General features: G+C 49.4%; 3 protein-coding genes across 4 annotated transcripts; 2 read left to right on the top strand and 1 right to left on the bottom strand.

The window, feature by feature from the left end:
* The first annotated feature begins 11,438 nt into the window (after positions 1 to 11,438).
* Positions 11,439 to 12,841, top strand: BHLHA9 (basic helix-loop-helix family member a9). Its single transcript, XM_055256642.2, has one exon. The coding sequence runs from the start codon at positions 11,643 to 11,645 to the stop codon at positions 12,348 to 12,350; it is 708 nt and encodes a 235-aa protein (XP_055112617.1). The 5' UTR covers positions 11,439 to 11,642; the 3' UTR covers positions 12,351 to 12,841.
* Positions 12,842 to 20,791: 7,950 nt separating this feature from the next.
* TRARG1 (trafficking regulator of GLUT4 (SLC2A4) 1) lies at positions 20,792 to 40,583 on the top strand. Its single transcript, XM_055256374.2, has 3 exons — positions 20,792 to 21,512; positions 35,808 to 35,940; positions 37,863 to 40,583. Exons 1-3 carry the CDS (start codon positions 21,126 to 21,128, stop codon positions 37,874 to 37,876), a joined length of 534 nt encoding a protein of 177 aa, XP_055112349.1. The 5' UTR covers positions 20,792 to 21,125; the 3' UTR covers positions 37,877 to 40,583.
* A 41,074-nt stretch (positions 40,584 to 81,657) lies between these two features.
* On the bottom strand, positions 81,658 to 142,035 carry YWHAE (tyrosine 3-monooxygenase/tryptophan 5-monooxygenase activation protein epsilon). 2 transcript variants are annotated; one of them, XM_055256373.2, is made up of 7 exons: positions 141,511 to 141,673; positions 106,881 to 106,913; positions 101,680 to 101,879; positions 98,696 to 98,802; positions 97,876 to 98,082; positions 90,822 to 90,958; positions 81,658 to 82,626 (listed from the first exon to the last, which is right to left on the bottom strand). In XM_055256373.2, exons 3-7 carry the CDS (start codon positions 101,875 to 101,877, stop codon positions 82,574 to 82,576), a joined length of 702 nt encoding a protein of 233 aa, XP_055112348.1. In that variant the 5' UTR covers positions 101,878 to 101,879; positions 106,881 to 106,913; positions 141,511 to 141,673; the 3' UTR covers positions 81,658 to 82,573. The 2 variants fall into 2 exon arrangements, with proteins under 2 accessions (XP_055112348.1, XP_055112347.1); XM_055256372.2 differs by lacking the exon at positions 106,881 to 106,913 and having other exon boundaries at positions 141,511 to 142,035.
* Between the last annotated feature and the right edge of the window lie 595 nt (positions 142,036 to 142,630).

The raw sequence follows: 142,630 nt of genomic DNA, 5'->3' as shown, positions 1-142,630 counted from the left end.
CAGCAGGAGGAGAGGACGTTCAAGTGGGTGAGACAGATCTCTTTGTGGGCCCAGGCAGGAAGCTGAGGGTTCACACCTGATGGTCTCAGTTTTTCCTCTGAGACAGGAGAGGTGAGCTATGTGCAATGAACTGTGGGTTGTACGTGATGAAGACTTGAAGGTCCTCCAAGAGAAGTGCAGGAGGAACCTGACCAGGGCAAAAGAGCAGTTTCCTCTCTGAGCACAGATGACAAGAGATAAAACTTCAGTTTTTGCAGGGGCAGCCCCAGGTGGATAGCACCAAGCAGCAGGGCCTTAGCCCAACTAGAGGCCTGAATCCAGAGCGCTTCATGGGGTTCAACTTTTTTTTTTTTTTTTTTGAGACGACGGAGTCTTGCTCTGTCGCCTAGGCTGGAGTGAAGTGATGTTATCTGGGCTCACTGCAATCTCCACCTCTCAGGTTCGAGCTATTCTCCTGCCTCAGCCTCCCAAGTGGCTGGGATTACAGGCGCCCACCACCACGCCTGGCTAATTTTTGTATTTTTAGTAGCGACGGGGTTTCACCATGTTGGGCAGGCTGGTCTCGAACTCCTGACCTCAAGAGATCCGCCCGCCCAGGCCACCCAAAGTGCTGGTATTGCAGCCCTGAGCCACCGCGCCCAGCCTGGAGTTCCACTTTCTGACCAGAAGAGGGCGCCGGGATTCCACTTTTGTTCTCACGCCCCACGTTTCTCTTTCCAAAGTTGCTAAGGTTTGGATTCTAGGAGTAAAAAGTTCCCTCCTGAGTCCACCACAATGATGGCGGGAGGCGGTAGGAGGGTCGGCGATGGTTTTGTTCCTTTGTTTGTTCACCCCCGTGGGGAACCAGGGAGAAGAGTGTGGGAACTGGGTGGAGATATCTGCGGAACAGTCACCCGGAAACGGGAACACGGCTCTGAACGTTGGGAGAGAAGCTGCAGCTGGAAAGAGACATTTGACATTTAAGGGATTGTCGGAAGAAGAGGAGCCGATCAAAAGGGACAGAAAAGGAGTGAGTGGGGAGAGATGCCAAAGAGAGGAGCCCAGTTCCCGCCGGGCACGTGGTTCAGCCTGTAGTCCCAGCGCTTTGCCAGGCGAGGCGGGCGGAGTTCGAGACCTGCCTGGCCCACAAAGTGAGACCCACCCCACCCCCATCTCTACAAAAATAAAATATAAAAATAAATTATCCGGGCGTGGTGGCGGGCGCCTGTGGTCCCAGCTACTCGGGAGGCTGAGGCAGGAGAATGGCGTGAACCCGGGAGGCGGAGCTTGCAGTGAGCCGAGATCGCGCCACTGCACCCCAGCCTGGGCGACAGAGCAAGACTCCCTCTCCAAAAAAAAATTAAATAAATAAAGTAATCGAGAACGGAAGCTTTGCAGTCAGGGGAAACTTACTGAGACTGTTTTCTCATCTGAAAACGGGGCGACGGATAACAAGGACCGTGAAGAATCCCCCCACGCGGGCGCCCCAGCTCAGAGCCAGACCCTGGGAGGCTGGAGCCGAGGGAAGCGCCAGGAGCGGGGTCCGCAGCCTCGGCCCTTCCCGCGACCCCCACTTGCGGCGGGATTCAGGCGGTGGCGACCCCCGAGTCCCTCCCCTGGGGCGCCTCCCGACGCATCCCGGCCCCGGTCTTAGCTCATAAATCTCCTTCACACAGAGGCCCATAAATCAGGGGCCGGTGGAGGGACCCCCCAGCTCCCCGCCCCCGCCCCACTCTGGAGAGGCGGTGGGGGCGCAGGAAGCCCCTGGGATGGGGGCCGCGGCTTGTTAATTACAGGTCGCGGGGCCTGATTTATGGGGGGCGGGCCGCGTGCTGCGCGGGGGCTGGGCATGTCTGGGGGAGCCCGGACGGGCTCCAGGAGGCCTGAGGGGCTCCTAAGTTCTCAGGGCCTTGTTGAAATGACAGTCTGGAGCGTAATCAACCATAACATGTTCCTATGTAAATAAAATATAAACGTAGTAATGCGCATGGCTAAGGCAATGGAGAGACTGTGTGCCCAGCTGTGCTAAACGCTGTATCAACTCACCAAATAGTTACTGAATGCCTACTGGGTGCCAGGGATCTGGCATGTATATAGATTCTCTCCTGAACCTCCCCAGGTAGCTCTGAAATTTAGTCCTTATGGTTCCCACTTTGCAGATGGAGAAATCAGAGAAGTGATCGACTTGTCCAAGGTCCCCTGATTAATAAGTAGTGGGTTCAGGAATCATACACCTCGTCTCCGTCCTCCAAGCTTAACCTGCTTGGACTAGGTTATGCTACCACCTGCTTCACTGTCTTCCTGCTCCGCTCATGAGTTGTGTGATCTTGAGCAAGCGTCTTAGCCTCTCTGAGCCTCAGTTCTCCTCACTGATAAAAGAGGATTCTGCCCTACCTACCTCACAAGGAGTTAGGAGGGTCCAATTTAAAGGGAGTTTATAAAAGTGCTTTAAAAATTCTCTCTAAAGTTTTATATGAGGCTGGGCGAGGTGGCTCATGCCTGTAGTCCCAGCACTTTGGGAGACTGAGGCAGGCAGATCACTTGAGGTCAGGAGTTTGAGACCAGCCTGGGCAACATGGTGAAAACCCATCTCTACTAAAAATACAAAAATTAGCTGGGCATGGTGGCACACACCTGTAGTCCCAGCTACTTGGGAGGCTGAGGCAGGAGAATCACTTGAACTGGGGAGGTGGAGGTTGTAGTGACCGAGATCACGCCATTACAATCCAGCCTGGGGAAAAAAAATTCTGTATAAAAGAGCATTAGGCCGGGCCCAGTGGCTCATGCCTGTAATCCCAGCACTTTGGGAGGCCAAGGCAGGAGGATCACGAGGTCAGTAGTTCGAGACCAGCCTGACCAACATGGTGAAACCCTGTCCCTACTAAAAATACAAAAATGAGCCAGGCATGGTAGCGTATGCCTGTAATCCCAGTTACTCAGGAGGCTGAGGCAGGAGAATCACTTGAACCCAGGAGGTGGAGGTTGCAGTGAACCGGGATCTCGACACTGCACTCCACCCTGGGCCACAGAGCGAGACGCCAACTCGAAAAAAAAGAAAAAGAAAGAGTATTAGTTTAAGATGACTTTAGGTACTGTAATGGATAAATCCCCAAATCTCAGTGGCTTAAACATGAAGATTTATTTCCTGCTCATGGAATCATTCATGTGGTGTCTCTGGTCAGGCAGTATTCCTAGGCAGCTCTCCCCCAGCCATGATTGAGGGCCCCAGGCTTCTTCCTCTTCTACCTCTGCCGTCTTCAGCTTGTGGCCCCCATGGCTGGCCTAGGGGACCTGAAGCCAGCAGGACGGGACATGGAGGCTGCAGAGGTGCGGGTGGGAAGTTCGTATGGGTGGGCCTGCAGGTGGCACGCATCAGTCCTGCTCACAGTCACCAGAGAGCTCAGTCGACTACAGGAAGGCCTGAACTGCTGCATTCATTATGTCTTGTCAAGAACAGGTGACCTCAAAACCGACTGCTTTAAAACAACCATAAACATGCGTTAGTTCAGTTTCTGTGAGTCAGGGTTTTAGGAGTGACCTTCCTGGGTGGTTCCTTTCTCCTCTTGTTCATGACGGAGGATGCATATGAGTCCTAGAGCTCCTGCAGCCCTTTTGCTACTATGAGAGAAGCCACCTTGAGAAAGAAAATATGGGTCAGGTGCAGTGGCTCATACCTGTAATCCCAGCACTTTGGGAGCCCGAGGTGGGTGGATCACAAGGTCAGGAGTTCCAGACCAGCCTGGCCAACATGGTGAAACGCCGTGTCTACTAAAAATACAAAAATTAGCCGGGTGTGGTGGCACATGCCTGTAATCCCAGCTACTTCGGAGGCTGAGGCAGGAGAATTGCTTGAACCTGGGAGGCAGAAATTGCAGTGAGCTGAGATCTTGCCACTGCACTCCAGCCTGGGAGACAGAGCGAGACTCCATCTCGGGGGGGAAGAAAAAAGCAAGAAAGAAAATATGGAGAAGGGCCAGGCGCAGTGGCTCACGCCTGTAATCCCAGCACTTTGGGAGGCCGAGGTGGGCAGATCACAAGGTTTGGAGATTGAGACCATCATGGCTAACACAGTGAAACCCCGTCTCTACTAAAAATATTTCAAAAAATTAGCCGGATGAGGTGGTGGGCACCTGTAGTCCCAGCTACTCAGGAGGCTGAGGCAGGAGAATGGCCTGAACCCGAGAGGCAGAGCTTGCAGTGAGCCGAGATCGCACCACTGCACTCCAGCCTGGGCGACAGAGCAAGACTCCATCTCATAAAAAAAAAAAAAAAAAAGAAAAGAAAATACGGAGAAGAGGTATGAAAGAATCACAGAAGAAGAGTTATAGACCAGGCGTAAAGGATAATGAAATTCCTGTGGAAGTGTAAAGGGCCAAGAACACCCAAGAGAATTCTGAAAATGAAAAATGAGACTGCAAGATTGCCTGGCCAGACAGGCATTACCCAGAAATGGTTGGAGGTGGCTTGGCAGATACGTGGCGTTACAAATCACTGGAGGCAGGGTGAACGGGTCACCAAAGGGAGCTGGAAAGATTGGTAACTGGGTTCCAGGGATGACAATAATAAAGCAATAATAATGGCAGCAATAGGAATGTAGTCATGGATGCCATTTACTGACACCTACACAGTGTTAGAAATACTTTTTTTTTTTTTTTTTGAGGCAGGGTCTCACTGTGACCCAGGCTGGAATGCAGTGACTCGATCACAGCTCACTGAAGCCTCGACTTCTCGGGCTCTAGCTGGGACCACAGGCGCGCACCACCATGCCCTGCTAATTTTTTTTTTTTTTAGAGATGGGGTCTTGCTATGTTGCCCGGGCTGGTCTGGAACTCCTGGCCTGAAGCCATCCTCCTGCCTTGACCTCCCAAAGTGCTGGGATGACAGGCAGGAGCCACCACACCCAACCAGAAGTCTGCTTTTGGTTTCTCTCACTTTGTCCTCACACCAAACCCACAAGGGAGGTACTATCTTTTTTCCTTTAAGATGGAGTTTCACTCTGTCACTCAGGCTGGAGTGCAGTGGTGCGATCTCGGCTCATTGCAACCTCTGGTTCCCAGGTTCAAGCAGGTAATGCCTGTCTGCCTCAGCCTCTCAAGTAGCTGGAATTACAGGTGCACGCCACCAGGCCCGGCTAATTTTTGTATTTTTAGTAGAGACAAGGTTTCACCTTGTTGGCCTGGCTGGTCTTGAACTCCTGACTTCAGGTGATCTGCCCTCCTCGGCCTCCCAGAGTGCTGGGATTACAGGCGTGAGCCACCATGCCCGGCCTATAATTCCTCTCAAACAGATGAGAAAGCCGAACCTCAGGAGGGTAGCGAAGATCTCTTGAGCCCACACATGGCTCTCGGCCTCCTGGGCACCAGGCAGGAACCCTGTTTTTCCTCCCAATAACAGAGCCCTTTCCTGAGAGTTCCTGGCCTTCAGCAGCCCTGGGCCGGGGAGGCAGAGCTCGCTGTCCACACCAAGCCAGCACCCACCTACCCACTACCACCTGCCCTCCCCACACCGCCCCAGACCTGGAATTCCTTCTCCAGACTGACTCTGGGGCAGATCCAAGGCTGATTAAACCCCAGCTAAAAGCACAGAGGCCTCTTTGTCATTTCTTTAATGAGAAGCCAATCACCAGGTCATTACTGGGTGGAGGTGATGAGCAGTTTGGTACTGGGGTGGGAGGGAGGAGAACGCTCTTGTTTATCTGGATGATTTACAGCTGCAGTGGCCGAGCTGGCCGGAGAAAGGAGCAGAGAGTAGGAAGAAGAGAAAGTTAATATTCACAGAGTTCCTTCTAGGAGCCAGGCCCTGTACTGAGAGCGTAAAAACATGGTCTTTCATTTAATCCTACAACAAACCTGATGAAGCAGTACCATTGCATACCTCATTTTACAGACAAGGAAACGGAGGCTCAAACAAGTGAAGCATCAGCCGGGCGTGGTGGCTCACGCCTGTAATCCCAGCACTTTGGGAGGCCGAGGCGGGCGGATCACCTGAGGTCAGGAGTTTGAGACCAGCCTGACCAACATGGTGAAACCCTGTCTCTACTAAAACGACAAAAATTAGCCAGGCATGGTGGCAAGCGCCTATAATCCCAGCTACTTGGGAGGCTGAGGCGGGAGAATCGCTTGAACCTGGAAGGTCGTGGTTGCAGTGAGCCGAGATCATGCCCCTGCACTCCAGCCTGGGCGACAGAGCAAGACTCCGCCTCAAAAAAAAAAAAAAAAAAGAAGTGAAGCATCTCGGCAAAGGCTACGCAGCTAATAAATGATAATCTTATTCTACACAACACTCTGCTGTTCAGTGTTACAGGCAGGGCTGGGGTGAGTGCAGGTGAAGGGCCAAGCAATATCCCAGCATTACAGCAAGAAAGAACAAGCTGTCGGCAGGTGCTGGATGGAGGGATGCTGCTCTGTGGGCTGGGAGTGGCAGCAGCGGAGAGGACCAAATGTGTGCATAAGCTTGTTAGAAAGAAACCCTGGGGTATTGAGTGTGTTCTCCAGAAAAAGGATAATAATAACAGTAACTAATAACTTTTTTTTTTTTTTTTTTGAGATGGAGTCTCACTCTGTCACCCAGGCTGGAGTGCAGTGGCGTAATCTTGGCTCATTGCAACCTCCGCCTCCCCGGTTCCAGAGATTCTCCTGCCTCAGCCTCCCCAGTAGCTGACACTATGGGCGCCCGCCACCACGCCCGGCTAATTTTTGTATTTTTAGTAGAGACGGGGTTTCACCATGTTGGCCAGGCTTGTCTCGAACTCCTGATCTCAGGTGATCTGCCCACCTCGGCCTCCCACAGTGCTATTACAGGCATGAGCCACCACAACCGGCCAATAATAACTAATTTTTTTTTCTTTTTTTTTGTGACGGAGTCTTGCTCTGTCGCCCAGGCTGGAGTGCAGTGGCGCGATCTCGGCTCACTGCAAGCTCCGCCTCCCGGGTTCACGCCATTCTCCTGCCTCAGCCTCCCGAGTAGCTGGGACTACAGGCGCCCGCCACCAGGCCCAGCTAATTTTTTGTATGTTTAGTAGAGAGGGGGTTTCACTGTTTTAGAAAGGATAGTCTCGAACTCCTGACCTCATGATCCGCCCGCCTCGGCCTCCCACAGTGTTGGGATGACAGGCGTAAGCCACTGCACCCGGCTGATAATAACTAATTACTAAGTGCCCACAATGTGCCAGGTACCGTGTGTGCTACGGGCTTTCTGTGCGTGGTGTCATTTAATGCTCACAGCTCTCTTATGAGGCAGTTACCAAACCATTTTACAGATGAAGAAACAGCGTGAGGGTCAGAAAGGTTAAGTCACCTGCTGCACCTCTTGAAGTTGGGATTGGCTTGGGGGTCAGAGAGGTTGACCAGGATGGCTGCTTACTCTCCACGCTCTGTTGTCAGGATTCTTGGTTGTAAACAACCAAATCCAACTTGAGCAGAAGGAAGAGGCGGGTATTGGCTCTGAGGCAGCTCACAAAATCAATGGAAAAAAAGTCTGGGGCACGGTCACTCACGCCTGTAATCCCAGCACTTTGGGAGGCCGAGGCAGGCCAATCACTTGAGGTCAGGAGTTCAAGACCAACCTGGCCAACATGGTGAAACCCTGTCTCTACTAAAAATACAAAAAATTAGCTGGGCGTGGTGGCAGACGCCTGCAATCCCAGCCACTCAGGAGGCTGAGGCAGGAGAATCACTTGCCTGGGGACATGGAGGTTGCAGTGAGTCGAGATCGCGCCACTGCACTACAGCCTGTGCAATACAGTGAGACTCTGTCTCAAAAAAAAAAGAAAAAAGAAAAAAGTCTGGGAAATTAAGGTTGGGAAACTCAAGAATTATAGGAAACTGGGCAGCTAGACCCATGGCCTAGCCAGGAACCTCCTCTAGATGCCAGTGTAGGACGTGAAGGGCCACGGACCCCCGCACTGGCACCGTGATTTCTCCACTGTTACCTGTGTTTCTTTGGGACACCACTCCAGATTCAAGTCAGGCAGTCAAGTGCCTGGAGTCGCGTCTGTCCCAGTTACCAGACATCTCTGCCACCAAGAGCCCCACCATGGAGGCTCCCTTCTCCCCAGATAGGAAGGCTGTTCAAATGCCGCATAGCAAACAGTGATAACAAAAACATCCACCACGGCACACGCCTGTAGTCCCAGCTACTCAGGAGGCTGAGGCAGGAGAATCGCTTGAACCCGGGAGGTGGAGGTTGCAGTGAGCCAAGATTGCGCCACTGCACTCCAGCCTGGGCGACACAGCAAGACTCCGTCGCAAAAAACAAAAACAAAAAAATCACCAAAGTTGTGGGTGCCCTGGGTCCGAGATGACCATATGCCACTGGCTTTCTTGTCCCCATGTCCATGGCTGGACCTTTGTAGAGAAAGCCTCTGAGCTAAGGCTTCTGCTTTTAAAGAAGGATATGGAGACGACACCCCCTTTTGTCATCTGCTTTATCCCACTGGTACCCCCACATGTCAATTCTATTTTCCAAACAGGTGTTGACTCCGTGCCCTTCTCTCACCATCGCCTGTGTAGCTCAGGCCCCCCTTTCCTCCAGGATCCTTGCTTCCTAAGTGGAATTTGTCTTCACATCCATTCACACTGCGCAAAGAGCTCTAGCTGTAATTCAAATACGGCTGACATTCCTCAGCTTAATAACCTTTTGCGGTACCCAGCTGCCTACAGGGCGAAAAGCAAGCTTTTGGCACGACGCCTGGTGATCTCCAGCCTTATCTCCCGTCACTCCCTGGCCTCACATTTGGTGGTTTGGCAAAGCCACTTTCCTGTATTTTTCGCATCATCCTGTGACGGCTTACACTTCCAGGGCCTGGCACCTGCTGTTCCCTCTACCTCCTGTCTGCTTGGCAAACTACTATTCATCCTTTGAAATCCAGTTCAGGGCCGGGCGCACTGGCTCACGTCTGTAATGCCAGCACTTTGGGTGGCCGAGGTGGGCGAGTCACTTAAGGCCGGGAGTTCGAGACCATCCTTGCCAACATGGTGAAACCCCCGTCTCTGGTAAAAATACAAAAAATAGCTGGGCATGATGGTGGGTGCCTGTAGTCCCAGGTACTCGGGAGGCTGAGGCAGGAGAATCGCTTGAACCCGGGAGGTGGAGGTTGCAGTGAGCCGAGATCGCGCCACTGCACTCCAGCCTGGGCGACAGAGCGAGACTCCGTCTCAAAAAAAAAAAAAAAGTTTTTACTGAATGAGTGCATGAAGGGGCAGAGGCTGCAATTGCGCCCCTACGTCCTCCACACTGGGCCGCGTGTGGGTTGAAACGCCAGGGTCTCGCCTGGGAGAGGAGGCTCAGGGCTTCCTGGGACACGCTCTCTGGAGGCGGTGGGGTCCAGGCCCCCGTGAGGGGCTCCTGGACTTTCTCTCCCGGGCGGGCGTTCTGTCCTCCCTCGGGGAGCGGCGCCGGAACTTCCGGAGGAAGAGCCGGAACTTTTGAACCCCAGGCCCCGCCCGACGCTAATAGGCACCTTCGCGGCCGCCGGCGGAACCGCCAGACCCTAAATCACGGCGCCCCGCCCGCCGCCTCCTCCCGCCCGGGCCGAGAACTCGCGCTCCCGGGCACGGGCAGGTGCCGCGGAAATGCCGGGCCCGCCGCTCGCTTTGAAGTCGGCCGCGCCCCGCAGCGCCCGGGAGTCCCGTGTTCCAGGAGGGGGCGCCTCTCCCGGGTCCTCGGGGTTCTTCACGTGGGGCCGTTTCCTGACCTGGCGGGGAAGGGCGGGAGCGGTCGGGAAACGCCACCGGGAAACGCGCACTGCGTGGGCATTGTCTTTGCTTTTACTGACCTTTTTTTTTTTTTTTTTTTTTTTTTGGTTTGGTTTTTGTTGTTTTTGAGACGGTGTCTCGCTCTGTCGCCCAGGCTGGAGTGCAATGGTGCGATCTCGGCTCACTGCAACCTCCACCTCCCGGGTTCAAGCGATTCTCCTGCCTCAGCCTCCGGAGTAGCTGGGACTACAGGCGCCCGCCACCACGCCCGGCTAATTTTGTATTTTAGTACAGACGGGGCTTCACCATGTTGGCCAGGATGGTCTTGAACTCCTGACCTCAAGTGATCCGCGCGCCTCGGCCTCCCAAAGTGCTGGGATTACAGGCGTGAGCCACTGCGCCCGGCCTCTAGCTGCTTTATAATTCCACATATATTGCAGATTTGGGGGAAATAGAACCTGGGAAATACGGATGTCCTTAGGATGCTTTCATCCTAGTGGGCAAGGCAGACAGTCACAGAAGTAAATACATACACTCTGCTTCCTAATGCCGTATTATTTTCTTCTATGGAGAAATTCACAGTTTGAAATAATGGGGTTATTGGCCATGCTCTTTTGGCGAGATGGATGTGAACCACACACCCATTCCAATGCCATAGGCCTTGGCATTTTAGAGGCATTTGGATTGTGACTGGGAATGAGTGGCCTTCAGGCGCTCCAAATAACTCAGCTGTGGATGCCGGAAATTCCACTGGGGGTCTTTCTCTGGGAATAAACATTATCTTTTTTCTGAGACCCTCTTTCAAATGCAAATCCCTGGGGGAAGAGGACAGAGGCTGCTCACTGAGTTCATAACCTGGCAGGGCTGTGTCACAAGATAGGGCTGCCCGAGGGCTCTGGACCCCAAAGATGCCCCTGATGTGGACCCAGGGATGCAAAGGGATCTTCCCCTTCACCCTCGGCTGCTGACTCATCTCAGCTCTGCCTGCAGAAGGGGAGTCAAAGGGCAGTGGAAGGAGAGTCAGGCCCAACCAAAACCCGAACCCCAATTGCAGCCAGCCGCCCTCCATAGCTGAAAAAGCCGGAAGCTCTGGGTCAGCCTTACCTGCAGGGCCCTGCCCTTCCCATATGAGCCCTGCCGGGACACCATGCTTTGCTCAATGACATCTCTGTGGTTGCCCATGGGACTTGACAAGAACTTTCTAGGTGTTGTTGTTGTTGCTGTTGTTGTTTTTCTGAGACAGAGTCTCGTTCTGTCGCCCAGGCTGGAGTGCAGTGGTGCGATCTCGGCTCACTGCAACCTCCAGCTCCCGGGTTCCAGCCATTCTCCTGCCTCAGCCTTCCGAGCAGTTGGGATTACAGGCGTCTGCCACCATGCCCGGCTAATTTTTGTATTTTTAGTAGACGGGGTTTTATATACTCTGTTGGCCAGGCTTGTCTCGAACTCCTGAACTCAAGTGATCCGCCTGCCTCGGCCTCCCAAAGTGCTGGGATGACAGGCGTGAGCCCCAGTGCCCGGCCCTCTGCCACTCTTTTTATTCGTATCAGCTCTCCTGCTAGAAGCCAAACTTAGCACCTTATCTGGCAGTGGGGAGGAAGAATGTGGAACCCAGTCACCCCACAGCGGCCCCAGAGCGAGGCAGGGCAAGGTCCCCGGGGCAGCGTGGCCGGGCTGCCCATCTGGTCCCCGCTTACAAGAACCTGCAAGCTTCCCTCCTTGCTTTCCTTCTTCCCCTCGGTTCCTCCCCCGCCGACCTACCTGGAGGCCGATAATAAAGCAGGAGGAGGGAGATGGATGGACGGGAGGGCGGGGCGCCGCGTGGTGCCATAAAGCCCAGCTGGAGGGGACCTGTGTCGGGAGTGTCCAGCCCCAGAAGCCGGGGACCGTCCGCGTCGCGAGCCTGGCCTGGGCAGAGGGCAGACGGCAGAGGGCCGGGGCTGGGGCAGAGGGCGAGGGCCCGGGAAGGCCATGCTGCGGGGCGCGCCAGGATTAGGCCTCAGGGCGCGCAAGGGGGCTGAGGGCTCTGCGGAGGACTTGGGGGGCCCCTGCCCCGAGCCCGGGGGGGATTTGGGGGTGCTGGGGGCGAACGGCGCTTCCTGCAACCGGGGCGAGGCGGAGGAGCCGGCGGGCAGGAGGCGCGCGCGACCAGTGCGTTCCAAGGCGCGGCGCATGGCCGCCAACGTGCGGGAGCGCAAGCGCATCCTGGACTACAACGAGGCCTTCAACGCGCTGCGCCGGGCGCTGCGGCACGACCTGGGCGGCAAGAGGCTCTCCAAGATCGCCACGCTGCGCAGGGCCATCCACCGCATCGCCGCGCTCTCCCTGGTCCTGCGCGCCAGCCCCGCGCCCCGCGGGCCCTGCGGACACCTGGAGTGCCACGGCCCGGCCGCGCACGGGGACACCGGGGACACAGGCGCCAGCCCCCCGCCGCCTGCAGGGCCCAGCCTCGCGCGCCCGGACGCCGCCCGCCCCTCGGTGCCGTCCGCGCCCCGCTGCGCCTCGTGCCCCCCGCACGCGCCCCTGGCACGGCCCAGTGCGGTGGCCGAGGGGTCGGGCCTAGCTCAGGCCTCCGGGGGAAGCTGGCGCCGCTGTCCGGGGGCTTCCTCTGCCGGGCCGCCTCCCTGGCCGCGGGGCTACCTGCGATCCGCCCCCAGAATGGGCCACCCGCGCTCCTGACCGGCCTCGAGGCACCGGCTGGGCTGCAGGGAGGCCAGGTGGCAGTTGGACTACAAAAGCCGGGACTGCAAAGGCGTCCTGGACAGAGCAGAACTGGACCAGCGGAGACCTGGCGTGGAAGAGACACGGCCTCGCCAGAGGGAAGGAGCGCCGGGGCCCGGGGCTGCGCCCCCACATCCCAGCCTCGGGAGGCAGTTCCCAGAAACGCTCAGGATCCTCAGTTCATCTTGGACTTGAACTCGTCTTGGAATGCCGCCTTCGCACCCCTGCGCCTCCGAGCCCTGTGTGTTCTCGATAATTTTGGGAGAGTGAGGGCTTTGGGGCAGGAGGTGTGGGAGCGTGGGAGTGCGGGTGGGGCCTGCTGTGGTGTCGTGGGCCCATGAGTGCGGAGTCCCCTTCCCTGCCTGCGCTGCTGCCCAAGCCTGATCCGGGAGAGGCAGGATCCGGGAGAGGCAGGCAGGGGCAGCGGCCAAATAAAAAGGAAAAACTCATTTCTGTCCGATACCACGACTCCAGTGGGCCCCGTGGCCCAGGGTGGCAGGAACTCCTGAGGGCTGGGGGCTCTCTTTGGAATGCTGGGCGGGGCCTAAGGCCCACAGGTAGGCGCCTGGGGGAACTCGTTCATAGCAAGACCCCAGGTGTGGCTGAACACTGTGGGGGCGCAAGGGGAGTAAAGAGACATCCAGAGATCCCCTCCTTCCTGAGTCCCCTGGGGTGGAAGAGGATATGATCAGGAGGGGGTCACGGGGCCTGGGAGGCTAAGGATGTGGTCAGCCTCATCTCTGGACCTCCCTGCAGAGCTGCCTGGAACCAGCCACAGTGAAGGGAGAGTCTGGCCAGGTCTCAGGGAAGGAGGCCAAGGGCAAGGCTAGGATTGGGGGCCACTAAGTCCTGCGTGCATGTACCCGAGCGACAGGCAGGAAGAGCTCCCAGGGAACCGTGGGCCAGGGCCCCCACAATGAGGGGCCGACTTGGAACCCAGGAAGGATTCTGGGGAGAGAGTTGAGTGAGGGCAGAGGGGCCTCAGGCCAAGCCTGCTGAGCTAGTGAGAGACACAGCCAGCTGCCCCGAGAGTTTTGTCCAGAGAGCTGCCCTGCGTCTCAGATGAGCTGGTGTCTGGCCCGGCTCAGGCTAAGGGTCTAATGTTGCAGGGGCTGCCTGCTGGGCCAGCGCCCAGAGTTGCTGGGGGAGAGCTGGGCTCTTGCCAACAGGAGAGGGAAGGGTTCCCCACAGCTAGCTCAGAGTGGGGATCCCACAGAAGCTAGAGAAACGCCATTAGGCATAAACCCAGGGAGAGTTTCCCAGAGCACGTGGGGTGAGGCTCACCGCTACAGTTAAAAGTGCCCCTGCTGTCTGCAAACCCCAGCCCTGGCTGGCACACTCAGCATCCTGTCCCCAGCCACGCCCTTAGGGCTCCCAATTGCACAGGGAGGCTGTGACACAGACCACGGGAAGGCTTTGACTCTATTCAGAGCGGACGTGGGGTCTAGCCAGGAGCAGCAACGCGTGAGGTGCTGGCCCCAGCCCTGCCCGCCGAGCCCCACAGTGCCACGGGCTGCCAGTGAGAAGGAAAGAGCCAGGCCTGCCCTGGTCCAGCCCCTGCTCAGCCGCCTCTCTCAGCCTCTAGTTCCTCCCCTCTGACATGAATAATGCTTCCAGGATGGCTGTGAGGATTGTAAGTGGTTCGTAATGGACCGTTTCCAGCAAACAGAATGTGTTCACAAGCTGTCACTGTTTGTGTACTATTAGGATCTTAAGAGAAACCAGCTTGGATAAGGCTGTAGCCATGTTTCAGCCTCAGGTATTTATCCTCTGGAAACATGATACAAGGACCAGCAAGTCCTGCTTTGTTAAATTCCAGGACTGAAAGAAATAAGGGGGCTGGGTGCGGTGGCTCATGCCTGTCATCTCAGCACTGTGGGAGGCCGAGAGGCGGGCGGATCACCTGAGGTCAGGAGTTCGAGACCAGCCTGGCCAATATGGTGAAACTCCATCTCTACTAAAAATACAAAAATTAGGTGTGTGTGGTGGCGCATGCACCTGTAATCCCAGCTACTCGGGAGGATGAGGCATAAGAATTGCTTGGGCCCGGGAGGCAGAGGTTGCAGTGAGCTGAGATTGCACCACTGCACTCCAGCCTGGCCAACAGAGTGAGATTCTCTCAAAAAAAAAAAAAAAAAAAAAGAAAAAAAGAGAGAAAGAAAGGTTCTTCTCCCCCACCCCGTCACACTCTCAGCCTGGAAATAGCAAGGACACCCCTGCAGGCAGAATCCTGATGTGGCAGCCCCATGAGTTCAGTGGGAGGAGGTCACAATTCTGGACTTCCATCTCCTCACTGACCAGCTGAGTGGTCTTGGGCCAATCGCCTGGCGGCTTTGAGCCTCGGTGTTCCCATCTGTATAATGGGCTAGAATAAGTACTCACATCATAGGCTGTTTTGGAGACTAAATGGGATGATGCGTTTAAAGCACTAACATAGTGCTTGGCCCACACAAACGCTCACTGAGTGGAGGCTGTTCAGACATATTCAGTTCACAAGGTTGTTACAAGGAGAGAATGCATGGGAAGCTGTTTTATAAACTGTAAAGTCCAGGACACATTGGCTGCTATCATGGTTTTTCCAGGGCTGTGCGTTTGGGTGCTGATATGTGTTTGCCTAGGATTCTGAGTTTGTGATGTGTACATATTTTGTGTGTGCTTATATAGATGTGTGGCTGCGTGGATATTTGCGTGGGTATCTATATACGTATCAACCTAACAGGTGCTTCCTCATCTCTCTGATGCCACAGGGGATCCTGGGCCTGAGTAGCCTCAGTTACGTGCTGTTGAGGTTTTCTGGAACCCTTGCTTGATTTTTCTGTCTGCTTCCCAAGATCGTATCCATTCTCCAAGATGACTTATATGTGGTGAAGAAAAGATTTTGTGATTATTAAAGAATGGTGGTTTCCACTGAGATCACATGGGTTTGCCCAAATATTGTTTAAAAGGCACAATGATAGGCATGAAATGCATAGAGAAAGGAAAACGCCAGGAAGGAAAGACGCACGTGTAAGACAGAGCCGCCAAGTCATGGCTCACTGTAGCCTTGACCTCCTGGGCTCAGGTGATCCTCCCACCTCAGCCTTCCTAGTAGCTGAGAATACAGGCGTGTGCTACCATGCCGGCCAATTTTTGTATTTTTTGTAAAGATGGGGTTTTGCCATGTTGCCCAGGCTGGTCTCAAATATCTGGGGCTCAAGTGATCCTCCTGCCTTAGACTCCCAAAGTGCTGGCATTACAGGTGTGAGGGGCCTGGCCTTAACTTTCTTTCTTTTTCTTTTTTTTTTTTTGAGCCGGAGTCTCGCTCTGTCGCCCAGGCTGGAGTGCAGTGGCGCGATCTCAGCTCACTGCAAGCTGCACCTCCCGGGTTCACACCGTTCTCCTGCCTCAGCCTCCCGAGTAGCTGGGACTACAGGCACCTGCCACCACGCCCAGCTAATTTTTTTGGTTTTTTTTTTAATAGAGACGGGGTTCCACCATGTTAGCCAGGATGGTCTCAATCTCCTGACCTCGTGATCCGCCCACCTCGGCCTCCCAAAGTGCTGGGATTACAGGTATAAGCCACTGCGCCCAGCCTTATTTTCATTAGAGTCATCATTGTTTTTTTAAAAGGTGTAAAATTAGGCCCGGCCAACATAGCGAAACCCCGTCTCCACTAAACAAACAAAAATTAGCCAGGCATGGTGGCGGGAGCCTGTAATCCCAGCTACTTGAGAGGAGGCTGAGGCAGGAGAATCGCTTGAAACCCAGAAGGCAGAGGTTGCAGTGAGCCGAGATAGCACCACTGCCCTCCAGCCTGGGCAAGAGTGAGATTTGGTGTCAAAAAAAAAAAAAAAAAAGTGAAAGATTAGTCTCCTTAGGAAAACTCCGAAGAGGAGTAGGATGTGCTTTGAGCAAGGACAGAAAGAAAGACGTATCCCCAGTGGGTTCCTTCAAGTGCACCCGCCTCCCTAGATGTGAAATTCTGGGGTGCTTGCTGATGGGCGCATGATTACATCAATTTTTTATCACCCTTTACGTGTGTGTATGTGTGCAAGTGTGTGAGTGTGCAAGTGTGTATGTGCGAGTGAGTGGGTGTGGGTGTGAGTGTGAGGGTGTGTGAATGTGTGGCGGTGAGAGTGTGAGTGGGTGGGTGTGAGACTGGGTGTGTGTGGGTGTGAGTGTGGGTGTGTGTGTGTGTGCATGAGTGTGTGTGTACACAGATGTCAGGAGGCTACTCTCACTCCTGGAGCAGAACTCCTAAACGGGGCCCAGGAAGGCTTCAGTGAGAAGAGGAATTGGCTTAATTGCACCTTCCCTGTCAGCCCCGTAGGGTTTCCTGACGCCCAGTGAGATGCCAAGGATGAAAGGGCTGTGGGGCAGAGATATGAGGAGGATGTTTCTCCTTCCCCTCAGCTTCGGCTTGAACTCGCTTATGCTTCTGAGGTTTCTTCCCCGCCCCACCTCACCCCCAAAGGCCCCCTCATGGGCAGGTCCACTCCCCCACACTGTTCACATCCCTTTCCTCTCTCAGCATCCCTCGCATGTAGGGTGCACAAAGGTTGGGGTCACCGCCGGGAGCCCAAATCCGCTGCTGCCTCCCTCCGGCTCCCTCCGCTCTGGTCATTCCCCTCATCACTATCTGCCACTAGGTGGCGCTGCGACTCCAGCATCCCACAAGGACAGAGCAAACTTGGGTCCCTAATTCCCCCCCGACCCCAGCCCACCCAGGCAACCTCGTGCCAGGGACTACTCTGGGGACTTCTTAGTTTTTTCTTTCCTCCTTTTATTCAATCAAACATTTAACATATAGCCGGGTGCAGTGGCTCACGCCTGTAATCCCAGCACTTTGGGAGGCCGAGGTGGGTGGATCACCTGAGGTCTGGAGTTCAAGACCAGCCTGGCCAACATGGCGAAACCCCATCTCTACTAAAAATACAAAAATTAGCCAGACGTGGTGATGGATGCCTGTAATCCCAGCTACTCGGGAGGCTGAGGTAGGAGAATCGCTTGAACCCAGGAGGCAGAGGTTGCAGCGAGCCAAGAGCCAAGATCACACCACTGCACTCCAGCCTGGGCAACACAGCAAGACTCTATCTCAAAAAAAAAAAAAAAGAAAAAGAAAAAAGAGAGGGGTCTTGTTCTGTTGCTGAGGCTGGAGTGCAGTGGCGTGATCATGGCTCACTGCAACGTCAAACTTCTGGAATCAAGTGACCCTCCTGAACAGCACGGACTATAAGTGCCTGGCTTGAAACCCTATTTTTTTTTTTTTTTTTGAGACAAAGTCTCGCTCTGTCACCCAGGCTGGAATGCAGTGGCGCGATCTCGGCTCACTGCAACCTCTGCCTGCCAGGTTCAAGCGATTCTCCTGCCTCAGCCTCCCAAGTAGCTGGGATTACAGGTGCGTGCCACCACACTTGGCAATTTTTTTGTATTTTTAGTAGAGATGGCATTTCACTGTGTTGACCAGGGTGGTCTCGATCTCCTGGTCTCATGATCTGCCCACCTTGGCCTCCCAAAATGCTGGGATTACAGGCGTGAGCCACCGTGCCCGGCCTGAAACTCCCATTTTTATATGAAATGAATTTTTAAAATCATGTGTTGAGGCCAGGTGCGGTGGCTCGTGCCTGTAATCCCGGCACTTTGGGAGGCAGAGGCGGGTGAATCACCTGAGTTCAGGTGTTTGAGACCAGCCTGGCCAACATGGTAAAACCCCATCTCTACTAAAAATACAAAAATTAGCCAGGTGTGGTGGCGCATGCCTGTAATCCCAGCTACTCAGGAGGCTGAGGCCGGAGAATCGCTTGAACCCGGAAGGCAGAGGTTGCAGTGAGCCGAGATCACGCTGCTGCACTCCAGCTTGGTGACAGAGCGAGATTCTGTCTCAAAAAAAAATTTTTTTAAAAGATTAAATTTTCTACTAGGCACATTTTTAGAACATAAAAATAAACAGATGAAATCCATAATGTTGATTTTAATAATGTTTTATTTGGCCCAATATATCCAAAATATTATCCTTTCAATATGTAATCAATAAAAAGTATTAATGAGATATTTTCCATTCTTTTTGTGTTTGGACCCAGTCTTCGACGTCTTGTGTGTATTTTACACTCACAGCACATCTCAACTTGGATGAGTCACATTTCAAGGGCTTAGAAGCCACATGTGGCTAGGGGCTACCGAATTGGGCTGGGTAGCTGTCATCCCTCCACCCAGGGGTCAGCTCCTAGACTGTACCATGGCATTCTGCCCAACTGGATACCGGCTTGGAGCCTAAGGGGTCTCAGGGGCCCACCTAGCCACCCTGTGAAGGAGCTTGTCCTGTTATACAGGATTATCATATTTCTGGACGCTCATGAGCAGGGGAGCCCAGCTCGCTCCCAGGCCCCACACCTGGCCTCCCCGAGGACTGAGAGGAGGACGAGGCAGCTCCCCAAGCTCTTCATTTTGCAAATAACAATGGGTTTCCTTTATTGAGCACAATTCTTTTTTTTTTTTTTTTTTTTTTTTTTGAGACAGAGTCTCACTCTGTCACTCAGGCTGGAGTGCAGTGGCGCGATCTCCACTCACTGCAACCTCTGCCTCCTGGGTTCAAGCGATTCTCCTGCCTCAGCCTCCTGAGTAGCTGGGATTACAGGTGCCTGCCACCATGCCCAGCTAATTTTTGTATTTCTAGTAGAGACGGGGTTTCACCACGTTGGCCAGGATGGTCTTAATCTCTGCACCTTGTGATCTGCCCGCCTCGGCCTCCCAAAGCACTACGATTACAGGCATGAGCCACCGCACCAGGCCTGAGCAAAATTCTTAATTTAATATAGTCAAATTTATGAAACCTGAAAAGTTTCCCCAAAGCCACAAACATTTTTTGTTTGTTTGTTTTTAGATGGAGTCTCATTCTGTCACCCAGGCTGGAGTGCAGTGGTGCAATCTTGGCTCACTGCAACCTTCACTGCCTCCAAGGTTCAAGTGATTCTCCTGCCTCAGTCTCTGAACTAGCTGTGGTTACAGGCACCCACCACCACGCCCGGCTAATTTTTGTATTTTTAGTAGAGACAGGGTTTTGCCATGTTGGCCAGGCTGGTCTCGAACTCCTAACCTCAAGTGATCCACCCGCCTCAGCCACCAAAAGTGCTGGGATTACAGGCGTGAGTCACCGTGCCCGGCTGAATTTTCAAATCTTATTCGTTTCCAGGTGTCCTTTCAGCCCCATATCTCCCATTGAGCTGAACAGCACGATCTCGGCTCACTGCAGCCTTGACCTCCCAGGCTTAAGCGATTCTCCTACCTCAGCCTCCCAAGTTGCTGGGATTACAGGCATGCACCAGCACGCCCATATAATTTTTGTATTTTTTGTAGAGATGGGATTTTGCCATGTTGCCCAGGCTGGTGTCAAACTCCTGGGCTAAAGCAATCCTCCTGCCTCGGCCTCCCAAAGTGCTGGGTTTATGGGCATGAGCCATGGCACCCTGCTTGATCGTAGGATTTTAAACTATTTCATACAACCACTTTCAAATCACACACACACATCCCTGGCGGCTCCAGATCACACTTGTAAAACAGTGTAAGGAGGGGCGTCAGGTACATAGAAAGAGATGCCGAGGATAGAGAAGGCAGACACAGAGGGAGAAAACCTAAGAGAGAACAAAGATGCAGAGGAGAATCCGATAGGACAAACAGCCTGAGGCCCTTCCGAGCTGGCATCTGCCCCGAGCAGCTGCCCTAGGGGGGGTCTCTGCCGCCGGCTCTTTAGCACCCCAGAATCGCTCTGGTGGGCATGAGGTGGACCCAACACTCCCCCTTATCCTCTTCCCCACCCGGTGGTGAGCTACGTAGAAATCCACTCGTGGGACCCTGCTGGTCCAGGCAGGATCCAGGGGCTACCCTGGTGCTCACACCTCCCCTTCCCTTCTGGAGTCGGGAGCCAGGCTTTGGGCTGGATGCTCCTAGCGGTTGGGGGTCAGGGTCTGGGTGGAATGCAATAGGGGGGCCTAGGGTCCAGCGTTTCCCAACAGAAAGGAATAAGTACACGCTTGCTTTGGAAGAAGCAGCGGAGGGCTCAGTTCCCAGGACAGCTGAAGACACGTCCCTGTGGGGCCCGGTGTGTCTTTCTCCCCATCCAGAGCCCCTGCCCAGAGAAGCAGGCCCTGGAGCTGCAGCAGCAACCGGAGGCTGGCCCAGGTCCCTCTGGGCTGGGCTGGGCTGGGCTGGGCTGGGCAGAGCTGGGCTGGGCTGGGGCAGAGGCAAAATGCTGCCAGGGTGGTTCTCTGGGGAGAGGGGAATTGAAAACGAAAAGCATTACCAAGGAGGGAGAGAGGGAGGGAGGCCATGTGGTGCACACACACACACACACACACACACAGAGGGAGGGAGGCCGTGTGGTGCGCGCACACACACACACACACACAGCCTCCCTGGGAAGAGGCGCATTCTTCTCTCTGCTCTCTGAGCTTTCTGTTGCTTCCCTGCCCATTTGTGCTCTCAGCAGCACCAGCAAAGTTGGCCTCAAACTTGAACAAAGCTGCAGGCTCCAGCGTCTTTCTGGGAGCTCCGCGGGGGCAGCAGGCAGGCCCCAGCCTCTGAACTCAGCTGGCTTGAGAAGCCCAGCCCAACTCTTCCAGCACCCAGCCGGCCCTCCGTCCCCCGAAGGACGCCCCCGACCTGGAGGCCCTCAGTCTGGGCTGGGGAATGGTGCGCTGAGGTCCCTCCAGAGCCCCTTGTCCCAGCCTGGAGCTGCAGCCACGCAAGGCCCAGGCCCCCATGGCCAACCTGGTGCAGTCCAACTTTCCTTCAGCACAGGAGCCAGGCTCCACCGCACCCCTGGACCTGCCGGAGATGGATAAACTCCTCACCAAGGCAGAGAACAAGGATGACAAGACTCTGAATCTGTCCAAGACCCTCTCGGGGCCTCCGGATCTGGAGCAGAATGGCCACGGCCTGCCCCTCAAGGCCATCTCCGAGGGGCACCTGGAGGCCCCACTGCCTCGGTCCCCCTCCCGTGCCAGCTCAAGGAGGGCATCCTCCATCGCCACCGCCTCCTATGCCCAAGACCAAGAAGCCCCCCGAGATTACCTCATCCTGGCCGTCGTCGCCTGCTTCTGCCCCGTCTGGCCCCTCAACCTCATCCCCCTCATCATTTCCATCATGGTAAGTGCTGGTCTTTGTTCCAGGGGCAGGGGCTGGGCCCAGGGGTCGGCAGGTGTGTCCCCCAGGCAGGCACCAAACGCACTGCCCACGGTGTGGAGAAGAGAGAGCTGGGAGTGGGGGGGGCTTGGGGGAGGCTCCTTTCCTCGCTGGCCTCCTCCTTCCCCTTAGAGAGGGGTCCCGGGGCCGAAGGAGCTCCTGCTCTGTTCTCTCATCTCTGCTTCTGGGCATTAGAGCTTGACTTTGCACCTATGGCTGCTGGGGAGGGGCACTCAGGGAGCTGCCTGGTGATGCATCCTGCAGGGCAGAAAGATAGCCAGGCTGGGGGTCTTGCTGTTTTAGGAGGGACGGGCGGTCCCAAACAGTCATTGCCAAGTGGGGCCGTCTCAGCAGAGGTTGCACCGGACGGGGGTCCCAGGGCCCCATATATCCTCCCAGGCCACCTGGACATGCTCCCAGCCTCTGCCGACTCTGGTTTCCAAGAGTCACAGCAGCTTCCCTGCCACACCCCGAGGGCTCCGGGGCCAGGCTTCCCCGAGGGGCGCACAAAGCCGGGAGAGCTCGCAGACTGCTCCTCCTGAGGCGTGGAGGGAACTCCAGAGCCCTCTGCGGCTCTGCAGCTGCGCTGACTTCAGCCCCCGTCTTCAGGGCAGGGGAGTTCTGGGTCACAAGTGAAAAATGTGAGAGTCAGAGGGCATGGCCCACCATGCCCAGGAAGGGGCATGTGACCGGGTCTGTACTTCTATGGGGTTTTGAATGAATTGTCTTAGATTGTCTCCAACCCAAGCCGTTTGGGTAGAGCTACTTATAAAGGATTCCATAGAAAACGTCAGCAGATACTGGCCAGTGACTTTTGAAGTCCAGAAAGAAGGGAGAGTAACGAAAGAATGGGGAGAGGGAGAAGCAGGGCCCAGCAATGATTTCAGAGTGAGGTCAGGGGCAGGGGGTAGAAAACTGCTAACCCAGGCTGGTCAGGGCCAGAGGACTGGGTGGGGGAGGGGGTTCCCGAGAGTGACTCCCTGCAGAGTCATCCTCACCAGACCCCCAGGAGCTGTCCTCTGAGAAAGCTCCTATTTCTTCGGACAACTCTGTCGACTTCAGTGAGGCTCAGTCTCCCACAAGGGAAGCCTTCCCCATCCCACCAAAGCCAGTACTACCTTTCAGGACATCAGGGGCACTGGCGGCTTTCCTGAGTCCGAGGGACTTGGCATGGGCTCTGGAAGCAGGGCCGGGCAGGGGCCTCTCAGGCAGCTCTCTGTGATGCCTGCTGTCCTTGGGGACCACTTGCAGGTAGAGCCAGGACCCAGGGGTACAGCCAGTGGCTCTGGGCAGGGCCCGCCTCTTGGTAACAGGGAAATTTGGGGAGGGAAGCTACCCAAGGGCTCAGGAGAAAACAGCTGCTGGAATCCATCTCCTGGTGGGGTGGCAGGGTGCAGGCCAGGCAGGACCTGCCTCTGTCAAAGGGAGCCTAAGCCCAAGGCAATGAGACCACAGAACCCGCCCCAGTGTGTTTCTACATTTGTTTGTTTGTTTGTTCTTTCAAGAGAGAGTCTTGCTCTGTCACCCAGGCTGGAGTGCAATGGTGCGATCTCGGCTCACTGCACCCTCTGCCTCCCCGGTTCAAGCAATTCTCTTGCCTCAGCCTCCTGAGTAGCTGGGATTACAGGCACCCGCCACCACACCTGGCTAATTTTTGCATTTTTAGTACAGACAGGGTTTTACCACATTGGCCAGGCTGGTCTTGAACTCCTGACCTCGTGATCCGCCCACCTCAGCCTCCCAAAGTGCTGGGATTACAGGTGTGAGCCACTGAACCTGGCCTGTTTCTACATTCTTTAAAGGTTTTGTTTTGTTTTGTTTTGTTTGAAACAGAGTCTCGCTCTGTTGCCCAGGCTGCAGTGCAATGGTGCGATCTCGGCTCACTGCAAACTCCGTCTCCCAGATTCATGCAATTCTCCTGCCTCAGCCTCCCAAGTAGCTGGCATTACAGACGCTGGCCACCACGCCCCGCTAATTTTTGTATTTTTAGTAGAGACAGGGTTTCTCCATGTTGGTCAGGCTGTTCTCAAACTCCTGATCTCAGGTGATCCTCCCACCTCGGCCGCCCAAAGTGCTGGGATTACAGGCAAGTGGCCACCACACTCGGCCCCTTTTACAGTTTTTGAGTCAGGTGTGATGACCGGGCTGGGCACAGGGAACACAGTGCTAACCAGACACCGCTGCCAATTCCCCGGAACCTCCAGTCTGGCAGGAAGAAACTCTTAAACAGATTCTTATGACATATTTCAAGAAGTGCCCATGGTAGACATCAACTTAAGGTAATGAGCTGGGAAAGTCATTCAAACGGCTCTTCTCCCCAGCATTCCCATCTGCAAAATGAATATAACCTCAATGCCTGCACGAGAGCGCCGTGAGGGGGTGAAAGGAGACAGGCCACACCCAGTGCTTCAGAACAACACCAGGAGGGTGTGGGGCTCTTACAGGATAATGGGTACATAAGGGGCAGCGGGGAGCCTCCCGGGGGAGGTGGGAAGCCATCCTGGTGTTTTAGAAATGGTTCTGTTGAGATATAACTCACATGCCATACGATGCACCCATCTAAAGTGTATTCACAGACAGGTGCAACCACAACCTCAGTCAATTTGGAACATTTGCCTCATCTCCAAAAGAAACCTCGTACCCTGGCCGGGTGCAGTGGCTCATGCCTGTAATCCCAGCACTTTGGGAGGCCGAGGCAGGTGGATCTCCTGAGGTCGGAGTTCGAGACCAGCCTGACCAACATGGTGCAACCCCATCTCTACTAAAAATACAAAAAAATTAGCCAGGTGTGATGTCATGTGCCTGCAATCCCAGCTACTCGGGAGGCTGAGGCAGGAGAATCACTTGAACCCCGGAGGCAGAGGTTGCAGTCAGCCAAGATCCAGCCACTATACTGCAGCCTGAATAACAGAGTGAGACTCCATCTCAAAAAAAAAAAAAAAAAAAAAGGCCAAGCACGGTGGCTCACGCCTGTAATCCCAGCACTTTGGGAGACCGAGGCGGGTGGATCACAAGGTCAGAAGATCGAGACCATCCTGGCTAACACAGTGAAACCCCGTCTCTACTAAAAATACAAAAAAATAGCCGGCGTGGTGGCTGTAGTCCCCGCTATTCAGGAGGCTGAGGCAGGAGAATGGCGTGAACTTGGGAGGCGGAGGTTGCAGTGAGTGGAGATGGTGCCACTGCACTCCGCCTGGGAGACAGAGTGAGACTCTGTGTCAAGGAAGGAAGGAAGGAAGGAGGGGAGGGAGGGAGGGAGGAAGGAAGGAAGGAAGGAAGGAAGGAAGGAAGGAAGGAAGGAAGGAAGGAAGGAAGGAAGGACGGGAGGGAGGGAGGGAGGGAGGGGGGAAAGAGGGAGGGAGGAAGGAAACCCTGTCCCCTTCAGCCGTCGCCCTCCAACCCTGACCCTCCCAGCCCTGAGCAACCGCTCATCTCCTTTCTGTTTCTCTGGCTCTGCCTATTGTGGACATTAAATGATAAATGGAATGATACAGTATGAGGCCTTGTGTTCCTGGCCTCGTTCGCTTTGCACGTCGTCTTCAAGCGTCATCTCTGCCGTAGCAGCACGCTGTACGCTTTGCAGCCGAGAGGAGTGTGCTTGGATCTCCATTTTGCTGGATCAGTCTGGGGCAGGGTGAGAAGAGGGGTTGGAGGGGATGAGGCTGGCGTTCAGCAGAGGGGACCCTCGTAGGAATGCAGGCAAGAGGTGAAGAGGCAAGGACCAGGGCCAGGGACAGGGCCAGAGGGGGCTCTGAAACTCTCTAAGAGTGGGTTGCACTGACCATTCATTCATTCAGTCGACTTGAATGGCAAGTTGCTTGTGTTGAGGGAACTAAGTGGTAGAGGACAGTCAGGCCCCCGTGAATGAATGTGCCTCTTTTATTTATTTATTTATTTATTTTTGAGACGGAGTCTCGCTCTGTTGCCCAGGCTGGAGTGCAGTGGCGCGATCTCAACTCACTGCAAGCTCTGCCTCTCAGGTTCACGCCATTCTCCTGCCTCAGTCTCTCGAGTAGCTGGGACTACAGGCGCCCGCCACCACACCCTGCTATTTTTTTTTATTTTTAGTAGAGACAGGGTTTCACCGTGTTAGCCAGGATGGTCTCGATCTCCTGCCCTCGTGATCCGCCCGCCTCGGCTTCCCAAAGTGCTGGGATTACAGGCGTGGGCCACCGCGCCCGGCCAAATGCACCTCTTTTATGAACCAGGCACTATGTTGGCATTTGGGAAACAGATGGATCGGATAAGTAGACAGTCTGGCTGACACGGCAGAAGGCTGTAAGGGTGTGACGGGAGAGGGAGGTGGCGGGGACTTGCTCTAGGAATTTAAGTTCTGGCTGAGTGTGGTGGCTCATGCCTGTAATCCCAGCACTGCGGGAGACATCAAGTGGATCACTTGAGGTCAGGAGTTCGAGATCAGCCTGGCCAACATGGTGAAACCCTGTTTCTACTAAAAATACAAAAAATTAGCCAGGCATGGTGGCACACGCCTATAATCCCAGCTACTCAGGAGGCTGAGGCAGGAGGATTACTTAAACCTGGGGGGCAGAGGTTGCAGTGAGCCAAGATTGTGCCACTGCACTCCAGCCTGGGCGATAGAGCAAGATTCCATCTCAAAAAATTAAAGAGGGCCGGGCGCGGTGGCTCACACTTGCAATCCCAGCACTTTGGGAGGCCAAGGCGGGTGGATCACAAGGTCAGGAGTTCAAGACCAGCCTGGCCAACATGGTGAAACCCCATCTCTACTAAAAATACAAAAATTAGCCAGGCGTGGTGGTGCGTGCCTGTAATCCCAGCTACTCTGGAGGCTGAGGCAGGAGAATCGCTTGAACCAGGACTCGGGAGGCAGAAGCGGAGGTTACAGTGAGCCGAGATTGTGCTACTGCACTCCAGCCTGGTCTACAGAGCAAGACTCCATCTCAGAAATGGGAAGGGAAGGGGAGGGGAGAGGAGGGGAGGGGGAAACTGGAGCCACATCAGAGAGATGTGGGGGTCTCCAACATCTAGGGGGAGGGCCGAGGGGAGTGGACAGAAAAGCATTTTGAAAAGTAGATTCCAGGAGGTGGAAGGAGATCTCAGAAAGGGGGAGAGACGCCCAGGGAGGAGAGAGTCTGAAGGAGGGAGCGGCCAGCTCCGAGGCCGCTCAGGTTCAATGAGCATGGAAGCATCCACTGCCTTGGCCACATGTAGATCCCTGGTGACCGGGGGATGGAGGGGCCTCGGCAAAATGGAGAGGGATGATTGATGAGCCGAGGTCCTGGAAGCAGTGGAGAGATGGGATCCAGAGCCCAGGAAGAAAGACGCCCTGTCCCTGGGAGCCTGAAGGAGAGGCCGTGAGGGCAGAGGCCGATGGAACTGCTCAGAGGGAAGGGGCTGGCTCAAGCTGCGTGGCCTCTAGGCCTCCAGGGATGTGGGCCCAGGGTCATTTGCTAAGAACTAGGGGCCTGGTGGCAGCAGGGACGGGAGGTGACCAGGCACAGACAGGTCAGTGGCCCAAGGCCTCTGCTGAGGCTGGAGACCACAGATGTGGGGTGTTATTATCAGCCTGCGGGGTGTTGTTGTCAGCTTGTGGGGTGTTATCAGCCTGTGGAGTGTTGTTGACGGCCTGTGGGATGTTATTGGCCTGTGGGATGTTGTCGGCCTGGGGGGTGTTGTTCTCGGCCTGGGGGGGTGTTATCGGCCTGTGGGGTGTTGTTATCAGCCTGTGGGTCGTTATCGGCGTGTAGGGTGTTGTTGTTGGCCTGTGGGGCATTGTTGTTGGCCTGTGGGGTGTTGTTGGCCTGCGGGGTGTTGTTTTCAGCCTGTGGGATGTTATCAGCCTGTGGGGTGTTGCTATTGGCCTATCAGGTGTTATCAGCCTGTGGGTGTTATCAGCCTGTAGGGTGTTGTTTTTGGCCTGTGGGGTGTTGTTTTTGGCCTGTGGGGTGTTTTCGGCCTGTGGGGTGTTGTTATTGGCCTGTCAGGTGTTTTCAGCCTGTGGGTGTTATCAGCCTGTAGGGTGTTGTTTTTGGCCTGTGGGGTGTTGTTTTTGGCCTGTGGGGTGTTTTCGGCCTGTGGGGTGTTGTTATTGGCCTGTCGGGTGTTTTCAGCCTGTGGGGTGTTTTCAGCCTGTGGGGTGTTTTCAGCCTGTTCGGTGTTGTTTTTGGCCTGTGGGGTGTTTTCAGCCTGTGGGGTGTTGTTATTGGCCAGCTGGGTGTGATTCGCTCCAGCTGTAGGTGTAGGTTCCCAGACATGCGTATCAGGTCAACCCAAGGCTGAGGATGGCAGAGTTGCTGTGAGAGCAGGGCCAGGTAGTGAGGAGGATGCTGGCTGAGATGATGCATCGAAGGGTTGGGCTGTGCTGGGAGGGAGCGAGGCCAGGAAGTTGGTGATAGACTTGGAAGAGAAAAGGGGCCACAGGCTGAGAGAAGACAAAGGGCATGAGAGGGTGAGAGGGAAGTTGGGAGTTGAGTTTCAAAGAAGGAATCAGGTCAGGGGATGGCAAAGGGGTGGAGTGTAGTTGTGGAAATGAATTTCTTTTTTTTTTCTTTTTTTTTGGAGACGGAGTCTCACTCTGTCACCCAGGCTGGAGTGCAGTGGCGGAATCTCGGCTCACTGCAAGCTCCGCCTCCCGGGTTCACGCCATTCTCCTGCCTCAGCTTCTCCGAGTAGCTGGGACTACAGGCACCCGCCTCCACGCCCGGCTAATTTTTTGTATTTTTAGTAGAGACGGGGTTTCACCATGGTCTCAATCTCCTGACCTCGTGATCCGCCCGCCTCGGCCTCCCAAAGTGCTGGGATTACAAGCGTGAGCCACCGTGCCCGGCCAGTGGAAATGAATTTCTAAAGGGAAAAATCAGTAGCCAGGGAGGAGGGAGTTGAGGGAGCTCAGTGTTAAGGGCTAATATTATTAATACTCACTGAGTACCTACTAAATGTTAGGTACAGTTCCAAATTCTTTTTGTTGTTATTGTTGTTTTTGTTGTTTTTTTTTTTGAGACGGAGTCTCGCCCTGTCACCCAGTCTGGAGTGCAGTGGCGCAATCTCGGCTCACTGCAAGCTCCGCTTCCCAGGTTCACACCATTCTCCTGCCTCAGCCTCCTAAGTAGCTGGGACTACAGGCGCCCACCACCACACCTGGCTAATTTTTTGTATTTTTTATAGTAGAGATGGGGTTTCATTGTGTTAGCCCGGATGGTCTCGATCTCCTGACCTTGTGATCCACCCGCCTCAGCCTCCGAAAGTGCTGGGATTACAGGCGTGAGCGACCATGTCCAGCCTGTTGTTGTTTTTAAGACAGAGTCTCACTCTGTCACCCAGGCTGGAGTGCAATAGTGCAATCTTGGCTCACTGCAACCTCCACCTCCCAGGCTCAAGTGATTCTCCTGCTTCAGCCTCCCGAGCAGCCGGGACTACAGGCATATGCCATCAAACCCGGCTGATATTTGTATTTTTAGTAGAGGCGAGGTTTCACCATGTTGGCCAGGCTGTTCTTGAACTCTTGCCCTCAGGTGACCTGCCCATTTCAGCCTCCCACAGTGCTGGGATTACAGGTGTGAGCCACTGCACCTGGCCCCCTCATCCAATTTCTAAGAACAGGAGTGCCCTCCCCACTCTGTCCACAGGCATCCCTGAGCTCCAGTCCAGACCTCAGCCTCTCTCTGCTGCCCGGGGGCATCATGGCACCCATCATTCCTCAGTCTCATCCCCTTTCCCTCTTTGCAGCTCTCTTCCTCTCCCATCTGGAAGAAACCCCTTTTGTCCACCCAGTTGTATTTGCTCTGCCATCACCTATTCGCTTCCACAGCTGAGCTCCTAAGAGCTGCCTCCACGAACTGTCTGAGCTTCTTCATCTCCCACCAGCTCCCCATCCCCCACGGGGTCCCCATCCCCCACAGGCTTCTCATCCCCCACCGGCTCCTCATCCCCCATGGGCTCCCCATCCCCCACCGGCTCCCCATCCCCCACAGGCTCCTCATCCCCCACGGGCTCCCCATCCCCCACAGGCTCCTCATCCCCCACCGGCTCCCCATCCCCCACAGGCTCCTCATCCCCCACGGGCTCCTCATCCCCCACAGGCTCCTCATCCCCCACAGGCTCCTCATCCCCCACGGGCTCCCCATCCCCCACAGGCTCATCCCCCACGGGCTCCCCATCCCCCACCGGCTCCCCATCCCCCACGGGCTCCCCATCCCCCACGGGCTCCTCATCCCCCACGGGCTCCCCATCCCCCACGGGCTCCTCATCCCCCACGGGCTCCTCATCCCCCACGGGCTCCCCATCCCCCACGGGCTCCCCATCCCCCACGGGCTCCTCATCCCCCACCGGCTCCCCATCCCCCACGGGCTCCCCATCCCCCACCGGATCCCCATCCCCCACAGGCTCCTCATCCCCCACGGGCTCCCCATCCCCCACGGGCTCCCCATCCCCCACGGGCTCCTCTGGAACCTCCTGCCGAGGGTAAGCATGACCGAATTGCCGATAGTTCCATATTTCATCCTTATCTTGCTTGACCTATGCCGGACACGGCACTGTCAGCCACTCCCTCCTTCTTTCCCATCTTGCGCTTCCCAGATGCTGCCCCTCCAGCCGTCTCCCGCTCCTCCTCAGGCTCCCTTACAGCCTTCTTTTCCCCAGCACCCCTTTATTTATGAGTCAGCGTTCCCCACAGTTCTGCCTGTGGATCTTTCCTCTTTCCATCTGCCCCTGGATGGCCTCAATCGCATCCCTGTGTGACAACTCCTGCACACTGGGGCCAGTTTATCCAAGTCCAGCTACACACTCATGGCACCCGGCACCTCTGCCCAAATGCAAGTCCAAACACTGCACGGCCCTCTTCCTGGGTCCCAGCCGGAGGAAGGGCACCTCCACTCATCCAGCACCCAAGCCGGGAACCCGGGAATCGTTCGAGTCCCGTTCCTCCCCCACACTGCATCTCACCTTTCAACAAAACCCGTGGATTCTGTCTTCAGAACTTCTCAAATCTGAACTCTTTTCCAATTCTCTACTTCGTTCCAGTCTTTGAAACTGTCTGCTCTCAATCTCCAGCCCATACTCGACACAGTAGTCAGAGAGCGTTCCTAAAATGCAAATCTGATCCTGTCCCCACTTAACATCCTTCACTGGCTCCCTGTTCCTGCAGGACAAAATCCCGACTCCCTTGTGTGACAGTCAGGGCCCTTTTTATTGTTTTGTTTTGAGATGGAGTCTCGCTCTGTCGCCCAGACTGGAGTGCAATGGAGTGATCTCAGGTCACTGCAGCTTCCACCTCCCAGGCTCAAGTGATCCTCCTGCTTCAGCCTCCCGAGTAGATGAAGCTACAGACACATGGCACCACGCCCGGCTAATTTTTGCATTTTTTGTACAGATAGGGTTTTGCCACGTTTCCCAAGCTGGTCTTGAACTCCTGACCTCAAGCAATCTGCCCACCTCGGCCACCCAAAGTGCTGAGATTACAGGCATGAGCCACTGCTCCTGGCCGAGGGCCCTTGTTGATCTGGCATCTTCCCCTCCCCAGTTGCTTCTTGTACCACGCCCACATCATGGTCTGTGCTCTGCCCCCATCTCTTCGTCTGTAAAATGGACTAATCACAATCCCCGCCTCGTTGGAGTGTTAGGAAGGTGATATGGCTTGGCTGTGTCCCCACCCAAATCTCATCTTGAATCGTAGTTCCCGTAATCCCCTCGTATCCTGGGAGGGACCCGGTGGAGGTCATTGAATCATGGGGGTGGTTACCCCCACACTGCTGCTCTCGCGATAATGAGTGAGTTCTTGCGAGATCTGGTGGATTTGTTGTTTTTTTTTTTTCCTGAGACAGAGTTTCACTCTTGTTGCCCAGGCTGGAGTGCAGTGGCACAGTCTTGGCTCACTGCAACCTCCACCTCCCGGGTTCCAGCGATTCTCCTGCCTCAACCTCCCAAGTAGCTAGAATTACAGGCAAGTGCCACCACGCCCGTCTCATTTTTTGTATTTAGTAGAGACGGGGTTTCACCATGTTGGTCAGGCTGGTCTCAAACTCCTGACCTCAGGTGATCCACTCACCTCAGCCATGCAATGGTGCGACCTCGGCTCTCTGCAACCTCCGCCTCCTGGGTTCAAGTAATTCTCCTGCTTCAGCCTCCTGAGTAGCTGGGATTACAGGCACCCACCACCACGCCCAACTAATTTTTGTATTTTTAGTGGAGACAGGGTTTCACCATGTTGGCCAGGCTGGTCTTAAACTCCCGACTTCAAGTGATCCACCCGCCTCGGCCTCCCAAAGTGCTGGGATGACAGGCGTGAGCCACTGCGCCCGGCCAATCTGATGGTTTTATAAGGGGCTTCCCCCTTTTGTTCGGCATTTTTCCTTCCTGCCGCCACGGGAAGAAGGACATGTTTACCGCCCCTTCCGCCATGATTGTAAGTTTCCTGAGCCTCTCCAGCCATGCTGAACTGTGAGTCAGTTAAACCTCTTTCCTTTGTGAATTACCAAGTCTAGGGCATGTCTTTACTAGCAGCATGAGAACAGCCTAATACAGAGAATGAATTGCTCTACTGGGTGGCAGCACTTGGCATCATGCCCAGCACGAGATATACGTTCAAAGAGTGCCAGTTGTTTATTCTTCTGGCAGAGCTGGAGGAATCTTGGTGGGCTTCACAGAGGAGGTGGCCTTGGAGCCACCCCTTGAAGGATGGAGAGATTTGGACACGCGGTGTTTTGGAGAAGCAGAAGAAACAGCCAGAATAAAGCCCTGTGGACGTCGGTACTTGAACCTCGAGCAACTCAGACTGGCTGGGCCCAATGGTTGTGGAGGAAAATAGTGGAGGATAAAATGGGAAATGTAGGCCAGGCATGGTGGCTCACTCCTGTAATCCCAGCAATTTGGAAGGCTGGGATCACCTGAGGTCGGGAGTTCGAGACCAGCCTGACCAACATGATGAAACCCCGTCTCTACTAAAAATACAAAATTAGCCAGGTGTGGTGGATGCCTGTAATCCCAGCTACTTGGGAGGCTGAGGCAGGAGAAATGCTTGAACCCGGGAGGTGGAGGTTGCAGTGAGCTGAGATCGTGCCATTGCACTACAGCCTGGGCAACAAGAGCAAAACTCCATCTCAAAAACAAACAACAAAACAGGAAATGTGAAGCTGGCTGCATTTGGACTTTGTTCTGTGGAAGACGCTGAGCAGCTGGGATGGTCTCAGCCACCATCATCTCACTGAACCTTTGCAACAGCTCCCAACTCACCTCCCTGCCTCCCCTCTGATCCCCAGGCTGCAGCCAGAAGGGTGTTTTGGAAATCTGTATCCAGTCCTATCATTCCGGACTCACATCCTACACTGGCCCCCGCTGCTCATGGTATAAGGACCACCCTCCTTCTGGTGCTGCTCGAGCCCTGCCTGGCCTGGCCCTGCCCACCTCTGTGCCTCCCTGTCCTCCCTCCATCAGCCCCAGCCACGCTGACCTCCGTCCAGTCCCTCCTACCTCCTCAGTCAGCGACTGTTTTTTGAACATCTACACATTTGCCATGCAGCACCTCCGCACATGGCTGTTATCTCTGCCTGGGATACTCCTTCTTCCTTTGGAAACAAACAATCTAATTGTTGCTCATCCTTCACATCTCAACTCAAATGTCCTTCCTCCAGGAAGTCTTCCCTGATTCTCCCCTTTCACGAGTTCTCCTGGTATCACGTGCCTCTCCTTTGTCATGCCACCCACCACAGTTGCATTTTTACCTTTCTTCATGCGATCACAAAGGAGGCCAGTGGGCAGGAAGTTCCGAGATGCTGCTCCGAGCTGCTGCGTCTCGGGGTCTCGCACAGTGCCTGTTATAAATACAGACAGTGTGAATCGGGGGTGTGGGGAAAGGGTGAAGAAGAACAGAGACTGGTGCTGGGGAGATCTCTGAGAGGAAAGAGTCTGGGCACGGTGACTCACACCTGTAATCCCAGCACTTTGGGAGGCCAAGGTGGGAGGATCATGAGGTCAGGAGATTGAGACCATCCTGGCTAACACGATGAAACTCTATCTCCACTAAAAATACAAAAATTAGCCAGGTGTGGTGGTGGGCGCCTGTAGTCCCAGCTACTCGGGAGGCTGAGGCAGGAGAATGGTGTGAACCTGGGGGGCGGAGCATGCAGTGAGCCGAGATCGTGCCACTGCATTCCAGCCTGGGTGACAGAGCCAGACTCCATCTCAAAAAAAAAAAAAAAAAAAAAAAAAGGCCGAGCACAGGGGCTCACGCCTGTAATCCCAGCACTTTGGGAGGCCGAGGAGGGTGGATCACGAGGTCAAGAGATCGAGACCATCCTGGCTAACACGGCGAAACCCTGTCTCTATTAAAAATGCAAAAAAAATTAGCTGGACGTGGCAGCTACTCAGGAGGCTGAGGCAGGAGAATGGTGTGAACCCGGGAGGCGGAGCTTGCAGTGAGCCGAGATCGCGCCACTACACTCCAGCCTGGGCGACAGAGCGAGACTCCGTCTCAACAACAACAAAAAGATAGCGGTGATGCTCCTGCTTTGTCATGGAGGGCAGAAGAGCTGTCACGGAGAGGGAGGAGCTCAGGCTGGGGCAAGGAGGAGGAGAGGCACAAGGCGCGGGTTGGGTTTGATGACGTCGCGGGTTGGGTTTGATGATGTTGTGGGTTGAGTCTGATGTCGCGGGTTGAGTTTGATGATGTCACAGGTTGAGTTTGATGATGTCGCGCTGTCCCAGACGGAGCTTGGAATGGAAGTGCGGGGCTGGGTACAGGTTGGTCAGAATGGTGAACAGTGAAGAGAACAGGACCCAAGGAGGGCACCTGCAGAGAGAGAACACAGAGAGGGAGGGGCACAGCTCTGACGCTCAGTTTCTTCCTCAGGGAGGTGGGGCTGCATTGCCAACCTCCTAGGGTGATCTGAGGCTAAAGGAGGTAATCTAGGTACAGTCCTTAGCAAGCTGCCTGACATGAAGTAAAATCATCATCTTCTTCTTTGTCATAATCTTCATGATACTTAACTGCATTTCCATGTTGAACTCAGGAGCCTCAAATAATCAGAAAATAAAATAACCAAGGACTTCTCTGAGGCCCTGAAATCAGCCACACCATCAGAGGACTCCTACGTGTGCCTGTTCTAGGGAGGCAGGGACACAGGACCCTTAGAGATGCTTGGGCCCCACCTCCTACCAAGTCAACCCAGGACCCTCCTAGGACCCTCTCCGTCCCCACCCTCATGCATTTTAACTAGGTTCAGGAAGAACAGAGCTCACCGAGGAGCGACACATAAAGCGAGGCCCCTGTGAAGCCACATGTGGCTCCACCCAGTCCTGGTCTCCCCAGGCAACCACGAGGCCTCTCATGCTTTTGTGTGATCCGGGAAGTGGGCTCAATTGAACGAGGTTGTGGTTCTTGGGTGGGAAATGGAAGCTGTGAAGACAGTGTCTTTTTTTTTTTGAGGCAGAGTCTTGCTCTGTCCCCCAGGCTGGAGTGCAGTGGTGCGATCTCGGCTCACTGCAACCTCCACCTCCTGGGTTCAAGTGATTCTCCTGCCTCAGCCTCCTGAGTGGCTGGGATTACAGGCGCCCGCCACCACGCCCGGCTAATTTTTGTATTTTTAGTAGAGACGAGGTTTCACCATGCTGGTCAGGCTGGTCTCTAACTCCCGACCTCGTGATCTGCCCGCCTCAGCCTCTCCAAGTGCTGGGATTACAGGCATGAGCCGCTGCGCCCAGCTGACAATGTCTCTTTTTATGGAGGCGGGGGTGGGGGGTGCTTACAGAGGAGAGGAGGCCGGTGTGTCAGGCTGTAGGAAGAGCCCAGGGGCTGTCTTGGGATCCCAATGCCACTGTAGAATTGAGACTTGCGCTGGGGTCTGGGGGGGCCTGGCCTGTCTGTTCTTGCCAGTTGGCCTGGACCTGGTCCCCCTTCTCAGGCCGTCGGTCTCTAGCCTACCACCACCGCCCCCTCCACCACCACCGCCTCCACTGCCACCCCCTCCGCCGCCACCCCCTCCGCCGCCACCGCCGCCCCCTCCACCGCCACCCCCTCCACCGCCGCCCTGAGAAGTGCCAGGCTTTGCTGGGTTCTGCTCCCAACTGTCCCCAGCCAGTGAGGGACAGGCGTGGTGAGGTGTCTGCACAGGAGGCCCTGGCCACTTCTCCAGGGGAGCCCTTTTTCCTCTCCCCTAGAGTGTGGGCTGCCATGGGGACAGGATGTGTCTGGAGGCCCAGGCTCAGGGCCACCCCAGGGCTGCCTGCTGAGGCCCGTGAAGCTGACCGACAGCCTTCCCAGTTCCTGGGGTCTCTCTGCTCTCTCCGCAGTCTCGAAGCAGCATGCAACAGGGCAACGTGGACGGCGCCCGGAGGCTGGGCCGCCTGGCTCGGCTGCTCAGCATCACTCTCATCATCATGGGCATCGTCATTATCATGGTGGCCGTGACCGTCAACTTCACAGGTGAGACCCAGCTCCTTGGAGAGGAGGGAGCCAGCTTGCCTGGTGTGAGGACTGCACAAGGTTGTACCCAGCCTCAGGGGCAGAGGTGGTGGGTTGGGGGAAGGAGAAGGGCCGGTGGGGGCCCCAGCCGTATCCTCCCGGTCCAGAAAAGTGCCCCAGTTCCCAGCAGGGACCGGCTGAGTGGGGATGGGCTGGCAGACTCGTCTTATGCCCGGAGAGTGAATTGATGGAAAGGGTGTGGAAAGTGCACAGCCTCGGAGTCAGAGGCCAGGAGCTCCAGCCTCAGCTCTGATGGGCCTGGGACTGGGGCCGGTTCCTGACTAGCTGAGCCTCGGTGTTTCCTGGTATCAAGTGGCAGGAAAGAGCCTTCAGCAGGGGCTTTTGTGAGCATCACCCGAGATAATGGATGTGACTGTGCTTTGAAAACACTAAAATCCCTGCACAGCCAGCCAGGGTACCCCAGAAGCAAGCAGCGCATATGGTGGAATTCAAAAAGTAGGTGACCCTTCTGTGGGCACCCATAGGTGGCCCAGTGAAGTCATCCAACCAGGGGAAACATTTTTTATTATTTTGTATTAATTAACTTTATTTTTGAGATGGAGTTTCACTCTTGTTGCCCAGGCTGGAGTGCAATGGTGCGATCTCGGCTCACTGCAACCTCCGCCTCCCGGGTTCAAGTGATTCTCTTACTTCAGCCTCCTGAGTAGCTGGGATTACAGGCGCCAGCCACCACGCCCAGCTCATTTTTGTATTTTTAGTAGAGACAGTTTCATCATGTTGGCCAGGCTGGTCTCCAACTTCTGACCTCAGGTGATCCACCCACCTTGGCTGCCTAAAGTGCTGGGATGACAGGCGTGAGCCACTGCACCCGGCCTAGTCACTCTTTCAATGGCAAGTGACAACTACTGAACTCAAATTGCCAAAGGGAGTTTGCTAGCTTTCCCTAAGAAATTTAAGCATAGATTGCTCCGTTTTTAGGCCTGGCTGTGTCCACACACTCAAACGATGTTGACAGGAATCGGTTTGACTCTCTCGTCCTGCTTTCTGCTGTGTCGGCTTCGTTTCTCGGCAGGATCACTCCTTTGGTGGCAAGATGGCCACCAGTAGCTCTAAGACTGACCTTAGGGTGGCACACATTTTTTTTTTTTCAAGACAGAGTCTCGCTCTTGTTGCCCAGGCTGGAGTGCAGTGGCACGATCTCGGCTCACTGCAACCACCGCCTCCCGGTTCAAGCAATTCTCCTGCCTCAGCCTCCCGAGTAGCTGGGATTACAGGTGTGTGTCACCACACCCGGCTAATTTTGTATTTTTAGTAGAGACAGGGTTTCATCGTGTTGCCCAGGCTGATCTCGAACTCCTGACCTCAGGTAATCTGCTTGCCTCAGCCTCGCAAAGTGCTGGGATTACAGGCGTGGGCCACTGCGCCCAGCCATCATGCCTAATTTTTTGTATTTTTAGTAGAGACAGGATTTCACCATGTTGGCCAGGCAGGTCTCGAACTCCTGACCTCAAATGATCCGCCCGCCTCGGCCTCCCAAAGTGCTAGGATTACAGGCTTGAGCCACCGCGCCCGGCCTAGTGGCACATATTTTAATCAGTCCAGTAACTAAGCAGGGAAAGAAGTGTCAACAGTTGCATAGCCAAAGTCTCAGGACTGATTCGGACTGGCTCAGCTAGGGTTGCATGCCTACCTCTGACCCAGTGCCACTTCTGAGCCAGTCCCTGAGGCCACAGTCCTCTTACTGGCAGGAGTTCAGTCACTCCAAGAGCTCCAAACCAAAGAGGTCCCCAATCTTTAGCCTTATCTCCTTATCCCTATTACCACTTCCCACTGGGAACCAGAAACCCAAATCCTCCAGTCAGAGACTTGAAGAGCCAGTGATCTGAGCCCTGTTCTGCCATATCTGTTCTTTTTCTTTACAGTTCAGAAGAAATAAACTTAACCAGGGAGCTGGGCTGGCAGAGGCCGGCCCTGGCCATCCTGAGAGCTCTGACCCGCACACCACGGGAGGCCAGGGTGCTGACTGTCAAGCATCCCCCTGTCCCCAACTTCCAAAAGCAGAAACTCAGAGGGAAACCCCCAGTCACCCACTGTCAACCCCCATCCGACGGGAAAGCCTGGAGCGAGGAAGGAAAGCACGGCGAACCCAGCGAGTAATGTGGTTTACTCTCCCGGACGCGTCCTAGGATCTCAGCCCCAGCGCTCTGGCTTGTTTCTCATTCCCACAATTTCCTGGGTTCTACCAAGCATCGAAAACTGCCAGGATGAGGAAAAAACTCAGCCCTACAAACGTACAAACGAGACACAGGCGGGCGGGGAGAGACGCAGCAGTGCTCCTTCCTGTCTGTGGACCCGGAGCAAAGACCTGAGGCCTCATCTTTTGTATTTTCCTCAAGCAGGGAGAACAGACTGTTTGCATGCTTCTTGCCACATGCCCGTGGTGATCCCAGCCAGGGCCCTGAGCGCAGAGGCCCGGGACCTCCCCCGGCAGGCACCTGTGGAGGGGCAGGGGGAGGTACAGCTCCCGGGAAGGAGGCAACCGCCTCACTTAACATCCTCCGCTGCAAGGTGGTGGCGCCGAGAGGCGTGTCTGTGAAGACAGGTACCAGGACGGCACGACCCGCACGCCTCTTCCCAAACCTGTCAGCTTCGGAGGCATCTCTCCAGGACTCTGGTCCCAGGATGTCTCCCAGGACAAGCCAGTCTGCCTCTTCCTCCTACTTCTGCTGTAGCCTGGGGCACTAAGAGCTCCTGGGACCAGACCTGGCCAAGGTCAGCCAGCAGGGAGGGCCGAGGTCTGAGCTATTGTCCTGCCGTGGCCCCCGCGATGGCCTGGGGTGCAAGCTCGTGTGGTGTGGCTCAGGTGGCTTCAGGCTTCCAGCCCAGCCCTATGCTCTGTGCTTGGCCCTGGGCCCCCGGCCATCCACAAACAGCAGAGGCCTTCCCTGGAGGTTTTGGGACCACCCCTGGGGGGACTTCCCACGGGGTCCCAAGCTGTCAGGGGCGTTTGCGCCACCTGCAAGGGCGTGGGTCAGAGTTTTTATGGGGGTCTGTTGTTTGACAGTCCTGAGACCGAGGGAAGGGCTCGGCTGAAGGACCCCGTCTGCAGGAGAGTCGGGGGACGAGGTTTGGGAATACACTTGCACACACAGAGCCTGGGGCCCGGACGCCACGGCCTCTCTTAGGACCTAATGGGACCCCCGAAAGGAGCCAAGTGGGGCCCTCGGCCTCTTCCCACGTTCCAGGCCCATGATTTTCCCTAGACTTCTCCCTGGCCCAGGCTTCAGCCACAGGCACCTCTTCTGCCCCCGCCCACCCTCCTGACTACAACTCCCAGGCCCTGAAGAGGGGTGCTCCAGGCTTTCCTGCCCTGGGCGGCCCCAACTCACAGCCAGAGTCAATGCCTTCATGGGAAGGTTCCCAGCCACACCCAGACTGGCCCAAGGCTGTTGAAGTCAGCATCCTTTGTGCCCCATCAGGACCCTCCTGCCTCCTCTCCAGGGCCCTTGTTCGTCTCCCCACCCTCCTCAGAGGCCCAGGGAAGGGAAGAGCAGGTCAGTACAGAGGCTCTGTCTGCAGCGAGGGGCCCTGGGTCTATGCACAGCTGGAGTTCTGAGCCTTCCACAGCCCGTGTGACTGCTGGAGGGCAGGGGTGCAGGGCTCAGGGGTGCCGGACTGGTCCTTTGGGGCTGGTGTTCCTACGTCAGTCCCCACCTGGGGAATAAACTCCAGCCTCTCCTGCTCATACAGAAGGGACTGGCTGGGTTTGCTTTATGGGAACTTTGAAGCCAAAACAGATGCCCCGTTTGCTGGGGAGGGTGTGAGTGCCGAGTATTTGTGTCCCTCGTGAAGTCACCTAACACGGGGGAGAGGCAAGGTCGATGGAACTGGCCACGCACAAGCTCTGCCTCTGGAAGGAGGGATGATGAGTGGGCGTTTTCCTGGCAGGCCCCCGGGGTCCTCAGCCTCAGCAACCCAGGGAGAGGAGAGAAACGAACCGATGGTTGAGGGATTGTTACGGGGGGAACATGATACCCAAAGGGACTGTAGGTGCCCTCGGAGTGTCACACATGCCCAGACCTTCTCACACCCACACAAACAGGCTCCGCTGTGCACTCCTACACACACACACACACACACACACGCTTGTTCACACTCAGAACCCAGGACAGCCACAGGCCACTGCTTAGGGGAAGCCACTGCAGATGCCCCCGAAATGGGCACAGCCAGGGCGCTCTTCCAGGCAGGCGAGGATGACTTGAGAGTTTCCTAGGGCGCCAGGGACAGAGCTCAGAAGCCCCCGAGGTGTGTGTAGGAGGCGGAGGCCCGCAGAGCACAGAGCAGGAGGAGGGCTCGGGCCCTGGAGGAGAAAGCCATTCTGGACACCAGGGGACCCGGACAGAGGGTCCCCACAGCCCCTGCCCCACACCACCTGGAGGCCACAGGGGTCAGTGGCCCTGCTGTCCCAGCTCCATCTTGGTTCTAACCACCACCTGCATGAACACAGTGGCCCGGCTTAATGCACTAACCCAGCCTCTCCCTGTGTCCCACAGGGAGTAGCAAGACCCACCCCTCACACTGCCTTCACCACCTACACCAGTGACGCCGCTGTATCTTAGCATGAAAATAAATACACCTGAATGCACATGCTTGCCTCCAGCCTGTGTGTTTGTGCTGCTGGGGTCAAGGGGGTTCCAAACAATCGGGGTGAGCCGTCCACTCCGCCTGTGGCCCCAGGGTCAGGCTGAGGCTGCTCACCGGGAACCTGGCACACCGGGGCTCCGTGGCCAACTCGAGGCGTTCCTCTGGGCAAGTCACTTGTCCACTCCGGGACTCAGTTTGTCCAACTGTAAAATAAGTGGTAATGCCAGTTTCATCTCCCTTCAGTCCTTTCTGCACAGATCTCAGGCCTGCAGAGAAGAGGGCAGGCAAGAGTTTGAGACCAGCCTGCAACATGAGGAGACTCTGTCTCTACAAAACATTTAAAAATCAGCCAGGCATGGTGGTGCACGCCTGTGGTCCCAGCTACTCAGGAGGCTGAGGTGGGAGGATCACTTGAGCCAGAGAAGTTAGAACTGCGATGAGCTGAGCCATGTTCCTGCTTCTGGCTCCCAGACCTCCTGGGACAGTCCCTAGACCACCAGGTTCCCCTGCTGGCCTCACTACTGGGACACTCACTGCCACCCCCAACAACCAACTCTCTGCCTTCCTAGAGCACTTCCTTTAGGTCAGAGTCACATGGTCCAGGAAGCGTGTCCTAAGTGTCTGCGTCCCCAGGGTTCAGTACAGAGCCTGGCACGTAGCAGGTGCTGGGGACAAGTCTGTAGAAGGAGGGAGGCAGGAGCCCCAGCCACCAGGAGCCTCCCAGGTTGCGGGCTCCCTGTGAGCAGAAGCTCCTTCCATCCAGACTGGAGGCCACAGCGCCACTTCCTGCATGCCACCTGCTCTGCTGGAATTACCTCATTTAATCCTCACAACACTTCCACGAGGGATCCTCCCATTTTCCTGGGAAGAAATAAAACTCAGGAGATCCAGGGGCTTAGCCAAGGTCATACAGTCAGAAGCCAGTAGAGCAGGACAGTCCTTGAGAAGCATGCTGCAGTGACAGGGGCCTCTCCAGGCCGTAAAAGCCTGCGGGCTCTGCCAAGGGAGCTGACTGTTTCCACACCCTGTAACTGCTCCCAGCACTTTGGGAGGCTGAGGCGGGCGGATCACCTGGTGCCACGAGTTTGAAACCAGCCTGACCAATATGTTGAAGCTGACAAGCTTCAAAACAAACATTGATTGAACTGAAAAATATGAATACATGTGCACTTACACACTTTGGTTTTTTGAGATGGAGTTTCGCTCTTGTTGCCCAGGCTGGAGTGCAGGGAGTGATCTCGGCTCACTGCAACCTCTGCCTTCCCAGGTTCAAGCGATTCTCCTACCTCAGCCTCCCAAGTAGCTGGGATTATAGGTGCCCGCCACCACACCCGGCTAATTTGTGTAATTTTAGAGACGGGGTTTCACCATATTGGCCAGGCTGGTCTTGAACTCCTGACCTCAGGTAGTCCGCCTGCCTCGGCCTCCCAAAGTGCTGGGATTACAGGCGTGAGCCACGGCGTCCGGCCACCTGGAGGTCATTATTAAGGTGAAATGCCACCTGTGTAATATCAGCAACAGCCACACTCAGATGAGCCGGACCCTTCTACACACCCTCCGTCAGTGACAGCCACGCCCCTTTACAGCAGGCATCGGGGCCTGGCATAAGTTTCTTTGGGATCATTTGTCAGACACCAATTTCAGAAGTTTAAAAGCAGGTTGGGAGGAGGACATGTGTTTTGCAATCAGTAAAAGGGGAAAGGGGGGCTCTCACCGTGCGGAGGCTTCAATGACAGACGCTGTGCTTCTGGGACCCGGGGGCTCTGGCTCCCTGTCTGTAAACAGGGCCATGATCTCCTCAGGCCCATGGGCTGTGGAAGGCCCAACAGAGAGCTGGACACACAAAAGGCCACGTCCTGGGGCTCAGCAGGCGGCTCCTCCCGTCCCACAATCTGGAAGGCTCTGAGCACCCCAGGCTGACTGCGAGCGTTCTGATCTCCTCCAGGCCCAGCCCTACCTCCCTCCTTCCCGTTCCTTGACGCAAAACAGGAGATGACCTCCTGTGTCCAGGAACCAGGAGCACCTGGCCCCGTCCCAGGCCTTTCACGCATTGGCTGTGTGACCTCCGGCAGCCCCTGGACTCCCTCTGAACCTCAGTCTCCCTGTGTAAAGGAGGGACTCAGTCCGGAGCAGGCTTTTCAGGCCTGGCCACACACTGGAATCACCTGAGATGTTTAAAAAATCCTACAACCGGCCAGGCACAGTGGCTCACACCTGCAATCCCAACACTTTGGGAGGCCGAGGTGAGCGGATGGTCAGGGGTTCGAGATTAGCCTGGCCAACATGGCGAAACCCCGTCTTCTACTAAAAACACAAAAATTAGCTGGGAGTGGTGGAGGGTGCCTGTAATCCCAGCTACTTAGGAGGCTGAGGCAGGAGAATCACTTGAATTCAGGAGGTGGAGGTTGCAGTGAGCTGAGATCGCACCATTACACTCCAGCCTGAGCGACAGAGTGAGACTGTCTCAAAAAAAAAAAAAAATCTACTACATGGTGCCGCTGCTAGTGAATCTGGCTTAATTGGTCTGGGTGCGGCTTCCACGCCAGAGTTTTAAAAGCCTTCCAGGTGATCCCAATGGACACTCAAGCCTGGGCCCCACCGGTCTGGACTCTAGAGGCTTTTGCTACTCAAAGTGTGGGCCCCAGACCATCAGCATGGGCGTCACCTGGAGCTGTCGGAAAGCTCAGGCCACACCCTAGCCTTATCAATCAGAGTCAGCCCTTTAACAAGATCCTCAGGTGCTTTGTATGCAATTTAAAGTTGGTCCTGGCAGGCCAGAGAAGTCGCTAGCCTGTAATCCCAGCACTTTGGGAGGCCGAGGCGGGCAGATCATGAGGTCAGGAGTTCGAAACCAGCCTGGCCAATATGGTGAAACCCATCTCTACTAAAAATACAAAAACTAGTAGGGCGTGGTGGGGCACGCTTGTAGTCCCAGCTACTCGGGAGGCTGGGGCAGGAGGATCACTTGAACCTGGGAGGTGGAGGTTGCAGTGAGCCGAGATCACGCCACTGCACTCCAGCCTGAGCAACAGAAGGAGACTCCATCTCAAAAAAAAAAAAAAATTTTTTTTTTAATAAATAAAATAAAGGCTGGGCGCGGTGGCTCACGCTTGTAATCCCAGCACTTTGGGAGGCCGAGGCAGGCGGATCACGAGGTCAGGAGATCGAGACCACGGTGAAACCCCGTCTCTACTAGAAATGCAAAAAAAATTAGCCAGGCGTGGTGGCGGGCGCCTGTAGTCCCAGCTACTCGGAGAGGCGGAGGCAGGAGAATGGCGTGAACCCGGGAGGCGGAGCTTGCAGTGAGCCGAGATTGTGCCACTGCACTCCAGCCTGGGCGACAGAGCGAGACTCCGTCTCAAAAAAAAAAAAAAATAAAATAAAAAAAATAAATAAAATAAAAAAAATAAAAAATAAATAAATAAAATAAAGTTATAATAGTTATTGCCAAATTTGTCTCTAAAAGAGACTAATTTGGCCAGGCGCGGTGGCTCACGCCTGTAATCCCAGCCCTTTGGGAGGCCGAGGCGGACGGATCACGACGTTGGGAGATCGAGACCATCCTGGCTAACACGGTGAAACCCCGTCTCTACTAAAAATACAAAAAATTAGCCGGGCGTGGTGGCGGGCGTCTGTAGTCCCAGCTACTGGGGAGGCTGAGGCAGGAGAATGGCGTGAACCCGGGAGGCGGAGCTTGCAGTGAGCCGAGATCGTGCCACTGCACTCCAGCCTGGGTGACAAAGCGAGACTCCGTCTCAAAAAAAAAAATAAAAAAAAAAAAGATACTAATTTACTCTCTCCCCACAACAGCGTACAGAAATACTCATTCTCCTACTCATCGCTAACACTGCAAACTATCCTTTTTTTTTTTGTTCTTTTGCAGTCTGGTGGGTGAAAAGGGTTAACTCTTTAGGTTCTAATTTTCATTTTCCCGACCACCAGTGATTCCAAACATCTTTCACTTTGTTTATTCACTGCGTGTGTTTTCTCCTCTATGAGGTGCTTGTTTATAATCTTTTCTCAGTTTTCTTTTAGGTTGTTTGTCTTTCTATTGATTCATAGGCGCTTTTAATATATTATAGACTTTTAAAAACACAATGCCTTTCTTTTTTTTTTTGAGATGGGGTCTCGCTCTGTCACCCAGGCTGGAGTGCAGTGGCGCGATCTCGGCTCACTGCAAGCTCTGCCTCCCGGGTTCAAGCCATTCTCCTGCCTCACCCTTCTGAGTAGCTGGGACTACAGGCGCCCGCCACCACGCCTGGCTAATTTTTTGTATTTTTAGTAGAGACGGGGTTTCCCCGTGTTAGCCAGGATGGTCTCGATTTCCTGACCTTGTGATCTGCCCGCCTCGGCCTCCCAAAGTGCTGGGATTACAGGCGTGAGCCACTGCGCCCGGCCTGTGCTGTGTTTTGAGAACTTTTAGTTTAGTGCCTGGAGAGAAGAAAAAACGGATATATCATTACAGTATGTGATACTGATTAGGAATTGTCTGTGAAAGTGTGTGATGGAGGGAATCAGGGAAGCTCTGCCTGAGGAAGTGACGTCTCCAAGGAGTCCTGAGGGCGTGGCCCAGGTGTGGAAGGGGTGAAGGTGTCCGGTCGGAGCCAGGTGGGGCAGGGTCAGGAGGGCAAGCGCTGGGCTCATCACGCGCAGGGTCAGGGAGGCACCAACTTGTGACCATTCGGTGATTAATCCCTTCCAGCAGGTAGATTAATGACAGTGGCGGGGTTGATCGATTACTCATTTCCTATGATAAACACCATTAGAAGGAGGCTGGGCGCGGTGGCTCACGCCTGTAATCCCAGCACTTTGGGAGGCTGAGGTGGGCAGATCCAGAGGCCAGGAGTTCAAGACCATCCTGGCTAAAACGGTGAAACCCCATCTCTACTAAAAATACAAAACATTAGCGGGGCGTGGTGGCGGGCGCCTGTAGTCACAGCTACTCAGGAGGCTGAGGCAGGAGAATAGCGTGAACCCGGGAGGCGAGGCTTGCAGTGAGCCGAGATCACGCCACTGCACTCCAGCCTGGGGGACAGAGTGAGACTCCGTCTCAAAAAAAAAAAAAAAAAAAGAAGGAGGAGGAGGCCGGGAATGGTGGCTCATGCCTGTAATCTCAGTCTTTGGAAGGCTAAGGAGGGAGGATCGCTTGGGCCTGGGACAAGGAGGTTGCAGTGAGCCATGATTGTGCCACTGCACTCCAGCCTGGGCAATGGAGCAAGACCCTGTCCCAAAAGAAAAAAAAGAAAAAGAAGGGGAGAAAAGTCAAATCATTACTATCTAGCTTAGAAACAAGCATGGACTCCAATTCAGTCCAGTCCTCCAAGCTGTTACTGAAAACTCTCACGATAGAGCGGGCATCAGGGGCCGCCACGGCAGGCAGGAAAAGGAGATCCTGCAGCCTCCATGAAGGTGTGGGTGGCAGCCGTCAGCTGGACACAACAGTGGCCACCTCTACAGAGGACAAGGAGGCAGAGGGACACGTCTCAGCCCTGGAGATGGCAAAAGGGGTTCTCTAGAGAAGGGCTGTGTCATCAGACAGATCAGGAAAACAGGGAATGACATTGAGCTAAACACAGTCATCAGACAGATCAGGAAACTGGTGAATTACATTGAGCTAAACGCTGTCATCAGGCAGATCAGGAAACCCGTGAATTACATAGAGCTAAACGTTGTCATCAGACAGATCAGGAAACTGGTGAATTACATCGAGCTAAACGCTGTCATCAGACAGATCAGGAAACCCATGAATTACATCGAGCTAAACGGCGCGTGACAGTAAGATTTCTCAGAGACCTTCATATACCCACGTGCACCATGTACCTCCAAGAAAGGGTGGATTATGCAGTATTTCCTAAATTTGATGGGTTGCCAAGCCCCTTCTTTGAGAAACATTTTCTTGTAAAGCTAAGTTTTAGATTTGCAAACCCAAGCATTTCCCTTTATTAAAAACTCTGTATACAAAAAAATTACCTGTAAACATCCTTTTAAGACGGCTATATAATGCATATAAATGATAGCTTATTTATTTACTTATCATTTCTCCCATTGCGAGGCATTAAGGTGTCCATTTTCTCTCTCTCCCATTTTTTTCCTGCCTATAATTTTTGATGTTGTTGTTTTGAGACAGAGTTTTGCCCTTGCCCAGGCTGGAGTGCAATGGCGAGATCTCGGCTCACCGTAGCCTCCGCCTTCCAGATTCGAGCGATTCTCCTACCTCAGCCTCCCGAGTAGGTGGGACTACAGGCATGCACCACCACGCCAGGCTAATTTTTGTATTTTCAGTAGAGATGGGGGTTTCACCATGTTGTCCAGGCTGGTCTTGAACTCCTGACCTCAGGTGATCCGCCCGCCTCAGCCTCCCAAAGTGCTGGGATTACATGCGTGAGCCACTGCGCCCGCTCCCTACCTATAATTTAAACACAGGGCTTAGGCACCAGGGGAGTGAATTCCGACGGTGCCTCAAAAGCAGCCCTTGCTGTGGAGGCCCCACTGGGTCCACCCTCTCCTGAGCCAGGGAGAAGAAGGCAGCCTGGGCCTTGCCTCCCCACTGGGTCAGCTGACTGGGTCGCCACGGCAACCACACAGGCCTGGAAGACGGAGGGTGCTCCTGGGATGGGGCTAGACGTGGAAGCCCCAGGGCCAGGTGGCTGGGAGCCTGGGACACTGGGGCTGACTAGACCAGATGGCTGGGGGACCCCCTGGGAACGGAGGGCTAAACTGTCTTTGGAAAGTGCCAGGTGAACACAGGTCTCAGCCAGAAGCCTCAGACAGAGCCTCGGCCCTTTCCTTCCTGGTAAGCCATTTGGAGGACGGGTGGCTGTAGCGAGCTGTCTGGTGAAGTGGCACCACAGACGCTGGAAAATCTGGGTGATGGGATTGAACATGGATCTAATAATAAGCAAGTGTGATTTGCTCTCACCTGTAAAACCAGACCCCCCCAGTCTTCCCAGAACTCATCCATCTGTTGGGGGCTTTGGGAAGTCCCAGCCTCCAATCTGCCCTCTGCCCCAGTGGGAATGCTCTCCCCTCCCCAGTGGGAATGCTCCCCCCTCCCCAGTGGGAATGCTCCCCCCTCCCCAGTCGGAATGCTCCCCCCTCCCCAGTGGGAATGCTCCCCCCTCCCCAGTGGGAATGTTCCCCCCTCCCCAGTGGGAATACTCTCACCTCCCCAGTGGGAATGCTGCCCCCTCCCCAGTGGGAATGCTCCCCCCTCCCCAGTGGGAATGTTCCCCCCTCCCCAGTGGGAATACTCTCACCTCCCCAGTGGGAATGCTCCCCCCTCCCCAATGGGAATGTTCCCTGGTGCAAAGGGCAGATTGGAGGCTGGGTCGCCAGAAGCAGATGAGCCCTCGTTCCTGCCTTCATATGTGCTGGTGTTTTCAAAGTTTCCCCACGTGTTTTTTCACTGGATAGAGGCTTTTCTTCCACAAATTTCTCAATTTGGTTTGAATTTTATGTTCCTCAAGGAAGTGGCAAGAGGGTGCCCTTGTACACAGTTGACTCTCAGGAGAAGGTGTTTCTGGGTGAGAGGAGACCCTGGTCTTCTTGGGACACTCCCAGGAATGCAGCAGCAAGACTATGGTGCAAGGACCAGGTCCCAGAGGCCCCCGTCTGATGCTGCAATACTTGCCCTCACTCTGTAGGGCAACCATCGTCCACAAGAACTTTCTGTGCTCCCCGGCCCACGTCAGATTCACTTTTTTTGTTTTTTTTCTTCCTCCAAGATGGAGTCTAGCTCTGTTGCCCACGCTGGGGTGCAGTGGTGCGATCTTGGCTCATTGCAACCTCTGCCTCCCGGGTTCAAGCAATTCTCCTGCCTCAGCCTCCTGAGTAGCTGGGATAACAGGCACGCACCACCACGCCCAGCTAATTTTTGTATTTTTAGTAGAGATGGGGCTTCACCATGTTGGCCAGGATGGTCTCGAACTCCTGACCTCATGGTCTCCCCACCTCGGCCTCCCAAAGTGCTGGGACTACAGGCGTGAGCTACCGTGCCCGGCCAAGATTCACTCTTTAAACCTATTTAAAACAAAACAGAAAACCCATCTAAGTTCTCTGCACCAAACTGATACCAGCCGTCACTCATGGCTGGGGGAGTCACTGTGGGACTGGAGGTAAGAAAGGCAGCCTCCAGTTTTTATCCCATGTACCTTGTATCGTTGGAACCTTACACCAAGCATTTATAGATGTATTACCTTTACCATTTATAATTTAATTGAAAAAATAGGAATGTCTGAGGGAGGACAGATGATTCCCTGTAATCCATTAGCTGAAGCAATCAATGTGAAGAGCTGAACATTTTTCTTCCGGGCTTTTAAAAAGGAATTTGTGACATACAGCAATAGCCGCTTTATAATAAAAAGGCCTTTGCATGGTAGCCGGACTTTGAGGGGCTTTTAAGTAGCAGATCCCTTCTGTCTCCCACAAACCTGCCTCCTTAAGATGTATCAGCCTCACCTGACTGAAATGACACCAAAATGCCAGGCGGCCTGCGCTGCTGGAGGGTCTGGAAGCCCTGAGAAGTTCCCTCTCCCTGGCTGGGCGCGGTGGCTCACGCCTGTAATCCCAGCACTTTGGGAGGCCGAGGCAGGTGGATCACCTGAGGTCAGGAGTTCGAGACCATCCTGGCCAACATGGTGAAACCCCGTCTCTACTAAAAATACAAAAATTCGCTGGGCGTGGTGGCGCGCGCCTGTAATCCCAGCTACTCGGGAGGCTGAGACAGGGGGATTGCTTGAACCCGGGAGGCGGAGGTTGCCGTGAGCCGAGATCGCACCACTGCACTCCAGCCTGGTGACAGAGCGAGACTCCGTCAAAAAAAAAAAAAAAAAGCTTCCTCTCCCTCTAGGGCGGAGCTCTCAGAAAGCCTCTCCCCCACCGCCCTCCCCGGCTCCCGTCTTCCTGACCCTTTGCTTTGGGTTTGGTTCTTGCTCTTGGCCCTCGCCCTGGAGCTGGATGCTTTGGTCGGGCTCTTGCCTCCGGTGTCTCCTTTACTATCAGCCTGCTCTCCCCTTGCCCCAGTCGGAGGCAGGGCTGCGGGCAGCCTGGCCAGTGAGGAAAATGGAGGCCTCTACCTCCTGGTTCCCTACTGAGGTCAGAGGCCCTCTCTGACCTCCTAAGCCATTCGGGGGGCCCCGTGGCTGTACAGGGTATCCAGTGAACAGGCACCACGGATGCTGGAAAATCCAGGTAATGGGATTGAACCCGGATCTAAGAACGGGCCAGTGTGATTTGCTCTCACCCCTAAAACCAGACCCTACAGCCTTCCCAGAACTCATCCACCTGTTGGGTCTTTGGGAAGGCCCAGGGCACCGAGGTCTCTCAGGGTACAGAAGTCCCAGGCTTGGCTCCCTCTGGTTGTTAGCCGGTAGAGACATTCCAGGGTCTACAGACGTTCCCTGGAGAGGGGAACACGAGGTTCCAGGCAGGGCCCGGCTGCCCTCCCAGGGGAACTGAGCTGGAGGAACTCATGTTTTCATCATGGCCGGTGGGAAGCTCATGGGCTGCTTAAACAGGCAGGAGGTAAACACACACCCCAGGCGACCAACATCTGCGGCTCCCTGCACGGCGGGTTTAATTATAAGAGCAACATAATAGCGACAGGACAGAAAGGCAGGGAATGGCGGGGAAAACCTCTCACCAGCCCACAGCCTCCACATTCCCACTGCCTGGCTGCGAACCTTCTCCCTCCTGGGTGACTTTCCCCAGGGGTGTGGAGTGGGTTTGTTCCTTTCTTAATTTCATTCCAGTTGCAAAATTAATACAACGTCATTGCAGCAAACTTGGAAAATGCAAAAAGCCTGAAGAAGAAAACAACAATTTCTCTAAGTGGCCTTTTTTTTTTTTTTGAGACGGAGTCACTCTGTCACCCAGACTGGAGTGCAGTGGCGCGATCCTGGCTCACTGCAACCTCCACCTCCCGGGTTCAAGTGATTCTTCTGCCTTAGCCTCCCAAGTAGCTGGAATTACAGGCACTCGCCACTGGGCCCGGCTAATGTTTATATTTTTAGTAGAGATGGGGTTTCACCATGTTGGCCAGGCTGGTCTTGAACTCCTGGCCTCAAGTGATCCACCCACCTCGGCCTCCCAAAGTGCTGGGATTGCAGGCGCGAGCCACTGCGCCCGGCCCCTGGGGTTGGTTTGTGCAGAAGTGAGAACCTGCTGAGGAGCTTGCAGCTGGTCAGAGTGAAATTAGAATGGGAACCACAGATATAATAATAAAAGCTTCATCTTTTAGAAAAAGATCAAATCAGAAATATGGGTTACATTTGTAAAAGGCTTTCAATTAAAAAGAGGCTGTGAAGCACATCTTGGGAGGCCTAAAAGTCCTTTTCATTTGGATATTGTTTTATCAAAAGCCCTAGTTTGTGCTGATAGGAAAATGGATTTCACAAGATTGAATCCAACAAAAAGCTCTGGCTAGCTGATTAATTAGGTGAGTCACAGGTCTCCTGGGAGTTCGAAGTCAGGAGTTTAAAGACCCTATGAAAACACATAGGAAGTCGGTGGCTCACGCCTGTAATCCCAACACTTTGGGAGGCCGAGGAGGGTGGATCATGAGGTCAGGAGTTCAAGACCAGCCTGGCCAACATGGTGAAACCCTGTCTCTACTAAAAATATAAAATTAGCCAGGCGTGGTGGTGGGCACCTGTAATTCCAGTTACTTGGGAGGCTGAGGCAGGAAAATCACTGGAACCTGGGAGGCGGAGGTTGCAATGAGCCGAGATCGCCCCACTGCACTCCAGCCTGGGCAAAAACAGTGAAACTCCATTAAAAAAAAGAAAGAAAGAAAGAAAAAAGAAAAACGTAGTAATAGTTCACCAATCTCTCCATCACTTCAGATAAACTGGGCCAGGCACGGTGGCTTACACCTGTAATCCCAGAACTTTGGGAGGCCGAGGCAGGAGGATCACTTGAGCCTCGGAGTTTGAGACCAGCCTGGGGAACCCAGGGAGATCCCTTCTCTACAAAAAATGCAAAACTATTAGCCAAGCATAGTGGTGCACACCTGTAGTCCCAGCTATTTAGGAGGCTGAGGCAGGAGATGCATTTGAGTCCAGGAGTTGGAGGTTGCAGTGAGCCGTGATTGCACCACTGCACTCCAGCCTAGGTGACAGAGCGAGACCCTGTCTCAAAAAATACATAAAAACATTAAAAGAATAAAAAATTAGGTTCAGAAAGGCTAGGCACAGACGAATTAAATCCATAGTAAGTACTGTATTTTTATTTTCACCAAAAATGTCAATCTTACCCTCAGTGCTAATTTTCTGGGGGAAAACCACGAGCTACGCCGTTCTACACTCAGAAGCTTCATTTTGCTCACATTCAGCTCTCTCTTTTTTTTTTTTTTTTTTTTTTTTGAGACAGATTCTCACTCTGTTGCCCAGGCTGCAGTGCAGTGGCCTGATCTTCTGATCTTTGCTCACTGCAACCTCCGCCTCCCGGGTTCAAGTGATTCTCCTGTCTCAGCCTCCCAAGTAGCTGGGATTACAGGTGCCCACCACCATACCCAGCTAATTTTTGTATTTTTAGTAGAGACGGGGTTTCACCATATTGGTCAGGCTGGTCTCGAACTCCTGACCTCAGGTGATCCACCCGCCTTGGCCTCCCAAAGTGCTGAGATTACAGGCATGAGCCACCGCACCTGGCCTCAGCTCACATTTATTGAACATCTACTATGTGCCACTTACTTTCACATACATTTCATTTGACCCATGACAACCTATTTTAATTAATTAATTTATTTATTTATTGAAATGGAGTTTTGCTTTTCTTGCCCAGGCTGGAGTGCCATGGGTCGATCTAGGCTCACTGCAACCTCTACCTCCCAGGTTCAAGTGATTCTTCTGCCTCAGACTCCCAAGTAGCTGGGATTACAGGCATGAGCCACCACGCCTGGCTAATTTTTTGTATTTTTAGTATAGACGGGGTTTCGCCAGGTTGGTGAGGCTGGTCTCGAACTCCCGACCTCAGCTGATTGGCCTGCCTCGGCCTCCCAAAGTGTTGGGATTATAGGCATAAGCTGCCTCGCCTGGCCCACCTTTTGGCTATTGTAAATAATGCTGCTGTGAACATGGGCGTGAAAATATCTTTTTGAGATCCTGCTTTCAATCCTTCTGGGCATATACCCAGAAGTGGAATTGCTGGATCATATGGTAATTCTATTTTTAACTTTTTGAGGACTTGCCCTACTGTTTTCCACAGTGACTGCACTATTTTGCATTCCAACCGACGGTGCACAGGGGTTCTAGTGCCTCAGCACCCTCACCAGCACTTATTTATTTATTTATATTTATTTATTTTTTGAGATGGAGTCTCACTCTGTCGCCCAGGCTGGAGTGCAGTGCTGCAATCTCAGCTCACTGCAACCTCCTTCTCCACAGATTGAAGTGACTCTCCTGCCTCAGCCTCCTGAGTAGCTGGCATTACAGCCATCCGCCACCATGCCTGGCTGATTTTTGTACCTTTAGTAGAGACGGGGTTTCACCGTGTTGGCCAAGCTGGTCTTGAATTCCTGACCTCTAGTGATCCGCCTGCTTTGGCCTCCCAAAGTGCTGGGATTATAGGCGTGAGCCACCGCGCGTAGCCAACACTTTTTTTTTTTTTTGGAGACATGATCTTGCTCTGTTTCTTGGGCTGGAGGGCAGTGGCGTGATCACAGGTCACTGCAGCCTCGACCTCCTGGGCTCAAGCGATCCTCCCACCTCAGCCCTCTGAGTCGCTGGGACCAAAAGGCACATGCCACCACACCTGACTAATTTTTTATTATTTGTAGAGATGTAGAGCCTTCTGTTTCCCAGGCTCAAGTTCCTGGGCTCAAATGATCTGCCTCCCAAAGTGCCAGGATTACAGGCGTGAGCCACCATGCCAGGCCTCTGGTTTTTTGGTTTGTTTGTTTGTTTGTTTTTTGAGATGGAGTCTCGCTCTGCAGCCCAGGCTGGAGTGCAGTGGTAATACCTCAGCTCACTGCAAGCTCCGCCTCCCGGGTTCACTCCATTCTCCTGCCTCAGCCTCCCGAGTAGCTAAGACTACAGGCGCCTGCCACCATGCCCGGCTAATTTTTTGTATTTTTAGTAGAGACAGGGTTTCACCTGTTAGCCAGAGAGGTCTCCATTTCCTGACCTGGTGATCCACCCACCTTGGCCTCCCAAAGTGCTGGAATTACAGGCGTGAGCCACCGTGCCCAGCGTCTGTTTTGTTTTTTGATGGTAGTCATTCTGACGGGTATGAGGTATAAGCCTACAGTTTTATATCCTCCTGATTGTCCCCAATAACAGGGAGGATAAAAATGGAATGAACATACGGACATTGATCAGACAGGCATCAGGACCTGCCAGTAAAAGGCACTGAAATATTGACAAGACCAAAATAATTGGAGAGAAATATCAAGACATTAACTGGAAGATTCAATATTGTAAAGATGTTCATTCTCCTCCAATTGATCTATATATTTAGTGTTAACGCCAATCAAAATCTAGCAAGTTTTTCTTGGAAGCTGACAAAGTGATTCCACAATTTATATAAAAATGCAAAGGACCAGCCGGGCTCATTGGCTCACACCTGTAATCCCAGCACTTTGGGAGGCAAAGGTGGGAGGATCACCTGAGGTCAGGAGTTCCAGACCAGCCTGGCCAACATGGTGAATCCCCATCTCTACTAAAAATACAAAAATTAGCTGGGCGTGGTGGTGCATGCCCCTAATCCCAGCTACTCAGGAGGCTGAGGCAGGAGAATTGCTTGAACCCAGGAGGCGGAGGTTGCAGTGAGCTGAGATCGCACCACTGCACTCCAGCCTGGGCGACAGAGCGAGACTCTGTCTTGGAAAAGAAAAAAAAAAATGCAAAGGATCAAGAATAGCCAAGATAACCTTGAGGAGAAAGAACAAATCTGCAGCACCTATTACCAGATATCAGGACTTATTGTAAAATTATAGTAATTAAGACAGAGTGGTGTTTTCTCAAGGACAGAAAAATAGATCAATGGAGGGCTGGGCGCAGTGGCTCATGCCTGTAATCCCAGCACTTTGGGAAGCCGAGGCAGGTGGATCATGAGGTCAGGAGATCGAGACCATCCTGGCTAACATGGTGAAACCCCATCTCTACTAAATGTACAAAAAATTAGCCGGGTGTGATGGCGGGTGCCTGTAGTCCCAGCTACTCGGGAGGCTGAGGCAGGAGAATGGTGTGAACCCGGGAGGCGGAGCTTGCAGTGAGCCGAGATTGCACCACTGCACTCCAGCCTGGACGACAGAGCGAGACTCCGTCTCAAAAAAAAAAGAAAAAAGAAAAATAGGCCAATGGAAAAGAATGAGAAATCCAGAAGGAGACTTGAGACAACTGTTTCATTCATAACAAAGTTGGTGCGTCAGGACAGTAAAGAAAGGATGAGGCCGGGCGCGGTGGCTCACGCCTGTAATCCCAGCACTTTGGGAGGCCGAGGCAGGTGGATCACCTGAGGTCAGGAGTTTGAGATCAGCCTGGCCAACATGGTGAAACCCTGTCTCTACTAAAAATACAAAAATTAGCCGGGCATGGTGGCGGGTGCCTGTAGTCCCAGCTACTCAGGAGGCTGAGGCAGGAGAATCGCTTGAACGTGGGAGGTGGAGCTGAAAGTGAGCCAAGATTATGTCATTGCACTCCAGCCCGGGGTACAAGAGCGAAACTTTGTCTCAAAAAAAAAAAGAAAAGAAAGGATGACCTTGTCATGTGGTGCTGGATCAATTGCATATCCATATGGAAAAATGAATTTTGACCCCTGCCTCAAATTATACATCATAATTAGTTGCAGAATATTTATAGTCTAAATTGAAACGCAAAATAATACAGCTTCTAGAAAAAAAACACCGGAGACTATCTTCATGGCATTGGGGGCAGGCAAAGATTCCTTAACAGGATACAAAACACTACCCACAAAGGAAAAACATGGATAAATTGGGTTACGTTAAAATTCATAACTTCTATTTATCAAAACCACCATTAAGAAAGTAGAATGATAAAGGCCGGGTGTGGTGGCTCACACCTGTAATCCCAGCACTTGGGGAGGCCGAGGCGGGCAGATCACCTGAGGTCAGGAATTTGAGACCAGCCTGGCCAACATGGTGAAACCCTGTCTCTACTAAAACACAAAAAATTAGCTGGGCTTGGTGGTGGGTGCCTGTAATCCCAGCTGCTCAGGAGGCTGAGGCAAGAGAATCGCTTGAACCCAGGAGGCGGAGGTTGCAGGGAGCTGAGATCGCGCCACTGCACTCCAGCCTGGGTGACAGAGCAAGACTCCGTCTCAAAAAAAAAAAAAAAGAGAGAGAGAGAGCAAGAATGACCAATAGAGAACAGAATAGCGGTTCTCCACATTTGGCATACATCAGAACTGCTGGGAAGCTGGTTAAAATAATGGCTGGGTTCCACCTGTGTGTGAAATGACGTTTTCAGGCCCACATCTCTGACTCTGGGTCTGATGCTCCCTCCTCCACAGCCAGCTGCCTCCCACAATGCCAGGCATGCTCTTCCCTCCTCTCTACCCATCCAGGAGCTACCAAGCTCCAGGTCCAAGACCAGTCTGACCAACACAGCAAAACCCCGTCTCTACTAAAAATACCAAAAAATTTGCCAGGCGTGGTGACAGATGCCTGTAATCCCAGTATAACTATGGTAGCCGTCCAAGGGCCCCTTTCTCCAGGAAGCAAATATTGTCGCCCAAAGCTAGATGTTTTTGCCTGATGTGAATATTCTATTGTTTAGCCACGTGATGTGCTTCTGGATGTTTAAAGCTCAGCTCTGAACAGGCTCCTTTAGGCAGCAACTGTTTCTGTGGCTAATTGGCTGTCTGGGGAGGTAGATGCAGCAGCAGCAGCAATAAAATACTGATCTTTCAGCCAAGCCACTTAGAGAGAGCCGGGATACCCTGTTCCTCCATGAATCAGCTTTTTTTTTTTTCTTTGAGATGGAGTCTTGCTCTTTCGCCCAGGCTGAAGTGCAATGGCGCGATCTCCGCTCACTGCAAGCTCCGCCTCCCGGGTTCAAGTGATTCTCCTACATCAGCCTCCGGAGTAGCTGGGACTACAGGCGCCCGCCACCACACTCAGCTAATTTTTGGGGGTTTTTTGGTTGTTGTTTTCTGTTTTGAGACGGAGTCTCGCTCTGTCACCCAGGCTGGAGTGCAGTGGCACGATCTCAGCTCGCTGCAAGCTCCGTCTCCCGGGTTCACACCATTCTGCTGCCTCAGCCTCCCCAGCAGCTGGGACTACAGGCGCCCACCACCATACCCGGCTAATTTTTTGTATTTTTAGTAGAGACAGAGTTTCACCGTGTTAGCCAGGATGGTCTCGATCTCCTGACCTTGTGATCTGCCTGCCTCGGCCTCCCAAAGTGCTGGGATTACAGGTGTGAGCCACCGCGCCCAGTCAATTTTTTTTTATTTTGAGTAAAAACAGGCTTTCACCATGTTGGTCAGGCTCAAACTCCTGACTTCAGTTAATCCACCCGCCTCAGCCTGCCAAAGTGCAGGGATCTCAGGCATGAGCCACCGCACCCGGCCGCATCAGCATTTTTGAAACACCTGCTTATGACTTTGGCAGAACCGGATGGGATGTATAGATTCTTTCAGAGCAGTGCCGGCGGCCTGAAGATATTCAGCACCAAGGCCAGTGACCCAAACCCCAAGGAGGCTAAGAAGCCATGGCCGGGCGCAGTGGCTCACGCCTGTAATCCCAGTACATTGGGAGGCCGAGGCGGGCGGATCACTTGATGTCAGGAGTTCGGAACCAGCCTGACCAACATGGCAAAACTCGTCTCTACTAAAAATACAAACTTAGCTGGGCATGGTGGCGTACGCCTGTAATCCCAGCTACTCGGGAGGCTGAGGCAGGAGAATCGCTTGAACCCGGTAGGCGCAGGTTGCAGTGAGCTGAGATCGCGCCATTACACTCCAGCCTGGGAGACAAGAGCGAAACTCCATCAAAAAAAAAAAAGAAAAAAAGCCATAAAGCAGAAGTTCTCAACCCCAGCTGCAGATTGGAAGAGCTTAAACACACACACACACACACACACACACACACAAACACACACACACACACAGTGTCTGGGCTCCACCTTAGTCTAATTGGATCAACAGCACTGGGGAAGTAGATTCTGGCATTGCCGCTGCTGTTTTTAAAACACCGCTTTTGCAGGTGATGCTAATATGTAAAAAGGATTGAGTATGCCTGCAGTAATGAATTGACAGACAGGAGGTGGAGTGTTCCAAAGAATAGGTAGCACGGTGGGAACCATGAGACTTTGAGTCTAAAAGGAACCTTGCAAAGGAGGTCATCCGCCTCCTCCGCTCTGCTTCCGGGGTCATCCGCCTCCTCCACGCTCCTTCCGGAGTCATCCGGCTCCTCCACGCTGCTTCCATGAAAACTATTCCTGGCGCTCTCTAAAGAGATCAGTGCTACCCTCCACTCCAGGGTCATCTCGCTTGGCCTCTCTTGTTTTTATATCCACAAGTTCAAGAAATAGCCCAGACATTCCTCTCAGCCAATTGGAGCACTCGACGGAGCCCAGTTCATAACACACACACACATACACACACACACACACACACAGAAACCACAGGGCTGTAGATATAACGGCAGTCTGGCAGTTGGAGAATGTATCCTGCTTTCACGATTTTTCAAAAGAAAAATCAAGTGTTGCTTGGTTATTTTAATGGAATAAAAATTAGAAACCACTTTAAAGTTAAAAATAGGATGTTGGTTATATTTGAAAAGTTAATTAATCAGGGGTTGGGCTGCAGAATAAAATTCAATGCAGCCATTACAAAGTATGCTTCATATGAAAGTTTAATGACACGAGAAGCTATGCATGCTGTGTTACATGAAAAATGGATGTACCATATGATCCCATTTTTTTAAAAAAATGCTTGTAAGTTTTTAGACATTTAAAACAAAAATATGCAGTGTTAACAGCTATTATCATAGAATGTTGGGGAAACAGATAATTTTTATTTTCCTTGTATTTTTATTTTTCTATCTGATCCTTTTTTTTTTTTTCTGAGACAGAGTCTCGTTCTTGTTGCCCAGGCTGGAGTGCAATGGCGTGATCTCGGCTCACTGCAACCTCTGCCTCCTGCATTTGAGCAATTCTTCTGCCTCATCCTCCCAAGTAGCTGGGATCATAGGTGCCTGCCACCAAGCCCGGCTCATTTTTGTATTTTTAGTAGAGACGGGGTTTCACCATGTTGGCCAAGCTGGTCCCAAACTCCTGACCTCAGGTGATCCACCCACCTCAGCCTCCCAAAGTGCTGGGATTACAGGCGTGCGACACCGCGCCCGGCCATGATCCGTATTTTCTACAATAAACACATATTGATTTTGTCAGGAAAAAAATGTAATAAAAATGCTTAAATGCTGAACCAGTGGATTGATCCATAAAAATCTGCCATTTTCAACAGAAGATTGCTGGGCGCTTTGGGCTAAAATAAAATTTCATACCATAATCAAAGACATTCAAATAATAACAATATAGATTCTTTCCTGGAATAAACAACTTCTTTAAGGCAAATGTCCACGTTTCCTTGGACTTAAATATTAATCTGATAGAACTCAGCCTAGGAGATGAAATTTAGTTTATGTGAAATTTTTATGAACCAATAAATGGGCTGGATCAAACAGCAGGACCAGAATAGAGTCACAAAGAGGTGTTACAAGACCAAGCATTTACTGTGAATTCTCCATTGCTTTCTTAAAAGGGTATCAACTTGGATGAGGCACTTACCTACCTAGCGTCTACAGCATAGCACCTACACGCCTACACAGTGTCCCGGGTGGGAAGCCGTGCTGGAAGCAGAAAGCGGCTGTGAGAAGGGAAATTAGCAAGACCCTTATCCGAGGTGAGCTGGGAGAGCCACTCTTGGGTTCTCTTTGCATAGGTCACCTTCAGCAGGAAGTTTAAAAGCTGGAACAGTGTTCAGTTAAATATAAATATCAAGTCGTGCTTGATGGGGTTCCAGAGGAGCCAAGGCCCAGACGCCATAGTGACCAACTATGCACCACCGTAAATGCCCGGATATGATCCAATGCACAGGGCTCACGGCTCCATTAATGGTTCAGTGCTCCAATCTCCTACCAGAGTGGAGCTTCTGAAGTGCTCTTGGCTAAACAGAACAGTCTCTATCCATCCATTAAGAAACGTGCTTTCAATACTGATGTTTTCAAAGCAACCTATTTCTCTTGTTAAAAATATAATTCAAGCCGGGCGCGGTGGCTCACGCCTGTAATCCCAGCACTTTGGGAGGCTGAGGCGGGTGGATCACGAGGTCAGGAGATCGAGACCACGGTGAAACCCCGTCTCTACTAAAAATACAAAAAAATTAGCCGGGCGTGGTGGCGGGCGCCTGTAGTCCCAGCTACTCGGAGAGGCTGAGGCAGGAGAATGGCGTGAACCCGGGAGGCGGAGCTTGCAGTGAGCCGAGATCGCGCCACTGCACGCCAGCCTGGGTGACAGAGCAAGACTCCGTCTCAAAAAAAAAAAAAATAATAATTCAAATAATTTAAAAATGCAGTCTGGGCCGGGCACGGTGGCTCACGCTTGAAATCCCAGCACTTTGGGAGGCTGAGGCAAGAGGATCACTTGAGGTCAGGAGCTCCAGACCAGCCTGGCCAACATGGCAAAACCCCATCTCTCCTAAAAATACAAAAATTAGCCTGGCATGGTGGTGCCCACCTGTAGTCCCAGCTACTCGGGAGGCTGAGGCAAGAGAATCACTTGAACCTGGGAGTCAGAGGTTGCAAAGAGCCGAGATTGTGCTACTACTGTACTCCAGCCTGGGCGACAGAGTGAGACTCCATCTCAAAAACAAACAAAAAAGAAAACAGGAAGGACCATTTGGCTAGTGTTATGGGCTGAATATTTGTGTCCCTCTAAAATTCATATGTGGACAGCCAGGCGTGGTGGCTCACGCCTGTAATCCCAGCACTTTGGGAGGCCGAGGCGGGCGGATCACGAGGTCAGGAGATCAAGACCATCCTGGCTAACACGGTGAAACCCCGTCTCTACTAAAAATACAAAAAATTAGCCAGGCGTCGTGGTGGGCACCTGTAGTTCCAGCTACTCCGGAGGCTGAGGCAGGAGAATGGCGTGAACCCAGGAGGCGGAGCTTGCAGTGAGCCGAGATCGTACCACTGCACTCCAGCCTGGGCCACAGAGCAAGACTCCGTCTCAAAAAAAAAAAAAAAAAATCATATGTGGACATCCGAACCTCCAACGTGATGGTATTAGGATGCGCGGCTTTGAGAGATAATTAGGTCAGACAGGTAGAGCCTTCATGAATGACATTAGTGGCTGTTTTTTTTTTTTTTTTTCTGGAGACGGAGTTTTGCTCTTGTTGCCCAGGCTGGAGTGCAGTGGTGTGATCTCGGCTCACCACAACCTCTGCCTCCCAGGTTCGAGCGATTCTCCTGCCTCAGCCTCCTGAGTAGCTGGGATTACAGGCACCTGCCACCATGTCCGGCTAATTTTGTATTTTTAGTAGAGACGGGGTTTCTCCATGTTGGTCAGGTTGGTCTCAAACTCCCAAACTCAGGTGATCCACCCACCTCGGCCTCCCAAAGTGCTGGGATTATAGGCGTGAGCCACTACATCTGGCCAAGCTTAGTGACCTTTTAAGAAGAGACATAGGGGGTTGGGCGCAGTGGCTCACGCCTGTAATTCCAGCACTTTGGGAGGCCAAGGCAGGCAGATCATGAGGTCAGGAGATCGAGACCATCCTGTCTAGCATGGTGAAACCCTGTCTCTACTAAAAATACAAAAACAAAATTAGCCAGGCATCGGCTCGGCGCGGTGGCTCACGCCTGTAATCTCGGCACTTTGGGAAGCCGAGGTGGGCAGATCACAAGGTCAGGAGATCAAGACCATCCTGGCCAACACCGTGAAACCCCATCTCTACTGAAAATACCAAAAAATTAGCCGGGTATGGGGTGGGAGCCTGTAGTCCCAGCTACTTGGGAGGCTGAGACAGGAGAATGGCGTGAACCCGGGAGACAGAGCTTGCAGTGAGCCGAGATCACGCCACTGCACTCCAGCCTGGGGGATACAGCAAGACTCCGTCTCCTCCGTCTCAAAAAAAAGAGACACGAGGCTTGCTCTGTCTGTCTCTGCTGTCTGCCAGGTGGGGACGGAGTGTCCATCTGCAAACCAGGACCCTCAGCCGACGCTAGGTCTGCCCACACCTTCACCTCGGACTTCCCAGCCTCCAGAACGGTGGGAAATAAATGTCGTTGTTTAAACCACCCAGTCTATGGTAATTTGTTATAGTAGCTTGAACTAAGAAAGGTAGGTTTTTGTCTTTGTTTTCTTTTTAAAGTGTACAACACTTTTTAAAGTGTTTTCTTTTTAAAGGCTGGGTGCAGTGGCTCACGCCTGTAATCCCAGCACTTTGGGAGGTCGAGAGGCCGAGGAGGGTGGATCACCTGAGTTTGAGAGTTCGAGACCAGCCTGGCCAACGTGGTGAAACCCCGTCTCTACTAAAAATACAAAAATTAGCCGGGCATGGTGGCGGGTGCCTGTAGTCCCAGCTACTAGGGAGGCTGAGGCAGGAGAATCCCTTGAACCCGGGAGGCGGAGGTTGCAGTGAGCTGAGATCACACCATTGCCCTCCAGCCTGGATGACGGAGTAGGAATCCATCTCAAAAGTAAATAAATGGCACAGTTCAGTGGCATTGTGTACATTCCCATTTGTGCAACTACCACTTCTACGTGGTTTGAAAACGCCTCATGATTCCAAAAGAAATCACCATACCCGTTATGCAGTCCCTCCCGTAGGTTTTAAAACAAGGAGGAAGTGGCTGGGCGTGGGTCTCTGACCCAGTACCCCACAGAGACAGACGGAAGGACTCTGACCCGGTACCCCACAGAGACAGCCGGAAGGACTCTGACCTGGTACCCCACAGAGATAGCTGGAAGGACTCTGATCTAGTACCCCACAGAGACAGCCAGAAGGACTCTGAGCCAGTACCCCACAGAGACCACTGAAAGGACTCTGACCCGGTACCCCACAGAGACTGCTGAAAGGACTCTGACCCAGTACCCCAGAGAGACCACTGGAAGGACTCTGACCCAGTACCCCAGTGGGCCCGCTGGAAGGACTCTGACCCAGTACCCCACAGAGACCACTGGAAGGACTCTGACCCAGTACCCCAGTGGGCCTGCTGGAAGGACTCTGACCCAGTACCCCACAGAGACCACTGGAAGGACTCTGATCTGGTACCCCACAGAGACCACTGGAAGGACTCTGACCCAGTACCCCACAGAGGCAGCCAGAAGGACTCTGATCTGGTACCCCACAGAGACAGCTGGAAGGACTCTGAGCCAGTACCCCACAGAGACAGCTGGAAGGACTCTGAGCCAGTACCCCACAGAGACAGCTGGAAGGACTCTGACCCGGTACCCCACAGAGATAGCTGGAAGGACTCTGATCTGGTAACCCACAGAGACAGCCAGGACTCTGAGCCAGTACCCCACAGAGACCACTGGAAGGACCCTGACCCAGTACCCCACAGAGACCACTGGAAAGACTCTGAGCTGGTACCCCACAGAGATAGCTGGAAGGACTCTGATCCGGTACCCCAGAGAGACCACCAGAAGGACTCAGACCCAGTACCCCACAGAGACCACTGGAAGGACTCTGACCCAGTACCCCACAGACACCACTGGAAGGACTCTGACCCAGTACCCCACAGTTCTAAGGAAGAGGGTTAGTCCACGGAGCTGCAGAGGTGCCTGCTCTGGCTCTGTGGGGTCAGCCAGACGTGACTCAGGACCACCTCTGAAGATGGGCTTTGGGTCCTGAGCTCATGCACACAAGCAAACTGGTGTTAAAACTTGATGGCGTTTGCTTGTATTCCTTTCTCCAGCTACTCCACAACGACTTGATGCAGACAGTGTGCCAGGTGCTGAGGCCACTGCCCCTGGGGGGAGTTATGAGGGGTCAGCCTCTCCTGCCTTTGCCTTCCCATCCCCACCCAGAGAGAAGCAACTCTGGCATGGGGTGGGAGGGCAGGACGTTGGGAGGCGGAGGGAACTCCATAGAGCTTCCCGGGAGACTAGGGAGTGGTGGGGAGGACGGGCCACTGGTGCCAGCCTGTGACTGCTCCCGCCTATGTCCCCTCCCTCACAGCTCCCCTGGGAGTGGCAGCCCCTTGGCTGGTGGGGTGGTGCCCACCAGAAAACCCCAGGCCCAGGGCCTCCTTAGCAGAGACCTCTCTCAGATGCACTGGCAGCTTCAAGGGCCTACGTGGCTCAGTTGGCAGCATCTCAGGGGGGTCCAGTGTGGATCTGAGTGTTTTCCTCAAATGTCCTGGACAGTGAAAGACTCTTGGGAACTCTGCATAACGCAAGAGGCAAAGGGAAGGAGATTCAGTATGACTAAGATTGATTTCATTTTTGGTAGCCCAGTAGGATAGGGGCTCCGAGATGGGTTGAACTGAATTCAGGAGTGACATGACAGTTTCTGCATAAAGTTCACACACGTGATACAGAGATGAACAGCACACGCCACCCAGCTCTCCGGGGACTGGCAGTCTAGTGGAAAACTGCCCGGGCTGCCACATTATTTCTTGAGAACATTCTGAGGAATTTTGTACCATGGTGATCCTTTATTTGATGTTATCTCTACAAGTTCGCAAAGTTTGATACAGCCCATTTTGCAGATAAGAAAACAAAACTCGAGTGATTTCATGACTTTCTTTTTTTTTTTTTTTTTTTTTTTGAGACGGAGTCTCGCTCTGTCGCCCAGGCTGGAGTGCAGTGGCGCAATCTCGGCTCACTGCAAGCTCCACCTCTGGGGTTCATGCCATTCTCCTGCCTCAGCCTCTCCGAGTAGCTGGGACTACAGGCGCCCGCCACCACGCCCGGCTAATTTTTTGTATTTTTAGTAGAGACGGGGTTTCACTGTGGTCTCGATCTCCTGACCTCGTGATCCGCTCGCCTCGGCCTCCCAAAGTGCTGGGATTACAAGCGTGAGCCACCGCGCCCGGCCTTCATGACTTTCTTATAGCCTAAGAGTATCCGATTCAGCCGGGCACAGTGGCTCACACCTGTAATCCCAGCACTTTGGGAGGCTAAGGCAGACACATCACCTGAAGTCAGTAGTTCGAGACCAGCCTGGCCAACATGGCGAAACCCCATCTCTACTAAAAATACAAAGATGAGCCTGGTGTGGCGGCAGGCACCTGTCATCCCAGCTACTCAGGAGGCTGAGGCAGGGGGAATCGCTTGAACCCGGGAGGCAGAGGTTGCAGTGAGCCGAGATCGCGCCACTGCACTCCAGCCTGGATGACAGAGTGAGACTCTGTCTCAAACAACAAAAAAAGCAAATACCACTACCTCAGTAAGTGAACAGAATTGTATTGCGGTGTGTGTGTGTGTGTGAGTTCTGGGGTACCTGTGCAGGAGGTGCGGGTTTGTTACATGGGTAAACATGTGCCATGGTGGTTTGCTGCACAGATCAATCCATCCCGAGTATTAAGCCCAGCATCTATTAGTTATTCTTCCGGATGCTCTCCCTCCCCCGCCCCTCTCCCCGACGGGCCCCAGTGTATGCTGTTCCCCGCCATGTTTCCACGGGTTCTCATCATTTGGTTCCCGATTATAAGTGAGAACATGCAGTATTTGGTTAGTGTGTGTGTTTTTTAAGAGACGGGGTCTTGCTATGTTGTCCAGGATGGTCTTGAACTCCTAGGCTCAAGTAACCCTTCTGCCTTGGCCTCCCACAGTGCTGGAATAACACATATGAGCCGGCCAGGCGTGGTGGCTCATGCCTGTAATCCCAGCACTTTGGGAGGCCAAGGCGGGAGGATCAACTGAGGTCAGGAGTTCAAGACCAGCCTAGCCAATATGGTGAAACCCTGTCTCTACTAAAAATACAAAATTAGCTGGGCGTGGTGGCGCATGCCTGTAATCCCAGCTACTCAGGAGGCTGAGGCAGGAGAATCACTTGAACCCGGGAGGCGGAGGTTGCAGTGAGCCGAGATCGTGCCGCTGAACTCCAGCCTGGGCAACAAGAGCAAAACTGCAGGCCGGGCACGGTGGCTCACGCCTGTAATCCCAGCACTTTGGGAGGCTGAGGCGGGCAGATCACGAGGTCAGGAGATTGAGACCATCCTGGCTGACACAGTGAAACCCTGTCTCTAGTAAAAATAAAAAAAATTAGCCGGGCGTGGTGGCGGGCGCCTGTAGTCCCAGCTACTCGGGAGGCTGAGGCAGGAGAATTGCGTGAACCCGGGAGGCAGAGCTTGCAGTAAGCTGAGATCGCGCCACCGCACTCCAGCCTGGGCGACAGAGCGAGACTCCGTCTCAAAAACAAACAAACAAAAACAGGTGTGAGCCACCATGCTGTTGTGTGTTTTAGGTCTAATGTATGAAGCGAAATGCTGGCCAGCATCTCACGGGTTAACGCACCACCGCACACAGTCACAAACAACAGGGAGCTGCATCATATCCTGGAACAGAGCAATGACAGGTTGTAAGTTGCGAGGAAGATAAGGAGGCAGCTCTGTGCAGGGTGGGCTGAGAGGGGTTACATGAGAGGCAGGGCACCGGCTCAGAGGTGGCTGCCACGGAGTGAGGTCGAAAACAGCAGGCCCCAGCCAGGAGAGCACACAACCAAGGATGGAACAGGAAACGGAGCGGACGTGAGGTCGTGTTCCAGGGTGAAAAACACAAACTGCCATATTCATTTAGTAAAAACTTGCCACTTTTGGGGAAATGATTGTTTTTTGTTTTTTGAGATGGAGTCTCGCCCTAATGCCCAGGCTGGAGTGCAGTAGCGCGATCTCGGCTCACTGCAAACTCCGCCTCCCGGGTTCAAGCGATTCTCCTGCCTCAGCCTCCCGAGTAGCTGGGATTACAGGTGCCCGCCACCACACCCGGCTGATTTTTGTATTTTTAGTAGAGACAGGGTTTTGCCATGTTGGCCAGGCTGGTCTCGATCTCCTGACCTCAGGTGATCTGCCTGCCTCGGCCTCCCAAAGTGCTGGGATTACGGGCGTGAGCCACCGCACCCGGCCACTAGAAGAGTTTTAATACACGTGTTATGGAGTAATGAAATGGTTCACTCTTTTCATCATCAAATCATCTTTTCAAAGTAAACTGCATTTCTAACCGCTTCTTCTTGAGACAATAAATATAAAAACACAGTGCCATCTCATCTTTATTTTGTGCTACTAGAAGATGCTATCCCTTAAAAATGACTGTGTTCCCTAAGAATGTATTAATATAATTTTGGATGCAATGCAAAATACTTTTCATGGCGGTCTTTACCAAACACAAAAAGCACTACTGAAGCTGTGAATGCCGCAAGCTACATATATCCTAGGAGAGAGCGCCCCCTTGTGGGAAGCAGTAACATCAACAGATTCGGACACACCAACAGCTGGCTCCAACGCGGGGAGCACTCAACAAGTCTTGACCCTTCTGTGTTCTGATTTCAACAGCTTTTATTGATTGATTGATTGATTGAGACGGAGTCTCACTCTGTCCCCCAGGCTGGAGTGCTGTGGCGCGATCTTGGCTCACTGCAACGTCCGCTTCCTGGGTTCAAGTGATTCTCCTGCCTCAGCCTCCTGAGTAGCTGGGACTACAGGCGCCCCCCACCAAGCCTGGCTAATTTTTTTAATTTTTAGTAGAGACAGGGGTTTCACCGTGTTAGCCAGGCTGGTCTCAAACTCCTGACCTCGTGATCTGCCCACCTCAGCCTCCCAAAGTGCTGGGATTACAGGCGTCAGCCACCACACCCAGCCCTGCAATTCCTTTTCTAATGAAAAAAGTCATTAGGAGAATAAAATGAATTTGCATGGATAAAGCACTTTCTATAAAAACATCATAAAACATTTGTTACACAAGTAAATGAATTAATAAACATGGAAAACCACATCACACACATACATTCAATAACACCTACTTTCAAAGGTGGTCACGTTCTTTCAAAAATACTGCAGTCCTTCTGTTGTTCGCTCCAGACCCACTTTTATATGACCCAGGACAAAAGAGAAAATTTAAAAACATTTTTGGCAGAGGATACAAAATCAGATTAAGTGACAGACCCTAGTGATACTGAAAATACATAAATTGAGCCACTTCACAATTCTGAATGAACAGAGTGCATAATCCTTTTCATTTTCCTCTAAAAATTATATCTATTAAAAATAGATCAATATTAATGCCTCTCTATTTGGGGCCTATTTACTATGTTTTTCGCCAAAACAACTCAACATTCTGAAACAAACAAAGGATCTTACTTTTCCTTTGTCTATTATCCCTGATATCTTCATTTTCTCCAAGTGGAAGTATTTTCTCCAAGTGGAAGCGATTTAGTATCTGGCACATGGGGTGGGAAAGCTGTTGAAATGGAATGTCTTTCCCTCACAATAGTACATGCAGTCCATCAACCAAAGCCTAAAGAACACTGAAATCAAGCCACAATTTTGAGACAGAGTCTCACTTTGTCACCCGGGCTGGAGTGCAGTAGCATAGTCTCAGCTCACGGCAGCCTTCTCAACCTCCCAGGTTCAAGTGATCCTCCTGCCTCAGCCCCGCAAGTAGCTGGGACTACAGGTGACTGACACCACGCCTGACTAATTTTTGGTATTTTTTTGTAGAGACAGTGTTTCTCCATGTTGCCCAGGCTGGTCTTGACCTCCTGAGCTCAAGCAGTCCACCTGCCTCGGCCTCCCAAAGTGCTGAGATTACAGGTGTGAGCCACCATGCCTTGCCCAAAATATTTAAAATTCAAGTTAGCTGCACAAATACTACAGCTAGACAAAAGAGGCCGGGCACGTTGGCCAGGGGTCACGAGGTCAGGAGTTCAAGACCAGCCTGGCCAATATGGTGAAACCCCGTCTCTACTAAAAATACAAAAATTAGCCAGGCGTGGTGGTGGGTACCTATAATCCCAGCTACTTGGGATGCTGAGACAGGAGAAGCGCTTGAACCCGGGAGGTGGAGGTTGCAGTGAGCTGAGATCGTGTCATTGCACTCCAGCCTGGGTGACAGAGCAAGACTCTGTCTCAAAAAAAAAAAAAAGACAAAAGACAGTCATGCTGTTAAAACAGAAATACTGGCTGAGAGGCAGTGCCACTGTGTGAAGCAGAAACACCACCACCAAGGAAAGCAGAATGGTCTCACCAACAACACACCGGACTCGGGAGACGGATGACCTGACGCCCTGGATTTAACTCTATGCTGCATCATTTCACACCCACTTCACCTTCGACAAGCGTCTCAATACCTAGTTTTGTAAAATGAGACTGATAATTTCTTTTTTTTTTTTTTTTTGAGACGGAGTCTCGCTCTGTCGCCCAGGCTGGAGTGCAGTGGCGCGATCTCGGCTCACTGCAAGCTCCGCCTCCCGGGTTCACACCATTCTCCTGCCTCAGCCTCTCCGAGCAGCTGGGACTACAGGCGCCCGCCATCACACCTGGCTAATTTTTTGTATTTTTAGTAGAGACGGGGTTTCACCGTGGTCTCGATCTCCTGACCTCGTGATCCGCCCGCCTCGGCCTCCCAAAGTGCTGGGATTACAAGCGTGAGCCACCGTGCCCGGCCGAGACTGATAATTTCTATCTTAACCAAAAGATTATTATGAAGCCAAAACAGATAACACATGAAAAAATACTGTGTAAGTTACTATATATCTGTTATCTATCTATAATGTTAGGTGTTATTACTACACCTCATCTCACTAATCATATTCTGCCTTGTATTATACTAACCAGAGTCTCTGCCTTAATTCCCTCGAGCACCGAGATTAGAAACTCCTATAGGGCCATGCTGCTCTTTTTGAGGCAGGAAAATAGGGTCTGCAGTCAGGGAACATAAGGCGGATTCACACTTCAGCTATGACAGGAAACATCCTCTCTGTGGGGCGTAGACCAAGTAAATGACTTTGTAACTTGACTACCTCCTCTCCTTTCACATACGGCGTACCCCAAGTAGACGGTATTTAAACTCACAAAAACTCTGTAACGCAGCCTCTGAGCCCCTGTGCCCGGGCTGCCCCCACACTGTGGAGTGTGCTTTCATTTCCAATAAATCCCTCTTTCCTCCCTTGCTTTGTGTGTGCGTTTTGTCCAGTTCCTTGTTCAAGACGCCAAGAACGGCCAGGCACAGTGGCCCTCACCTGTAATCCCAGCACTTTGGGAGGCCGAGGCAGGTGGGTCACTTGAGGTCAGGAGTTCGAGACCAGTCTGGACAACATGATGAAACCCCATCTCTACTAGAAACACAAAATTATCCAGCTGTGGTGGCGGGCGCCTGTAAGCTACTCGGGAGTCTGAGGCAGGAGAATCACTTGAACCCAGAAGGTGGAGGTTGCAGTGAGCCCAGATTGCACCACTGCACTCCAGCCTGGGCAACAAGAGTGAAACTCCATCTCACAAATAAACAAAAAAAGTGGGCAAAGGACATGAATAGACATTTCTAGAAGAAGATACACAAACAGGCAACAAATATGAAAAAATGCTCAAAATCACTAATCATCAAGGAAATGCAAATTAAATTACCAGAAGGAGATGCCACCTTACTCCTACAAGAATGGTTGTAATTTAAAAGTCAAAAAGCAATAAACGTTGGCTTGGATTTGGTGAAACGAGAACACTTGGCCGGGTGCAGTGGCTCACACCTTTAATCCCCACACTTTGGGAGGCCAAGGAGGGTGGGTCACTTGAGGTGAGGTCAGGAGTTTAAAACCAGCCTGGCCAATCTGGTGAAACACTGTCTCTACTAAAAATAGAAAAATTAGCCAGGTGTGGTGGCACATGCCTATAGTCACAGTTACTAGCGAGGCTGAGGCAGGAGAATCTATTGAACCTGGGAGGTGGAGGCTGCAGTAAGCTGAGATCGCACCACTGCACTCCAGCCTGGGAGACAGCGAGACTCCGTCTCAAAAAAAAAAAAAAAAAAAAAAAAAAGAGTTCGAGACCAGTCTGGCCAATATGGTGAAACCCCGTCTCTAATAAAATACAAAAATTAGCCAGGTGTGGTGGTGTGCGTCCCAGCTACGCAGAAGGCCGAGGCAGGTGATCCACCCGCCTCAGCCTCCCAGAGTGCTGGGATTACAGGCGTGAGCCACCATGCTCAGCCCAGAAAAATAATTTTTAAAAAGGATCAGGGCCAGGCGCAGTGGCTTATGCCTGTAATCTCAACACTTTGGGAGACTGAGGCGGGAGGATCGTTTCAGCCCAGGAGTTTGAGACTAGCCTGGGAGAAACCCCGTCTCTACAAAAAATTAGCTGGGTGTGATGGCGCGCATGTAGTCCTGGCTACTCGAGGGGCTGAGGTGGGAGGATCACTTTAACCGGGGGGGCAGAGGTTGCAGGAGCTGAGACTGCGCCACTGCACTCCAGCCTGAGTAACAGAGTGAGACTCTGCCTCAAAACGAAGAAACAAAAACCACACACACACACACACACACACACAGTTGTACTAGTGGTTCCAGCCAGTGCAAGTGGGCAAGATAAACACATAAAAGAATTAAAACTGTATAGATTCATAGACATGATTGTTTACGTAGAAAACCTGAAGGAATCTACAAGCAAAAGAAAGCAGCCCACTAGAACTAATACGTCCATTTAGCAAGGTTGCAGAATAAAATATAACTAAACAAAAATAAATTATATTTCTTTAAAGTAGCAATGAGCAATCAAAAGAAAAATTTGAAATGTAAAAAGCAAGCATTTGCAGTCACATCAAACATTATTAAATCCTCAGGGGAAGATGTGAGACAATCGTTGACAGACCTGTACACACTGAACAGCACAAAACATTACTTAAATTAAAGAAGGCCCAAACAGGCTGGGCCGCGGTGGCTCACGCCTGTAATCCCAGCACTTTTGGAGTCCGAGGCGGGCGGATCACGAGGTCAGGAGATCAAGACCATCCTGGCTAACATGGTGAAACCCCATCTCTACTAAAAATAGAAAAAATTAGCCGGGCGTGGTGGCCGGCGCCTGTAATCCCAGCTACTTGGGAGGCTGAGACAGGAAAATCGCTTGAACCCAGGAGGCGGAGGTTGCAGTGAGCCGCGATCGCACCACTGCACTCCAGACTGGGCGACAGAGCAAGACTCCATCTCAAAAAAAAAAAAAAGAAAAAAAAAAAGAAAATATAGAGATGGCAAATGGCACATAACAAGATGGTCAATATCAATTCCTAGTCACTAGGAAAATAGGCATTAAAAGTGCAAGATACCACCATAAACCTATCGGAGAGGCGAAATCTCAATGCCGGACTATGCTGAGTGCTGGAGACGGTGTGGAGGAATGGGAGCATTCATACGCTGCTGGTGAAAACGTCAAATGGTACCACCTTGTAAAGCCACTGGATAGTTTCCAAAAAAGTTAAATACACTCCGCCGTGCCATCCAACCATTTCGCCATTTATCCACAAGAAAGGAACGACACACCCGTATAAAGACTTATACACAAATACTTACAGGCACTTTGTCATGGACAAAAACTGGAAACACCCAAATGTCCATCAAATAGGTGAATAAACAAATTGAGGTATATCAAACAATGGAATACGTCTCAGCAATAAAAGGAATGAAAGGAATAAAAGGAATAACCTACTGATATGCACAGCTTGCAGTGAGCCGAGATCGCGCCACTGCACTCCAGCCTGGGAGACAAGGTGAGACTCCATCTCAAAAAAAAAAAAAAAAAAAGTTAATTGCGCCCCAAATCGATTTATAGATTTAATAAAATCATAAGCAAAATCCCAGCAGGTTTCTGTTGTTACTGGTCTGTTACTGAAATCGACAAACTGATTCTTAAATGTACATGGAAATGCAAAAACCAATAAAACCTTGAAGAACGGCAAACCTGGAGGCCTCACGTTACTGAATATTGAATTATTTTAAATCTAGTGTGGCACTGGCATCAGGACAAATAGACCCATGAGAAAATACATTGTGCTAGGTCCATCGGATCTCCATATGGAAAAAATTTTAACATCTCCCTCATACCATGCACAAAATAGATTCTAAATGATTCTAGATCTAGCTATGACAGGCAAACCATTCCTAGAAAATACATAAAAGATTCATGACCTGGCCGGGCGCGGTGCCTCACGCCTGTAATCCCAGCACTTTGGGAGGCCAAGGCAGGCGGATCACCTAAGGTCAGGAGTTCGAGACCAGCCTGGCCAACATAGTGAAACCCCGTCTCTACTAAAAATACAAAATTAGCCAGGTGTGGTGGTGCATGCCTGTAATCCCAGCTACTCGGGAGGCTGAGGCAGGAGAATCGCTTGAACCTGGGAGGTAGAGGTTGCGGTGAGCCGAGATCTTGCCATTGCACTCCAGCTTAGGCAACAAGAGCGAAACTCCGTCTCAAAAAAAAAAAAAAAAAATTAGCCTGGCGTGGGAGTGCACCTGTAATCCCAGCTACTCGGGAGGCTGAGGCAGGAGAATCACTTGAACCTGAGAGGTGGAGGTTACAGTGAGCCGAGATGGCACCACTGCCCTCCAGCCTGGGCATCAGATCGAGACTCTGCCTCAAAAAAAAAAAAGATTTATGATCTTGGAATAGACAAGTATTTTTTAAATAGGACATAGAAAGTGCTTACCTTAAAGGAAAAAGATGGATAAACTGGACTGTATTAACATTAAGGGCTTCTGTTCCTCAAAAGACATCATTAAGAGAATGAAAAAGCAAGGCATGGCATGGGAGAAGACAGTAACAAAAACAACTCCAAAAACATAGTAAATAAAGACCACTTAGAAATCAGTATCAAAATGACATCCCAACAGAAAACCTGGCAAAAAATGTACATGTAACAACAGAGATATCCAAATGTTCAATATACTACAAAGTGTTCAACCTCATTAGTAATCAGAGAAATGCAAACACAATCCAGAATTAAACCTCCTACATACCCACCTACATACCCACCAGCATCACTGTAACTAAAGAGTGATCAGGCTGATATAGTGGCTCACGCCTGTAATCCCAGTGCTCAGAGAGGCTGAGGCTGGAGGATCGCCTGAGACCAGGAGTTCCAGACCAGCCTGGGCCACATAGTGAGACTCCGTCTCTACCAAAAAATAGTAATAAATTAATTAAATTACCCAGGCATGGTGACATGCACTTACAGTCCTAGCTACTCAAGCGGCTGAGGTGGGGCTGGTGGCTCACGCCTGTAATCCCAGCACTTTGGGAGGCCGAGGCAGGCAGATCAACTGAGGTCAGGAGTTCGAGACCAGCCTGGCCATCATGGCTAACCCCGTCTCTACTAAAAACACAAAATTAGCCGGGCGTGGTGGTGGGCGCCTGTAATCCCAGCTACTCGGGAGGCTGAGGCAGGAGAATCACTTCAACCTGGGAGGCAGAGGTTGCAGTGAGCTGAGATCGCGCCACTGCATTCCAGCCTGGGCAACAAGTGCGAAACTCCATCTCAAAAAAAAGAGGCTGAGATGGAAGGATCATTTGAGCCCAGGAGTTTAAGAATGCCATGAACTATTACCATGCTACTGCATGACCACCAGAGTGATAGAGTGAGACCCTGTCTCTTTAGGAAAAACCAAAAAGTGACCATATCCAACATCAGTGAGGATGTGGAGTAGCTGGAACTCTCATACCCAGCTGATAGGACTGTAAAATAGTACAACTCACTTAAAAAACTGTTTTGCAGTTTATCTACCGTTCATCTCTAATGACCCAGTTAATCACTTATAAATGCACACATGTATATACCAAAATACATGTCCAAGAATATTCGTAACATTATTTGTAACATCCAAAACATGAAAATACTCCAATGTCCATCCACAGAACAATGGTATACAATTGCCACAGAATACTACATAGCTATGAAAATACGCTATTATCACAATGACATGGATTCATACTACAAACACGCTGAGAGATAAAACTCCAGAAAATACTGTATGATTCCATTTATACCAAATTCAGAAACTACCAAGACTAACTGAAGTTGATAAAATACTAGTTTCCATTTTGGGAGTGAGAGAGTAAACGCTGAGAGGGGGTCATACCGGGGTCTTACAGGATGCTGGTCCTGTTCTATTTCTTGATGTGGGCGGTGGTTAAATCGCGCATTCCCTTTGTGAAAATGCATTAAGCTGTACACCTTTGGTTTATGTTTTCATGTTACACTTGAGTAAAAGTTTAAAAATACAGCAACAGGCCGGGCGCAGTGGCTCACGCTTGTAATCCCAGCACTTTGGGAGGCCGAGGCGGGCGGATCACGAGGTCAGGAGATCGAGACCATGGTGAAACCCCGTCTCTACTAAAAATACAAAAAAATTAGCCGGGCGTGGTGGCGGGCGCCTGTAGTCCCAGCTACTCGGAGAGGCTGAGACAGGAGAATGGCGTGAACCCGGGAGGCGGAGCTCGTAGTGAGCCGAGATTGTGCCACTGCACTCCAGCCTGGGCGACACAGCAAGACTCCTTCTCAAAAAAAGAAAAAAAAAAATACAGCAACAGCATACAAGAACATTTCTGGGCCGGGCGCGGCAGCTCACGCCTGTAATCCCAGCACTTTGGGAGGCCGAGGCGGGCGGAGCACCTGAGGTTGGGAGTTCGAGACCAGCCTGACCAACATGAAGAAACCCAGTCTCTACTAAAAATGCAAAACATTAGCCGGACGTGGTGGCGCATGCCTGTAATCCCAGCTACTCGGGAGGCTGAGGCAGGAGAATTGCTTGAACCCGGGAGGCGGAGTTTGCGGTGAGCCGAGATCGCGCCATTGCATCCAGCCTGGGCAACAAGAGCGAAACTCTGTCTCAAAAAAAAAAAAAAAAAAAAAAAAAAAATTTCTGTGTATCCTCACCATAACAGGATATAATATAATCACTGCAATTACAGCAGGTGAAATTGACATCTCCTGCTCTGGCTTACATCTCCTTAATGACAAACAAGATAAAACCTCTTATAGGGTTGTTTGTTCCTGGCTTTTTTTTTTTTTTTTTGAGACAGAGTCTCACTTTGTTGCCCAGGTTGGAATGCAGTGGTGCCATCTCAGCTCACTGCAACCTCCGCCTACCACGTTCAAGCGATTCTCTTGCCTCAGCTTCCCCAGTAGCTTGAATTATAGTCGCATGCCACCATGCCCAGCTAACTTTTGTATTTTTAGTAGAGACAGGGTTTTGCCCTGGAATTTTTTTTTTTTTTTTTTTTTTTTGAGACAGAGTCTCACTCTGTCACCCAGGCTGGAGTGCAGTGGCGTGATCTTGGCTCACTTCAAGCTCCGCCACCAGGGTTCAAGCAATTCTCCTGCCTCAGCCTCCCAAGTAGCTGGGACTACAGGCATGTGCCACCACACCCGGCTAATTTTTTGTATTTTTAGTAGAGATGGGGTTTCACTGTGTTAACCAGGATGGTCTCGATCTCCTGACCTAGTGATCCACCCGCCTTGCCCTCCCAAAGTGCAAGGATTACAGAAGTGAGCCACCGCGCCTGGCTGGAATTCTCTTTAAGACAAACTGAATTTCAGAAAACTGCCAAAAAAAACAAAAAAACAAAAAACCTCTGTGGAGGTCAGTGATGTAGCTGGGTAGCATGGCTACAAGTGTGCCAGCTGGTTAGCATGGCTACAGGTGTGCCATTAGTGGAAAAGGTGCCTGAGGCGCTGAAATCAGCCCTGTCCTAGCTCTACAGCACCAGGATTTTAAATGCCAAAGAAAAAATCTTTGTGAAGACCTAGGAACAAGCAGGCACCATGGGGCAGAAGCATGAGCGCCAAAAATCGCCAGGAGTTGCGGCATGACTGGAAAGCGCCTGTGGTGGCTTTCATGAGGGAAGAAAATGCCTGCTCGGGTTGTGTGATTAGACGCTCTTAGACGTTCTTAAGTTCAGTCGTGTGAGAAACAAATGTCGAAAAGCAAGGGATTTAAAAAAAAAATAACAACTTTCCAGCCAGGTGCAGCGAGCGGCTCACGTCTGTAATCCCAGCGCTTTTGGGAGGCTGAGGTGGATGGATTGCTTCAACCCTGGAGTTCGAGACCAGCCTGGGAAACATGGTGAAACCCCGTCTCTACAAAAAAATACAAACATTAGCCAAACACGGTGGTGCCAGCGACGCGGGAGGCTGAAGTAGGAGGACCCTTGGAGCCCAGGATGCTGAGATCAGTGAGCCGTGATAGTGCCACTGCACTGCAGCCTGGGCGATAGAGCAAGACCCTGTCTCACATAAAAATTAAAAAAGAAACTTTGTCTCCTCTTATACACAGCAGGCCGGTTACCTCCAGTCCAGCACAGTGAGCTGGTGCTACAAGGGCTGATCCAGGCTCTGCCCCAAAGCAGGAGCTGAGACCATTTCCTAAAAGGCAGGCCCACTGGAAATGTCTCCACCAAAAGCAGCTACAAACGAAATGTGACCTTCAGGTATTCAGGCTTTGGTTCTCTAGAAAACTGTCACGGCACTGAGGCAACTTGACAACCCATAATCGCTGTTCTCCATGTGTACTGTGGCTCTACTTGTCCAAGGTAAACTATCTTAAATTGGAATGAAGTACTGATCCAATTGGAAAATTTTTTTTTGAAAATTTCCAAATTAAGCTAAATTAAAAAAACAAAAATTGGCCGCATGCGGTGGCTCACGCTTGTAATCCCAGCACTTTGGGAGGCCGAGGCGGGCAGATCACGAGGTCAGGAGATCGAGACCATCCTGGCTAACACGGTGAAACCCCGTTTCTACTAAAAATACAAAAAAATTAGCCGGGCGTGGTCGCGGGCGCCTGTAGTCCCAGCTACTTGGAGAGGCTGAGGCAGGAGAATGGCATGAACCCGGGAGGCGGAGCTTGCAGTGAGACGAGATTGCGCCACTGCACTCCAGCCTGGGTGACAGAGCGAGACTCTGTCTCAAAAAAAAAAAAAAAAAATTGCCAAAACCTTAATCTACAAAATAAACTTTTGGGACAGTAGCCACCTGAGCTCTAAATAATTGTATCATTTATATTTCAATTCTAATACACTGGTGAATATGCATATTGCAGCTTTTCCAAGACACGTATTAATTATAAAACATATACTGATCTTGAAAATGTGTCTAGGCGCGGTGGCTCACGCCTGTAATCCCAGCACTTTGGGAGGCCGAGGCAGGCGGATCACAAGGTCAGGAGATCGAGACCATCCTGGCTAACACAGTGAAACCCCGTCTCTACTAAAAATACAAAAAATTAGCTGGGAGTGGTGGCGGGCGCCCGTAGTCTCAGCTACTCGGGAGGCTGAGGCATAATGGTGTGAACCTGGGAGGCGGAGCTTGCAGTCAGCCAAGATTGCACCACTGCACTCCACCCTGGGTGACAGAGCGAGACTCTCTCTCCAAAAAAAAAAAAAAAAGTTTAAATACTTTAAATGATCACTTTAGAATATATTAATAAGGGGGAATATGGTATTTCAAGAAAATACTGAGTTTTAATGAAGAGCAAAAGGTAGTATGGCCTAATGAGACTCTTCATTGATACAGATGAACTGAATTCTGTATTTGAATCATCAGCCATGCAGCTTTCAGCAAGTTCCTTAACTACTTCCCATTCAGCTTTCCTAGCTGCAAAATGCAGGCTCACCTGATTATTATTGAGCACTTACGTGCTAGATTCCAGACATTGCTTAGTAACGAGCACATTGCCTGGTGCAAAGCTGATACTCAATGTTGGCGAAACTATTATTATTATTATTTTTTTTTGAGACAGAGTCTCGCTCTGTCACTCAGGCTGGAGTGAAGTGCTGCGATCTCGGCTCACTGCAAGCTCCACCTCCTGGGTTCACGCCATTCTCCTGCCTCAGCCTCCCGAGTAGCTGGGACTACAGGTGCCCGCCACCACGCCCGGCTAATTTTTTGTATTTTTAGTAGAGACGGGGTTACACCGTGTTAACCAGGATGGTCTCGATCTCCTGACCTCGTGATCCACCTGCCTTGGCCTCCCAAAGTGCTGGGATTACAGGTGAGAGCCACCGCGCCCGGCCAATATTAGCTAAATATTAACAGTATCAATTACAATCCTACGAACTCAAAACAGGATAAAACAACACAGGGCTTGGTTTTCCTGATCCAGGTTGGATCTGGGAGCATTCCCATTTCCTCTCACAGTGCTCACAAAGGCTTCCTTTAATGACACATTCTAGCGTTTCACCAGTTTTCCATGAACTATTGCTTGTTACAACTTTCAAAAGAACACAGGGTCCACACCTTTATCCCGATTTTTCAGCAAGCCCCACTCTCCTCTATTGTCCTAGGATCAGGAAGCAGCTAATTTGGGGTCTCATTTATAAGGCTCAAGGCATTTGTCCGAGTCAGAGGCCAATTAAATGTCTCCATTTATCCCACCGGTTTCCCCTTCCAGTGATGGAAGTTCATCCCCATCTTCCTATAGGACAGAAATTTAACTTTGCAGACGTGCTGTTCTCGGCACCCACACGGAACACAGCATGTACACAAACCCACTTACTGTCGCTTCTAACATTTTAGGAAACCTTTGGGTTTTCCTTTTCCAAGGCAGCAAAGTACTGAGATTTGTAATTAAAAATACATATTAGCTACACTCAAGTTGTAACTAACTAAAAACTTCTATTTAAGTCAACTGATCTTCAAACGAAACTCAGATCAAGAGCACAAAGTTTGGGTGCAATTCCCTTTCCAGCCCACAAATACAGGAACTGGGAGTGACACCGCCCTCTAAGGCACATTTCTGCAGCTTCCCTGGCTGCCTTTCAATTATTTTTATTTTTATTTTTATTTTTTTGAGACGGAGTTCTGCTCTTACTGCCCAGGCTAGAGTGCAGTGGCACGATCTCGGCTCACTGCAACCTCTGCCTTCCAGTTTCCAGCGATTCTCCTGCCTCAGCCTCCCAAGTCGCTGGGTGTAATTACAGGCGCCCGCCACCATGCCTGGCTAACTTTTTTTTCTTTTTATTAGAGACGGTTTCACCATGTTGTCCAGGCTGTTCTCTAACTGCTGACCTCGTGACCCACCTGCCACAGATTCCGAAAGTGCTGGGATTACAGGCGTGAGCCACCGCGCCCCGGCCTATTTTCGATAAGGATCTTTCCTTTTTTTTTTTGAGAGTGCCTCACTGTGTCGCCCAGGCTGGAATGCGGTGGCCTTATCTCGGCTCATTGCAACCTCTGCCTCCCAGGTTCAAGCGATTCTCCTGCCTCAGCCTCCCGAGTAGCTGGGAGTACAGGCGCGCACCACCACGCCCGGCTAATTTTTGTATTTTTAGTAGAGACGGGGTTTCACCATGTTGGCCAGGATGGTCTCCATCTCTTGACCTCGTGATCCGCCTGCCTCGGCCTCCCAAAGTGCTGGGATTACAGGCCTGAGCCACCAGCGCCCGGCCAGTAAGGATCTTTCTTATAAACCTGTACCAATCACCTCTTTCCTAATTACCTTTATAGGTTTCTCTGGGTGGCAGGTTCTGTTTTTTCGCCTTGCCAAAAATCGCCACACCTCTCGAAAATGATCATGCATCTTGAAACTGCTGACTCAAAGTCTTAAGAAACCCTTTCACAAAGCAAAAATCATGTGAACCAACTTGAGACAGTTAATACCTGGTATTGCCTCATTACAAGATAAAAAAACAGCAGCACCTCCACAAGGCTGTTTCCTAACACCCCCCATCACATGTACTCATCTGAACTCTGCGAGTCCATTCACGCATTAGTGTTCACTGTGGTGGCAGCAAATCCCTGCATCTCATCAGTGTTTTTTTTTTCTTTTTAGATGGAGTCTTGCTGTCTCCCAGGCTAGAGTGTGGTACGATCTCCGCTCACTGCAAGCTCTGCCTCCCAGGTTCACGCCATTCTCCTGCCTCAGCCTCCCGAGTAGCTGGGACTACAGTCTTCTGGCCACCAACCCCAGCTAATTTTTTGTACTTTTAGTAGAGACGGGATGTCACCGTGTTAGCCAGGATGGTCTCGATCTCCTGACTTCGTGATACACCCGCCTCGGCCTCTCAAATTGCAGGGATTACATGTGTGAGCCACCACGCCCAGTTGAGTGGTTTCTTTAAACTCTGCAACAGACTTGACAAATACCTTGGATTTTGACCTTAAGTGTAGCAGGTGTTCTGAAAACAGAGCAAATCAACTCGAAAGCTTCTTGGAGGTTGCACCAAACAGCAGCATATGACTATATTCAACGGTCTCCCTATCTCTCGGAAAAGCAACTCACAAAAACATATTTATTCTCATTGCCAGCACTCACTAAAGATAAACACTACTAGGATATCGCTTATCTGTTCATTTCCTAAATCTCTGCTACTAACACTTAAAGCCGAGAGTAAAAACTTGCAGTCTCAACATCCAATTTTAGAAGACAAGTGTGACAAGGAAGAAGCATTTATCAACTGAAAAATGTTTACTGCCACAGGAAATCTAGAAATGTACCTTCCAGATATATACAAATATTTAAGCAGAAACTGTTGCAAAGGTATTTACTGCAGCACTTGCCCAAAAGGAGCAAACTGGTCTTAACAAAATCAGGTGTACATCAATGTTACACAATCAGAATCAGACACATCTAAATGCCTAACATAAAAAGATCTACAGTAACTAGGTATCTATACACATTGATGTATAAACTGTTTATGGAAAGAAGCTTCTTATACAGAGTGTTTCTGGGAAGGGAGACTGCTATACTGCTGTCTATAATGTACGTATAGATTACTAAGAAAGGACTGAGTAATTCTCCACTACTGCCACTGGCCTCTGGAGGAAGAGGGCACACAGTTTCACCTCTAAGAATTATTATGAGGCATCCAGCCTTACTTGCTTGTACGAAATACTATGCTAGAAAATGATCCATAATTACACCTTGTACTACTCATGTTGTACTTTAATGATTAAAATAAATACCATGTTGCTGCCTGGTCTGGAGGACAAGACACGCCATCAAATAACTCAGTGTTCTTCACAACCAGACTACAGGCAATTTTTTTCCAAAATATACATCTTTGGGAAGCAAACAAATTATTTATGGGAGAAAAAAGGAATATTTCACATTCAGGCAAACATAATACTGTCAGTGTGTTTGGACTAGAGATTTTATTTTAGAAGTATAAAGGATGGAGGCGTGATGATATTTGGCATTTTTAATTTAGGTTTGTTTTATTTAAGTTTAATGTTAATTCCATGCTGTGTTTCAGTAAGAACAATACAGATTCTGTATCTGTGGCTCCAGTCAGATATCCAGTAGTACAAATTAGCTTCAAGTTACACATACTGAACAAAAGAGGTTGAGCGAGCGAAGGAGGGGAGGAGTGAGGGGAAGGAGGTAGGGGGAGGGGGAAGGAGAAGAAAGAATTGAACAGGATTGAACAGGCATGCGGGCTTTTCCACACCACCTTCCACGCTAACCTGCTTCAGTGGGAGAGTAAAGTAGGCAAGAATGAGCAGCCACGGACTGTTGAACTGTTACCAGCACCATGATTTTCAGCAACATTTCAGGAGAGTTTGAAACATTTTTTACGGCGAAACCATTACAACAAAGTCCCTCCCCAAACAACCTTTAACCATTTCAAGCTAACACCCAATTACTTTCAAACACTGGTATAAAATACAGTTTAAACAATTAGAAAAATGAAAACTGATACCACTTATGCCTCTATAGTGTGATTAACCTCTCTCTTAGATGCTTGCATCACCTGTAAGTCTAATGGCTTTCAAATGTCATTTCCATTGCTAATGGTGATCTTACCACATCTGGCACGGAGACAACACAGTAATGCTGAAAAAGCCTCTATGCAGTCCTGTTAGTGTCTTAAAGAACCTAAAAGCTGGGACCAGCAAAATCCACAGAAATTCACTCTTGCCTTTAATAACTTTTGAAAACTGTTTTTAAAAAAAAAAAAAAAAAAACCCAACAGGGCAGGAACCTAAATTCTGAGACCAAATGTAAAAGTCAGATTTGGTGGTTCTCAGTGACAATGGGGAGTTTCCAAGGGGTGGGATGGGGAGGAGGGGGTGGTCAGAGATGGTTTCTCTTGTTGGCTTATGTCTCACTGATTTTCATCTTCCACGTCCTGCAGCACTTCTTTATTCTGCTCTTCACCTGTTAAAAAAAGAAAAAAAGTTAATTATTTCGTATTGACTACATTAGGCTATGGCAGCCACAAACAAAGGTGTCATTCCAAGCATAAAGACTCTTCTATTTGCTACAACTGGTATTAAACACAGGCAAAGGACTTCTATCACCCTTGACACCTGAGATGCCTAAGCCAAGAAGGGATTATGGTCCTGAAAGTATTTATTGGTCAACAGCATGAAAAAAACTGATGCGCAGTACAACTCAATGTTCTTATGCTAAATAAGCTCTTAGAGTATACAGCCAAGGAAACCATCTTACTAAAATGACGTTCAAGCTTTCACATAAATCTTGGGTCAAAATACTCTTTCTCAATAACCTCACCTCTTCAAGAATCAAGAGTATTTTGCAAACTTTTTGTAAAATCTAATTTACCCACAAGCTAATTATCAGAAATGCTTCAAAAAGTTAACTGAGCAATAAACTGTTCCCAAGAAGTTCTATAGTATTTTATTGTGGGGTTCTGCTGTTATAAATATTTCACCTTTTGTATCTTGGCCAGATACACCAAACTATAATCAGATTTTACTTCAGAGTGAAACACAGCATGCTCAAAGTAAATCAGACCACTGAGGTTATTAAAGAATGGCATTTGGACCACTTCACTCATGCTATTTGTCTTTTGCCTTTAAAGAGGGTGATTACCCTAAGGAGTTTCAACTGCACTATGACATGCAATAGAAAGCCAGCCTATTGGTTGGAGGGTCATCTACCTATTAGTATGCATTAAACAAGTCAGCCAAAATAAAGAAGCATGCAGGCTTTTCCCTTAAAAATGATGTAACAGGTAAGTTACATTCGCTTGTACTTTAAAAAAACCACTTACAATTACTACATAGTTAACTAGTTTGAATCAAAATAAATGAAAAATCAACCCAAGAATCATAAATGTTCAAATGACCATCCATTCATAATACTTGTTAAATTATTTAATTAGGATGGACAAGTAACACCAAACTGAAGCATTTACACTGAGTACAGCTTTGAAACAGCCTAAAAGATCTCAAAATGATAAATGTCACAGCATTAAGGTTTCAGTGAAGATAGTCTTAAAATCTCTTCTGTGATGGAAATGCTTGACATTGATGTGTGACTTCAAAAAAACCACTTACAGCCTCAGCAACACAGTGAAGACCTGTCTCTATAAAAAATAAAAATAAGGCCAGGCGCGGTGGCTCACACTTGTAATCCCAGCACTTTGCGAGGCTGAGGCGGGCAGATCACGAGGTCAGAAGATCAAGACCATCCTGGCTAACACGGTGAAACCCCACCTCTACTAAAAATAAAAATAAAAAAAAATAAAAATAAAAAAAAAGCCAGGCGCGGTGGCTCAAGCCTGTAATCCCAGCACTTTGGGAGGCCGAGGCGGGTGGATCACGAGGTCAGGAGATCGAGACCATCCTGGCTAACACGGTGAAACCCCGTCTCTACTAAAAAATACAAAAAAATTAGCCGGGCGTGTTGGCGGGCGCCTGTGGTCCCAGCTACTCGGGAGGCTGGGGCAGGAGAATGGCGTGAACCCAAGAGGTGGAGGTTGCGGTGAGCCGAGATCGCGCCACCGCACTCCAGCCTGGGGGACAGAGAAAGACTCCGTCTCAAAAAAAAAAAAAAAAAAAAAAAAAATTAGCTGGGCGTGGTGGCAGGCGCCTGTAGTCCCAGCTTCTCCGGAGGCAGGAGAATGGCGTAAACCCAGGAGGCGGAGCTTTCAGTGAGCCAAGATTGCGCCACTGCACTCCAGCCTGGGCGACAATCGAGATTCCGTCTCAAAAAAAAAAAAAAAAAAACTATGTACGCTGGACATGAGGCCACATGTCTCTAGTCCCAGCTACTTGAGGGGCTGAGGTGGAGGAGTTCTATTTCTGCAGTGAGCTTTGAATGCCACTGCACTCCAGGCTGGGTGACAAAGCAAGACCCTGTCTTTAAAAAGTTTTAAAAACTGGCCAGGCGTGGTGGCTCATGCCAGTAATCTCAGCACTTTGGGACGCTGAGGCAGGTGGATCACCTGAGGTTGAGAGATCGAGACCAACGTGACCAACATGGAGAAACCCTGTCTCTACTAAAAATGCAAAATTAGCCAGGCGTGGTGGCGCATGCCTGTAATCCCAGCTACTCAGGAGGCTGAGGCAGGAGAATGGCTTGAACCCGGGAGGCAGAGGTTGCAGTGAGCCAAGATGGTGCCACTGCACTCCAGCCTGGGCAACAAGAGCAAAACTCCGTCTCAAAAAAACGTATAAAATTTAAAAACTACTTAAGATACATAAAGATCCTTAATCCATAATACAGAAAAAAAAACATGCAAAGACAAAAAAAAAATTGCTTAGGGATGAAAGAACTGATGGGCACCCAACTGTTCTCCAAAGGACAATAATATATTCAAACGCAGGAAACATGATAGGAACATTCACTCTCACTAACAGCAAATCGCTGCCAAAATATCATTAACACACAACACTAGAACGCAACTCGCTTGTAAGCAACCATGAGATGTGCCAGAAGTTCCAAGTAACTTTGGCATAAAAATGTCACTGTCATATACATCACATCCAACCACAGTAGGCAGGAGGAGCAGGCCGGAAAAGGCTTAGGTCAGCGCCCTGGAAGGTGGAACAAGCAAGAGTCTGTAAGCAACGGGACGATCATACGCAGGCATGATTAGTGAAGAACCAAAACTGAACGCGGAATTCACTGTGCCATGAACATGACTTACAAAGTAGAGTTTTTAGGAAAGGAAGAGTTGGGTTTTCCTTTAGGAATCTATATTGCAAGGAAAAAGGGAGGGAGAACAATCATATGAAAGCAACATTACAAGAAAAATAAAACAACAGAGCAGGACAAAGGAAAACATCAATGATACAGGAACCAGACTTTGGTCTTTTTATTTCGTATAAACTTCACTCTAAGAAACAATCTGCCTACTCCTCCACCCTTCTACTTTGAGAAGGAAGTAATATCCTCTTGAAAGGCATACAGATATTAGGGGAAAAAGGATTCCTTGGGTATGTTTCTTTGCCCAGTGTATCTATATTTTGGAGAGAGAGGAACAGGCAGGGAGAACACGTATTTCCTATCTATGGATTCGTATATGAAACAATCCTCTTACCACAGGGTAAAGGGACTAAAATCACTTGAGAAAAAGCAATGATCTCTCCTCCTTTAAAGAAATTATGTTCCAACATGCTGGGACAGACATTAACATATTCTGAAGTTAAGACATAAAGACCCTGTCTCTTTAAAAAAACAAAAAAATCTAATCAAACTAAATGCATCCTAATAAACCGCCAATTTCATGACGATTCTCCTATATTCACCACAGAACCCAAGTCACAAAAGCAGTATTTTATTTTGTGAGATGAAGTTTTATGTTGCCCAAGCTGGTGTCAAAACTCCTGGGCTCAAGTGATCCTTCTGCCTCACCTTGCTGAACAGCTGAGATTACAGGCAGGCACCACTGCAGTTTCAAAACCAATTTATTAAAAAATGTAGGCCGGGCACGGTGGCTCACGCCTGTAATCCTAGCATTTTGGGAGGCCGAGGCGGGCGGATCACGAGGTCAGCAGATCGAGACCATCCTGGCTAACACAGTGAAACCCGGCTCTATTAAATATACAAAAAATTTAGCCGGGCGTGGTGGCGGGTGCCTGTAGTCCCAGCTACCAGGGAGGCTGAGGCAGGAGAATGACGTGAACCCGGGAGGCGGAGCTTGCAGTGAGCCAAGATAGCACCACTGCACTCCAGCCTTGGCAACAAAGCAGACTGTCTTGGGGGAAAAAAAAAAAATGTAATATTAGGCCAGGTGCGGTGGCTCGGGCCTGTAACCCCAGCACTTTGAGAGGCCCAGGAAGGTGGATCACGAGGTTAGGAGATTAAGACCATCCGGGCTAACATGGGGAAACCCTGTCTCTACTGAAAATACAAATTATTGTGAGGCGTGGTGGTGGGCACCTGTAGTCCCAGCAACTCAGAGAGGCTGAGGCAGAAGAATCACTTGAACCTGGGAGGTGGAGGTTGCAGTGAGCAGAGATTGCGCCACTATACTCCACCCTGGGCAACAGAGTGATACTCCATCTCAAGAACTCTTTTTGACAAATTCAACTTCTCAAACTGATGAACAATTTCTTTGTACCCACAACTATTGTATTCAGAGTTTGCTAGTTGTACCAGAATGTCAACAGACCACTTGAATTTTTCACTGTTGAACTATCTCATGACTGGAAACATTATATAAATAAAAGTATTTCACCTAATAAAAATTAAGTAAAAATTAATCTGCTTAACCAAATTTAATCAACTGATTTACAGACTCAATAAGGTATTGAACGCAAATGAATTTCACAAGATTATTATTATTATTTTTTTGAGACGGAGTCTTGCTCTGTCTCCCAGGTTGGAGTGCAGTGGCGCAATCTCTACTGATTGCAAGCTCCCCCTCTGGGTTCACCCCATTCTCCTGCCTCAGCCTCCCGAGTAAATGGGACTACAGACGCCCACCACCACCACGCCTGCCTAATTTTTTTTGTATTTTTAGTACAGAAGGGGTTTCACTGTGTTAGCCAGAATGGTCTCGATCTTCTGACCTCGTGATCCACCCGCCTCAGCCTCCCAAAGTGCTAGGATTACAGGCGTAAGCAACTGCGCCCAGCCGAATTTCACTAGATTTTTAAAAACTGCAAAGGTATTACCTTGTATTTTTTTTTTTTTTTGGACGAAGTTTCTCTCGTTGCCCAGGCTGGAGTGCAAAGGTGCGATCTCAGTTGATCTCAACCTCCAACTCCCAGGTTCAAGCGATTCTCCTGCCTCAGCCTCCCCAGTAGCTAGGATTACAGACATGTGACAAGACGCCTGGCTAATTTTATATTTTTGGTAGAGATGGGGTTTCTCCATGTTGGTCAGGCTGGTCTCGAACTCCTGACCTCAGGTGATCCGCCCACCTCGGCCTCTCAAAGTGCTGGGATTACAGGTGTGAGCCACTGCGCAAGGCCGTATTACCCTATTTTAAGATGATCCACTTCCTAAAACTATACTTGACAACCAAGAATAAGGATTATCTTTAGTTCTGTACGTAGACTCACAGGTAGTCTACTTTGATTAATCAACTCTTGGTTATCAGTGATAATGAGCTACAGAAGTAATCCAGACTTGGTTATGAGTTGGCATCAAATGTGTTTGTTTTGTTTTTTTTCTTTGAGACGGAGTTTTGTTCCTGTTGCCCAGGCTGGAGTGCAATGGAGCAATCTTGGCTCACTGCAACCTCTACCTCCCGGGTTCAAGTGATTCTCCTGTCTCAGCCTCCTGAGTAGCCGGGATTACAGGTGCCCGACACCACGCCTGGCTAATTTTTGTTGTTTTTAGTAGAGACAGCATTTCTCCATGTTGGTCAGGCTGGTCTCGAAATCCCGACCTCCGGTGATCCGTCCACTTTGGCCTCCCAAACTGCTGGGATTACAGGCATGAGCCACTGTGCCCGGCATGTTTTTATTAAAATAATAATAATTTTTAGAAAATGGCCAGGCGCAGTGGCTCATGCCTGTAATCCAAGGACTTTGGGAGGCCGAGGCAGGTAGACCACGAGGTCAGGAGTTCAAGACCAGCCTGGCCAACATGGTGAAACCCTGTCTCTACTAAACAAAACAAAAACTAGCTGGGCATGGTGGCGCATGCCTGTAATCCCAGCTACTCAGGAGGCTGAGGCAGGAGAATCCCTTGAACCCAGGAGGCGAAGGTTGCAGTGAGCCAAGATCGCACCATTGCATTCTGACCTGGGCGACAGGGAGAGACTCCGTCTCACAAAACAAAACAAAACATCAGCCAGGCGCAGTGGCTCATACCTGTAATCCCAGCGCTATGGGAGGCCGAGATGGGTAGATCACGAGGTCAGGAGTTCGAGACCAGCCTGGCCAACACAGTGGAACCCCCGTCTCTATTAAAAATACAAAAAATTAGCTAGGAGTGGTGGCAGACACCTGTAGTCCCAGCTACTAGGGAGGATGAGGCAGGAGAATCACTTGAACCCAGGAGGCGTAGGCTGCAGTGACTGAGATAGCGCCATTGCACTCCAGCCTGGGCAACAAGAGCAAAACTCCATCTCAAAAAAATAAAAATAAAAAATAAAAAATAAAACACACACACACACACAAAACTTTCAACTCAAGTCACTTTCATTACTTATTACTTTTACTCTCAAAAACATGTCCCCAGAGGTGAGACGTATATCATTTCCTGAAGTCAATCCCGCTCCCAAAACTATCCGCATGCTTTCCATCAACAGACAGAGAGATACTAGTATCTGGGCTGGGGATGACTGTTAGGAGTCCACAGCTGTTTGGCCATTCTTCTTCATAGTTGTCGTTAAAACTTTTTTTTTCCCCTTAAGAGATGGCATCTTGTTCAGTCATCCAGGTTAGAATGCAGTGGCGCAATCGAAGCTCACTGTAACCTCAAGATCCCCCAACCTCAGCCGTCTGAGAAGCATGCGTTGTCACACCTGGCTGGTTTTTTTTGTTTGTTTTTGAGACAAAGTCTTGTTCTATGAAGCCTCGCTCTGTCACCCAGGCTAGAGTGCACTGGTGTGATCTCAGCTCACTGCAACCTCCACCTCCTGGGTTCAAGCAATTCTCCTGCCTCAGCCTCGCAATCAGCTGGGATTACAGGCACATACCACTACACTCGGCTTTTTTCTTTTTTTTTTATTTAAAGACAGGGTCTTACTATGTTGCCCAGGCTGGTCTTGAACTCCTAGGCTCAAGCATCTTCCCACCTTGGCCTCCCAAAGTGCTGGTTTTACAGGCACAAGCCACTGCAACCGGTGTAGGAATAGATTTTCAAGCTGGAAGCCACTTGTTCACAGTTGGTAAATTGTTTCTGAGTCCCAAGGGCTGGGAGTAGCTGCCTGAAATGCTGCACTGGGAAGTGTTCTGAGGCTCCATCTGGCACTGTTTCAAGTGTGTAAGTCAGTCCTGCGTATGTGAATATCTCATGCCAATCCTGATCTAGTCAAATCCTAAACATATCATAGAGCTAGTAAGTGTTAAAAGCTGAGTCACCTAATTCTCAGTTTAGTACCATAACCCAAGTCACAAATCTGATTTGATCCTTCCAGAGAAAAGACACATACATGCCCACTTTCAGAAGCATTTTCAAAAAGTATAACACTTCCAAAGACAATACAGCAGGTCCGTTTCCCCAACAGAAACTACAGATAGCCTCAAGCAATGCGACATACGTTTTACATTTCAGCTTAAGAAACATTCTTTTTTTTTTTTTTTTAGATAGAGTCTCCTCTGTAGCCCAGGCTGGAGTGCAACGGCATATCTCAGCTCACTGCAACCTCCGCCTCCTGGGTTTAGGCAATTCTCCGGCCTCAGCCTCCTGAGTAGCTGGGACTACAGGAGCCGGCCACCACGCCCGGCTAATTTTTTGTATATTTAGTAGTGACGGGGTTTCCTCGTGTTAGCCAGGATGGTCTCGATCTCCTGACCTCGTGATCCACCTTCCACAGCCTCCCAAAGTGCTGGGATTACAGGCATCAGCCACCACGCCCAGCACAGCCTAAGAAACATTCTTTTTTTTTTGAGACAGAGTCTCGCTCTGTCGCCCAGGCTGGAGTGCAGTGGCACAATCTCGGCTCACTGCAAGCTCCACCTCCCGGGTTCACGCCATTTTCCTGCCTCAGCCTCTCTGAGTAGCTGGGACTACAGGCGCCCGCCACCACGCCCGGCTAATTTTTTTGTATTTTTAGTAGAGACAGGGTTCAATTTCTCTACAGAATCCCAGAGGGAAATGGGAAACTAGTTCCCTTTCAGATAAAATATTTCAACAAAGAGAAAAACTTCATAAATACCTACTGATACCATCTGGGTTTAAATACAGTTAACTTCAGCCCCCTAAAATTGAATGTGAACCAAGATAAAATAAACTGCTTGCTCTCCACTTTTCCTGCCTCAACCTTTGAAACAGTGTAAAGGAAGAGCTAAACTAAGTCCCCCAAAATGGAACTCGGTACTGTAGCACCATTTCCTATAAAGGCAGCAATTAAAATTTCATACAGGGCAGGTGGTGAGTCTAAATTGTAGCTTGATGTAACGATAAGCCAAGGAATGTCTAAAGACAGTAAAAACAAATCCTGCAACTGAAAGAGGTGCCTGTTTCACTGAGTGTTTGCTTACCATCACCCTGCATGTCTGAAGTCCATAGTGTCAGATTATCACGTAACAACTGCATGATAAGTGTAGAGTCCTTATAGCTTTCTTCACTCAGCGTATCCAGTTCTGCAATTGCATCATCAAAAGCTGCTTTTGCCAATCTAAAGGTATTTAAATAGAAGTATTATAAAAATTAAGTCCAAAATCAGAATTAGAAATGACATGTTAGACATCAATCTTTTCTTCAGTTATTCCAGTGTGTAATAGTGACAAATGATAACACAAAGAAAAAGCAAATACAATAAAAATTAACTTAAAGGTATGTGGAGCACTACTTCTTACTATGCTTTAAGCCTGCTACTGATATGCTACAATATATATATTGACTAATAAAATACACAGAACAATTTCCATCCTAAACCATCACCAAAAAATACACCTCCAAGTTCTAGTCAATAGTTCACTTATTTCATAAAGTTTTTATTTTATTTTATTTTATTTTTTTTAAGACGGAGTCTCACTCTGTTGCCCAGGCTGGAGTGCAGTGGCACGATCTAGGCTCACTTTAAGCTCTGCCTCCCAGGTTCATGCCATTCTCCTGCCTCAGCCTCCCGAGTAGCTGGGACTACAGGTGCCCACCACCACACTCGGCTAATTTTTTGTATTTTTAGTAGAGACGGGGTTTCACTGTGTTAGCCAGGATGGTCTCGACCTCCTGACCTCGTGATCCACCAGTCTCAGACTCCCAAAGTGCTGGGATTACAGGCGTGAGCCATCGCGCCCAGCCAAGTTTTTTTTTTGTCTTAAGAGATTCATAGGCCGGGTGCGGTGGCTCACGCTTGTAATCCCAGCACTTTGGGAGCCCGAGGCGGGCGGATCACGAGGTCAGGAGATCGAGACCACGGTGAAACCCCGTCTCTACTAAAAATACAAAAAAATTAGCCGGGCGTGGTGGCGGGCGCCTGTGGTCCCAGCTACTCGGAGAGGCTGAGGCAGGAGAATGGCGTGAACCCGGGAGGCGGAGCTTGCAGTGAGCCGAGATTGCGCCACTGCACTCCAGCCTGGGCGACATAGCGAGACTCTGTCTCAAAAAAAAAAAAAAAAAAAAAAGAGATTCATTATGTTGCCCAGGCTGGACTTGAACTCCTGCGTTCAAGCAATCTTCCCACCTTAGCCTCTTGAATGGCTGGGACAAACGGTACACACTACCACCCCCAGATATTTAACAAAATTGTTTTTATTTATTTATTTATTTTTTTTAATTTTTTTTTGGATGGAGTCTCGCTCTATCACCCAGGCTGGAGTGCAGTGGCGCAATCTCGGCTCACTGCAAGCTCCGCCTCCCGGGTTCATGCCATTCTCCTGCCTCAGCCTCCCAAGTAGCTGGGACTACATGCGCCCGCCACCACGCCCGGCTAATTTGTTTTTATATTTTTGGTGGAGGCAGGGTTTCACCGTGTTAGCCAGGATGGTCTTGTTCTTCTGACCTCGTGATCCACCCGCCTCAGCCTCCCAAAGTGCTGGGATTACAAGCATGAGATATTTAACAAAGTATTAATGCAAAAAGAAAATCTTGGACAATACCTCAAAGTTTAAAAAAATTTAATTTCATGTTAATGGAGGCAGGGAAGCAAAAAAAATAAAAGGCAACACAGACGCCATGGAAATGTGATTATGTAAGCCATTTACAGTTTTAAAAGAAAATCCACACTTAGTACTGTGTACTATGTCCAACAAACGATACGATACACCAATAGAAAAAAAATGAGAGAGACATAATCTAAGTCCACATCAACTTAAAAATTAAGAAATGGAGGCCGGGTGCGGTGGCTCTCGCTTGTAATCCCAGCACTTTGGGAGGCCGAGGCGGGCAGATCACGAGGTCAGGAGATCGAGACCACGGTGAAACCCCGTCTCTACTAAAAATACAAAAAATTAGCCGGGCGTGGTGGCGGGCGTCTGTAGTCCCAGCTACTCGGAGAGGCTGAGGCAGGAGAATGGCGTGAACCCGGGAGGCGGAGCTTGCAGTGAGCCGAGATCGCGCCACTGCACTCCAACCTGGGTGACATAGCCAGACTCCGTCTCAAAAAAAAAAAAAAAAAAAAATTAAGAAATGGAGGGTGGACAAATACATAACTATTTTAAAAGGAGGAGGAGGCTGGGTGTGATGGCTCATGCCTGTAATCAGCACACTTTGGGTGGCTGATGCATGCGGGCAGATCACTTGAGGCCAGGAGTTCAAGACCAGCTGGGCCACCATGGCAAAACCTATTAAAAACACAAAAAATTAGCCGGGCATGGTGGCGTATGCCTATAATACCAGCTACTCAGGAGGTTGAGGCAAAAGAATCCCTTGAACCTGGGAGGCAGAGGTTGCAGTGAGGTGAAATTGTGCCACTGCACTCCAGCCTGGGCAAGAGAGCACAAAAACAAAAGAAGAAGAAGAATGAAGTGCTATTCCAAATAAAGTATTTCAGGGACCCAGAAGGAGGAGCAATTAAAGGGAAAGTCAAATTTGAACTCACCTTAATAGATCAGGAGAAAACAAAACACACTTCAGGTTTAAGCAAAAGCATGAGCAAAGGCATGGCATGGAAGTGACTTTAAACTGGAGCTACATGTGGGACAGCTAGACTGGAGTCTGACAAGGAAAGGTGCAACCACCAGTATTAGCTAAATAGCCACAGCTTCTTCATTTACGATCCCTATCTGGACAAACTCAACTAGCCATTTAGAATGTTTTTAGATTGGCCGAGCGCAGTGGCTCACGCCTATAATCCCAGCACTCTGGGAGGCTGAGGCGGGTGGATCACCTGAGGTCAGGAGTTGGAGACCAGCCTGACCAAGATGGTGAAAACCTGTCTCTACTAAAAATGCAAAAAAAAAAAAAAAAAAAAATCAGTCAAGCGCAGTGAAGCATGCCTGTAATAGTCAACATTAAAGTTCCAATGTATCAGTTAATCCCCTTTCCTCAAACTTTGAAAGGCTTTCACTTAAAACCCTACTTTGCTTAAGCAGTGGTCCTCAAACCAACCAAACAAACACATAAAAAAACCAAAAGGGGTCGGGCGCGGTGGCTCACGCCTGTAATCCCAGCACTTTGGGAGGCAGAGGCGGGCAGATCACGAGGTCAGGAGATCCAGACTATCCTGGCTAACACAGGGAAACCCAGTCTCTATTAAAAATACAAAAAAAATTAGCCGGGCATGGTGGCGGGCGCCTGTAGTACCAGCTACTTGGGAGGCTGAGGCGAGAGAATGGCCTGAACCCAGGAGGCTTAGCTTTCAGTGAGCTGAGATCACGCCACTGCACTCCAGCCGCGGTGACAGAGTGAGACTCTGTCAAAAAAAAAAGAGAAAAAGCAAAAGAAACCATTTTGCTACTGCAATATTTACTGTAAAAATTTAAAACAGGCCAGGTGCAGTGGCTCACGCCTATAATCTCAGCACTTTGGGAGGCCGAGGTGGCTGGATCACTTAAGGTGAGGTGTCCAAGACCAGCCTGGCCAACACTGTGAAACCCCATCTCTACATAAAAATACAAAAATTAGCTGGGCACGGTGGCAGGCGTCTGTAATCCCAGCTACTCAGGAGGCTGAGGCAGGAGAATCGCTTGAAACCGGGAGGCAGAGGATGCAGTGAACTGAGATTGTGCCACTGCACTCCAGCCTGGGAAACATAGCGAGACTCTTGTCTCGGGGGAAAAAAAAAAACAATAGCAAAAAACAACAACAACAACAAAATGCCAACCTACAGAAGAGGAGAAAATACTCACAAACCATTTACTTGCTAAGAGGTTACTATCTGGAATAATGAACTCTCAATACTCAACAAACGAAAAAAACATGAATTCAAAAATGGGCAAAAGGGCCTGGTGCAGTGGCTCAGGCCTGTAGTCTCAGCGTTTTGGGAGGCTAAGGCAGGAGGATTACTTGAGGCCAGGATTTCTTTTTTTTTTTTTTTTTTTGAGGCAGAGTCTCGCTCTGTCACCCAGGCTGGAGTGCAGTGGCGCAATCTCGGCTCACTGCAAGCTCCGCCTCCCGGGTTCACGCCATTCTCCTGCCTCAGCCTCTCCGAGTAGCTGGGACTACAGGCGCCTGCCACCACGCCCGGCTAATTTTTTTGTATTTTTAGTAGAGACGGGGTTTCACTGTGGTCTCGATCTCCTGACCTTGTGATCCGCCCGCCTCGGGCTCCCAAAGTGCTGGGATTACAAGCGTGAGCCACCGCGCCCGGCTCTTAAGGCCAGGATTTCAAGACCAGCTTGGGCAACACAGCGAGACCCTGCCTCTAAAAACAAAACAAAATTTTTTTTTTTTTTTTTTTTTTTTTGAGACGGAGTCTCGCTCTGTCGCCCAGGCTGCAGTGAGTGCAGTGGTGCGATCTTGGCTCACTGCAAGTTCCACCTCCCAGGTTCACGCCATTCTCCTGCCTCAGTCTCCTGAGTAGCTGGGACTACAGGCGCCTGCAACCACGCTCGGCTAATTTTTTGTATTTTTAGTAGAGACGGGGTTTCACTGTGTTAGCCAGCATGGTCTCGATCTCCTGACCTCGTGATCCACCCGCCTTGGCCTCCCAAAGTGCTGGGATTAAAGGCGTGAGCCACTTCGCCCAGTCCAAAAAATTTTAAAAGTTGGCCGGGCGCAGTGGCTCATGGCCTGTAATCTCAGCACTTTGGGAGGCTGAGGTCAGGAGTTTGAGACCAGCCTGACCAAGACAGTGAAACCTCGTCTCTACTAAAAATGCCAAAAAAAAAATTAGTCAAGCATGGTGGCGCATGCCTGTAATCCCAGCTACTTGGGAGGCTGAAGCACCAGAATCGCTTGAATCCAGGAGGTGGAGGTTGCGGTGAGCCACAGTCGTGCCATCCAGCCTGGCCAGCACAGCGAGACAGCACCTTTAAAAAAAAAAAAAAGCTGGCAAAGCACAGTGGCTCACACCTGTAGTTCCAGCACTTTGGGAGGCCGAGGCGGGCAGATCACACGAGCTCAGGAGTTCGAGACTAGCCTGGCCAACACAGTGAAACCCCAGCTCTACTAAAAATACAAAAAATTAGCCAGGCATGGTGGCAGGCGCCTATAATCCCAGCTGTGGATGCTGAGGCAGGAGAATAGCTTGAACCTGGAAGGCGGAGGTTGCAGTGGGCCAAGATCACGCCACTGGGCGACAGTGCCAGGCTCTCCCTCAAAAAAAAAAAAAAAAAGAAAAAAGAAAAGAAAGGAAAAGAAAAGGCCAGGTATGGTGGCATCCGCCTCTAGTGACAGCTACTTGGGAGGCTCAGGAAGGCAAATCGGCTGAGCCCAGGAAGCCAAGGCTGCAGTGAGCTATGAGTGCACAACTGCAGAGACAGAACAAGATCCTGTCTGGAAAAAAAAGTTACACACAGAATTTTCAGTCCCAATTCCACCTCAAGGTGAAGTTAAATAAAAGGACTCAAGCAAACACTTATTGCACCCATGTTCATAGCAGCATCGTACTCACCACAGGAAAAAGGTGGAAAGAAACCCACTGACCACCAAAAGTTTAATGACTAAACAATGTGTGCAAAATACGTAAAATGAATTGTGTGAATTCAGTCACTAAAGGACTGAAGCTCTGATCCATGCTTTTACACGGATAAAAACATTATGCTAGATGAAATAAAGACAGCCACAAAAGGACAAATATTGTATGACCCCACTTACATGAGGTACCTAGAATGGGCCAAATTCATAGTGACAAAGTAAAATAAAAGTTACTAGCAGCTAGGGAGAGGGGAAATAAAGTTATTGATTGTTTAATGGCTATAATTTGCTTTGCGTGGGGTGAAGAGAAAGTTTTCTAATAATGGTGATTACACAACACTGTCAGTGTAGTTGGTGCCACTAAATTGTGTGTGTATAAAAGTCTCGCTTTGTCGCCCAGGCTAGTGTGTGTGTGTCTGTGTGTGTGTGTTTTGAAAAAAAGTCTCACTGTGTGTGTGTGTCTTGAAAAAAAGTCTCACTTTGTCGCCCAGGCTAGAGTGTACTGTTGCAATCAAGGCTCACCGCAACCTCTGCCTCCTGGGTTCAAACAATTCTCCTGTCTCAGCCTCCCGAGTAACTGGGATTACAGGCATGCACCACCACACCCTGCTAATTTTGTATTTTTAATAGAGACAGAGTTTCGCCATGTTGGTCAGGTTGGTCTCGAACTCCTGATCTCAGGTGATCCACCCGCCTCAGCCTCCCAAAGTGCTGGGATTACAGGCGTGAGCCACTGCACCCAGGCTATCACAACTTTTTAAATGTAAAAAGTTACGTACATATAAATATTCCTTACATTTGTATCTACATTATCAAAAACTGGGAACAAGCTGAAGTATAAATGGGGGAACAGTTTAACACACATTAGTAACACTAAAACTTTATGCTAAAACAGAAAATATAAAATTATGTTAGCTACGAGAGTAACTATTAAAAACATGCCCATAGAGACAGAAAACTGGCTGGGTGTGGTGGCTTATGCTTGTAATCTCAGCACTTTGAGAGGCCAAGGCGGGCAGATCACTTGAGGTCAGGAGTTCCAGACCAGCCTAGCCAAAATGGTGAAACACCGTTTCTACTAAAAATACAAAAAAATTAGTTGGGCATGGTGGCAGGTCCCTGTAACTTCAGTTACTCAGGAGGCTGAGACAGGAGAATCACTTGAACCCAGGAGGTGGAGGTTGCAGTGATCTGAGATGGCGCCACTGCACTCCAGCCTGGGAGACAGAGTGAGACATGGTCTCAAATTTAAAAAAAAGACTGAAAACTAATATACAAAAATTAAAATAATTCTATTATAATTCCTCTCATTTCCTTCCTCTACTAATTTTAACATGTTAGATTTCAATCTACCAGCAACAAAAATATCCCACATCAAAATAATTACCCTGACTGCTATGCTAGTGGGTTGAGATAGGCCTGTTTAAATACCACCCAAAGTAGTTTCAGTAAGAGCCAAAAGAATTACTATGCAGCCAACTCTACAAAGGCAGGCCAAAGAAACAACACGGAAAACCCAAATAGCTACCCCCTTAACTTTCACGCTGAGAGCTGTTGTTCTTCCCCACAACTTACCTGCAGGCACGGTCAGGGGAATTAAGAATTTCGTAGTAGAATACGGAAAAATTGAGAGCAAGACCTAAGCGAATAGGATGCGTTGGTGGAAGTTCTGTCATTGCAATATCACTAGCAGCTTTATAAGCCACTAGGCTGTTCTCCGCAGCCTCCTTCCTGTCGTTTCCTGTGGCAAATTCTGCCAGATACCTGTGGTAGTCCCCTTTCCTAAAACAAAACCAAAATTAAAAAAAAAAAAATTTAAACCAGGAATGATTTTTAAAGGAAAATAAGCTAAAATTGTTCTATATTATATAAAATGTGATAAAAATATATGTAACAATTAGCGTAACAATTGGCTGTACTTCAATAATTTTAAACACTCTCAGGAATAACTGGCTTCGTTTCGTTTTTTTCCTTAGACATTTCATATTACTAAAGATAAGCAAAAATCCCAAGGAAATTAACTGAGGAGCCTCTAAAAATTAATAAAATTATCACCTGATAGACCAGAATTAAACAAGCAAGTGGTTCCAAGGAATGGCATGACAGTTTATTAATCATAAAATAAAATTTCTATATAAAACACTAAGCACTGTGAAATGTATGCCGTTTGGGGGAGGAGAATGGGATAGGTCTCACAAAAACAAAAGAATAAAAATAAGCAAAAGCTAATACATTTTCATAATAGCCCGACCATCTTTTCATTCTAATATTAACTGTCCTTCTAACATTGAACAACTATTCTTAAATAAAAGTTGAAAACCTACATAGAAAAAAGTTAAGATTCTAAAAGGACCAACTTTCAATCTTACATTTTCCCTTCTAGTATAGAACCTACATTTTATAATAGAAAACCTTGGACTCGCCAGTGTTAGCTGCTGGAATGAGGTGTTTGTCCAGTACATCCAGAATGTCACAACAGATTAACTTTAGCTCAGTCTCAACCTAAAAAAAAAAAAAAAAAAAAAAAATTTTTTTCATCAGATTAAGTCTAGAAATTCTACAAATTATTACATATTCTATCACTGGTTTTGAGGAAGAGAGCTTAGTATTAAAAAGAATTCATATCCCTCTCCAAACTCTCTTCTTCCTTCTTGACACAAAAGCAGAGAAAAGCTGCCTCTAGGTTATAAAAAGTATCTTTTCCTTTCTGCATGCTGCCTATTACGTGTTACACACACACATGCAGGGGTGCACCCACGCCAGCCCCCACACCCCCTTCACAGTACAGCTACAGAATTACCAATGACTAAAACTGAACACTGATGCTTCTTGGTAAATGCTGGTCAATTACATGAATTACCTTTTCTTTCACAAGGTAGCAACGTAAAGACATTGCTCTAAGATCAACAATTAAATAAGAATTTAATAAGCAGAGCTAGGATTTGAACCCAGGCACGCTGCAAGGGACAGAATCAAAATTTAAACCCAGGCAGTTTGCCTTCAGCACTCACATCATTAACATTCACCAGGCAATTCCTTTAGTGGCAGAGATCCGTAACTATTAAAACACCGAAAACCAATCTACCAAAGTAGCTATTGCCACCCATCTCTATCCACTGATCATGCTGAACGCGCACACCACCACCTCTCCACGCACATCCCCAGCTTGCTTCCTGTTTGCTATTAACTCATGCAGCACTACTGCTGAACCTTTCATGAGGGTCCTCTCCATGCCCGTGGAACCTCCGTTTCACTGTAGAACATTCTCTCCCTTTTTCTTCTATAATCACATCCTTATCCCAAGCAAAACTACTTTCTGAATAAACCACATCCCTGACAGCTTTTCCGATAGAGACTGGTCTAGGAGAAAGAAGACTCTAAGTTCTCCTAGCTCCTCGCATACTCAGTGACTGCTCTCCTATTACTCCAAAATCCTTCCTCCTCACAAGCTGATAATCTACGTTCTATTTCTCAGTTTTTGTCATCAATAGATCTCTACACCCTTCTCCCAGATTCACTGAGTATCTACAGCAAACCCACCCAATACCTGAGATCACACCAAGGTATGGTGTGGCCACGTTCCATTCAACAGAGTTCTTTGCTTTCTACTCCAGACTTTCACTTGTCCACACCCATGACCATGCTGCTCCATACTAGAAGTCTGAATTGCAACACTCCACTCTTGGCCCATGGCTTCCTTTTTCAGTTCCTCTTCTCTTATTATTTCTATTTAGGGACTCATCAGGACATCTGGACTCTTTATTTTTTACTTTTTCTTTCTTTGATTCAGAGTTTCGCTCTTGTTGCCAAGGCTGGATGGAGTGCAGTGGCTGTATGTTGGCTCAATGCAACCTCCGCCTGCTGGGTTCAAGTGATTCTCCTGTCTCAGCCTCCTGAGTAGCTGGGATTACAGGTACCTACCATCACGCCTGGCTAATTTTTGTATTTTTAGTAGAGATGGGGTTTCACCACGTTGGTCAGGCTGCTCTCGAACTCCTGACCTCAGGTGATCTGCCCGCCTAGGCCTCCCAAAGTGCTGGATTACAGGCGTGAGCCACCATGCACAGCCCCAGCTCACAACTTTCTATGTGACCTCAGGTATGTCAAAAACCCAAAACCCTGGTTTGTGCATTCATAGGTTGGGATGATACCTCCCTCTTCCAGTGCCATTTTAAAGATTTCATGTACTACCTTGCACAAATACATATAATGAAAATATTTCTCTACTCAGGACAGTGCCCAGTACAGCTGGCGAGTCAGTAACTGTGGTTCCCCCTTTCCCTCTCCCAACCAAGCTCACTTTCCACCTGCCTTGTAATTCTCTTCCTTGTTCTCTTTCATGTGTTTATGTGCCTGTCTCTTCTACTAGAATCAGTTTCTCAACAGCAGCACTATTGGCAGTTTGTTGTGGGGCCCATGCTGTGCACAGAATGGTCAGCAGCATCCCAGTCTCCACCCCACTAGATGCTAGGAACACCCTCCAAGTTGTGACAATCAAAAATATTTCTAGACATTGTCAAATGTTCTCTGAAGGACAAAAGCACCTCTAATTGAAAACTGCTGCATTACAGTGATGGCTGTCCAACTTTTTTTTAACAACACCTACAATATGAAACATTTTATATATGTATCTACACCGACAGTATGTAAAATAACTTCACTAAATAATCCTCAGGAAAAAAAAAGGAATCAGACAAATTAACCCAATATGTTGGTTTTTTGGGTGTTTTTTTTTTTTTTTTTTTTTTTTTTTTTTTTTTTTTTTTTTAGATGGAGTCTCGCTCTGTCACCCAGGCTGGAGTGCAGTGGCGTGATCTCGGCTCACTTCAAGCTCCGCCTCTCGGGTTCACGCCATTTTCCTGCCTCAGCCTCCCGAGTAGCTGGGACTACAGGCGCCCGCCACCACACCCGGCTAATTTTTTGTATTTTTAGTACAGACGGGAATTCACCATGTTTGCCAGGATGGTCTCGATCTCCTGACCTTGTGATCCGCCCGCCTCGGCCTCCCAAAGTGCTGGGATTACAGGCGTGAGCCACCACGCCTGGCCAACCCCCCCTTATTTTTTAAAAAATAGTCATCATTTTGCTTGAAAATACAATAGTTCCCCCTTATCCAAGAGGGATCCATTGAGACCTGCCAGTGGATGTGCTGAAACCATGGATAATACCAAACCTGATATAGACTATGTTTTGTCCTCATACATAGCCATGGGAAAGTTTAACTTATAAACTAGGCACAAAGATTAGTATCACAAACATTATAACATACTGTAATACAAGTTATATGAATGTAGTCCCCTTTTCTCTCAAAATCTTAGTGTACCGTCCTACAGGTAACTCCAACTGTGGATAAGGGGGATGGCGGCACAACAATCTCACCATTTGCCGATACTCCCGAATCATTTTTAGCTTGTCTTCTCCTCCCTTGTTTTCTTCTTTCTGTTCAATGCTGCTGATTATTCTCCAGGAGGCTCTTCTAGCTCCAATCACATTCTTATATGCAACAGATAGGAGGTTTCTTTCTTCAACTGTCAGCTCCACATCCATCCCTGCTACTTTCTTCATTGACTCCACCATTTCTGTATGGGAAAAGGAAAAGTAAGACCTTACAAATTTGAAGTTTTCTTAACATATTACTTTCAAAGTCGGTTTTTTTCTGTCAAGCTACTGGGGAAAAAAATTTTAACAAAAATAATTTCATAATCATCAAAACTAATATGAGTAAAAAGCCAAAAACATGTAAAGGAAACCAAACCAAGAGCCAATACAAAGACTCTAGAAGGTCAGTTCTATGGAATGAGGAAGACTTCACATACTATCTAATACAATTTAGTGTGGTCTGAAAGCACCTCTCATTAAATAAGGTAATTAGGCACACCTAACCATTTTCCAGCAAAAAAAAAAAAAAAAAAAGAGCTGCCAGTTTAAGAGAAAGATTAAGAATTTATAGGTTCTAAAATGTATTGCCTTACAAATAAATAGTACTTCCAAAAATACAAAAGGAAGGGGAATTTGTTCATACAGCAAAAATATACAGAGTATATGGTTGGCCACCAACAGACTTTGGATGTCTTCTATCCTTCCTCGTATGAAGCTCCTTCACTGGTAAAACTTCTGATGATTCCTACTTGTTACCACTAGGTGGCGAGCAACGAAAGGGGCCCAGAAAAGCCTTGGGATCTACCACAAGTATAGGGAAACACAACAGCGTGCGAATGCAAAGCACCACAAACAGCACAAGAAATAGATAACTGAATAAATACATTAATAAAAACTAATTTTTGATGCCATATTACCATGTGGCTCTCCAACATTACCCAAGTTTGAATCTTTGGTGATGAGACTCAAGAATCTGCATTTTAGGACCAGGAGTAGTGGCTCACACCCCTAGCACTTTGAGAACTGAGGCAGGAGAATCACTCGCACTCAGGAGTTCAAGACCAGCCTGGGCAACACCAACACGGTCAGACCCTGTCACTAAAAAATAAAAATAGAGGCTGGGCACGGTGGCTCATGCCTGTAATCCCAGCACTTTGGCAGGCGAAGGTGGGTGCATCACCTGAGACTATCCTGGCCAACATGGTGAAACACTGTCTCTACTAAAAATACAAAAATTAGCTGCACGTGATGATGCATGCCTGTAGTCCCAGGTACTCTGGAGACTGAGACAGGAGAATCGCTTGAACCCAGGAAGTGGAGACTGCAGTGAGCCAAAATCGTGCCGCTGCACTCCAGCCTGGCAACAGACAGAGACTCCATCTCAAAAAAAAAAAAAAAAAAAACCGAATAAATAAAATAAAAATAAAAATCGGCCGGATGCAGTGGCTCATGCCTATAATCCCAGAACTGTGGGAGGCCAAGGTGGGCAGATCATCTGAGGTCACGAATTCAAGACCAGCCTGGCCACCGCGGTGAAATGGTCTCTACTAAAAATACAGAAATTAGCTGCGTGTGGTGGTACGCGCCTGTAATCTCGGCTACTTGGGAAGCTGAGGCAGCAGAATTGCTTGAACCCAGGAGGCAGAGATTGCAGCTGAGATCGCGCCACTGTATGCCACCTGGGGCAACAGAGCGAGACTCTGGCTCAAAAAAACAAAAAGAAAAAAAGAATCTGCATTTAAATAAGCATCCTTAGCTTTCATTAACACCCTAAGCATAAGCATAACTTAACTAATAGGTATGAAAGAGATGGTGACTTCATAAAACACAACTAAATCGGATGGGCACGGTGGCTCACACCTGTAATCTCAGCACTTTGGGAGGCCAAGACGGGTGCATCGCCTGAGGTCAGGAGTTTGAGACCGGCCTGGCCAACACGGTGAAACCCATCTCTGCTAAAAATACAAAAATTAGCTGGGCATGGTGTACGCTTGTAATCCCAGCTACCAGGGAGGCTGAGGCAGGAGAATCGCTTGAACCTGGGAGGCAGAGGTTGCAGTGAGCTGAGATCGCGCCACTGCATTCCAGCCTGGGTGACAGAGACTCCATTTCAAAAAAAAAAAAAAAACATAAAAACCAAAACACTACTAAATTAAGGGGAGCGAGCCTAACGTATCCAGGAAAATATGTTTCAAAAATTAATCCTTTTGGGAATAAAAAAATTAAGAGAAGCAATATTTTGTAAAGTCTCTTTGAAAAAAATTTGGCAATGTTTTAATAAACATTTACCACATGACTCAGCAATCCTAGTTCTATGTATTATCCAGAAGAAAAATAAATAAATCTTTACAAAGACTTTTACACAAACACTCACAGCAACTATATTCATAATAGCCAAAAAATGGAAACCACTCAAATGTGCATCTAGAGGGGAAATGTATAAGCACACTGATGTTCACATCTTTAAGATGGGATACCACTCAAAAATAAAGAATTAACTATCCATGCACAGTGGCTCACATCTGTAATCCCAGCATTTGGGGAGGCCAAGACAGGAGGATTACTTGAGCCCAGTAGTTTGAGACCAACCTGGGCAACATGGTGAGACTCTGCCTCTACAAACATTAGCTGGGTGTGGTGGTGTGTGCCTGCAGTCTCAACTACTCAGGCGGCTAAGGCAAGAGTACTGCTTGAGCCCAGGAATTCAGGCCTGCAGCAAGCTATTAGGTTGGTGCAAAAATAACTGCGCAGTTTGCCATTAGACGTAATGGCAAAAACCACAATTACTTTGTATAATCCTAATACTGTACTCCAGCTTGGACGACAGAGCGAGAGACTGTGTGTCCAGAAAGAGAAGAGGAGGGAGGAGGTGAGAAAAATAATTAACTGATACAAGCAACAACATGGAAGGATCTGAAAATATCATATGAAGTGAAGAGTCAGATTAAAAGGATTTTATCATTCCATTTATATCAAATTGCAAAAAATGCAAACTAAAAAGACAGAAAGCAAATGGTTACCAAGGTACAGAGGTGAACTGAGGGGCTTTTGTACAAAGAACAGCTCACAGAATTGTACATGTAAAAGTGGCATGTTTAACTGTACACCTCAAGCTGATTTTTTAAATGCAATTCTGAGCCATTAAAGAAGGATGACATGTCGGGTGCTGTGGCTCACACTTGTCATCTCAGCACTTTGGGAGGCTGAGGCAGGTGAATCACCTGAGGTCAGGAGTTCAAGACCAGCCTGGCCAACATGGTGACACCCCGTCTCTACTAAAAATACAAAAATTAGGCCAGGCACGGTGGCTCATGCCTGTAATCTCAGCATTCTGGGAGGCCGAGGCCGGCAGATCACCTGAGGTTGGGAGATCAAGACCAGCCTGACTAACATGGAGAAACTAAAAATACAAAAAAATTCGCCGGGCGTGGTGGCACATGCCTGTAATTCCAGCTACTCGGGGCTGAGGCAAGAGAATCGCTTGAACTCGGGAGGCAGAGGTTGCAGTGAGTGGAGATTGCGCCACTGTACTCCAGAGTCTGGGTAACAAGAGCGAAATTCCATCTCAAAAAAAAGAAAAAGAAAAATACAAAAAAAAAATTAGCCGAGCGCAGTGGCAGGCGTCTGTAGTGCCAGCTACTCGGGAGGCTGAGGCAGGGGAATCGCTTGAACCCCGGAGAAAGGGGTTGCAGTGAGCTGAGATCGCGCCATTGCACTCCAGCCTGGGTGACAGAGTGAGACTCCGTCTCAAAAAAAAAAAGAAGTATTACAATATGGTAATAAGACCACTCATTAATTCATTTGTAGGAGTCTGAAAGTACTCATTTGAAACATGCCCAATTTTGTTTTCTAAACCACAGTCATGAAACAGGCTAAATTTAGAAGCAGTGGAATAAGTAATCTCACCTCCATACTAGTTTAATTCTCAAAAATCAGCAAGTCAAACATAACTCAGAGGCAAGCCTGTAATTAAACTTTCCAAACTGATGACAAAGTAAATCTTAAGTAACCCAGCTACACAAAAACAGTGCCATTAATTCTTTTAAGGCTTTAAAATATTACATACAGAAAAACTATGCAGACGTCAAATACTACCAAAAATTTAAGTTACATATCTCAAATATTATTCCTTATGATTTCATTTTCTTCAAATTTTGTGCTTTACAAATTTTCAACAACGAAGACTTAGTATTTTTTTTTTTTTTTTTTTTTTTTTGAGACGGAGTCTCGCTCTGTCGCCCAGGCTGGAGTGCAGTGGCGCGATCTCGGCTCACTGCAAGCTCCACCTCCTGGGTTCACGCCATTATCCTGCCTCAGCCTCTCCGAGTAGCTGGGACTACAGGCGCCCGCCACCACACCCGGCTAATTTTTTTTGTATTTTTAGTAGAGACGGGGTTTCACCGTGGTCTCGATCTCCTGACCTCGTGGATCCGCCCGCCTCGGCCTCCCAAAGTGCTGGGATTACAAGCGTGAGCCACCGCGCCCGGCCAGACTTAGTACTTTTATAATGCAAGGAGAAATATATTTATAACAGTGATACCCTACTGTTCCAGATTCATGCATAATAAATACCTTCATTTTTACATATACACAAAACAATGCACAGACTGTGTGGTAAAATTATAGAAGCAACAGTTACCCCTTTAATAATACCTTTATTTATATATAATTCCCCTACCTTAACAATTCACCCATTTAAAGTGTACCATTCGGCCGGGAGCAGGGGCTCACCCCTGTAATCCCAGCACTTTTGGGAGGCCGAGGTGGATGGATCACGAGGTCAGGAGATCAAGAACAGCCTGCCCAACATGGTAAAACCCTGTCTCTACTAAAAATACAAAAATTAGCTGGGCATGGTGGCAGGCGCCTGTAGTCCCAGCTAACCCAGGAGGCTGAGGCAAGAGATTTGCCTGAACCCGGGAGGCAGAGGCTGCAGTGAGCCGAGATGGCGCCATTGCACTACAGCCTGGGTGACAGAGACTCCGTCTCCAAAAAATAAACTGTACCGTTCAACGGTTTTTAGTATATTCACAGAATTCTGCAATCATCATAATTTTAGATTTTCATCACTTCAAAAAGAAAAGCCCCAAACCCATTAACCATCACTTCCCAATGTACCCGAACCCCAGCCCGGTCAACCACCAATCTATTTTCCGCCCCTACACACTTGTCTCTTATGCACATTTCAGGTGCGGGCATACCTTGGAAGATACTGCGGTTTCAGTTCCAGAGCACTGCAAAAAAAAATATTGCAATAAAGCAAGTCACATGAATTTTTGTGTTTCCCAGTGCATAGAAAAGTTATGTTTAAACTACACTGTAATCTATTAAGTGTACAACAGCATTATGTCTAAACAATATACATATCTTAATTTAAAAACACCTTATTGCTAAAAAATGCTAATGTTCATCTGAGCCTTCAGCAAGTGATAATATTTTGCTGTTGGAAGGTTTTGCCTTGATGTTGATGGCTACTGACTGATAACGGTGATGGCTGCTGAAGGTTGGAGTGCGTGGCAAGACAATGAAGTCTGCCATGTTGATGGCCTTTTCCTTTCCTGCATCATTTCTCTGTAGCATCTGACGCTGTTGGACAGCATTTACCCACAGAAAAACTTTTTTTTTTTTTTTTGAGACGGAGTCTCGCTCTGTCACCAGGCTGGAGTGCAGTGGCACGATCTCGGCTCACTGCAAGCTCCGCCTCCCGGGATCACGCCATTCTCATGCCTCAGCCTCCTGAGTAGCTGGGACTACAGGCGCCTGTCACCATGCCTAGCGAATTTTTTGTGTGTATTTTTAGTAGAGACGGGGTTTCACCATGTTAGCCAGGGTGGTCTCGATCTCCTGACCTTGTGATCCACCCACCTCAGCCTCCCAAAGTGCTGGGATTACAGGCGTGAGCCACCGCACCCGGCCAGAAAAACTTTGTTTTTTGTTTTGTTTTTTTGAGACAGAGTCTTGCTCTGTTGCCCAGGCAGTGGCACAATCTCGGCTCACTGCAGCCTCTACCTCCAGGGTTCAAGCAATTCTCCTGCCTCAGCCTCCCAAGTAGCTGAGACTACAAGTGGGCGCCACCACACCCAGCTAACTTTTCTATTTTTAGTAGACACGGGGTTTCAGCATGTTGGTGAGGCTGGTCTTAAACTCCTGACCTTGGCCAGGTGCGGTGGCTCACGCTTGTAATCCCAGCACTTTGGGAGGTCAAGGCGGGCAGATCACAAGGTCAGGAGATCGAGACCACGGTGAAACCCTGTTTCTATTAAAAATACAAAAAAATTAGCCGGGCGTGGTGGCAGGCACCTGTAGTCCCAGCTACTCGGAGAGGCTGAGGCAGGAGAATGGCGTGAACCCGGGAGGCGGAGCTTGCAGTGAGCCGAGATTGGGCCACTGCACTCCAGCCTGGGCGACAGAGCGAGACTCCGTCTCAAAAAAAAAAAAAAAAAAAAAAAACTCCTGACCTCAGGTGATCTGCCCGCCTGCTGTGTTAACAGGCATAAAAACAACATTGCAGGCTGGGCGCAGTGGGTGGCTCACACCTGTAATCCCAGCACTTTGGGAGGCTGAGGCAGGTGGATCACGAGGTCAGGAGATGGAGACCATCCTGGCTAACAAGGTGAAACCCCGTCTCTACTAAAAATGTAAAAAAAATTAGCCGGGCATGGTGGTGGGCACCTGTAGTCCCAGCTACTCGAGAGGCTGAGGCAGGAGAATGGTGTGAACCCGGGAGGCGGAGCTTGCAGTGAGCCGAGATTGGGCCACTGCACTCCAGCCTGAGCAACAAAGCGGGACTCCATCTCAAAAAAAAAAAAAAAAAAAAAAATCAAAAAAACATTGCTCTCCTTACACAACTCTATCAGAGCTCCAGGGTGACCAAGTACAGTGTGAGAGTGTGTGGTGTGTGTGTTTTTTGAAACAGTGTCACACTCTGTCACCCAGGATGATACAGTGGCACCATCTCAGCTCACTACAGCCTCAACCTCCCCAGCTCAAGTGATCCTCTGACCTCAGCCTCCTGAGTAGCTGGGACTACAGGTGTACGCCATTATGCCCAGCTAATTTTTATTATTTTTTTGTAAAGACAGGGTTTTGCCATGCTCCTCAGGCTGGCCTTGAACTCTTGTGCTCACGTGACCCACCCATCTCGGCCTCCCAAAGTGCTGGGATTACAGATGTGCACCACCGCACCCAGCCTCAGTGCATTTCCAATGTGCAGTAAGATAATGAAGGGAATTTTTTTTTTCTGAGTACTAAGTTGCAACAGTGGGCTTAAGATATTCAGAAAACCATGCTGTAAACAGAAGTGCTGTCTTCCAGGCTTTGCTGTTCCATTTATAAACCAGGCAGAGTAAATTTAGCATGATTCTTAAAGAGGCCTTGAATTTTTAAAACGGTCAATGAGCACTGGTTTCAATTTAAAGTCACCAGCTGCATTAGCCCCTAAGAAGCTGCATCAGCCTGTCCTATGGAGCTAGACACACTGACTTCTCTCTAGCTAAGAAAAGTCCTAGACAGCATTTTCTTCTAATACAAGGCTGTTTTGTCTACGCTGAAAATCTATGGTGTGGTCACCATCAATAATCTTAGCTAAATCTGGATAATTTGCTGCAGCATCTACATCAGCACCTGCTACTTGACCCTGTACTTTTTTTTTTTTTTTGAGACAGAGTTTCACTTTGTCGCTCAGGCTGGAGTGCTGTCACAACGTCTCAGCTCACTGCAACCTCCGTCTCCTGGGTTGAAGCGATTCTCCTGCCTCAACTTCCCCAGTAGCTGAGATTACTCGTCTGCCACCACGCCCAGCTAATTTTTTATATTTTTAGTACAGGCGGGGTTTCACCATGTTGGCTAGGCTGGTCTCGAACTCCTGACCTCGTGATCCGCCCGCCTCGGCCCCCTAAAGCGCATGCTCAGCCAACCTTGTACTTTTTAAGTAATGGAGATGGTGTCTTTCCTTAAACCTCATTAACCAACCTCTGCTAACTTCCAGCTTTCTATCTGTAGCTTTCTCACCTCTCTCAGCTTTCTTAAATTTGAAGAGAGTTAGAGGGTTGGTCTGAATTAGGCTTTGGCTTAAGGGAATAGTATGGCACGTTTGATCTTCTGTTCAGACCACTGAAACTTTCTCCCTGTCAGCAAGAAGGCTGTTTTGCTTTCTCATCATTGCTGTGCTCACTGGAGTAGCACTTTTTAATTTCCTTGAAGAACTTTTCCCTTGCATTCACAACTGTGGCGCAAGAGGCCCAGCTTTCAGACCGTATCTCGGCTTTTAAGGTAGCCTTCCTGACTCAGCTTAATCATTTCTACCTTTCTATTTAAAGTGAGACTGGGATTTTTCTTTTAAACACTTGGAAGCAACTGCAGGGTTGTTAATCGGCCTAATTTAAATATTGTTGTGTTTCAGGTAATAGGTAAACCTAAGGGAAGGGAGAGAGACAGGGAGTCAGAACACAAACAAGAGCTCACGCCTGTAATCCCAACACTTTGGGGGGCCGAAGGCAGGAGGATCATGTGAGCCTAGGAGTTCAAGACCAGCCTGGGCAACAGGTGAGACCCTATCTCTACAAAAAATACAAAAACTAGCCAGGCATGGTAATGTGTGCCTGTCGACCCAGCTTCCAGGAGGCTGAGGCAGGAGGATTGCTTGAGCCTGGGAGATCAAGGCTGCAATGAGCATTCCAGCCTGGGTGACAGAGTGAGACCCTATCTCAAAAAATAGTAAAATACAGGCCGGGCGTGGTGGCTCACGCAGTAATCCCAGCACTCTGGGAGGCCGAGGCGGGCAGATCACATGAGGTCGGGGAGTTCGAGACCACCCTGACCAACATGGAGAAACCCTGTCTCTACTAAAAATACAAAAAAATTAGCCAGGCATGGTGGCACGTGCCTGTAATCCCAGCTACTCGGGACGCTGAGGCAGGAGAATCGCTTGAACTCAGGAGGCGGAAACTGCGGTGAGCCAAGATCTCACCATTACACTCCAACCTGAGCAACAAGAGCAAAACTTAGTCTCAAAAAAACAAACAAAAAAAGGAACACACACATCTATCAATTAATTTCTCTCAGTTCATGGATCCCCAAAACAATTAAAACAGTAACATCAAAGATTGCTGATCACAGATAACCACCATTCACATATAATGAAAAGTTTGGGGTCAGGCGCGGTGGACTCACGCCTCTAATCCCAGCACTTTGGGAGGCCAAGAAGGGTAGATCACGAGGTTGGGAGATGGAGACCATCCTGGCTAACACGGTGACACCCCGTCTCTACTAAATATACAAAAAAAAAATTAGCCAGGCGTGGTGGCAGGTGCCTGTAGTCCCAGCTACTCGGGAGGCTGAGGCAGGAGAATTGCGTGAACCCAGGAGGCGGAGCTTGTAGTGAGTAGAGACGGGGGCACTGCACTCCACCTGGGTGACAGAGCAGGACTCCATCTGAAAAGAAAGAAAAGAAAAGAAAAGAAAAGAAAAGAAAAGAAAAGAAAAAAGAGAAGAGAAGAATAGGAGGAAAAGAAAAGTTTGAAATACTGCACAAGTTACCAACATGTGAAGAGAGACAAGAAGTGAGCACCTGCTGCTGGAAAATGGCACCAACAGACTTGCTCAAAGCAGGTTCCAGAAACCTTCCATTTGTTTTGTAAAAATGTAGTATCTGTGAAGCACGATAAAACAAGGTGTGACTACGAACGGCATCAAAACTAACTACACCCTTCAGGCCCTCCCTCAATAGAGGATGAACTCCAACCATTATATTCACATAAAGACCCTCAACACAATTAGCATTTCCTGAAATCACCTTTGCAGCAAGTATTTTATCTGTGGGATGTGGGCATTTCACGGGTGGGGGAAGGCTGTCATGTGTTTGCAGCAGGTGTGATCCCAATTTATGAACCAGAAAACTGAAATGATCGAAATCACTTCTTTTGGATCCACGGGCAGTTTTGCTACAGTAATTCTGAGTAACAAAACCGAATTTCTAGGACTTTTCATGGTTTGGGGACAAGGGTGGGTGATTAAAATCACCACTCTGAAAAACATAATCCTCACAAGTTAATTAAACATAGTTAAGTCTCTTTAGTTCCAGGTAAGTTTCCCTTCATTGTATGATAATAGCCTAGACAAAGATCCACCACATGGAACCAGCTTGTGTCTGGGACACCCATCATCTGTTGCTGCCAGTAGAGTCCCAAGTTTTTCCCCTTGACTTGTTAACTGAGGTTTGGTTTGTGGTTGTGTTCTTTCAACTATGTTGTTCATTCAACAGACTAATTCATAAATAAAACACCCCATTTCAACTATGTTGTTCATTCAACAGACTAATTCACAAATAAACCCCCCCATGCTAAAATAGGCACTGTTCCAAATGCTTCGCTGTATTAATGCACTTCATCTTCTCAACAGACCTCAGAAGTGGGTACCAGTATTATCCCATTTTAGAATATCTCCACATACCGAAGAACACGAAGGTTAAACTTGTTCCATATCACAAAGCCAGTGGACTACAATTCAGGGAATCTGATTTGAGTTGTGCTTTGATTTAATCATATTGCCTCAGATTTGAGTATTTATTTGAATGCATCTGTACGAGGATCCTTTTGTTTGCTTCTGTGACAATAGAGGAGAAATAACTGGTTTCAGTGACTCTACCAGAGAAACAAGTTTCATATATTAAAATGTGGTTTAGACCCAGGCATGGTGGCGTCTGCCTACAGTCTGACCTACCTGCAAAGCAAGAGGCTTGAGAGGTTCAAGGCCAGCGTAGGCAACACAGCGAGACCCAGTTTCAACAATAATTTAATTTAAAAATAAAATGTGGGGCCAGGAACGGTGGCTCACACCTGCAATCCCAGCACTTTGGGAGGCTGAGGCGGGCAGATCACCTGAGGTCAGGAGTTCGAGATCAGCCTGACCAACATGGAGAAACCCATCTCTCCTAAGCATACAAGATTAGCCGGACGTAGTGGTGCACGTCTGTAATCCCAGCTACTCGGGAGGCTGAGGCAGGAAAACCGCTTGAACCCGAAGGCGGAGGTTGCAGTGAGCCGAGATTTCGCCACTGCACTCCTGCCTTGGCAACAAGAGCAAAACTCCATCAAAAGAAAGAGACAGAGAGAGAGAAAGAACAAAAGAAAGACAGAAAGAAAAGAAAAAAGAAAACAAAACAAAACAAAAGAAAAGAAAAAAGAAGGCAGGCAGGCAGGCAGGCAGGAAGGAAGGAAGGAAAGAAGGAAGGAGAAAGAAAGAGAAAGGAAGGAAGGAAAGGGAAGGAAGGAAGGAAGGAAGAAAGAAAGAAAGTAAGTAAGTTCACTCCTGCTTAAAACGCATTTCTTTTTCCACCTAGAGGTTCACCCCCTCCCAAAAAAGCTTACTTTATTCTTTTCTCTTAAAGAGATGGGAGCCTTTGTATGTTGCCCAGGCTGGTCTCCAACTCCTGGGCTCAAGCAATCCTCCCACCTCAGCCTCCTGAATACAAAAAGCTTAGTTTCATACCTCTAATATCTTTACATCAACATCCCAGTAAACTTGATTTTCCCAAGACTGTCCCTGCCGAGTAGTAAAACAAGTCTCTGCTGAGCTTCAACAGCTTCTGATAAACACAGAGTACAAAATCATAAAAGGAGCAGGTCTCCACCTATCAGGCTGACAAGTCACAAAGCACAATTTACAGCTCCTAATGAAATTCAGGGTCAGGAAAAAAGCAAACTGTTCAGAATCTGTCATGAGAAAAATGAGCAGGTTCTGTACTGGCTGACAGGATTAATGTTCCTCTTACCAAAGCATACAGGGTCATAACCCTAACTTTTCTTTTTTTTGAGACGGAGTCTAGCTCTGTTGCCCAGGCTTAAGTATGATCTCACTGCAACCTCCATCTCCCAGGTTCAAGTGATTCTCTTGCCCCAGCCTCCCTGGTAGTTGGGACTACAGGTGCCCACCACCGTGCCCAGTTAATTTTTGTATTTTTAGTAGAGACAGGGTTTCACCATGTTGGCCAGGCTGGTCTCGAACTCCTGCCCTCAGGCGATCCACCTGCCTCAGCCTCCCTAGGTGGTGGGATTACAGGCGTGGGTTACCACACCCGGCCCTAATCCTGATTTTAAAGGCAGAAAAATGAAGCTGAGAGTAATGTTCCTAAAGTCACACAATGGTAAAACCCAAACTCAAATCCAGACAATCTAACTTAAGAGCCTGAGTTTTTAGCCATCACACTTCAATGACTTTGCAACCACAGTGCTCATAGAAACAAATTCTTCAGCCTAAGAACAGTAAAAGCAATCACACCAAGGGAAGAAAAGGGTATAGCATCAGGCATTGACATAAAAAGGTTCTGTCAGAACCAGAAATGTGGCTCACACCTGTAGTCAGTCCCAGCTACTCCAGAGGCTGAGATAGGAGGATCACCTGAGCCCAGGAGTCCGAGGCTACAGTGAGCTATGATCATGCCACTGCACTCCACCCTGGGCAACAGAGCAAGACTCTGTCTCTCAAAAACAAAGAGTTCAGTCACTTAGGTTCTGGAAAGGTCCTGAGCTTGCTTTATATAAAGGCTAATCAATTAGCCAACGACCTTTCCTTTTTCCTAGGAAACATCATCCCTCTGGATCAAACTCAAATGTCTTACTACATAAAGACTTCCCGGCTGGAAGCAGTGGCTCATGCCTGTAATCCCAGCACTTTGGAAGGCCGAGGCAGGTGGATCACCTGAGGTCAGGAGTTCGAGACCAGCCTGGCCAACATGGTGAAACCCCATCTCTACTAAAAATACAAAAATTAGCTGGGCATGGTGGCAGGTGCCTGTAATCCCAGCTACTCGGGAGGCTGAGGCAGGAGAATTGCTTGAACCCGGGAGGCGGAGGTTGCAGTGAGCCAAGATCACGTCACTATACTCCAGCCTGGGAAACAGAGGCAAGACTCCGTCTCAAAATGAAAGTCTCAAATTGTTTTTATGGTTTGGCGGGGATAGTATGCAAGTTTGTTGGGGAGAAACTTACAAGGTGCTATTTACTAAGGAATTTACCTTGTGGATATTTTCTTAAAAAGGAGTCATCGGCCGGGCGCAGTGGCTCACGCTTGTAATCCCAGCACTTTGGGAGGCCGAGGCGGGCGGATCACGAGGTCAGGAAATCGAGACCACGGTGAAACCCCGTCTCTACTAAAAATACAAAAAAATTAGCCGGGCGTGGTGGCGGGCGCCTGTGGTCCCAGCTACTCGGAGAGGCTGAGGCAGGAGAATGGCGTGAACCCGGGAGGCGGAGCTTGCAGTGAGCCGAGATTGCGCCACTGCACTCCAGCCTAGGCGACAGAGCGAGAGTCCATCTCAAAAAAAAAAAAAAAAAAAAAAGGAGTCATCACAGAAAATGTATGACTAGATTTACATGTGAGAAGCAGTCTTCAATTGGATACTTCTGACCCCATTGAAATAACTGAGGACATTTCTGCAGAAGGCTGACATATGCGAATGCTCAGGAATTGTGTGGCTTTCAAATAATCTGATTAAGCTTGGACAACCTCCAAGGAATGAATAAAATTAGGCAAAAGCTTGACAATCACTGAACAGTCAATTCACAGATAATTCAATGACAATGAACACTCTGCCTTACTGATTTCTAAAAGGTCCCAATATCTTGCTAGTCACATGACAACTCTCCTGTTACTATTCAGAAATATAAAGATGGAGCAAAACTTTTTCTAAAACAATTATCACGCACTTTCTCTATCACACTGACAAATAATCTGGGAGGCATCAGTTCTGTACTAAAAAGCATGTCTAAAAAACCTGACTCAGACAATTTCAGGAGCAATACTACTCGTTTACTGTAAAAGAAATTCAGTACAGGCCAGGCACAGCAGCTCACGCCTGTAATCCTAGCACCTTGGGAGGCCAAGGCAGGTGGTTAGGAGTTCAGGACCGGCCTGGCCAACATGGTGAAACCCTGTCTCTACTAAAAATACCAAAAACTAGTTGGGCATGGTGGCACACACCTGTGATCCCAGCTACTCGGGAAGCTGAGGCAGAAGAATCGCTTGAACCTGGGAGGCGGAGGAAGGTGCAATGAGCAAAGGTCGTGCCATTGTACTCCAGCCTGGAGACAAGAGCAAAACTCTGTCTCAAAAAAAAAAAAAAAAAAAAAAAAAAAAAAAAAAAAAAAGAAATTCAGTATGATCCCCCAAGAAAGTTACGAAACATTCTCGGATGGCTAACCTGACTTATATTGGATTTTAAACATTAAATCTCTGCCCAAATTTGGCAATTTTAATTTTATCATAATTAATTCAGCTGCTTGAAGCCTGCTCAAAGTTTGCGATGTCATCACTTTAAGGTCGACTACACTCATGTCAGTGTACTTCCAACTCACCTAAGAGCTCTATGGGATGTTAAGACACACTTCAGATTTTACATGGCCTCATGCCTGTAATCCCAACACTTTGGGAGGCTGAAGTGGGCAGACTGCTTGAGCTGAGGAGTCTAAGCCCAGTCTGCGGAACACGGAAAAACTCCATTTCTACTAAAAATACAAAAAATTAGCCGGTGGCACACACCTGTAATCCCAGCTACTCTGGAGGCTGAGGTGGGTGGATCAACTGAGCCCAGGAAGTCAAGGCTGCAATGAGCTGTGATCACACCACTGCACTCCAGCCTGGGCAAAGACAGCAAGACTCAGCCTCAAAAGAAGATTTCATATATGCAAAACTTCTAATTTGAATGACGAAAAAAATTATCAACTACACTAATTCTAATAGTAAATAACATGGAAAGAATCTAAGAATGTAACAAAATGTCAAATCTGCAGCTTGAGAAGTCTTAAATCATATTTTCTTAGACAAAATGCAAGAATAGTAACCACTAGTTCTACTCAATTAAGATGAGCAAAAGGCTGGGATGTATCCTGGAGTTTGTTACGATGAGTTATAAAGGAAGGAGTACTTGAGGTAAACAGTTGGGGCCAGGTGCGGTGGCTCACGCCTGTAATCCCTGCACTTTGGGAGGCTGAGGTGTGTGGATCACCTGAGGTTAGGAGTTCGAGACCAGCTTGACCAACATGGTGAAACTCCATCTCTATTAAAAATAGAAAAATTAGCCAGGTGTGGTGGCACATGTCTGTAATCCCAGCTACTCGGGAGGCTGAGACAGGAGAACTGCTTGAACCCAGGAGTCGAAGGTTGCAGTGAGCCAAGCTCGTGCCACTGCACTGCAGCCTGGGCAACAGGTGAGACTCTGTCTCAAAAAAAAGTTGGACAAGATTTAGGAAACACTCCTGGAACCTGTTTTAATTTAAGCAAAGATTTAAAATTGTGTAAAACAAACAGGATTAGTTGGTTGACATGTAAATTATACTTTGTGTTCAATACGGTGAAAGAACCAGAATGCTGTAAACAGAAAATAATGGAAGTATGAAGCAGCTTTTCTGAAGAGGCCCTATTCTAATCCAGTAACTTTGACTATTATTGTAGTACCCACATACCACGTGCACTTTTATTACACAAAAATGACACACTCTGAGAAAGAGCACAGGAAAGTACCACCACAGCACGGCAACCACCACAGTTACAGCAAAAAAAAGTTTCAGAATAGCTTTTTTTTTTTTTTTTTGAGACGGAGTCTCACTCTGTCGCCCAGGCTGGAGTACACTGGCGTGATCTCGGCTCACTGCAACCTCCACCTCCCGGGTTCAAGCGTCTCCTGCCTCAGCCTCCGAAGTAGCTGGGATTACAGGCACACGCTACCACGCCCAGCTAAATTTTGTATTTTTAGTACAGGTGAGGTTTCACGATGTTGGTCTCGAACTCGTGACCTCAGGTGATCTGCCTGCTCGGCCTTCCAAAGTGCGTGAGCCACCGCGTGCAGCCCAGACTAGATTTTCATTCCTGCTTATTCATATGCTATTTGACTTCAAGTATGCCACTTAATCTCTAGGAGCTTGTTCCTCACCCATAACATGGAGGATACCCAGCCCTGAGTTATGAGAGTTTAAAATGAGATTGTAGAGTAAATTGTCTGGCATATAATATGAATTCAATTATATGTTTAATTTCTTTTCTTCGCCTCACTTCCAAGGATTAAATAACAAAAAAACAAAACCGGAATCCAGACGGGTGGGGGTGTTAATGTGCCTGATGTAGGAAAGAGCTAAATAAAGAACACAGAGTTTAGAATCTAAGTCTAATAAAGCCTTTTGTAGAATATGGCTCCATTTTTTCTAACCCAGACTTTCCATTCTTACATCTCATATATTTAATCCCATATCTGTGCCTTTGGTAACATATCCAAAGAACCTCACTCTCCCAACATCCAAATCTTACTCCGCAATTAATGTCTCACCTACTACTCAAGTTTTCCCCGACAACTACAGCACACAATCCCTTGTTCTCCTTCTCTACAATTCCTGTATCATACAAGCTGGCAATCATCATTCTAGTTTCTAGGCACAGCTTGCCAGATTAGACTGTAACTCTTCCATAGTAGGTATTATAAGTAACCATTTTATTACTCACAAGGGGAAAGTTGTTCCCCATACATGCTAAAGAAATACATATTGATTAAATGGTCCAAGAGGCTGGGAGCAGTGGCTCACGCCTGTAATCCCAGCACTTTGGGATGCTAACAATCACTTAAGGTCAGGAGTCACAGACTGGCCTGGCCAACATGGCGAAACCCCACCTCTACTAAAAATACAAAAATTAGTCTGGGTGTGGTGGCACACACCTGTAATCACAGCGCTTTTGGAGGCTGACGTGGGTGACTCACCTGAGGTCGGGAGTTCGAGACCAGCCTGACCAACATGGAGAAACCCCGACTCTACTAAAAATACAAAACATTAACCAGGCTTGGTGGCGCATGCCTGTAATCCCAGCTACTCAGGAGGTTGAGGCACGAGCATCCCTTGAACCCGGGAGGTGGAGGTTGCAGTGAGCTGAGATAGTGTCAGTGCACTCCAGCATGGGCAACAGGACAAGACTCATCTCTAAATAAATAAATAAACTTAAAAAAATAAGTAATGGCCAGGCGCAGTGGCTCACGCTTGTAATCCCAGCACTTTGGGAGGCCGAGGTGGGCGGATCATGAGGTCAGGAGACCGAGACCACGGTGAAACCCCGTCTCTACTAAAAATACAAAAAAAATTAGCCGGGCGTGGCGGCGGGCGCCTGTAGTCCCAGCTACTTGGAGAGGCTGAGGCAGGAGAATGGCGTAAACCCAGGAGGCGGAGCTAGCAGTGAGCCGAGATCGCGCCACTGCACTCCAGCCTGGGCGACAGAGCGAGACTCCGTCTCAAAAAAAAAAAAAAAAAAAAAAAGTAAATAAAACAAAAGAGGCCGGGCGTGGTGGCTCACGCCTGTAATCCCAGCACTTTGGGAGGCCGAGGCGGGCGGATCACGAGGTCAGGAGATCGAGACCACGGTGAAACCCCGTCTCTATTAAAAATACAAAAAATTAGCCAGGCGCGGTGGCAGGCGCCTGTAGTCCCAGCTACTTGGGAGGCTGAGGCAGGAGAATGGCGTGAACCCGGGAGGCGGAACTTGCAGTGAGCCGAGATTGAGCCACTGCACTCCAGCCTGGGTGATAGATCGAGACTCCGTCTCAAAAAAAAAAAAAAAAAAAAACACAAAAGGTTCTTCAAGAATGCATGTGGGGGGGGAGGGGAATTTCAAACTATCAACTAATCAAAACGTAACATAAATGCACTGAGAAAGGCCGAGCACAAGGGCTCAGGCCTGTAATCCCGGCACTTTGGGAGGCCAACACGGGTGAATCGATTCAACTTAGGAGTTCTAGACCAGCCTAGGAGACATGGCGAAACCATGTCTCTACAAAAAAAAATACAAAAATTGGCCAGGCCTGGTGGTGCACGCCTGTAGTCCCAGGCATGGGACTGAGGTGGGAGCATCACTGGAGCATGTGAGGTCAAGGCTGCAGTGAGCCCAGACTGGGCCACTGTACTCCAGCCTGCGCGAGCGCGCGAGACTATGTCAAAAAAAAAAAAAACAAAACAACAACAACAAAAAAAACAGGCACGCAGGCAGACAGAAAAGAAAGAAGAAAAGACAAGACAAGACAAGACACAGATAGGCACTGGTGCAAAGAAAAAGTTATTACAGGAGACTCAAACCACTGACAAGTTACTTCCAGCAGTAAGTAGTAGTTTTTTGTTTGTTTGTTTTAAGAGGGAGTCTCCCTCTGTCCCCCAGGCTGGAGTGCAGTGGCCCGATCTCGGCTCAATGCAAGCTCCGCCTCCCAGGTTCAAGCCATTCTGCTGCCTCAGCCTCCCGAGTAGCTGGGACTACAGGCCCCCGCCACCACACCCGGCAATTTTTTTGTATTTTCAGTAGAGATGGGGTTTCACCGTGTTAGCCAGGATGTTCTCAATCTCCTGACCTCGTGATCCGCCCGCCTCGGCCTCCCAAAGTGCTGGGATTACAGGCTTGAGCCACCACGCCTGGCCTTTTTTTTTTTTTTTGAGATGGAGTCTCACTCTGTTGCCCAGGCTGCAGTGTAGCGGCGCAATCTTGGCTCACTGCAAGCTCCGCCCGCAAGCTCCGCCTCCCGGGTTCTGGGACTACAGGCGCCCACTACCAGGCCAGGCTAATTTTTTTTTTGTATCTTTAGTAGAGACAGGGTTTCACCATGTTAGCCAGGATGATCTCAATCTCCTGACCCTGTGATCCGCCCGCCTCGGCCTCCCAAAGTGTTAGGATTACAGGCGTGAGCCACCACGCCTGGCCAGTAGTTTTCATTATTTACTTGATATGGTTGTACTGTTGACTTTACATTTAAATTCATCTTTTGCAGTAAGAAATGAAAAACAGGCCAGGTGTGGTGCCTCATGCCTGTATTCCCAGCAATTTGGGAGGCCAAGGCCAGAGGATCACTTGAGGTCAGGAGTTCGAGACCAGCCTGGCCAACATGGCAAAACCCCATCTCTACTAATAATACAAAAATTATCCAGGTATGTTGGCATATGACTGTAATTCCAGCTACTTGGGAGGCTGGGGAAGGAGAATTGCTAGAACCTGGGAGGCTGAGGTTGCAGTGAGCTGACCTCATGCCACTGCACTCCAGCCGAGGTGACAGAGCAAGATTCCATCTCAAAAAAAAAAAGGGGGGGGGGGCCAAAACAAAAGTGGAAAAACTGGCTGGTCATGGTGGTTCACATCTGTAATCCCAGCACTTTGGGAGGCCGAGGCAGATGGATCACCTGAGGTCGGGAGTTCGAGACCAGCCTGACCAACATAGAGAAACCCCATCTCTACTAAAAATACAAAATTAGCCAGGCATGGTGGCGCATGCCTGTAATCCCAGCTACTCTGGGGGCTGAGGCAGGAGAATTGCTTGATCCTGGGAGGACGAGGTTTCCGCGAGCTGAGATCGTGCGATTGCACTCCAGCCTGGGCAACAAGAGCAAAACTCCGTTTAAAAAAAAAAAACGGAAAAACTATTTCACATATTGTTTAATTTTTTTTTTTTTTTTTTGGAGACAGAGTCTTGGTCTGCTGCCCAGGCTGGAGTGCAGTGGCGCGATTTCAGCTCCTGGCAACCTCTACCTCCCGGGTTCAAGCAATTCTCCTGCCTCAGCCCCTACCAGAAGCTGGGATTACAGGCGGCACGTGCCACCACGCCCGGCTAGTTTTTGTATTTTTAGTAGAGGTAGGGTTTCACCATGTTGGCCGAGCTGGTCTTGAACTACTGACCTCAGGTGATCCACCCGCCTCGGCCTCCCAAAGTACTAGGATTACAGGCGTGAGCCACCCCACCCAGCCCTTGTTTAAATTTTTTAAAACACAAGTTTTTAGTTAAATTTTGTGCTGCACATTCGTAAGTTGCTAGTATTATAAAGTTAATAAACTTTTTCAGAAAACAGAAAGAGTATTCCCACAATCTCCGCACTTTGGGAGGCTGAGGTGGGAAGATTTCCTGAGCCCAAAAGTTCAAGACTGGCCTCGGCAATATGGCAAGACCCCATCTCTTCATACATTTAAAAAATTAGCCAAAGAGGGCGGGGCACAGTGGCTCACGCCTGTAATCCAAGCACTTTGGGAGGCTGACGCGTGTGATCACGAGGTCAGGAGTTCAAGACCAACCTGGCCAACATGGTGAAACCCCATCTCTACTAAAAATACAAAACAATTAGCCGTGCGTTAAGCAGGTGCCTGTAATCCCAGCCACTCAGGAAGATGAGGCAGAGAACTGCTTGAACCCAGGAGGCGAAGGCTGCAGTGAGCCAAGATCCAGCCACTGCTCTCCAGCATGGGATTGAAAGAGCGAGACCCTGTCTCAAAAAAAAAAAAAAAATTAGCCAGGCATGGTGGGCACACCTGTAGTGCCAGCTACCCAGGACGCAGAGGTGGGAGAATCACTTGAGCCCAGGAGGTGAAGGCTGCAGTGAGGTGTGTTTGCTACTGCACACCAGCTTGGGCAAGAGTGAGATCACATCTCAAAACATTGAGAGTACACATGTAAAAAGATTTATGCTCGACCGGGCACAGTGGCTCACGCCTGTAATCCCAGCACTTTGGGAGGCCGAGGTGGGCGGATCACGTCAAGAGATCGAGACCATCCTGGCTAACACGGTGAAACCCCGCCTCTACTAAAAATAAAAAAAATTAGCAGGGCATGGTGGCAGGTGCCTGTGGTCCCAGCTACTCCGGAGGCTGAGGCAGGAGAATGGCGTGAACCGGGAAGGAGAGTTTGGAGTGAGCCAAGATCGCGCCACTGCACTCCAGCCTGGGCGACAGAACGAGACTCTGTCTCAAAAAAGATTTATGCTCATTTACTAACAAACCCCACTTCTCACAACTAGTAAACAACTCAAATTACAGAAAATCACATTTTGGATATAGTTTACTGCAGTGTTAATACAAAATAGATTATTAGATATGTCAAATACCCAATAAAGACATTCACAAGCAGTTCATAATGTAAGATGAATATTCACATAATATTCAGTCAGATATAAATATGTATCTAAATAACATAATGAAATGGTGAACAAAACACCTCCACAGAAAGTACCAGATACTAGAAGTTTTCTTCTTTTTTTTTGAGACGGAGTCTCGCTCTGTCGCCCAGGCTGGAGTGCAGTGGCGCGATCTCGGCTCACTGCAAGCTCCACCTCCCGGGTTCACGCCATTCTCCTGCCTCAGCCTCCCGAGTAGCTGGGACTACAGGCACCCATCACCACGCCTGGCTAATTTTTTGTATTTTTAGTAGAGACGGGGTTTCACCTTGGTCTCGATCTCCTGACCTCGTGATCCGCCCTCCTCGGCCCCCCAAAGTGCTGGGATTACAGGCGTGAGCCACTGTGCCCGGCCAGATACTAGAAGTTTTCTTCTAAGCTTCCCAGCAAAATCCGAAATATGTACGTACATCTAGATTGAAAAAATACTCTGAATAGATATTTTAGCTAGAAAATATCCAAGTTGCCCTTTTTTTTTTTTTTTTGAGACAGAGTCTCACTCTGTCGCCGAGGCTGGAGTGCAGTGGCGTGATCTCGGCTCACTGCAAGCTCCGCCTTCTGGGTTCACGCCATTCTCCTGCCTCAGCATCCTGAGTAGCTGGGACCACAGGCACCCGCTACCATGCCCGGCTAATTTTTTTGTATTTTTAGTAAAGACGGGGTTTCACTGAGTTAGCCGTGATGGTCTCGATCTCCTGACCTTGTGATCCGCCTGCCTCGGCCTCCCAAAGTGCTGGGATTACAGGTGTGAGCCACGGCGCCCGGCCCCAAGTTGATTTTAATATAATTTAACCAGTGGTTGCATGTAATGACTGTCTTCCTAATAAAGGGTAAATATACACAAAGAATTCTTCTGTTCATAGAAAAACAATTTTTTTTTTGAGATGGAGACAGTGTTTCTTTTTTTTTTGTTTTGTTTTGTTTTTTTGAGATGGAGTCTCGCACTATCACTCAGGCTGGAGTGCAATGGCATGATCTCGGCTTACCACAATCTCCGCCTCCCGGGTTCAAGCGATTCTCCTGCCTCAGCCTCCCAAGTAGCTGGGACTACAGGTGCGTGCCACCACACCCGGCTAATTTTTGTATTTTGAGTAGAGACAGGGTTTCACCAGGCTGGTCTTGAACTCCTGACCTTATGACCCACCCGCTTCAGCCTCCCAAAGTGCTGGGATTACAGGAGTGAGCCACTGAGCCCAGCCTAGAGTTTCTCGTTGCTCAGGCTGGAGTGCAATGGCGCAATCTGGGCTCACTGCAAACTCCGCCTCCCAGGTTCAAGAGATTCTCCTGCCTCCGCCTCCCAGGAGTAGCTGGGATTACAGGCATGCGCCACCAAGCTCAGCTAATTTTTTTTTGTATTTTTAGTAGAGACGGGTTTCTCCATGTTGGTCAGGCTGGTCCTGAACTCCTGACCTCAGATGATCCACCTGCCTTGGCCTCCCAAAGAAATTTTTTTTTTAAATCAGTTTCAGGTTTGTTTTTTCTTTTTAGAGGAGTCTCCCTATGCTGCCCTGGCTGGCTTGCAGTGGCTATTCACAGGCATGACCATAACACACTACAGCCTGCAACTCCTTGGCTGAAGCTCACCCTCTATTGCACTCCAGCCAGGGTGACAGGGCAAGACTCTGTCTCAAAAAATAAAAAAAAAAAAAGTAAAGATAAAATGAATAAAGAAATGTTGGCAGCATTCTGAAACCAGAAAATGTAAAAGTTAAGAAGAAATCTGCAGCAATAAGATAAAGGCATTAAGACCATGTTAATGATGTACAGTTATTAATTGTTGAGAAGATGAAAATCTGCCAGCAACTGGTCTAGAAGAAAACACCAAGGTCCGCTGTGATCAGTCCCCCAGGCCTCCCAACTACATGCCTGAAAACTCATCTACTGAAAAGGTACACAAATAAAAAGTACAACACCATACCGCAATTTACTAAGTTACCAGAGCTTCTTATCCAGGCATTTATAAAGCTCTAGTCCCATCTATCAGTGGTCCCCAACCTTTATCTTCTTCATACATTAAAGATAACACTATTCAGAGAGAAGCTAAGCCAAAAGACTGCTATAATCCCAGCACTTTAGGAGGCCAAGGCAGGAGGACTGTTTAAGCCCAGCTGAGAGACCAGCCTGGGCAACACAGAGAGACCCAGTCTCCACAAAAAAGGGTGAAAAAAAGAAAAGAAAGCCTCAAGCAGTTTGGACTGACGTTTACACACAAGAAATACCGAAGTGGAAGGAGTACCAGCTTTGGAGGGCACCAGCCTACAAGAAATACCAAAGTCGAAGGAGTACCAGCTTTGCAGGGCACCAGCCTTGGCAGAATACCAGTGACGTTTCAAATGTGTTGTCACTTTTCCTCAAGTACTGATCCTTATCTGTAAAATGGGTAGTACTTTGCACGGTTGTTTGGATGACAAGTGAGAGAAATCGCCAATAAACAGTAGATGAGGCCGGGCGCGGTGGCTCACGCTTGTAATCCCAGCACTTTGGGAGGCCGAGGCGGGCGGATCACGAGGTCAGGAGATTGAGACCACGGTGAAACCCCGTCTCTACTAAAAATACAAAAAATTAGCCAGGCGTGGTGGCGGGCGCCTGTAGTCCCAGCTACTCGGAGAGGCTGAGGCAGGAGAATGGCGTGAACCCGGGAGGCAGAGCTTGCAGTGAGCCGAGATCGTGCCACTGCACTCCAGCCTGGGCGACAGAACGAGACTCCGTCTCAAAAAAAAAAAAAAAAAAACAGTAGATGGTACTATTATTACAGGGTTTTATCATTACAATGAAACACTTTAAAGAGGTTTTTCAATTTGTTAGTACCATTTTACACTAGTAGTCAGTGAAGAAAACACCGAGCTTTCTACAGTCTTTAATATGGGACACCCAGCACCTGATACAGTACCCTGCATATACCAGACACCACTGGTGCTAACTAATTCAAACTAACTCTTAATTACACATAGGAACAGAATAACTCCAAAAGCAATTATACATTCACTAGAATTATAAAGTCCTTGAAAAGATCTTTTGTCTATTTTGTTCACTGATGAATCCCAAGTGTCTAAAATGTCTAGAACAGTGCCTGGTACATAGTTGGCATTCAATAAGTATTTGTCAAATAAGTTTGGGAACTTGTTTTTTAACATTTTAATACTTTGATTAAGGCTTTTCAAAAGACAATAATCTTGACACTCAAGGACAACTTTTACTCTTCATATACCAGCCTAAACAGAGGCACCTCTCCTCACTCTAAAAGTAACTACATGAGCCAGGCACGGTGGCTCACGCCTGTAATCCCAGCTCTTTGGGAGGCCAAGGCGGGTGGATCACCTGAGGCCAGGAGTTTGAGATCAGCCTGGCCAACATGGTGAAACCCCCGTCTCTACTGAAGAAAAAACAAAAATTAGCCAGGCATGGTGGCAGGTGCCTGTAATCCTAGCTACTCAGGAGGCTGAGGCAGGAGAATCGCTTGAACCAAAGAGGCAGAGGCTGCAGTGAGCAAAGATCGCGCCACTATACTCCAATCTGGGCAACAGAGTGAGACTCCGTCTCAAAAGAAAAAAAAAAAAAGAGGAAAACATGAATTGTGTAACCTTCTATGGAACTTTAAGACTTCCTTCCAAACCAGCTTCTGCTAGGTTAAAAAGAAAAACAAGACAATCTTTTACCAAGATTCTACAATTTTGACTGCAAAAAGTACTTTTCCCTTTGGTCTCAATTATTTAGGGCAGGGTTGTGCTCACTTTGGCAGCATGTATACTAAAGTTAGAATAACACAAAGATTAAAAAACAAAAATAAAAATATTGGGGGTGGGGAAGTAATCCCCTACTCCATCAGAATGGGAGATTTCTCCTTTCGATTTACAAGGATACTCCCTTGTAAACACGTTTGGCTGCAGTAGAACCAAAGAGATGAAACTCCAGTGAAAGCTGAGGTGGAAATTAAGACGCTGGACAGATCAATCACCTAAAACACTAAGTACAGGAAAAAGAGGTAGATCAAAGTCTAAATCTTTTTACAATTTTTATGGAATCAGAAAGACACTGAAACAAAAAATACTTTAAAATTCTGTTTTGGAATACTCAGGAAGAAAATGACCACAGACAACCCTTGGGTCCGATTCGGTTTAGTAGAAGGATTAACTTTCCATTCAGATTTTTAAGAAATTTGACTTGTTTTCTCAAATGGTTGAGAGAATTAAGGATTTTTTTTTTTGGCGGCGGGGGGGGGGGGTAGGGGGCAGTAGGTGGGGACGGAGTCTTACTCTGTTTCCCAGGCTGGAGTGCAGTGCCACAATCTCGGCTTTCTGCAGCCTCTACCTCCCGGGTTCAAGCGATTCTCCTGCCTCAGCCTCCCGAGTAGCTGAGATTACAAGTGCACGCCACCATGCCCGTCTAATTTTTTGTATTTTTAGTAGAGATGGGGGGGGGGTCTCACCATGTTGACCAGCCTGGTCTTGAACTCCTGACCTCAGGTGATCCGCCCACCTTGGCCTCCCAAAGTGCTGGGATTACAGGGGTGAGCCACTGCACCTGGCTTTTTTTTTTTTTTTTTTTTTGACGGAGTCTCACTCTGTCACTCAGGCTGGAGTGCAGGGGCACTATCTCGGCTCACTGCAACCTCTGCCGGGTTCAAGTGATTCTCCTGCCTTAGCCTCCTGAGTAGCTGGGATTACAGGCACGTGCCACCACCACGCCCAGCTAACTTTTGTTTTTTTTTTGAGGAGTCTCACTCTGATGCCCAGGCTGGAGTGCAGTGGTGTGATCTCGGCTCACTGCAAGCTCCGCCTCCCGGGTTCATGCCATTCTCCTGCCTCAGCCTCCCAAGTAGCTGGGACTACAGGCACCTGCCACTGCGCCCGGCTAATTTTTCTTTTGTATTTTTAGTAGAGACGGGGTTTCACCGCGGTCTCGATCTCCTGACCTCGTGATCCGCCTGCCTCGGCCTCCTAAAGTGCTGGGATTACAAGCGTGAGCCACCGTGCCCAGCTTTTTTTTTTTTTTAGTAGAGACAAGGTTTCACCCTGTTGGTCAGGCTTGTCTCAAACTCCTGACCTCATGATCTGCCCTCCTTGGCCTCCCAAAGTGCTAGGATTGGCCAGGCGCGGTGGCTCACGCCTGTAATCCCAGCACTTTGGGAGGCCGAGTTGGGCGGATCATGAGGTCAGGAGATCGAGATCATCCTGGCCAACACGGTGAAACCCCATCTCTACTAAAAATACAAAAAGTCAGCCGGGCGTGGTGGCGGGTGCCTGTAGTCCCAGCTACTCAGGAGGCTGAGGCAGGAGAATGGCGTGAACCCAGGAGGCGGAGCTTGCAGTGAGCCAAGATGGCACCACTGCATTCCAGCCTGGGCAACAGAGCAAGACTCCATCTCAAAAAAAAAAAAAAAAAAAAAGTGCTAGGATTACAGGCGTGAGAAAACCACGCCCAGCCTCTTTTTTTTTTTTTTTTTAATAGAAACGGGGTCTTGCAATGTTGCCTAGGCTGGTCTCAAACTCCTGGCCTCACCAGGCATGGTGGCTCATGCCTGTAATCCCAGCACTTTGGGAGGCTGAGGCAGGAGGATCACTTGAGGTCAGGAGTTCGAGACCAGCCTGGCCAACATGGTGAAACCCTGTCTCTACTAAAAATACTTAAAAATTAGCCAGACATGGTGGTAGGCACCTGTAATCCCAGCTACTAGGGAGGCTGAGGCAGGAGAATTGCTTGAATCTGGGAAGGCAGAGGTTGCAGTGAGCTGAGATCGTGTCATTGCACTCCAGCCTGGTTGACAAGAGCAAGACTCTGTCCAAAAAAAAAAAAAACTCCTGGCCTCAAATGACCCTCCCACCTTGGCCTCCAAAAGCAATGAGATTACAGGTATGTCAATTCTTTGATGAGCTAAGAAATCCCCATCAAAATTTCAACACTTTAATAATATATTTTAATGTTTCTTTAGTAGTATATTCGCATTAAGTATTTCATACTCATGAATGTATTTCGAAAAATCTACAAAAACTGTCATAACTGTCATGCAACAGTGACAGTATTTTCTGGTCAAATAATGTTCTTGAAAATGTCACGGTAATCCTATCATAAATTTTAACTATTTTACAAGTAAACCTATTACAATCAAATACAAGTCATTAATCCCACTAAATCTTTCTTCTTTCCTTTTTGAGACAGGATCTCACTATGTCACCGGGTGGGAGTGCAATGGTCTTATCATGGCTCACTGTAGCCTCGACCTCCTGGGCTCAAGCAATCTTACCACCTTAGCCTCCCAAGTAGCTGAGATTACAGACACACACGCCACTAGGCCAAGCTAATTTTGTTTCTTTTTGTAGACACGTGGTCTCGCTATGTTGCCCAGGCTGGTCTCAAACTTTTGGGCTTAAGGGATCTTCCCGCCTCTGCCTTCCAAAGTATTGGAATTACAGAGATTATTAGCCACTGCACGTGGCCCCTACTAACACTTAAACATAACTAAATTTCAACATAAAGGTGTTCACAACAACCACTCCAAGGTCCTACAAAGTCCTCAACTGACTAACCCAGGGATTAGTAGTATTCAGTAGCTTTCTATTAATCAAAACCCATTCATTGTCCAAGGCTTATATTATGCCTTTAGGATCACATTTCACAAAATTGGTCATAGCTAACACTGTTTTTCCTTAAGTAATCTGAGATGGCTAAAATGCAAATATGTGACAATGATTTACATTTTCTTTTTTTTTTTTTTTTTTTTTGAGATGGAGTCTCGCTCTGTTGCCCAGGCTGGAGTGCAGTGGTGCGATCCTGGCTCACTGCAAGCTCCGCCTCCTGGGTTCACGCCATTCTCCTGCCTCAGCCTCCCCAGTAGCTGGGACTACAGGCACCCACCACCACACCTGGCTAATTTTTTATATTTTTAGTAGAGACAGAGTTTCACCATGTTAGCCAGGATGGTGTCGATCTTCAGACCTCGTAATCCACCCGACTCAGCCTCCCAAAGTGCTGGGATTACAGGCGTGAGCCACTGTACCTGGCCAATTATTTACATTTTCTTTCTTTTTTTTTTTTTTTTGAGACAGAGTTTTGCTCTTGTCTCCCAGGCTGGAGTGCAATGGTACAATCTCGGCTACTGCAACCTCCACCTCCCAGGTTTGAGCAAACCTCCTGCCTCAGCCTCCCGAGTAGCTGGGATTACAAGCGCCTGCCACCATTTCCGGCTAATTTTGTATTTTTAGTATAGATGAGATTTCTCTATGTTGGTCAGGCTCGTCTTGAACTCCCAACCTCAGGTGATCCGCCCAACTCGGCCTCCCAAAGTGCTGGGATTACAGGCGTAAGCCACTGCGCCCAGCCTACATTTTCATATTGTAGCAGCTTTCATCCCAAATTCAGACAAAAGATGTTACGTTTGCTAAGGAGAAGTCTCTTATTAATCTAAAATTAATATCAAAACAACTATATACCAGCTCAACATGACAAAATTATCATTTGGGAATAATCTGGACGACCTTTACTTTGGATACACAAATTTACACATGTAAGATTAAGGATTTTGAGAATATTTCTTTGTGCAGATCTTACATAAGGACTAAGCCCAGAAGAGTACACTTGCTAAGAATAACTCAAAAAAGTAGGTTATCATCTAATACGATCCTAGCACAGCAGTAACAAAAACAATTATCTGACCTTTCACATTAGATAAGAATGTTTCACAGTAAATAGTACTGACAAGTATTACACTTTACAGTTTACGAAAGCCCAAAATTTCATAACCACCCTGTAAATTAGTAGGCAAGAGAAACATCACTAATCCCCAATTCGAAAGATAAGGAATCACCCAGTGATTCCTGTGCATTCTGTGATGGCAGATTTACCACATCTGCCAAATGATGACATACTGTCATAACTCTTACAGTAATGCGTCTCCTTCAAACTTTAGGTATGAATGAAGAGTTAAACACTTTTCATATTGCTTTAGCTCGATAAAATCCTGATCTGATCACAAATCAAGCCCACCAACAATAGATCCGTCCAGCTACTATGGTAGATTGTTGGAAGGGCAATAAATTCAAGATTAAAATTTCAAGAGATAAGCCAGGATCATGGTCATATGGTCTGAACTACAGAGTTTGGCATTCTAAACAGAACAGTTGTAACAAGATATGGGTGAGCCTTTAAATTTTTATGTGGGTATTTGGTATAAAAGAGACTTGTAAAAATAAAAAAATAAAATGTGGGGAAAGCTCTGAGCTTAGGACACTGCTATCAACACCTAGGTCTATTATATTTTTAAACACAGAACTGGCTCAAGGTAGCCATAAGAAAACCAACACACTAGGTGTTGACACCATCAGAGGATTTGGAATGCCAGCAAGCTCTATTTTCAGCAACTACCACATCTTTAACTAGCACGTTCCCATCCGTGGGGGAGGGAGCTAGGAGGAGGAAATTTTCACTTTTCCTTTGACTTATATTCTGCCAAAGGCTAACTTCATTTGAAAAAAAAAAAATTCAACCTCCTAGAGACTTAGATCTAAGATATCTCTGTCATAAAAGGCTTTACAAAGTTTAGGAAACTTATTTATGAGTCTTTTTTTTTTGAGATGGAGTCTCGCTCTGTCTCCCAGGCTGGAGTGCAGTGGCACGATCTCGGCTCACTGCAACCTCCGCCTCCCGGGTTCCCGCCATTCTCCTGCCTCAGCCTCTCCGAGTAGCTGGGACTACAGGCGCCCGCCACCACGCCCGGCTAATTTTTTGTATTTTTAGTAGAGACGGGGTTTCACCGTGGTCTCGATCTCCTGACCTCGTGATCCGCCCGCCTCGGCCTCCCAAAGTGCTGGGATTACAAGCGTGAGCCACCGCGCCTGGCTATTTATGAGTCTAAACGAGAAAATCTAGTAACAAATGGCCATAAGTAGGGTGACCACAAGGCAAGTTTGTTGCCCAGGACAATCTCAGTTTATGCCTGCTGTTGTAGCTTATGAATTACTCTGTCTTTTCAAGATGTACTCATGTGGATGTTGAATTATGGTGACTTTCATTATTATTTGCTACAATTTGATAAATTTAAATGAACATCTGAAATTGTTCTTAGGGCCATGACTAGCATTAACATTTAGTTAGAGCACAAACCATGAAGTTCTGTTGGCAACCCAATTCGTCTATTTGGATATATCAATACCTACATATATCACGCTGGCCGGGCACAGTGCTTCATGCCTGTAATCCCTGCACTTTGGGAAGGCCACAGTGGGAGCATCGCTTGAACCCAGGAGTTACCTGAACAACACAGTGGGATCCCGTCTCTACAAAAAAAAATTGTTTTAATTAGCTGGTCATGGTCGTACGAGCTACTTGGTGGAAAGATCACATCAGCTCAGGAGTTCAAGATCAGCCTGGGCAATCCGCTGGGACCAGGCCTCTACCAAAAAAATTTTTTTGCCAGCCATGGTGGCTCACGCCTGTAATCCCAAAACTTTGGGAGGGTGAGGCAGGTAAATCTTGAGCTCGAGTTCAAGACCTGGGCAACATGGTAAAATCCTGTCTCTACAAAAATTAGCCAGAGGTGGTGGTATACCTCTGTAGTCCCAGCCACTTGGCATGCTCAGGTGCCCAGGAGGTCGAAGCTGCAGTGAGCCATAACTGTGACACTGCATCTCAGCCTGAGGAATATAGTGAGATGTTGTCTCGGGGAAAAAAGAAAAAGAAAAAAAAGTTATTTTAAATTATCCAGGTATTGTGGTGCACAGCTGTGGGCCCAGCTACGTGGGAGGCTGAGATGGGATGATCATTTGGGCCTGGGAGGTTGAGGCTGCAGTGAATCGTTACTGCACCAATGCAATCCAAGCCTGGCCAACAAAGCAAGACCTTGTCTCAAAAAAGTATATGTATCTCTCTCAAACTGCTAACTGACCATTTCAAAAATAGTGAAAATAGCCATTTTTCTTGCTGCTCTTTGCTACTCCTTAATGGATTCCATTAGACAGCTATCTAGCCAACTACGTGGAACAACACTGGTGAATCATATGCCAACCTTTGTCCCTCCTAGAAGTTGTATGACTATATCTGGCCGGGTGCAGTGGCTCACGCCTGTAATCCCAGCACTTTGGGAGGCTGAGGCAGGCGGACTACCTGAGGTCAGGAGTTGAAGACCAGCCTGGCCAACATGATGAAACTCTGTCTCTACCAAAAATACAAAAATTAGCCAAGCATGAGGGCCCAAGTCTGTAGTCTCAGCTACTTGGGAGGCTGAGGCAGGAGAATCACTTGAGCCCAGGAGGCGGAGGCTGCAGTGAGCCAAGATCCGCGCCACTGCACTCCAGCCTGGATGACAAGAGCAAAAATCCATCTCAAAAAAAAAAAGTTGTATGACTACATCACTAACCTAACAACTTAATAGCATTCAGTAAGACAAAGGTGGCCGGGGGTGGTGGCTCACGCCTATAATCCCAGCACTTTGGGAGGCCAAGTCTGATACACTGCTTAAGTCCAGAAATTCCGAGACCAGCCTGGGCAACATGGTGAAACCTCATCTCTACCAAAAAAAAAAAAAGGCCAGGAGCAGTGGCTCACACCCGTAATCTGTAATCCTAGCACTTCGGACGGCCGAGGTGGGAGGACTGCCTGAGCTCAGGAGTTCCGAGACCAGCCTAGGCAACATGGTGAAACCCCATCTCTACTAAAATACAAAAGAAATTAGCTGGGCGTGATGGATCGCACCACTGTACTCCAGCACTCCAGCCTGGGTGACAGAGCAAGACTCCATCTCTCCAAAAAATAAATAAATAAATTTTAAAAACAAAAAAGGCTGGGCGCGGTGGCTCAAGCTTGTAATCCCAGCACTTTGGGAGGCCGAGGCGGGCGGATCACAAGGTCAGAAGATCGAGACCATCCTGGCTAACACGGTGAAACCCCGTCTCTACTAAAAATACAAAAAAAAAAAAAAATTAGCCGGGCGTGGTGGCGGACGCCTGTAGTCCCAGCTACTCGGGAGGCTGAGGCAGGAGAATGGCGTGAACCCGGGATGCGGAGCTTGCAGTGAGCCAAGATTGCGCCACTGCACTCCAGTCTGGGGGACAGAGCAAGACTCCGTCTCAAAACAAACAAACAAACAAACAAACAAACAAACAAAAAAAAACCAGCTACTTGAGAGGCTGAGGTGGGGAATCACCTGAGACTGGAAGGTAGAGGCTGCAGTGAGCCAAGATCGCACCACTGCACTACAGCCTGGGTGACCGAGCGAGACCCTGTCTCAAAACCCCAAAAAAAAAAAAAAAAAGATAAGTGAGAGGGGAAAATATTTTAAAGCTACTTTACAGAAATGCAAAGCATCAGCCATATCCCAGTACAATCATTATGATAAACTATGAGGCTTTTCTTTTCTTGAGACAAGATCTCCCTCTGTGGCCCAGGCTGGAGTGCAATGGCACGATGTGGGCTCACTGCAACCTCCACCTCCCAGGGTCAAGTGATTCTCCCGCCTCAGCCTCCTCAGTAGCTGGGACTAAAGGCACAAGCCACCACAGGCCAGCTGATATTTGTATTTTTAGTAGAGACTGGTTTTCACCATATTGGTCAGGCTGGTCTCAAACTCCTGACCACAGGTGATCCGCCCACCTCGGCCTCCCACAGTGCTGGGGTTACAGGTGTTTGAGCCACGGAACCCGGCTAGGGCTTTTCTTTTTTTTTTTTTTTTTTTTTTTTTTTTGAGACAGAGTCTCGCTCTGTCGCCCGGGCTGGAGTGCAGTGGCGCAATCTCGGCTCACTGCAAGCTCCGCCTCCCGGGTTCACGCCATTCTCCTGCCTCAGCCTCCGAGTAGCTGGGACTACAGGCGCCCGCCACCGCGCCCGGCTAATTTTTTGTATTTTTTAGTAGAGACGGGGTTTCACCGTGGTCTCGATCTCCTGACCTCGTGATCCGCCCGCCTCGGCCTCCCAAAGTGCTGGGATTACAAGCGTGAGCCACCGCGCCCGGCGGGCTTTTCTTTTTTTGGTTGTTTTTTCTTTTGCTTAAAGAGGTGACATCTGTCTACAATAAACTATGTTTTTTTTTTTTTTTTTTTTTTTTGAGACGGAGTCTTTCTCTGTCCCCCAGGCTGGAGTGCGGTGGCGCGATCTCGGCTCACTGCAACCTCCACCTCCTGGGTTCACGCCATTCTCCTGCCTCAGCCTCCTGAGTAGCTGGGACCACAGGCACCCGCCAACATGCCCGGCTAATTTTTTTGTATTTTTTAGTAGAGACGGGGTTTCACCGTGTTAGCCAGGATGGTCTCGATCTCCTGACCTAGTGATCCACCCGCCTCGACCTCCCAAAGTGCTGGGATTACAGGCTCGAGCCACCGCGCCCAGCCTAAACTATGTTTTTTAAGAACCTGTATGCGAACAAACATTCTGAGAGTACTTAAACTTCACCTCATTTTAATTTCGCTGTGCCTTGAGATGAGATTTTGTCTCTGAAAAAAACCACCAGGTTTCTCTAGGAAAGTGAAAAGATTTTGTCTACAATTCACCATGGATATCAGTCATCACAAACATCAAGATGTGAAGTAACTGCTATTAGAATTGTTAAAGAACAAGCATACCCTACTCACCCCCCCCACTCCTCTGAAAGGCACCACCTTACTTAAACAGAGATCTTTTTTGACTGGCTAAAGAGAGTAAGTGTACCGATCTAAAAAGGTCAGCAGACACTAAGTTCTGGCTTTACCACTTAATAACTGATTAGCCATATGATCACAGAAAAATCTCTCTCTCAAATTCACTTTCTTGAACCAGAAAATGGGAGTAACACTCTACCTGCTCCAATCTTGTTACATAAATTAAAAACTTTTGTCAACGTGGTCTGTGAACTGAGGTACTGCATAAATGTCATATACGTATATGTAAAGTTTAGGCCAGGGGCAGTGGCTCACACCTGTAATCCCAGCACTTTGGGAGACCAAGGTAGGAGTCCAGGAATTCAAGACCAGCCTGGGTAACATAGAGACCTCATCTCTACAAAAAAAAAAACACAAAAATTAGGCCAGTGCAACAGTCCCAGCTACTCCGGAAGCTGAGGCAGGAGGGTCACTTGAACCCAGGAGGTTGAGCCTGCAGTGAGCTATAACAGCGACACTATACTTCAGCCTGGGTCACAAAGCAATACCCAGTCTCAAAAAAAAATTTTTTTTAAATTTAGCCTTCCCATAAATATATACACCTAATATGTACCCATTAAAAAATTAAAAATCTAGGCCAGGCATGGTGGCTCACACCTGTAACGCTAGCCCTTTGGGAGGCTGAGGCGGGAGGATCACCTGAAACCAGGAGTCAGAGACCAGCCTGGCAAACATGGTGAAAGCCCATCTCTACTAAAAATACATCGCCAGGTGCGATGGCGGGCATCTGTAGTGCCAGCTACTCGGGAAGCGGAGGCAGGAGAATCGCTTGAACCCGGGGGCAGAGGCTGCAGTGAGCCGAGATCCTACCACTCCACTCCAGCCTAGGTGACAGAGCAAGACTCTGCCTCAAAAAAAATAAAAAAATAAAAATGTAGCCCTACATGCTTGTCATTACTGTTTGTGTACACAGTGTTCTTGAAATATAAAGAAAAAATATGCCTGCAGTATCAGTTACCCTTACAGTCATCCATGAAAAAAAAAAATGGGGCCGGGTGTGGTGGCTCACGCCTCTAATTCCAGCACTTTGGGAGGCCGAGGTGGGCACATCACCTGAGGTCAGGAGTTCAAGACCAGCCTGGCAAACATGGTAAAACCCCGTCTCCACTAAAAATACAAAAATTGGCTGGATGCAGTGGTTCACACCTGTGATCCCAGCACTTTGGGAGGCTGAGGTGAGCAGATCACCTGAGATCAGGAGATCAAGACCATCCTGGCCAACATGGTGAAACTCCGTCTCTACTAAAAATACAAAAAATTAGCCGGGTGTAGGCCGGGCGCGGTGGCTCACGCTTGTAATCCCAGCACTTTGGGAGGCCGAGGCGGGTGGATCACGAGGTCAGGAGATCGAGACCACGGTGAAACCCCGTCTCTATTAAAAATACAAAAAATTAGCCGGGCGTGGTGGCGGGCGCCTGTGGTCCCAGCTACTCAGAGAGGCTGAGGCAGGAGAATGGTGTGAACCTGGGAGGCGGAGCTTGCAGTGAGCCGAGATCGCGCCACTGCAGTCCAGCCTGGGTGACAGAGCGAGACTCCGTCTCAAAAAAAAAAAAAAAAAAAAAAATTAGCCGGGTGTGGTGGCACGCGCCTGTAGTCCCACCTACTTGGGAGGCTGAGCCAGGAGAATCACTTGAACCTGGGAGGCGGAGGTTGCACTGAGCCAAGACCACGCCATTGCACTCCAGCCTGGGTGACAGAGCCCAGTCGTAGAAGGGATTTTTAACACAACATTACTCAGTTCTGTCTGTGCATTTAAAAAGGAGAAAAATAAACTTTACTCCAGAAAGTTAGTCCATTAACTGAAATGGCAATGGAAAATTACTGGCCTACAGTCAAAGAATTGCTAGTTAATCTAAATGCTTCTAAACTTATTAACAAAGTTAATTTACTACTACCTTTTTCCTAACAAGACCATAGTAAAAAGTTCATTCCACACATGCTCCCTTCCCTATTCTTCACCAACTAACAGAATAAGCTAGCTAGAGGTGAGGATCTGGTGTTTTAAAAGGACAGCTCTCAGCAGGCTCAGTGGCTCATGCCTGTAACCCCAGCACTTTGGGAGGCCAAGGCGGGCGGATCACCTGAGGTCAGGAGTTCGAGATCAGCCTGGCCAACATGGCAAAACCCCATCTCTACTAAAAATACAAAATTAGCTGGGCATAGTGGCGGGCGCCTATAATCCCAGCTACTCTTGGAGACTGAGGCAGGAGAATCGCTTGAACCCAGGAGGTGGAGGTTGCAGTGAGCCGAGATCGTGCTATTGCACTACAGCCTGGGTGACAAGAGCAAGACTCTGTCTCAAAAAAAAAAAAAAAAAGACAGCTCTCGGCCAGGCGCGGTGGCTCAGGCCTGTAACATCAGCACTTTGGGAGACTGAGATGGGCGGATCACCTGAGGTCAGGAGTTCGAGACCAGCCTGACCAACATGGAGAAACCGTGTCTCTACTAAAAAAGAAATACAAAATTAGCCTGGCAGGGTGGCACATGCCTGTAGTCCCAGCTACTCGGGAGGGTGAGGCAGGAGAATCGCCTGAATCCGGGAGGCGGAGGTTGCAGTGGGCCGAGATTGTGCCACTTCACTCCAGCCTGGGAGACAGAGCGAGACTCCATCTCAAATAAAAAAAAAAAGACAGCTCTCAAGTAGATGACTCAACAGATGCATTCCTAGTGAATCCAACATGACCATCAAAACTTCATCCTACCTTCCACAGAGCCAATCTTGACAGGGAAGAGACTAAGAAAGGACAAAACCAACAACTGCCCCACAAGTCCAAATGTAGTTTATGTTACCCCTCTGCTCCCCAAAACGGGTAAACTATTCATTTTTCCCCTCTATATTCCCCATTTTTTATTGTTGTTGTTGCCCAGGATGAAGTGCAATGGCGCGATCTCGGCTCACTGCAACCTCGGCCTCCCGGCTTCGAGTGATTCTCCTGCCTCCGCCTCCCAAGTAGCTGGGATTACAGGCACCCATCACCCCCAGCTAATTTTGTATTTTTAGTAGAAATGGGGTTTCTCCATGTTGGTCAGGCTGGTCTCGAACTTCTGACCTAAGGTGATCCACCCACCTCGGCCTCCCAAAGTACTGGGATTACAGGCATGAGGCACTGCGCCCGGCCTCACTTTTTTTTTTTTCCGGAGACAAGAGTCTCGCTCTGTTGCCCAGGCTGTAGTGTAATGCCACGATCTTGGTTCACTACGATCTTCACCTCCTGGGTTCAAGTGATTCTTCCACCTCAACCTCCTCAGTAGCTATGCCCAGATAATCTTATTTTTGTAGAGACGGGGTTTCACCATGTTGGCCAGGCTGGTCTTGAACTCCCGACCTCAGGTGATCCACCCGCCTCAACCTCCCAAGGTGCTGGGATTACAGGCGTGAGCCACCCCGCCCGGCCTTTCTTCCCCACTTTCTTGTACTAATTCATACAAGGAACAGTAAGAGCTGTTTGAGAAATGCTAAGAAATAATGGACTTGCTTAATACGGTTTCGAAGGAGGTAAAAACCATTCTTAGACTACTGGCTTGTTAAAGTGATGAGATGCTAGATTTAATCTTCAACTCCTAGCCCCAAACTTAAATATTTCCTGTGACCCAAAACTGTCGTTTTCCTGAACACAGCTTAGCTCTTCCTCCCGTATCGTTAAATAATCCACATAAATTGATTCCAACGCCCCAGGATAGAATTAAATGAGGATACAAAGAAGTTTAGGCACTAACTCAACACAGCAAGCAAAATAAAATAAGCCTACTGCAGTAACAGAGAGATAAAAGGGCAGCTGGAAAGCCAGCATTTGGGTACAAGTACCCAACAAAGAAATCCTGCCAATACACTGCCTTACCTTCTTCCACCCCCGACACCTGCTAAGACACCTGCTAAATTCTGTTCGGTGACCAGAACTCCGGGAAAACTGTCACCAGAAACAAAAAAAATATTGCACTCAATAAAGGAATGGACACAGGTAGAGGACACAGGTAGAAATTCCCGGTTTCTGTCTCCTCCTCCTACTCTCCTTTCCACTGAGTCCACCTTATGCCCCAATCACAGGAATAGCTCCTCACCCTGTAGATCCTATTTCCTCACCCCTTCAGATCCTGAAGGGGACACCTAACATTAACAACTGTAATGATGTGGCTGTATCAAAGTCCTATGTTCAATAACCAATAACGGCTCTGGTCAGAAATCCTCACCACTCACATCAAAAATATAATTATCACTAACCTGTACTTTATTTGGAAACTACAATCGTAAGCTTTCAAATTGGTTTTTTAAATGAGCTTTCAAGAAGAAAAAGACCTTTCCTCACATCCTTTCTAGTTATCACATTAAGTTTACTTAAAGGCCCAATACCCACAAAATAGAAAGCATTCAAGTATAATTTGTTTCCTCCCAAGAACACTAACAGATTAAGAGGGGGAACATCTGGAGATGAGGGGGCGGAGGAGGAGACTTCCAATACAAGCACATTTATATCTGTTCGATTTTTAAACACTGAAATCAAGACAAAGCTGACCTTGAGCTGTACTTCCCCATCTTATCCCCCTCCCTCTTCCAACAGGAACCTTGTTCAATACAAACAGCAATTTAAGAATTTACAAGACGAAATTTATTTCCCTATATTTCCTAAATTTGAGTTCTGGAGGCCTTGTCTTAGTTTCAAATCCCTGAATCCTTATTTCTGATGATAACGGGGACTAGCCCTGAGGTTATTCACATGACTAAATCTGCATTTCGAGGAAAGCAAGGGCCCTACATAACATTTTGAAATATAGGTAGCTTAATTAGGAAAAAAAATCTAAGGATCAAAGATCCTTGATTCCAACCATGTCTCACCCCACCCTACCACGCAGAAGCATTAAAACCACAGGACCCACATACATGACTTTTCGTTTAACACTACAGTATCGCACAATTATAAATGTGAGGGTATTTCAAAAGGTGGTCCAAAAGGTGGATTGGGAGGGAGGATTAAGAATGAACTTCCTGATAATGACCATGACAAACACAATGGATATTTCGATAAAGTTCTGAAAAAGGACTGGAGAACCCAATGGGGCAAAAGAACAACGAACAAAGAGGAACTACTAAAATTTCTACACAAACCCATTTATTTAAAATGGAAAAAAGGAAAGTAACAGGATCTTCAACCTTCATAACTCAAAAACCCCAGCCTCAGCCGAGCGCCTGGAATAGGTTAAGATCCCCCACGAAGTACAGACCAGTATTCCGAGCCTGCAGAGTCAACCAAAATATAGTTACTGAACACTATTGGAAATCACTTTATTTCAACAGGTCTTTCCATTTGTCATGATAGTGCGCACAAACCGTAAAGTCATCGTTTTTACAAACGGGTGGACGGAGGCTCGGGCTCTACAAAGGCTCGAACTCTCAGAGTCGTGGCCTCCTGGTCTCCTGGTTCTATCCATCAGAACCCACGGGTGACGGAGCCAGAGAAAGGTTACAGGAACTTCGAGGTCTCCTGTTTTAAGTCTGAGGAGACGGAGGGAGTGAGGATTTTCTGGGCCTCCCCAGAAGGCGGCGAGGAGGAAAAGCCCCAAAACCCCTCACTACGAGGTGCCGGCCTACGGGAAAGAAACCCGATCGCAGCATCGGAGCCTGCCACCGCCCAAGACGAACGGCAGTGATTCCCACTCACCCCTCTCCCCCCACCATCATCCAGGACTGTCCCCCACCTCAGGCCTGAGGAAGCCCATCGCTCTCAAGGGTTCTCCTTTGTGAGACTCCACGGCCGCCGCCCCACACGGGGCCTCAGGGGAAAAGCCACCGCCCCCACCCGCCATATTTCCCTGAAAGGCGCCCGCGCTACAGCTCCCGGTCTTCGCTCTCTCCCATGTGGCGGGTGCTGCTTCCCCCATCACCCCACCCAGTTGTTCTCCACATACCAAGGCCGTCACAAAAGATCCCATGAGGGTTGCTCGTTCGGAGACAGCACCCGCCATCTCCTCCCCCTCCCCCGCCCCGGGACTCGCCCTCCCCCAGCCGCCATTTTACAACCAACTCCTCCACCCTGTCGCCCCGGCCTCCCGGCCCGCAAATTGTTTGCAGCTAAGGACGGCGAAGGGGTCACATTCCAGGGCACAGAGCCTCCCATCGCCCCGGGAGCTCCCAGGCCATTTCCTGCTTTCCGAACCCAAGCCCCCGGGCCAGACTCGCTGACGATGCCGCCATTTTGTCTCCTGTTCCCGGCCTCTGTGGGCGGCGGCAGAGGGTCCGAGAATTCCAGCCCCCCGCTGCCCCCCCAACTCACCGTCGTATCGCTCAGCCTGCTCGGCCAGCTTCGCCTGGTACACCAGATCCTCTCGATCATCCATAGCGGCAGCGGCTCCGGCAGGGTCTGCGCGACGGATGGAAGCGGATAGTGTCACCGACTCTCTCAGCCTCTCGCTCCGCGTCCGGGCAGCAAAAATGGCGGCGCCTCAATCCGGGACTTCCGCCTGCGCACGCGGACAACTGCTCAGCTCTATGGCAACCGCTCCCTGGCAACTGGCGCGGGGGGCGGGTCCTGGAACTCGGCGCCCGAAGAGGCTGGAACCAGCGCACGAGGCGCCCCTCCTCCGTCGGCTCAGCGGGCGCCGGAGCCCAGAGGCGGGAACTGCGACTGCCGAGAGGGAGCGGCCCCCGGGGAACGAGAAGGGCTGAGGCGGGGCCGGCCGGGACTGCTCCCGAAAAAAGCCAGGAGAGACCTGGGCCAGACCGGGGCCCGAAGCCCGACCTGCGGAAAAGAACGACGGAGGCTGTAACGGTTTCTGTCATGGCAGGTCTTCTTTCCTGAAATCTGCGGCTGTCACTACCGCGCCCTGGTTTTCTTTCTTTTTTTTTTTTTTTTTTTGAGACGGAGTTTCCCTCTTGTTCCCCAGGCTGGAGTGCAGTGGTGCGATGTCGGCTCACCACAACGTCCGCCTCCCGGGTTCAAGTGATTCTCCTGCCTCAGCCTCTCGAGTAGCTGGGATTTCAGGCCCCCACCACCACCCCCAGCTTTTTTAATAGAGACGGGGTTTTGCCATGTTGGACAGGCTGGTCTCGAACTCCCGACCTCAGATGATCCGCCCGCCTCGGCCTCCCAAAGCGCTGGGATTACAGGGGTGAGCCACCGCGCCCAGCCCGCGTCCTAGTTTTCTTGGCCAAGCCTGGTCATGGGCCTTTTTCAGACACTTTTACACTCAGGGTAACGAACTGGGCCCTGGCCAGGCGCGGTGGCTCACTCCTGTCATCCTAGCACTTTGGGAGGCCAAGGTGGGAGGATCACAAGGTCAGGAGTTCGAGGCCAGCTTGGCCAATATGGTGAAATCCCGTCTCTACTAAAAATACAAAAAATTAGCTTGGCATGGTGGTGCATGCCTGTCATCCCAGCTATTCGGGAGGCTGAG

Source organism: Symphalangus syndactylus, chromosome 20, assembly GCF_028878055.3.
Source record: "Symphalangus syndactylus isolate Jambi chromosome 20, NHGRI_mSymSyn1-v2.1_pri, whole genome shotgun sequence".
NCBI classification, from domain to species: domain Eukaryota; kingdom Metazoa; phylum Chordata; class Mammalia; order Primates; family Hylobatidae; genus Symphalangus; species Symphalangus syndactylus.
Note: the sequence above shows the minus strand (reverse complement) of the source record. Positions and strands in the feature narration are given on the sequence as shown.

Coding starts and splice junctions, on each gene's coding strand:
- YWHAE (XM_055256372.2), bottom strand. CDS start 141,574: ATGGATGATCGAGAGGATCTGGTGTACCAGGCGAAGCTGGCCGAGCAG. Junction 90,959..97,875: donor TCCCCTGACCGTGCCTGCAG/GTAAGTTGTGGG, acceptor AAATACCTTTAG/ATTGGCAAAAGCAGCTTTTG. Junction 82,627..90,821: donor TTCAGACATGCAGGGTGATG/GTAAGCAAACAC, acceptor TTTTTTTAACAG/GTGAAGAGCAGAATAAAGAA.
- BHLHA9 (XM_055256642.2), top strand. CDS start 11,643: ATGCTGCGGGGCGCGCCAGGATTAGGCCTCAGGGCGCGCAAGGGGGCT.
- TRARG1 (XM_055256374.2), top strand. CDS start 21,126: ATGGCCAACCTGGTGCAGTCCAACTTTCCTTCAGCACAGGAGCCAGGC. Junction 21,513..35,807: donor CCCTCATCATTTCCATCATG/GTAAGTGCTGGT, acceptor CTCTCTCCGCAG/TCTCGAAGCAGCATGCAACA.